The 136198-nt window shown below is 38.1% G+C and overlaps 1 protein-coding gene and 1 pseudogene across 1 annotated transcript; one reads left to right on the top strand and one right to left on the bottom strand.

The window, feature by feature from the left end:
* The first annotated feature begins 15002 nt into the window (after positions 1-15002).
* Positions 15003-135328, top strand: LOC139457377 (scavenger receptor cysteine-rich domain-containing protein DMBT1-like). The gene is made up of 7 exons (XM_071238783.1): positions 15003-15066; positions 30240-30572; positions 57539-57705; positions 58980-59127; positions 105342-105671; positions 134157-134323; positions 135179-135328. Exons 1-7 carry the CDS (start codon positions 15003-15005, stop codon positions 135326-135328), a joined length of 1359 nt encoding a protein of 452 aa, XP_071094884.1.
* Positions 70163-71149, bottom strand: LOC139457952 (uncharacterized; annotated as a pseudogene).
* Positions 135329-136198: the final 870 nt, after the last annotated feature.

The raw sequence follows: 136198 nt of genomic DNA, 5'->3' as shown, positions 1-136198 counted from the left end.
CGTTCGTCACTCGTGTGCACATTCGTGTCACACTCATTAGAGGGGGAACAAACTTCTGACCAAAGGAGGATCCATGTTTAGCTGAACCTGGAGGTTCTTACAAGGAGATAACCTTTTGATTTCCTGACGAAAAATGTTAATACACATTTGATTATATGTACTTGCTGATGTTTCATGTGATTTTGTTGGAAAATATGAGTACTGTTGTGGCTTCCACGTGATGTTTTGCGATGGTGTTAAGAGAATACATGATCCTGTTAAATGTTATTGCTGTTCAAATGCTTTTTTTTGTGATTTGACATTAAACGTCTGTAGTACGACTTTCAGTGATCATGTTTATGAGGTTTGGTGGAGCATTGTTTTTATTGGACTCTCATTACTCTATGATGATTGGGTGTCTTTGTGACGCTGGGAAAGGGCAGCATTTAATTAATAAGAGTAGGTTATATCATGGAGGATACACTTGAGGTGGGGGTTCTACTAATTACCGTACCACAGGAAGAGACCTGTAGATGTGAGCGCGGGGTTGTGTGTAAGATGACCGTTGCATAATGGCCGCCAGGAGAGGTAAACATTGAGCTAAAGCAGTGTTGTTGTTTATGGGCTTGTTGAATAAATTCCCATCGCTGCTGTCCATATATCTTCTACTTGATCCTTGATACATCATTCTAGCATTTACAATATATATTTATATATGTACATTCATGGTTTACTAGTCAGATCTTTTTGAGTATTTGTCAATTGTGTTGAGCTTACAAGCAATAACTGTAATTTGTGGTGACATATATATATAAAACGTCTCATTTAAAACATGAAGTAAGTACGATAGTAAATAATAATATTCAAATCGCATTAAAATACAATGATAACAAGATGCATATGTAACCCCTAAAAGCTGTGTTCCACATCCATAGCCAGGAGGAAAGCTGCTGACTAAACAAAAGGAAGAAGCTTGCCCTTACATATATGTAGAGACATCATCTGAATATGACTATATATGCAAATGTTACGATACTGTACCTATCTTCACGAATTATTAAAAAATGGGCATAAAGTTCACGGAGACGAAGGCTATAGATACAATACTATATTTCATTTTTTAGATGATAAAGTACATCATTTGATAATAAATTAAGTTATTGATATCTAAAAACCGATTTGCCATATTAATAAACATTTCATGATAAAACAGAATCAAATGTGTGTTATAAATTCATTCTCTAGTATCCATAAATGAATTATTAATATCATATAACGAATAAATAGTAAAAAAGCGCCCTATATATTGTTCTTTGTGGATTGTATTAAAGGGGCACTGATCTAACGCCATTCCCCGGACTGGTTGTTGCCTTTGTTATTGTTTTTTCCCCCGTGAGTACCCGAATGATACGCAACGCAACTGAGCGTGACCAGAGACTGGGCTACCGTCTGCAAGGACAGCTAAATAAACTTGGAGGCTGGAGGCAATATTTGTTTTACGCATTTTTGCATAAACACTGATTGGTTAACTGTGATCTATAAAGATTCGACAAAGGGCGCATGTTAAATAATTTCTTCAGCCTAAACAAACAGACAAAAAGAACGGCGGAGCTCATCGGAAGTCGTCATTTGGAAATACCCCAGATGGTTATAGTTTAATACTAAAAACAGTATCCATGCAGTGAAAGCATTTTCGGATTTCGGATTGTGTAATACGATTACTTCTCCCTTGTTGTCATACACGTTTTCTCGTATAACCCTACACTTGTGTATTTGTCGTCATTCACTTGATGCTCAGTTAATGAATTTATTACAGGTACAATTAGTAGTAGCACCACTTAGATTACCTGACAAAGGTTTTCATTTGGCATTTATTGTGTCTGGGGTAATTATTCATTCTAAATCCAGGTTTGAAGTGAGGTTATGTAATATGCACGTGGCAGCCCTGCAAGAGATGAATGATCAGTTGATTTACTTTTTTTTGTAAATCAACAGATCGTTCCTAGTCATCAAAGGATTAACAGAAAATACGTTGATTGATTAATCACTGTTATCTTGCACAGTGGATATGTCAAAAGTGAGTGTTTACATGTCTAGGTTTACTAAAACTAAGGGAATACACTCATATCATGGCGTGAAGTGCCGATGTAAAAACAACATACAATTTGTTCAAAGGGTTAACTGATAATACGTTGATTGGTTGCTCATTGTTATCAAACTCAATGGATTTTTTAGGAACCGTCGACGTAATAAAAATAGTTGTCACGTGGCCTTTCTCAGCCGACCCTTGAGACTTGACACCCGAAACGATATATATCTTTTAGAATATTTGATAGTTACAGAGACACGTGAGACAAGTAGACACATGTTAGTTACAGAGACAAGTTGTAATTATGGTATTTGCATTTTGTTTTCCTTCATTTGAACCGATTCGTCCTTGTTTTTCTACGTCTTGGTTGGGAAATTCTTCAATGCGCGATAGACGTTGTTTTCACAGGTCATTTCCTCTGTAAGCGTGTATAGATTACCGTAAATTTGTAAAATGTGATTCTCTGAGGCAATTTTTAAAATGTGTAAATATTTCAGTCATTTTGACTAAAAAATCTGTCTAGATTGATTAAGACGATCAAAAGGGCCTACAAACATCACAACAGATTATTATGTAGGATTAGAAGCCAAACAACATAGAAATGTACTTTTCAACGTAACATTTTCAGTCTCTTGGTGATTGGAATTCTTTATCATAATAATACAGATGGAAATGTTTTTCAGTCACTTTGTAAAATAACTGAATATTTAGACGTTTAATAAATATGTTACACATTTTGACAGTAAAAAAATATACACACTATAAAAAAAGCAATGCTCAGGTGAAATATTTACTTTGTGTTGCAAGTCAAAATAGTGTAAACGAAAATCGCAAAATTACCAAGCAAGTGACTTATCAAAACTTCGTCACCATTACCGATGCTACCCACAAAGATACCTACATTTCCTTATTATCTCGAAAACTGTATTTCATTTTGTTGATCAATGTGACCATACGCTCTTATTACTACCGGTATCCATAAAAGTGACTAATGCGCTTACGAATGGCGCAACAGAGGGCGCGAGCTAGTCTAGATTTCTGCTCTACATCCGGGTACTCACTGGGAAAAAACAATAACAAAGGCAACAACCAGTCCCGGGGAATTGCGTTAGATCAGTGCCCATTTAAGTAACGCGATTGCATTACAGGTATAGTGTTAATTGCTAATCTTGTTTCTGCACCATCATCTTATAAAAAACTGTTTAAAAAAAGGCAACTTATAATTACCCAGGTAATAATACTTACCCGACCTGCGTTTATTTATATCTCTGTCATTATTATCGTTAACATGTGTATACTTTTAATTGTATATACTTATGCCATACATCATACTGATTAAGGAATGACACATCATCGTGAGATATATGTACTCCATACACATGCAGCACAACGGTGGTTTGATTCAATAGCACAGAAAATCGTTACCCCGAAATGGAACCGACATTTAACAGATCACTGTACAGTCCTAAACCGGACTAAATCCAGAGATTCGCCGATATACCACAATGCATATTGACAAACTGACAATGGATAATATCACAATCATTTTATGACATTGAAAACTTCCTTATTGATTTTGTCTCTGTAAACAGGGTTTTAAAATGTACCTAATTTATATCATGCATGAACGCGAAAATGTCCTTCCCTTGCAATGTATTCCTTGTTTTTTACACATTTGTTTCCAGGTATCTACATACAACGATAACGTTCACAATATCTATACACATAACCATAGAATGAAAAACACTTACATGGTCCATATCGGATTCACACATAGACTGTGATGCAAATTAATGAAATTGATACATGACTAATAAAAACATGGTTTCCATCCTCTACTAAATGAAAGTCACATTCATTACATATAGTTGTGTTACATAGAAGTTGTGAAGAGATATGCGAAATTTACACATTGCTTTAACTAATCGTTTGTCTCTGAGTACTGTTATGTATAATTCGGGTTGCAGAAGAGATTTTATATCAGCATAATGCACTAAACTGTGGTACCATGATTGAAAATAAATATCTCTTAAGCGTCTTCTAAATTCAGATAAAATCATGTTCTTTTCATCAACATCTTGGAATAACCACAAATACGCAAAACCGCTACTAAATAACATTTGCCTCACATACGATGCCCAATTGACTTTTTCGTTCTCATCTAATACTGTAAGCATAACATAACTTCGGAAAGGTTATCGACTTGCATTCATTCGCAAAAGCTTAATCCAGTAAATAATTACCATTATTTGCGTATTTCTAAACATAAAATGACGTCAAGTTACAACCAGAATAGCTTTGTTTGATGCAAATTTACCCACATTAAGAACACGTTTAAAATAGCATGGTTGTATCTTTCTAATTGAATCATAATATTTAATACCCCACATTTCTGAACCATACATCAATATTGCAGATATTTTACTGTCAAATATTTTACAAGCAGTCGAGAAATCTATAAATCTGTTATTACTAAACAAATGAAAAACTGGCCCTATTGCCTTCCGTGCTTGCAAGGCAAGGGTTTCACATGCTTTAGACCATATTAACCATGAGGAGAAGATTATTCCAAGATATTTATAGTACGTTACCGTCTTTATCTTCACATTATCCAGTGTCCATGCTTCATACGTATACAATAACATTTAAGATTTACACACAATCCCCATTTCAAACAATATATATTCAGCTGTCTATGCTAGCCCCGAACAGTATACGAGAAAAGTACAATGTTATCGGCAAATAAGAGTAACATCAGATCTTGAATATTTTGGGTAACAAATATACCATGATAGCAATACATTTCCAAAACAAGCTCATTAATAAAGAATATAAATAAGACAGGGCTCAAAACGTAGCCTTGTCTTACCTCACTAGTGTGGTTAAAAAAAGAAGTTTTAAAGCAACCAATCTTTAGACCTGCTTTTACAGATGCATACATACTTTTTAACAAATTGTACATTTTACCATGGCATTCTTTTTGTAAGAGTAAATATACCATTTTCTTCCTGTCAACATAATCAAATGCCTTTCTAAAATCAATTAATGAACAATAAAATCAGCCTTTTGGCTTACAGGGATGTTTGGAATATAATGCATGCAGCATAAAGATATGAACAGTGGTAGAATATTGAGAACGAGAACCTGCTTGGGATTCTGAAATAAGCTCATTTACCGCTGTCCAAATTCTAAGGCGGTTTTCTAGAAAAGACGTAAAAACCTTCCCTAATATGTTCATAAGAGAAATGCCCCGTTGGTATTTAGGATCCATTTTAACTCCACTTTTGTATAATGGTATTATCATCCCTAGATTCCACACCTCAGGAAACACCCCGCTATCAAGAACTTTGTTAAATAACTAGACTAGAAGTTGTAGAAAATAATTATTAGAAAGTTTTAAAAATTCAGGCAGTATACTGTCCTCTCCTGGTGCTTTCCCCAACTTTAAGTCTGCAATAGTGTCCTGGATTTCTTCCTTAGTAATACGACTATATAACAATTCGTCAGTAAATTGCAATTCGTTACAATCGTGACATGAATGGCTTTCAATAAAACGTGAAACGGATTGATCAAACAGCAAATGATCAGTTGATTGATCCAGGTTTAACACATTCTCAAAATAGGAATACCACACTTCTGGGGCTAATAGATGATTTCAGGCGGTATACCGTCCTCTCCTGGTTTTTTCCCTAACTTTAAGTCCACAATAGTGTCCTGGATTTCTTTCTCAGTAATACGACTAGAAACAAATGCTTAAAATATGAATACCACACTTCTGGAGAAATAGATGATTTGCCTTTATCACTATAGAGAAGGTGTTTTAATGATTTCCAAAACTGTTTACAGTTACTCTGGGAGGCGGCATCTTTTATATCATCAGCTGTTTTACTGTCATAGAAACTCTTATTTTGCTTACAGCAATGTTTAAAGGTGGATTTGGCCGATATACAATCATTGATGTTCTTTTCGCACTTAAATTTCCTTAACTTATATAGACATTTGTACTTTTCGGCCTTGCAATTTATACATTCTTCATCAAACCATGGTGGTTTATTATCTGTGCTCTGTGCAAAATTGTAGCTGTCATAACCAACTTGTGAGCAACAATGTCTAAATAATTCAGTTAATTTAACTACTGCAGCATTGACATCCTCAGTTAATAACATTACATATTCTTCCGTCATCAAACTCAAAGAGTTGATTGAAATTAAGATAACAAACTTCAAGTGGGAATCAACTCGCAGTCTAAATCTTGAGATTCTCTCAACAGGAATATTCACTAAATTACAATCCAAACTTTGAAAAGCAAAAATGTTTTCCAACTTACATTCCAGTGGCAAATGATCAGACTCAGTTCGCAACAATGCAGTCATATCATGGTGATTAGTAAATAAGGCAGTACTAATGATAACATAGTCAACAACACTAGTTCCTATATTTAAAATAAAAGTAAGGTTACTTGGAGTGTTGCCGTTTGTATGACCATTAAAACTATGCATATTCATGGCTTTGCACAAAGCAAGAAGTTGTTTTCCAAAATTGTTTACTACATTATCACAAGATAATCTTGGTTTAACAAACGAATCTTCATGATATAATTCTTCATCAACATAGGTACATATTTGGGGTCATCGTCCGGAATACAATCTGGTTCAGAGGCTGTTCTAGCATTAAAATCTCCATATATGATAAACGAAGAATCAACTACATATTCATGTTTTAACTCTTCAATCCTCCGAATTGTCATACTCTGTCTACCCTGCCAGGTGTATATAGAGGAATGCAAGAAACATTGGATAAGACAAATTAACATTAAGTAATTGAAAAATGACACAATTTCCCCAGTTACATTTAATCTGTTTGAAATATGATTTTAATGCTTTGCTTATACAAACATAAATTTCCCCAGATAATCGTCCACGGTTCTGCCGACGTTTTGCCTCTGATGTAAAACACTGATAATCATCAAAAGTTTTACATAACAGATTTTGTGCATCACAACACATTGTCTCTAAGAAACCCAATATATCAAAACTTGTAGAAAAAGATACAAAATCATTGCAGGAGAGAGTAGATCGCAGACCATTTACGTTCCAAGTGCAAATTGATAAAATGTTTTTGTGGACAGTAGCAAAGGTAGATGCTTTCACGCATGTCATTTAGGTATCTTGGTATAATGTTTACCCACACAATGAACTTCAAGAAAAGTGTCTCGGACTTAACATCACGTGCAAAGAGAGCCTTAATCAATGTAATGTAATGTCTGTCTCGCAGAAAGTAGGAGCTTTTACACTGAATATATTTTTTAAATTCTTTGATGCCCAAATCAAACCAATCCTGTTATATGGACCAGAAGTATGGGGATTTCGGCGATACGATAGATTCGAAAAGCTACTTCTTATTTGTTGGTCCATCAACACCCGATTCCATGGTCTATGGCGAGTGTTGCAGATACCAGTCATTCATCAACTCCCAAATTAGATGCTTGAAATACTGGTTTAATATTCTTGGAATGCATGAATGCTGAATCCCCAAACTTGCTTATAATATACTTGTACATTTAGACGACATGGTGATCACATAAAAGAATCCTTTTGTTTTCTCATGGCTACGGGTTTGTATGGTTAAACCAAACAGTTTGTGATGTTAAACTCTTTTTGAAACAATTTCGTGAACAATCTATATGTTTTACCAGGAATGGCATTCCACTTTAGAAAACACTTCAAGGTACAATGTATGCCTTTCATAGAACTTTTAAGAGTCCTATTCAACCAGGTAAATACTTATCTACATTAACATCAAGAGCCCTTTGACGTCCACTTATGAAGGAAGAAAAATGTCCACTGAAAAGTCGAAGAGGTTGTGCTCATTTTGTCAATCATGAAAATGAAATTCATTTTACTTTTGTATGTCCTTATTATTGTGATCTAAGAAACAAGTTCATAACAGAACGCCATCTGTCAAATTATCCTGTACCTGCTTTTATTTCTCTTCTTTTTTCAAATGATGCTGCTGTCATATTACAAACTGGCAATATATGTTAAAAATTTAATTTCCCTCAGAAACAAATTGTTAAACACGAGTACATAACCAAATATGTAAAAGTACCTATTTGTAACTCTTCTTATTATATAGGCCGAGGCTTTACATGCTATCTTTGACTTTGACACATGTCATAGTGTACTGAAGATTCACAACGCCCTAAAAATATACTTCATAACAAATAATCACATCCATAGATATGTAAGGATGAAATCATCTATGTATACATATTATATACATATTATATATACAGAGATATCCCACAGGACTTTGTGTGACGCCTGGTCCATTCCATGAGACAAAGATGTGTTGCTTGCATAGCAACCAGAGGTGGACATACACGCTATTGATTTGTAAATTGACATTTTGCTCTTTGATTCTGGGTTTGATGTTTGATGGGGCGGGATGTTTCACCTACGTAGGATTGTCCACAGTTCAATTTTATAAACTACTCCTTAAGGTTCTTAGCATTTGGTGTTTCTGTCGTTAGCTCCTGATAGTGTATTGAGGGAGGTGGAACTGGTGAATATACTAAAAATATACTTCATAACAAATAATCACATCCATAGATATGTAAGGATGAAATCATCTATGTATACAAGGTCACTCAGAAGATAGCAAAGCTATAAAGCATGACTCATATATTTACTTTTAAGAATGCAGTTTGTTAAAATATCTGTATGTCTGCATCAGTATACATGTATGATTGTATTATATACAAAATTACAATCCGACCCTGTGAGGAGCATGGTGGCTGCAGCAAATGCTGATTTTACGGTATGATGACTATGGTGACTTCATCCAAATACAAACTTTCCATCTCAAGGAAAATTGGGTGGGGTAGCAAACAGGCATACTCATGTAATACTCATACTATATAGCTATGAGAACTTCATATTACACATAAAGAACATAGATACCTGTAAACAAACATACACGTACATGTATACAAATATGCATTCACTCATTCTGAAATAAAGGGTATAGAGTGGGATAAGATATATAGTGCTTGAATTACTGGATGTCTTAACTATTTACAAACTCACTGACCTATGAATTATTTGATATTTACTACTTAGAAGTTGAAGGACGACAAAATAGAGACAATTTATGGATAACAACGTCTTTATTTACTGTAAAGGTGACGTTTCTGCATACATCCTTATATTTTTGTCAAACAAGGCTGAATAAAGAACGTGGTACAGAATATACTCAACAACAAAAGTTCCTTTGACACCACTATTTAGTGTATTTTTCAAACAAGTAAAGCTTGGTTTTCAATATCGTAGTACATGTATGGAATCGAGTCACAAAAACGCAACTGCAACAAACCGTACGTCGCCGCCTCAGATGTGCACGGATTGTCGTCAGAAGACCCGCCAGACGTCCCATTTTGATAGGAAACCACCGTCAAGCACGTCTACAGTGGTGCAGACAGCGTCTTCCTGGACGGCCATGCAGTGGGGACAAGTTCTATTCACTGACGAGTCTCGTTTTCACCTCAGCCACCCAATGGACGGATTCTAGTGTACCGACGTCGAGGTGAACGTTACGTCTATCATTGTTATTCTTCGACTTGTTCAGGAATCTCTTCAACAAAACAACGTGAATGTCATCCCCTTGCCGGCTCGCTCCCCAGATCTCTCACCAATCGAGCACATGTGGGATGAGACGGATCGGCGCCTTCGACGTCAACCACGTGTTCCACAGACACTCCTGGAACTTCGAAACATGCTCCAGCAGATATGTAGAGATATCCCACAGGACTTTGTGTGACGCCTGGTCCATTCCATGAGACAAAGATGTGTTGCTTGCATAGCAACCAGAGGTGGACATACACGCTATTGATTTGTAAATTGACATTTTGCTCTTTGATTCTGGGTTTGATGTTTGATGGGGCGGGATGTTTCACCTACGTAGGATTGTCCACAGTTCAATTTTATAAACTACTCCTTAAGGTTCTTAGCATTTGGTGTTTCTGTCGTTAGCTCCTGATAGTGTATTGAGGGAGGTGGAACTGGTGAAGTAGGTTTCAATATTATACACTGCCTTTACACTGATTTTACTGCTCATTAAGACTTAGAACCCATCAAGTGTGAGAAGCGACAGTAATTATTGCTTCATTAACTTTCTCTTCCGGAATGTCTCAGGCATCAAATACAAGTTAACAGATAATGAACTATGTGAACAAATTTGATATAATTGGAGTCACCAAAACTTGGTAAAGAAGCAACTACAGCAATATATTAAATGGTGTAGAAATTGTTTATATACTCTTCAAAAAAAGAAAATTGACACCGACTTTCAAAATGTAATATAATGTGATTGTTTCAAAATAGGACACAGAAACCATAATAGAAACACTGTTTGAAGATCAATGTACACAATGTTCAAAACATTAATCATGTCACCTAGACAGACACACATACACGATAAAGTTAATGTCACAGGGGTACAGAAAATGTCAGTATCGGTTGTGCCCACCACGTGCATCAATCGCAATATGCGGTCGAGCGTTGTCCTGCTGGTACTGTCCGCCATGAAGGTTGACGTGAGGAAGAACGTAAGGCTGTAGGATCATGTCTCTGTAACACATACCTGTCAATGCATCTGTCACATGCACGAGAGGCGTCCTACCACCGTGATGAATTCCGGCCCATACCATGACACTCCCGCCGCCAAATAGGACAACCTGCTGCACACATTTTGGGGCGTAACGTTCACCCCGACGTCTGTAGACACGTGCGCGCCCATTAGCACGTTTGAGTAGGAAACAGGACTCGTCAGTAAACAGTACATTTCTCCACCTTGCACATGCCCATCTAACCCTCTGTTGGCACCAAAGCAGACGGTCCGCCAGATGACGTGGGGTCAATACATGACGTCGAACAGGCCTTCGTGCAAAAAGTCCGGCCTCCCTCAGTCTTTTGCGTACCGTTTGATCTGATATGCTGCATACCCAGGGATCTGTGTGGTTGTAGACGTTGCTGTGGTAGTGCCGTCTCGGAGGTGTCGCATCCGGATGTATCGATCTTGTGCTTGGGTTGTCATCCTTGGTCTTCCTGATCTTGGTCTGTCGTCAACTCTGTTGGTGTTGTTGTATCGTGTCCACAGTGCGGAGATTGTCCGTCTGGATACGCCAAAGTGCCTGGCCACTTCTTGTTGAGTTGCTCCAGCTTGTAATCTTCCAATTTCGTTGTTCCGTTGAGCTGCATTCAGTCTTGGCATTCTGTCACCGCCTCTACTGCCGTTATAAGGACTGTAAGAACTGCCGTTGATGTGGATTTTTATACCCATTCAACAGGGGGGCCTGCATGCCTAAATGCAGTATCCTGTGCTGCCCGTTTATTACAGGCGGTTGCGTTTGGATGAAGCTGTAAAATTGATCCCCAAACGCTACGTTTATGTGCTTTTCATGTGTTTTCTGTTTGACTTATTTGGTTCTCATTTAATGTACTTATTTAAGATATTTGGCAAAAGTGGTTTTACATCTATATCAAGTTTCTTTTCTTGAGGAGTATATATATATTTTGATAATTCCTTGCTCGGCCGTCAATCTGGCATATTATATTCACGTGTATATATCCATCCTGAGCGATCTAGCTGGTATAACATTTTATCTGTTGATTGTGAAAAAGGCATCACTATATTTTATTTCAAAACAGATTATTGGACATTTTATCAGAATAAAGAGATGCTATATTGTAATTTGTGTTGGAGACTGTAACGCCAGAACAGGAACGAAGCCTGATTTTGTAGAAGATGACATTAAGCTGGGATTTTATGTGCGATTACTTTAGTTTAAATCCTTTCTCAAGTGAAAACAATGTAAACAACTTTGGTAAAGGTTTGTTAGAGTTGAGCTCGTCATGCAACATTCATGTCATGAACGGAAGATCAGGAACTGACCGTGAAATTGGGGATGATACATTAATGGGCAAAATGGGGCAAGCGTAATTGATTATATAATTACGTTTGCGGCAGTGTTTGAGCTTGCCTAATGACTTTTCTATTCAATCACGTACAGAGTCACCTCATCTTCCGCTCACCCTGAAGCTAAAAGCTTGGGAAGCCTGCGAAAATGTAAATAACACTGGTATCAATCAAAATTCATTTAGATATAAATTGGACTATAAAAAGTTAGAATTATTTAGGGGAAAAATGCTGTCCCATCATATACAAGAATTACTTGATGATTCTGTTGATATGATTTTTAATGACATTGATAGAAGTATAGATTGTATTAGAGATGCATCATGTGTCGCGGCAAATGTTTTGAAGAAACCAGCTTGAACAAGTAAATGCAATAATGAATGGTTTGATACTGAATGTGAACTGTTGCAACGTAAAAGATGTAGAGCATCGAATAGGTTTGGAAAATATAAGGATATTCACACGTTGAAGGATTATAACTACATAAGAAACAAATATAGTGCTGCAGGCCAAAAAAAAGGATATTTTGAACACACCAAAAAATGTATTGAGAATAACATTAGAAACTCAAAGTTTAAATGTAAGAATTATGGAAATTTTATTGATTATTTGTTGACTTCTCTGCAGCATTTGATTCTATACACCGGATAATTATACTGCACGTTGACTTAGAGCCAAAATGTTGAAGTTATTATGTAGTATGTATGAAAATGATAGAACGTGTGTACGAGACAAGGGTTTATTGTCTGAAATGTTTGAATGCAAATTTGACGTCCCAAAGGATGTATATTGAGTCCGTTTTTATTTTCCTTTTTCATAAATGAATTAGTTTCGGAAATCCATAACAATTGTACAAACGCCGTTCAATCACATCCGGATGTCATTCATCTCTTTCTTCTATTATTTGCAGATGACATTATCATGTTATCAAGCACAGCTGGTGACTTGCAAAAGAAAATTGATGACTTACAAAATAACTGTGCTGTGATGAATGGAAATTAATTGTTAATAGAGTCAAAACTAAAAGTATTGTATTAAAAAATGGTTGCAAAATTGCCAACAAATGAAAAATGGTCCTTCAAAGTTGTAAGTTTGAATGTGACTACACACTATAAATATTTGGGTGTGTATTTCAGTAACTAAATTGGACTATTCATGTAAGAGAAGCACCAGTTCAGGCCAAAAAGGTTTTATTTGGTATATTTAAGAATATACATATCCTTGATGATATCAGTTTGTTTTAAACATATTTTATTGACATATATGGTCAACGGGATTCGGCAAAAGTTATCCAACTTAGTTGGCCCTTTCACTACTCTATATGTACAGACATTGATTATATATATATATATATATATATATATATATATATAAACGTATACAAACACACATACATATACATACATATTCAGAAATACATACATATACACATACTCATATATACACATAATCATACATACTCATACTCATATACATATGCACATATTACATTTATAGTAACAAAGAGAAATATATTTACACAAAAACATAAACATAATGTTTGCAACAATAACATAGACATACATACGAATTGTCTATATAAACACAATTTACTTGTATATACACATTAATCCAAAATACATGCAAGACTACATATATAATTACACAATCATACATACACTTATATACATGTACATATATGCACACATACACACACTACATACATACACATATACCCTTGTATACGCATGCATACATGTATATACATACACATATACATACACATATTTACACACATACACCAGGATATACATACCCGTAAACATTTTGCTTACAGAAGGAGGCAGAGATACCCATGTATTCATATACATGCATGCAGTTTATACACTAATGGCGTAATTAATAATAAGTGGTCCCAAAGCGATATTATATATTTATGATAAAGGGTTACTCGAATCTATCAGTCGACAGTACAGAGTATATATTTTTCACGCTGTTGAACATGAAGTTAAAATATTGTGACTTTCTTCTAGGAACACATCATCGAGAATATTTTGTATTGTACATGTAGTTCCAGCTTTTATAATGTTAGCGAATTCTAACAGTTACAAGTCATTCTTTGAGATCTTTGATGTTAAAATTAACCCCATTTTACTTTACGGTGCTGAAATATGGTGATTAAACCAATTTTATTATATCAAAAAGGTCCACTTATTTGCATGTAAAAAAATTCTTGGTGTAAAACCCAACACATCTAGCGCAATGGTTTATGGAGACAGTGGTAGATTTCCTCTATCTATTTTTCACAGCTGAAAGTCATAAAGTACTGGCTGAAACTCCTTGAAATGACTTCATCGAGATACCCTAAGAAATGATGATAATACGACACGAATGGAAAGACTAAAGGTCGGGGGTACATAGTTATACCAAGGTTTCGTCCGTCTGTCCGTCCGTCCGAAAACTTTGTCCGCGCGATTTCTCTTAAACTACTCAGTGGATTCCTCTCAAACTTAGTACATATAATCTGTGTCATATGGATAGGTGCAGTCAAAAGAAAAAAAAAGTTTTTTTTAATTTTCCATTTTTTTAATGAATTTCGTCCGCGTGATTTCTCTTAAACGACTCAGTGGATTCATCTCAAACTTAGTACATATAATCTGTGTCTCATTTGTTTATGATTTTTTCAAAGCCTAACCCTATCCAAGCTATTTAATTTGAAACAACTGACACACTAGGCGGGTGGGGGGTATCAGTGAGCCACGCACACATTTTTTTCTTGTTGGGTAACTGATTTGAATTTTTTATTAATTCAATAGTGGTTTTGGAAATGTTTGGTATGATCAATTTGTACAATCTGTCACAGGTACTATAGTATAGGGTATTGAGGGAGGTGGAACTGGTGAAGTAGGTGTAAATATTGGCTTGCAATTTGAGGAGGTGGCTGATAATGTGGGAAGATTTTCCTATGAATAGGCGGGCGATGCGGAAGGGCGCTGATTCAGGCTTAGAGGTCACAGATCTGGATGTGGGATGGAGTAGTATAGGTAATGATGGTTCTGGACCACTTCCACTGGAGCCGGATTCATATACCTATACCACCACTACAGGGGGAATTTTTTATGCCAAAATGATTATGCGATTCAACGATAGTCATGAGATTCAGCTAAATTGACCACCACCTGGAGCCAATGATATAAATTTTTATAGGTAATGATAGTTCTGGACCACTTCCACTGGAGCCGGATTTGTATTAAACGAAACATCAATATTAATTAATAATGAATAAAATTTACTATAGCCCACGAGGATATTGGAAAGGTATAGGAGCAATAAAAAAATTAGCCACCACGGCTAGGGTATCTAAAGATGTGGCCAAGGATTGGTTAAAGAAACAAGCGTTGTGGCAAATATATTTACCGGCACCGCGTTATATACCGAGGAAGAAGTTTGATATTTTTACAACGAATGAAGTTCATCAGGCTGACCTCTTGTTTCTTCCCCACGATAAGCTAAAACGCAAAACGTATAAATACGCTTTAACAGTAGTGGATGTGGCTAGTCGATACAAAGATTCAACAGAAGTTGCTAATGCACTGAGTCGCATATATAAACGCGGACCGCTAAAATGGCCTAAGCTATTTCAAGTAGATCCCGGTCGAGAGTTTATGGGATCGGTAACTAAACTGTTAACAAAGCACGACGTCGAAATCGTCCGTGGTGAAAGAGAGGCCCACCGCAGTCAAGCCATTGTCGAAAGATTTAACCGGACTCTAGCGGATCGTTTGTTTGGCTATCAGTATGGGATCGAAATGAAAACCGAGCGATTGAGATCAATTGAATGGGTGACACGATTATCAGCCGTTGTATCAGCGCTGAATAATGAAGTAACGAGATTAATAGGGAAGAAACCATCCGATGTGATTAAAATTAAATCCGTGACTTCCGAATCTTCAGCACCGAGGAGAGGCAAAGAACGAAAACTTCCAGATAGAGTAAGGGTAAGATATTTATACCAGCCCGGTGAACTCGAGGGAGGCCTACGTCGCGCAACCGATCCCATATGGTCCCTTAAGACGTATAACATTAGTCGATTGGTTACAAAAGAAGGAGAGCCTATTCTTTATTATCTTCAAGATGGACCGGGTAGGGCATTTGTACGAGAAGAGTTGTTCATAGTTCCCGACGGTACGGTATTACCACCATAACCATAAGCATAGGTAGTTACACCATCATTATCAATCCATCTCTTTGTATCTAAGGGGGATAATGATGTCTTGTTCATTCTTAATCCATATATCCTATGATCGTAACTTCTTAAAGAGTTCATCTCGTGTTTGAACGTTCTACCGTTGAATAATGATTCTTTATACTGTTCGTGTTTGATATGCTTTTTTACCACATACTTCTTAACACCCTTAGCTTTTCTTATCTCTCCATTATCGGGCTTCTTTCTAGAATACATCTTAGGTCTTAATCCAACAAACTCCGCTGTAGGGGTCCCAGCACATTCATCCTTCATCTTACCTAACACCTTTTTATTTACTACGCTGTACAGTGGATTATCTTTTGGGTAATCGCTCGTGTCGTACATATCTATTATTTCTGCCATATCTTTATACACATCCTCGGTTTGTATTTCCATCAACAAAGAATCTGTGTCGGTATATAACACCTCGCATCTATCGCCGTATTGTTTCTTAAGTTCGTTGTAATAAAAGTCATACATTAAGTGTTTTGACAAGTCGAGAATACTCATACCGACGTACACCGGTCTGTTGAATTTTATATTACTTTTCTGCATATGCAACGTGGCTAAGTCGTTATCGAATATCTTGCTTCTGTTAAAAGCCGGACTGGCTATAAGTTTCCTGAGTCTTTCTTCCTCATTAGATCTGACTAATTTAACATCAACACGCTTCCTTAGATTCTCCATAGTTTTACCGAATACCAAGTTATTCATGAGCTTATACAGATTCTTTTCGAAATCGCTGGTGGCTATCTTTCTTAAATCTGTGTTCAGCCTTATATAGGGCTCCATCCAAGGGCTTTGATCAAACTTTAGAACTCTGTGTATTTTCTTAAGTTTCATACCTAACGATAGATACAACTGGAGATTTCTGTAGTGAACTATATATTTTGTCTTATCCATCAAATTTGGTACGAGCTTTTCTACGTTAGTTAACCTACTATTACCCATCAAGGAGCGTTGATATTCCGACATCCAGTCTTTATTAACCATTAATCTTTCGGGAGCTAGCGGATAACTGTTATGGTCTTTATGTAACGAACTTGGAGATTCCAAGTCAACTTCTATTATGTACCCTTTATTCTCATCATTATTATGGATATCATTCACATTGACCCACTCAAAACCACCCGTGGGTAAAGGTTGACTCATAGCCCATCCGTACAAATTGTTAGCGTCGAGATATAATATGTGCGTGTCGGGTTTACTCGGATCGTATCCTTCCACTAATTTATTATTAGCCTTAGAATACCTTTTCGCTGCCATCGATATACCCCCTCTTAATCCTTTCTCAATAAACAAGTGCATATCGTAATCTGTGAGTAGTTTTAGTTCTACGCCGGTCTTCTTCAACAATGCATCCCACGATAGTCCGGGACTGGAATAGTACCATGCCGGGTGCAAGCCGTATTGTTTTAAACACGTCTTTCTAAATATCTCGAATATATCGGCGAGTAACAGTACATCGGTTTTTAAGTACAGATCGTGATAATCGCCTAAATTCTTACAACCTAATTTATCCCAGACCGTCAGAGCGTGTTCATAATCGGCATCTGTTATTCTAGATTCCGTTAAGTTACTATAGAATGATTCGAGGGGTGGTAATTCAGTTTCTTCGAATCTAGACCAATCATCCATATACTCGTAAGGATATACACCTTTTCTCAGCAGCAAATGACGAGTTATCTTATCTGTATATTGATTTGTTATCGCAAAGTCATCGGGATTGTTCGCATTAGCTTAATTGTCCAGGGAAGATAACAGAAACTGTACGGAGTCTATAAATCTAAGCCCATTACTTTGCTTTATTCTAGATTTCCCATCCTTGTCCCTATAATGTATAGGTTTAGTCAACGAGAACGATATGTATTTTTCCATATTGTTAGGAATGCACGTTAAACCGCCGTCGGTCTTTGAGATAGCTTGCATAATGAGATGTGAATCGTATCCTCTAAGGTTATGAAACACAACGGGGATGGGTATTGTTTGAGCATTCATTTTTAGTTTCAAGTTACACTCGTTATGAGCGGCTCCCCGATAATTACCCGTGACATGACAATGATCTCTTACGGAATCCCCATCCAGGGCTTTATTACAAACGTGACAACTCGTTGACTTCTTGTGGGCCCTCCAATCATCTATCGTCATACGCATGGGTTTCTTACACGATAATTTTTCCCTGATTATTCTCTCTTCATTTTGTAGTTATTCTAGGAACTTTCCCGCTGCATCGGGACCTCTGTAAATCACGGGAGTGTTTGTTTTCCCATCATACCTTACAACTATATATCCAAACCCACAAGGAATATGTTCTTGAGTTTTGTACGTAAAACTACTATAATTATTGCGTTCGGTATTTTCTATGGGTTTGATAAGCGCTTCGAAGTCGGCGTAAATTACGTACGGTACTGGCATTTGATTACAATAGTGTTCAAATTTTAATATATTTTTTCCCTCTTTAGGCATATCGATCCTGATAGCGGTCTGTCCAACACCTCTACAGTCTTCTTTATGCGCTTCTAATAGATCTTGTCTGCTGTACCCATGCAGGCATCTTTCGCAGAAATATTTCTCTCTAGCATGTTTTGTTTGATCGTATAATAGTCTGTTTAAACTCTTTATCCACGTATAATGATATTTACCATCTTTTTCGATCAGAAATGAATTGATTCTGGGAATATGTTCCAGAGCGGAGCTTATCCTGTGTACAACAATTCCTTTAGAATGTCCCAAAACATTTATAGCTAAATTATTTTGCTTTTCCACCTTATCAATTTGTGATATTGGTGTAGGTTCGTCTATACCACCGAAGTTGAGTCCATCGTTTGGGGGATAGCTAGAAGGTCTATCCGGATGCTTGTCTACGGGGAACAATGCAGATCTTATCATCATTCTTAAACAGTCATCGGATTTATTTTTTACGTTAATTATGGCTTTTTTCTTCTTATAATACGGGGGTAAATCTATATAAGATCCACCTTTGAAGGGCATGTAATTTGCTATATCTAAATATAAACTATCGATTCTATCCACACCCCAACCCGAACCTCTATTAGTCCAGCGTTTTAATGTTTCCGGTATCCTCTGAATTGATGTATCTATTGATGCGTTTATAGTATCGGATTCGGTTATAACTTCTTGATTGCTTCGGAAATATGGTTCGGTATATTCGACGCTATCGTCTGCGTTACTTTTACTCAATGACATTTTAATCGTCAGCTGGTATTTTATACTATGTAAATCATCTAACTCCTCATTAATTTTACTCGATATGATGGGCTTAATATCATTAACATCCATGTTGGAATTAATATCCATCTTCCAACCTCTTAGATATTTACCAACGCCGGCGGATATGGGTACAAATATTAATTCTTGTTGTTGTTGATTATTATCAATATCATTAGGTTGAACATCATCATTATTATTATCTAGTAAAGTGATCAATTCAGCTCTTCTCATTCGAGAATAACCTCTCAGCCCACTGTTTCTCGCTCGAGCTTTGAGTTCTCTAACAGTCTGGGGTGGTCTGTTGTATTCCAAACCGAGTAAGGTAATCAATTCAGCTTTTCTCATACGAGAATATCCACGTAGGCCACTTTGCTTTGCCATAGCCTTCAACTCTCTGACAAAAACCATTGTGGTTGAATGGTATATGCAAAATGAGACTAATGTCTGATTGGTTGTTTTTCATATATCTAAATATGTATTCTCCCCAACCTATTCCTCTCATTGATGTAATCTCTCTTCCTAGCATAAATAATCTGATTCCTGACCCTATCAGCACCGTGTTTCTTACATAAACAATAACGACCTTTGACCCCTATCCCGCATTCAGAACACTTATAGTTTATGTGTCCGCGCCTGATGTAATAATTGTGTATACCGCAGTATATATCATCAACACAGCGTCTATTACATAGAGTCGTCTTCCCCATGAGTGTAAACATGCAGTTATTCATGGTATATACATCTATCATATCATTTGTCTAAATGCAAATCACATCTACACAAGGCGAGATATTGATTATGCTATTTATAGATCGCTATAACTAGGTCATGCATAGCCACAGCTGTGGTTATTTATGAGTAGCTATTGTATAGCTGAAAATCAATAGAGCAGATATCCCATAACACAAATGTGACCTCTCGGTCTTTCTGAGCCTCTGACGGTGTATAAAACTGACTCATTGTTGGTCTAGGTATTGGGTCGAGTTTTTTCCCATAAACGAGGTAGTATTCGTGCATGGCAGATTCGACATCCTTAAACGTTTGAATTGAATGTCCTTCCTTAATCAGTTTTCATGAATAAAGTCTAATCTCTTCATTCTCTGCTGCGTATATTGTAACTGGGCTGCTTGGTATTGTTCTAAAGCTTCGTTATGTCGTTTACGCTCCTCTTCAACTTTTTTAGCGTTTGATTCCTTCATACTAGAAAATAAATAATTACTCCCCGATAAAGCTAGAGCATTAACAACAGCTCCACCGACCATCATCGCAATAGATGCCATATTTATATGAATATAATATATTCAAATCTTTATATGAACATAAAATATTCAAATGTTTAATTACTTCATTATGTCTTCCGGGATAAGTCCTTGTTTGATGAGCATATCCTTCGTTGCCATTGCTAATCCAATATCCAGAACCATCATACCTATATCAATTCCATTAAAATCTAGCTTGGGAGGTGTGGCTTTAGTAATCATTTTAGCCATACGGGCATAGGCAATGGCCAAGCCGGTGACCACCGCTGAATGATACGTCGCGTTTACCAACATTTTACCGTCTGTAACTGGAGTAGTCATGCTTCTTATAGCATTATATGAGGACTAACCTCTAATTGAACTTGTTGTTGCGGCGGGGGTGACGTTTTCTCTTCTTCGGTCTTATAAAAGAACCATACAGCTGCTACACCAGCAACTCCTACTAGTGCCCATGTTTTAATTGGATTTGAATTATTTATTAATTTTGCTTTGCGCGCAAGCCCTCCCTTTCTTCCTGCTGCTATTTTTTTGGGGTTCTTAGTAACTCTGGGTTGTTTTTGTGGTTCCTCATTCACTTGTTGTTCCGTTTCCGCAATCTGTTGTTGCGTTTCCGCAATCTGTTGTGGTTGCGTGTTCACAATCTGTTGTGGTGTCACCTGTTTAGTCTCCATTATTATTAAGTGGGCACGTATGTTTAAATTGACAATACCTAGCCGTTATTAAAGCTGTGGTGAGTGGAGCTAAAAACATTCCGAATCTATGATAAAACTCACAGCTCACTGAGCTTATAGCGTGTTCGATGAATGGGTCTTTCTCTAGAGATTCGCATAAATACATGCGATGTTCTGATGGGATGGGGAGAAACGTACTAGCTACGACTGTGTATAGTTGTAATATAGACGACCCTATCGTTTTAGTCATTGTAGCTCCCAGTCTAGACTCGTAACGCGCGTACAGTTTTTTAATCTCTTCGTCGGTCATGTTATCAATTTTTTCGATGGTATAATTTTCTCCCAAATATTGGGAACATTTTCCACCGGCTACCAAAGCCGCGAGTCTTTCTCTATGTTTATCTGTAACTACTTCAGCATGTTGATGTGTTTTTTTATCTACATCAGATTCTTTGAGCATTTGTTCGATGAGTTCGTCGCATTCCATAATGTAATACCTAAGGAGATATCTAAGTCTAACATAATATAATATGACGTATCCAATACATCCCATAATAATGAACTGTTGCGAAAGAATGATGATTTCGAACCACATTTTATGTCATATTAACCGCTAATGTTCAATTTGCTACATTTTGCTATAATTTTGCTATAATTTTGCTATAATTTTGCTACATTTTGCTAAGCAATTGCATAAGCAGCTGGTTGATCGGTTTTTAATACGAGTTTACAGTGCTTCGTTGCTGATAACAATTTTCTGACTTTATCTCGTTCACCCTTGGTATAAATGACGTCATTTTCGCGTAAACATTCCTCGAATGAATCTCGATCTTTGCAATGAAACAGCGCTACCCATTTGGTCTGCTCTCTGAGATCTTTCAGGACAGAGTTGTATTTTTGAGTAAGTACCCAAACGCTATGTTGAGTATGCCTTCCGGAGAATGCTAAATACGAAAGCATATCCTTCTTTTTTGTTAATTCTTTACTCGCGCTGCAGTCGTCTATTACGAAAATGGTTGATTCTCCTTTGTATTTTTCGTGACATACTCGGAGACAGTCTTGTAAACGATCGCCCGTATCGACTCTGTGTACCCCGTCGTCATTCATTACCCAATCTCTCGATAAGTATGTTTTATTAACGCTTATAGTCGGGCACAGAATAATAATATGATCGAAAACGTCCCGATAATGACTTTGTAAAATATCTAGAATAAAAGCTGTTTTTCCACAGCCCGTTTGCCCGCATATGATAGCGCAGTGCGGATCTTTAGGTAAAAGATTATCAATAGATTGCTTGCACGAATCTCCCATTTTGTATATTAAGTTGCGCATCCATAATAACTTACAAATATATGTTTAATTTACCAGCCGATTCCTGGAGCTTCGTTATCTGTATGGTGACACCCTCGCTAGCATTTTCTATTCTCCTCCCACTGCCGTGTAGTTGGTCATCGTCCGTTGTTCGCATGTCTAGCCATAGCGCGTACTTCGAGGTGAGGTATTCACCCATCGATACACTCCCGAGAGACAGAACTTTCACGACCGCGTTAGCCTCCTGAGAACGTTTTATAGAAGGAAGTTTTTTAATCTCATCCCACTGGTGATACGCTAGCATTCCTTGGCTATATAGTTGATAAGGAACGCCCTCGATAGTCAATTCTACTTTCGTAATCTTGGGATTGTAGAACTTCTCGGTATTTCTTTTAAACGCATCGTAGGGGTCCTCGAACAACATTAAAATACCCTTCAACAACCTCGTGGGGACGTTAAGATTGATATTCCACATCATATCTTTTTTGTCCCTCGTGATCTTTCGGTGTCGCAGCACGCGATCGTACAAAATGGCTAAACTTCCTGAATAATGGTTACGAATTTGTCTGGCTAATTCGGGATCCGTTATCATATCGTACTCGAGCGAGATATTGTCAATGGAATAGCTAGCATCTTCATCAGCTCTGATTACTCTACTGTAGTCGTTAAAAGTGAGTTCGTATTCTAACCTATCACCTAAGGATGCTTGATAAAAAGGCATGTGGGAATCTAGTAATTCAAAGTCTAGGGGAACATAGAATCGGTTACCTAATGCGTCGGCAACGGCCTTATCTTTTTCGTTGGTAGCGTTACCATTTTCAGCACCATTTTCATGTAGCAATAGTATACATCGCTATCGTCGATACTCAAAACCTCATTACCGCTAATTTTAATAGCGATTTTCTTAACGATAGCACGACCTATGTTCTGAACGGGCTCCCTGTTAACGTCGTCAGAAGTCAAACTAATCGTAAATACTAGTCGGACAGTTCCCGGAACTAACACATCGTGTGCGCCGAGATTAGGAAAGCGAACCAGAAGCGTTTGATTCTGATCGATGGTACTAGGGTTATTAGTGTACCCTATGTTTAATATAAAAATGACTGATTTTGATATTAATGACTTTGATCTAAGTACCTTTGATGACTTTGATAACCAGAATCCAATCGAAGATACTGATGAAACCAACTTTGGTGGCACGAATCTTAACGATGAAATTTTACAATCAACCGTCAATGATTATTACGATTCCTTTAAAGACGATAGTCCTATTGTTCGTGACTATTCAAAGTTTACGATAGATAGTAAAGGAATATTGCGACTGCGTGGCACTCCGGATATTGATCTTATGCATTCTCGTACTCGTAAGCCCCTAGCCTTGTCTACGATAGCTGCTAAACACGGCATCTGCACTGTTTGTGATGAATTAGGTTTTGTGGACTACTACCGATGACCAAAACTTTCCGCAAAGACTACTAAGCCTCTTCAGACTATGAGGAAAGAACTCGTTAATACAGATGATTTGGAAGCTTCCTCGATGGTGGCCTCGAACGGACTCGGAGAAATCTTAGATACCTATTACGATAATTCCACTTTACAGGTACCACATTCAGAGTTCAGTATTAGGGAATTACAGGGTCTTGACAAGGCAATGCGAACAATGCGGGGAGAACTCATCAATAATACAGCCAAGATATCCGAAATCGACAAGCATATAGCTTACGAGAAAACAAAACTCGAACAGGCGGGCGATGAGTTCAGTAGACGCTGCGTAGCGGAAAGATTGCGTAACTTAGAAGACGAAAGATCGGCCCGCCTCGAAGCAGCTTCCAGTAATAGAAAGGCACTTCGTTCGCAAATCAGTCGTATTCGAGAAACTATCGATCAAGTCCTCAACGATGATACTACACTGGCGGATAAAATTAAAACATTGTTCAGAGAACAGGGACTAACAATTGCCAGTACTTTTAACCGCGTTGGGATTTATTATATCAACTTTGACTCTCGCGTTAACAGGTGGCACAGGTGGTAGCGGCGGATCACCGCCTAACGATAAAAACGGTATAAAAGAGTGGATAAAAAAGCATTTAAAAGCATTAGGTTCAGCACTGGGAAAGCTAGCTGAGAAAGCCGCGGCCGCACTTCCCGGTATAATAGGGAGTATAGTTTCCTGGCTATTGAATTTATTAGCTAAGACCACCACTTGGCTTAGTCAAAACTTGTGGGGGTTGATCGTAGCAATTGCAGGGCTGTTGTACGTATTCGCTAAAGACTATTTAACCAAATCAGTTCGCTAACCAAATCATTAGTAAACCAACCGAGACTCCACCCACTACAAGCGCTGTTTTTTCATCGATATGTTGTTGATTTTTAGCCGCAATATGCGGTGACACTTGTGCATCAGTAGATGGTTGTGAAACATGTGGTGTTTGTGGCTTGACTATTCCCTTTTCACCCGTGATGGTTTGCGTTATTAATTCGACGTTCATATCTGAATTTATACCTGGTTTTTGTTGATCGGTAGCGATAACAATTTTATTATTATAACCGATCACTTGACCGATCTTAAGTTCCACATTACTCGGAGACATGTATAGTCCCGGTGCATAAACAAAGTCCACTTTGGATTGAGCGTACTGTAATGCATCTTGAAAACGCTTTATAGACGATGGTATGTCAACTGGTGAATTAATGGCGTCCTCCACGTTTGAGACAAACCGTTTTTGCGCATCGAGCGCCGTCCCAGAACCGATAATGGACGTTCGTGTTTGCGATTGCGCTCCGAGAATTGCCCATACATAAGTTCTTATCGATTCATTAACTCTTACAAATCCTGGGTTAGTAAAATTATTTTCCGTTTTATTATTAAGAAATTCATTCCAAGCGTCTGCGGTATCGTTCATTTGTACAATTTTTTTAACAATATAAATTAAACCACTCTTAAAACTCATAATATCCCCTCTCCAATCGTTAATATAAAGTTCCCAGCCTTTATACCAATCACTGGTTTTATGCCAATGATCATATATTCTTGTGTAAAGTTTGCTGGTACTATACAATTTACCAAAATTAACCGGAAGTTTATTAAGTACTTTATATACATTATCGCTTTCTTCTTTGACGGATATTTTTTCCTCTGTGTAAGGAACACCTAGACCATGGTTTGCTCCTTTAATACGCCAATCTTTACTCGTAGAAACATTAAATTCCTGACAAATACGCTCATACGCGGACCTATCATAATTATTATTTGTGGAATTCCACGCTCGATCCTGCGGTAATGGAGCACTAATTTCTTTAAGTATACGTCTAATCTGATAGTACACGTGAAATGTTATAACAGACTTATTCAGTTCAAATCCTGGAGCGTAAAGAGATACGCCACATCCCGTTGTGGCACACCATATGGCAAAGTTTAACTGATTCTGCCCAAATTGCATCGGATTGTGAAACCAATCGTGCACCATTTTATCGCTAGTTGCCGTGACCCTGTAATTTTCAAAGATATCAGGGAATTTAACGAAAAATTCAGCACCAGAGGCAGTTACTATAATCGATTGATTAGTAATGTATCTCGATTTCATATTTAAGTTATGATATAGTATCATTGTATATTTAATATGTATGTTACACTCCCGGGAATTACAAATGGTCAGTCTATTGAACTGCTTCATACTATCGATAACTCGGATGGGCAACTCGAAGTAGCTATCTGTGATGTAACATATTACCCACGGTGGACCAATATAAGTGCTGCGAGAGGTAATAATGAGATGTATTTATCAATTGAACAAAATATTATTGAAAACTTCATTATTATACCTGATGGGTATTACAGCGTATGCTCACTCAATGATAAAATTTTTAAGCCTATGGGAGCTAGTCTCACACAAAATGAGGCGAATGGGATGCTGAAATTAGTCGCTGGAGAAAAGTTATTAGCTATTCCTGACAACTTAGCATCTAAATTTGGATTTGCACTCGACTCTAAATCTATGAACATAATAAAACCCAATGAAACAAAACATGGAGATACATTACCCGATTTAGTTCCCAATAAAGAGTTGTTCATCCATCTTGATCAAATAAGCACGACGGATAATATTCAACTAGAAAGTCCTTCAACTCTACTCAGATCTATTCCAGTGAAAAATGAAAAATATAATAGCGGTAGAACGGAATCTTTCTCGTCATTACAATATAAAAAATTAAAGCGTGGTATTATTTCAGACCTCAAAATTTCTGTATTAGATGTAAAACATCAACCTGTACATATAGGATACTTAAGTGTAACACTCCATATTATAAATAATGGTTGATGCATCAGGCCCTGGAATGATAAGACAATGTAATACAATTGCGCTTTCCGATCTCGGAGACACGGAAGGATTCGGTAAACCCGGTAACAATGGTAAGTTATACGCTTTACACTTACACGATAATGTATACAAGCAGAAAGAAGTTATATTCCCGGAAAATCTAGAAGATTTAAGCGATGTCGACGTTAGTAGACTCCTTAAAACCACTCCGTACAATATTATTTACAACAGTGAGAATAAATGCACTATGGTCGAAGCAAACATCAAGTGGCTACTGAATATCGTCATTACCCCACCTTATGCGATGATGGGTAAGGGACAAAATTTAACTAAGATAATAAATAGTGGCATCGTACTCGCGGCCTATATCCCATCAAAACGAAAAAGTGTGTTAGTCACTCCCCTGCCAGAAAAAACAGGTCATATGTTATATAGTCGTCCGGCAATCCAAAATGTTAGTTTAAATTTGGTTACAGAATTCGATGATATTAAAGTTAACTTGAGTGCAATACCTAATATTTCTACGCTTATTATTGAAGTCTTGTTCGGAGATGCACCGGTAGATGCCTTCGAAATACTACCAGGTCTATCGATTAAATGGCTCAAGAAACACGAGCGTCAACGTTGTAGTATAATTCATGTCGGTGCATCACCCGTTGCAACCCTCGAGGGGATTCAAATTATTAAAAGTGACAGAATTTCTCTTTCTAAGATATTCTTGCCGTATAATATACATTTGATAAGTTTGATGTATACTCTCAAAACATTTAAGCAAAACCAATTAAAGACTATTATATATTCGTAATATACACTATGAGTTTATATCCAGCGCTCGATGAAGCAATTGAAAAGATGGAAACTGATTTCGATTACATCAAATAAGCGACATAAAACATCGAGTAGAAAAGGATAGGGAGTTGAGACTTGGATTGTATAAAAAGTATCGCAGAGCCGTGAATGCTCTGGACGGAGTTGACACCGCTCTTGTAGTAGCTGGCATGGGACTCGGTGTAGCCGGTGTCGGTTTACTATCAACTATAATCGCCGCGCCTATCGTGCTCGGCATGGAAATAACCGCCGGAGTCTCGGGACTGGCAGGAATAGCGATAAAATACATTTCTCGTAGGTTGCAAAAGAAAGCATTAAAACACGATAGTATTCGCCGAAGCAAAGTTGAACAGCATTGAGGATCATATTTCGACAGCAATGGCCGATTGTAAGATATCCAAGGATGAGTTTCGTTTAGTGTTGTCAGAACTCACCAAATACAATGAAATGAAGCAAGAGATTCGATCAAAATCTCGTAAGACCAATGGTATTAGCGAAGACGAGAAAAAAAGTTCATAGACCACGGGAGGCAACAAGCGCGTCAATTATTCCGTGCCAAAACCAAAGAACTGGTTGGAGATTAAAAATAGATTGCTTACTATCGTTTGATCACATTTAGACAAATGCTTACATAAATATATATAATAATGGAAAAAAACTATTAAATGGAGAGAATTACCACAAGGTTTTTATTATATCAGTGATGTCAAACCAACCAAATACGGTTATCAATTGTTTCTTATCAATTTACAAAAAGAGTGTAGTTATATAGTCTGGTCTCCTAGTAAAATGAACGAAGAACTTAATAAAAATGTTGAATATCGCTTTATCGATAAAAATAATGAAGAATATGTTTATTACCATTTAGACTCATCTAAAGCAATGATTGGCCCCAGGTATTGGTGAGCCAGAGCCATGACTATCGTTGAATCGCATCATCATTTTGGCATAAAAAATTCCATCTCTAGTGGAAGTGGTCCAGAACCATCATTACCTATAAAAATTTATATCATAGACTCCAGGTGGTGGTCAATTTAGCTGAATCTTATGACCATCATTGAATGGCATAATCATTTTGGCATAAAAAATTCCATCTGTAGTAGCAGTATAGGTATATGAATCTGGTTCCAGTGGAAGTGGTCCAGAACCATCATTACCTATACTACTGATGGAGTGCAGAGGATTTGGTGGATTTTGTAATACATTTGTTGATTGTACTCCATTTGTTGGTTGCTTGTTGGTTTCACACTAAGTTCTTGGACGTACAGATTTCTGTGTTAACATATTGTTTCAATTTGGGAATCGATACGTAACAACTGACAATTTAGATACATATTAAAACAGTGTCATAAGGTAACTGAATACATAAATTCAAATACATAATAAGACGTATTTAATATATCACTAACTTGTAAGGAGGATCTCAGTGATCAACTTAAAATCCACGCAAAGCACGGTTGTGGTCACTCAATACAGTTGGTGTGCATGTGAAATGCTGAGTGCTAGGATGTCTAGACTGGAACAATCAGGTGTAAGCTGACTTAAACAAAGAAACAACAGAAAACAGCCTACCTGTCATACACCACAACTAATTATTGTTGATGCTCAGGTTTAAATATACAATTGATTAAAAAAAGCACATAGGTTAAGTTCATATTCTGCCGAAATAAGCATTGTAGAGTGCAACAGCTACATTAAAAGGCCAATACATCATTTCAATACACTATGTAAAAATATGCAAAATACAGAAAGTGCCTGTATATACAACACTGCCACATATTTAGTCTTATTCACGTGTTTGTGACTATGTCTTTTATGGAAGCTCTGACATTTTTGTTAGTTCATATGATGTTTTACGGTAATATGTTGGATGTTACATGTATACAAGATACACTGCTGGAGCATTGACCTTACTTAATGTGATATTTTGCGTTTACTGTTGCAAACAAACTTTCATAAATTGTGAGTGAGTGAGTTGATATTGAACGTCACATCGGCAAATTTTCAGCCATATCGTGACGAGAAGTAGTACATTAATAACACATATATGTAGACTTTATAAAAAAAAAAAACTGTCATCAAAGGACAGTACAATAACTAGAATATCACAGAGTCTATCTAAAACTAGTTGAGGAACATTTAAAAGCAGAAAGAATTAACAACACAATATAAAAATGGGCTAGAGATCGTCAGTAACTAAAGGAAGTTCACCATACCAGGGATCATGGGGACTTACAGTGCCCTTGCTTCCTACATGGACCTTTCATAAAGAAGTCACACTCTTCGTTTCATAAGTGATACATATTTGTAAGTCTACCTCTGTCAATCTTTCATAAATCTTCTCTTTTCCAGTGCCCACAACTGAGCATGTCAGGGTCGGCAGCTATGCCACGTTGTCATGGACTCTCCCGGAGCCTGGGACCAGGGAGTTCAGTGTTTGTAACAGTGAGACAAAGACATGCCTTCTTCACGTCACAAGCCACAATCATGTCAGAGCTGCCAGTGACAAGTTCACATCTAGACTGAGATTCATTGGAAAAGTGTCATCATCGGGAACTGGTTTGTTTAGATTCGTGCTTTCTGATGTAAGTTGGGAAGACGAAGGTCATTACAAGTGTTACAGAGGCTCACCAGGATCATGGGGACCAATCATCCCTGACTGTGGACAGAAGCTTGTAGTGCAGGGTCAGTAATATTCAGACAGTTCCGTCTACTATCTGATACGTATCTGTTGCCTACCAAATGCCTGAAATATCCTTTTGATATTCATACTGTTTGATAATCTTGACATCTTGATTGGCTTTCTCACAATGCATTTGTCGGTTTACATTTTAGAAACTGTTGAATACCACGACTAACACATATATGGATATATTTTTGATTTATTGGAAATGTATTTCTGGACAATGTATATGGTGTGTTGTTCAATTAGAGACAACCATCTGCATAGCTCTGACACTGTTATTGCATGTGTTTACTTTTCGTTGGCCAAGCAACTATCGTTGCCAATATAATTGCTACACCTTGAATGTTTGTGCTTGTAAATGACAAAATGCATATGACTGCTCTACAACAATGAAATATGTCATGATGAGGATTAAGAAAGGTATATTGTTCTACAATCATGACCTTTCTTGATTTTGCTTGAAATACTGACATACCAGTTAAACTTGGTGCTTTGATATTTCTGTTTCATTCAAAAATTCCTGAAATGAGATCAATGAAATCATTTATACACATTCACACCGACTGCAGTCATTAGGGAAAACAAACAATAAGAGGACAATCAATCTCTTTAATGCTAAACATCATTCTCAACAACGAGATAGTCATGGTTTAATGTAAAAAACATCCCAAGAAATTTTTCTTATTCCTGCCAGCATAAACACCAGAAATGTATCAATAAAACAAGAAAATACTTCTGTGCATTATTTAATTATTGAATACGGGACAGTGACAGGGCAACTGCTACTCTTGTCAGATCCTTCCATGGCAGCAAGTCGCAAGCCATGGAAGTAGGCTTGCCTCTCCCTGTCAGTTTTCGACTTCAAGCGACTTTGACATGTTTATTCTCGTATGTAAACAACATAACTGAAGCACGTAAAACACAACCTCTTGTGATGCTTTTAATCAACCGGGCCCACTGCACAGAGCATCCTTAGTTACCATCGACCATAGGTGCTTACAATCCACTTTACAAAATACATGCCTGAGTCATATTCCACTTGCACAAACTGATCTTTGCGGTGTTGTAAGACAGTTTGGATTTTAAATCGCGATCGTGCCTCAGATTGAAACCTTCAACAGTGGACATATGATTACCTTTAATTTGATTTCTGTCTTAAAGTGGCTGCAAAAGCGCATAGCTTGCTGCATATATCTACAGTGGAACCGGTTAGGTGCCTTCCATCATACCTTGCACCTTCTTTTAACAAAGCTTTAAAAAAAATCAAAGGAAAAGATAACGAGGATGATTGACTATACTTTCTTCTTCCTTTCCTCCTGGATGGACACTTTCAAGATTTAAGTATTATGATTTTGTAACAGTAGCAAGATATATACCCCAACCATGTTTTATGAAACTGTTGAAATTCGAAAGAACACCTCCATAAAGTTGGCTCTAGAATTAGTAACTGTTCGGCATTTTAGAAGTTACGGAGTACATAAGGAGTACATATTTTTAAAAAAAATCATAATACTTATGTCACTAAGCTAAGTTAAGTAATGAAATAATGCTGTATGTGTTCCTTATCGTAATGTAATATCATAAATGTTATGGAAATTAACATAAACAATAAAAAATAACAGCAATATTTTCTCGTGACCTAACATGAAAATGTATAACCAACCGGTGGTTTTTATTAGAATTACCTGTCCCTGCCAGAGCCAGCTGCACATCGACTGGGAGATCCCAAGTCAAACTAGGGTTCATAATCAAGCTACCCAAAGCCAACATTATCACAAGTTGTTCAAAAAGGTACTAGGGGGGTCCTGATAAAGGGGCGATATTAGACATGATTAGGCATCTTTCTACAACCATGAGGACTCAATCAAGTCGGCCATATCAGGTGACATATCCTGCTTTTAGGTGGCCATCCAGTATATGGGGGTAGACTAAGAACTTCTGGAGATGTGCTCGTGTTTTATACTATAACGACGATGCCAACGACTGTACAATATTTTAATGATCTTATTTTTGGAGACGTAGAACTAAATCATGGGGAACTGACTCGACAAATTGGCAGTACCGGACGAAGAAGGAGATTTTCTAAGGCACTAAAATAACAACTGGTGTTTACCAGGGAGTGTTTTATGATAAAAAACATTGACTATTCATTTCTTCTCTCATTTTCCAATGTAGTTCACTTCAAATTTCTTCTCTTTTTCTTGATCACAAGGTAATGAGCCTGCTGGATGTTACCCTGTGACATCTGTCTCATCTACCACGGATTTGATGCTATCTACAAATTGAGCCATTTCCAATTTCCTCCACTAGTTACTGGATACTTTTAGAAAAATATTCCCCTTCTCGCTTAATCCCCCCTTTCATGCACTCAAAAATATAAAACATATACTGATTGAGATCTTTATATAATTCATACAATAAACTAATGTTCATTCAGTAAGATATTGATGGGTGTAAGGAACAGTCCCTTTGAATATTGATCATTTAACACACAAATTTATGTATAGTTTGACAGATTATAATAAAACGAATATCAAAATTCATCAACACTTGCCAAGTACACCAATATGTCACCAATTGGAAGTTGTCACAGATTATTATCATCAGTTATAGCTATAGGTTTTACGTTGACTTCATAGTCAGTATATATAAACAATATTCTATTCTATTCCATTCCATTCTATTATAGAGTATTATTATTTAATAGAGTATTATATTATATTATATTATATTATAGAGTATTATATTGTATTATATTATAGAGTATTATAGAGTATAGTAGATTTATATATAAATTTTGACTATAAATTATAAATGATTTATGTATATATGTAAATACGGATATATACAGAGGGAGAAATATTAAGGCCTAATATAATAGTAATGTATAGCTTTGTTAGAGTTAAACCATAGCAGGATATAGTTATATAAACAGTTAGGCTATTTGTTAGCATAAGGGGCCTGGTAAATATAGGAAAACAGAAGTAAAGTCTAGCCTTAACAGGGACAGGACGTCGACCTATCTGAAGCATTGTTTTCACACAACAGCCGATAATCCCCCAGCTTACTCTGCTATACTCGCGAGAGAAGTTTCTGCTCTTGTGAGCTACTGCGAGAGTAGGCTTCCTTCCCGGTGTAGTAGGCTGAAATCACTCCACAGGCTCAGACAACTCTAGAGTTATTTGAGCCTAGGCTCATATGACTCCCCTTAGGCTTAAACGACTCACCCGTCGTAGGCTCAGATAACTCCCTAGGCTCAAATGACTCACCCATTTGTTTTCAACAGTCTTTCAACGATGATACAGTACAGTATTTTCGATGGTTGCAGCCCATATATTTTACAGCTTGTAAAATTTCCAATTTTTTTGCATAATAAGATTTTATGTGATAAATTTGAAGGACATTATCAAGTCATTTCGTATAAACTTTTTACATACAGTTACACATCAACTTTATTTTCTGACATAATAGCTGGATATGATGTGATATTGACGCTTTACTGTGATATTTGTTTAACTTATGAAAGATTTGTATTCATTATTCTGTTTGATTTACTCAAATATTTCAAATAATACTGCACCTGATGTTTGATTGTTATGTCTGTTATATTTTTAAGAAAGATAATTATATTGACACCTTGACAATCTTCTTTTCTGCATGTAAAATGTTGATATGCATGCACGATCATTATGTAACAAAATCAATGGAAACCTATATATTTAAAACATATGAAAATAATTACTTTACCTAATGTGATATGATAATAAGTTTCCTTTTTAAGGTTATTTATATCGTCAAGTTACCTTATTGTGAAGTTTAAATGTGCTTTGTGTTCAGAAATTAGTTCTTTGAGTACGAAGTCGGCGCGATCATGGTTTTATTAGGTAATAGCTGGTTCATACACTTATGTCTCTTTATACACGAAAACTAATCGTCTTGTTAATGATAATTATAGGAACGGGCTCCGTCCGTCCGTACGTCCGTCCGTCTGTCACATTTCGTTTCCGGAGCATAACTCATAAACCGTTCAATATTTTTTTCATCAAACTTTGCAGGTCTGCCAGGTACATGCTGAACTGGTGCCTTTTGCTATTGAGAAATTTTAGAAATATTTATTTTTTACGTTTCCATGGCAACAAGATGGACTTAGGTTCCAAACTCATTTTTTTTTACAATTTCCATGACAAGTTCCACCTCGGCTAAAAAAGGTTAGGGTTTGTTTAGATTTGATTATATCATAAATTCTGCAACAGGGGCGGGGGATATAGCCACGTTAGTGGCAAACTTTTGTATATTATTACAATTACTGGCTTCAAACGACAGAGGGATATATTTCTTAATTTAGGCTTATATACATTTACATACATTTACATACGCACGCACGCATACATACATAAATACACACCCATAATTTACATACATCCATGAACTCTTGAAGATACGAGTAATAATAGGCCTTCAGCAACCCATGCTTGCCGTAAAAGGCGACTATGCTTGTCGTAAGAGGCGACTAACGGGATCGGGTGGTCAGGCTCGCTGACTTGGTTGATACATGTCATCAATCCCAATTGCGTGGATCGATGCTTATGATATCAGTCAGTGGATTGTCTGACTCGATTATTTACAGACCGCCGCCATGTGGCTGGAATATTGCTGAGTGCGGCGTTAAACAACAAACCAACCAACCAACCAACATGCATCCATGTAATGGTACACACAGCCAAACGTACCATGCACACATACAACCATGTAATCACACGTACGTACTGAATAGGTAGGAAGCGTGTGTATTGATCTGTTGTCTTAATTACTGACCCGTCAGTCAGCATGTATCAAATCTTTATAACCAGTGAGATTGTGATAACTGTCTGAATGGCACGTCTGAAAACAAGAGTGAGTGAGTGAGTGAGTATGGTTTTACGCCGCTTTTAGCAATATTCCAGCAATATCAAGTTGGGGAACACCAAAATAGGTTTCACACATTGTACCCATGTCGGAAATCGAACCCGGGTTTTCGGCGTGACGAGCGAACGCTTTAACCACTAGGCTACCCGACCGCCCCTCTCTGATGAAGAGGTGAACCGTTACACAGTAATTCGGGGTAACGGGTGCTACAGAATCAAAATACCGACGAGCTACATGTTTTAACAGTATATATATGTTACGAATGTGTGTCATTCCTTAATCAGTACGATGTATATTATAAGTATATACACTTAAAAGTAGACACATGTTAACGATAATAATGACAGAGAGTTAAATAAATGAAGGTCGTGTTATATTTAGTATTCTTTCCTAAGTTATTTATAAGATGCATTTTAAACACACTTTTTCATGAGGAAAGAAATGATGGTGCAGAAAAAAGACTAGCAATTAACAGTATAGCCACGATGCAATCGCGTTACTCAATACAATGAATAAAGAACAATATATAGGGCGCCTTTTCACAACGTGAGATTCAGTTCTTGTGATTGGCTGAAAGCCTTTCCGCCCATAAGAAACCAAGTTTATATAATCGATCAGGCATATTTCTAAAACGACACCATTGTCTAGCTATACATATTCACTGTCTGACAATCGGAGGTATCCACCCTCTATTCCCATTCAGAGCAAAATTAGTTGCATATCTACCCTCCCCTAGACAGAAAACCTGATGGCACCACGGTGGTGTTCTGCATTAACATCAGACAGTCACGGTTACCCCATACAGATGCGCCGTAGCTAAGACAGACCACACCATAGTGTCATATAACTTAGAAAAAGTGCTAATATGCATAACGTGGAAATAAGTAGGCCTAATGCTCTGTTAGCTGATTTGGCCGCAGTCTTTGCCATTGTGTTATAATCAAGATGCTCAGTCAACAATAAACCCAGGTAGCTGTAACAGTTAACACTACTTAAAGCCGAACTACCAATAAAAATTGGTAGACAGTAAACACCATTGTTTCAAGCCACGATTAACATGACACATCACACATCACACATGTCAACATACCATTTACTCTCACACTTCATTTAACATTGCGATAAAGTGATTGAAGCGCTACTAGCATGTTTCCATTTACACCAATATTATGAAGTTTATGCCATAGCAGATTTCTGTTAACAGCAATCATATTTTTTTTAAATCTATAAGAGCTGTAAACCAAGATTTTTTCATGCTTTTTCTAGTTTCTATAATTGAACATTCTGTGTGAATATGGTCCATAGTGGACCTCTTTTTTCTAAAACGATTTTGGGCACCATTCAAAACACCGGTAGAATCTGTCCAAGATTGTAATCTTTGATTAAGGACAGTACATTACATCTTATAAATTGTATTTGTGATAAGGGATCTGTAGGGTTCAATGTACAGCTCTTTTGTATAGGGTTAATTATTCCCATCTACCACTTTGTGGGAATATTACCAGTGGTAAAATAAAAATTAAATATTTTATGCATTGCTGATATATCATTTTGAGACTTCAAACATACAGTGGGAATACCATCTGTGCCAGGCGCCTTCCAACGGTGATTTCCGTCTATTGCTCTAGCTACTTCAAACATTGTAATATTGGCATTAAAAAGGACATGAACATCTTCATCCTTTTGTCTGTCGTTATCTGCAATTTCGCTGTGGGAACCAGCATCCCCATTCAGCAACCGACAGTAATCTCACTTCCATATATCTAGCACTATATTCCATTCCTCACTCACTGTTCCATCCTCTAGCACAACTTTCATTGGAATCTGCTTCTGTCTCTCTCCAACTATACCGATTTTATCTTCTTGCAAAACTCCCGGTCATGGCTTTCACAGCTTTTCCAGCCGTTTGCTAGTCTTACTCATATATGCGTGACCCGTGAAGATTCCGGGGTAGAATAGGTCTTCAGCAACCCATGCTTAGCGACTAACGGGATCGGGTGGTCAAGTCAGGCTCGCTGACTTGGTTGATGCATGTCATCGATCCCAATTGCGTGGATAGAAACTCATGATATCAATCACTGGATTTTCTGGTCTAGACTCGATTATTACAGACTGCCGTCATGTACCTGAAATATTGCTGATTGCGGCGTTAAACAAAAAAACAACCAACCAACAATAATGAGTGCTAAGCTGTTTCAACAGGCTCATCAAACTCCTTTCTCCTCATAACAAAACTATGCTTAAGATTCACTCTGCCGGGTCCATGCTTATATTTACACTACTTTCTTTCCGCCTCACACATTGCATTCCAAAACAAACATAGGCCATCATTCCACAATGGCTTTCCACCTCGCCTCTTTTTATTACTCCTCTTCCCCAAAACAATGAGCGAGAACTTAACTTCTCGTGCATTTTATTCTTAACTAACCCAGTTAACCTATCAGATCAGGTATCGAGATCAATCTGGGAGTGAGTAGGAGCCTCAAGTTGTAAATTGATATCATTAGATGTAAGAAAATCACCTGGTACATCCGAAGTAAAGTACTTAGTTGCATAAACAACATCCTTCTCCCTAACAGCAACATTTTGGTGCTAACAAACATGACAGTCCACTCAAATAACGAGTCCCTTGGGCACGCCTGAAACCTATGATTGTTACTTTGGTCTGAGAGCCCTATCCAAACTATACCTTCATCAGATTTATTTTCAATATCGACACTCTTAAAACTATCAAGAAAAGTGTCTCTAATGAGAAATCTGGTATAGATCCATGTTTAGCACGGTTATGTAATGGAGGTCTGTTATATCCGAACCATGTATATCAGTTTATTGTCAATTCGTCGTCTTTACGTAGGTGAGTTTCGGCTACAACAATTATATCCAAGTCACGGAATTCTAACAGTTCGCGGCGTAACATGTGACTATTGTTCAGAATGTCAGGTGTCCAGCCAGCAACATTCGTGAACCCGCAGACTGACTATCTTCTACCATCCTGGCTCCATGGATTAGAGCCCCTGGTCTGTGTTGCAGGTGATCTCCTGTCCCCTCCATTCGTGGTGGATTCTCTTGGTCTCCTGTCTCCATCAAGCCAGTTTCGTCTGTCCCTGTTGTGTCGTCTGCACTCTGTCTCCCGACGTTGTCTCTATCGTGGTTGTCAATATCACCTGTCACCTCGATCCGTTCTGTCCGTGTGGTTGTTATCATCATGTGATCGTGTTAGCTGCAACCGCGAGCCTATCAACCCCACCACCACAGTAGCTATTATTCTCAGACTTGATTTGTACTGGCGTTGTTGTCGGGTTTTATCAGCCATAACATAGACGTTTCTATAGTTCCTCGTATCTCCCAGCTTTCAAGATTTAATTTTATCCTCACTTGACTTGCAACTATCACCCCTGGATGGCGAATATCTGCCAATTGTTTTCACAAAGCTTTGTCTGTCACTTTACCTCTCAGTTTCAAACTGTCCTTGATCATGGCATTGACTTTATGTCTAACATTCTCACCCTCTATTCCTGCAACATTTCTGAGCACAATGATTAGTTTTTTGACGTCCTCCTCTCTCCCAACAGCTCTGTTTCTCAGCTCATTGATTTCTCTATTGAGCACGTCTCTCTCTTTGCTTTGTTTGTTTGTTGTTTAATGCCGCACTCAGCAATATTCCAGCTATATGACGGCGGTCTGTAAATAATCGAGTCTGGACCAGACAATCCAGTGATTGACTTCATGAGCATCGATCCGCGCAATTGGGATCGATGACTTGCATCAACCAAGTCAGCGAGCCTGACCACCCGACCCCGTTAGTCGCCTTTTACGACAAGCATAGTTGCCTTTAACGGCAAGCATGGGTTGCTGAAGACCTATTCTAACCCGGAATCTTCACGGGTCCTCTCTCTTTGCACTGTGTATGCACAATACTGTCTTCTGTCGTGCACCTCCTTCACTTTCCTCGTCACATCTTCCCGAATCTCTATCAGTTTGGCATTAAACGTCTGTTATAGCTTTTTTAAAACATTGTCTTCAAATCTGCCCATACTCTCCTCGAATCTATCCATGCGTGAAGTGAGAGCGTGCAATAAAACAATACTCCCCCAAACCTCATAAACATGATTACTGAAAGACGTTAAATGTCAAAATTTAAAAAAAAGCACTTGAATAGCAATATTATTTACCAAGATCATGTATTCTCACCATCGCAAAACATCATGTAGAAGCCACAACAGTAGTCATATTTTCCATCACTATCACATCTAAAAATGAGACATCAGCAAGTACATATGATACAATGTGTTTTGACATTTTTCGTCAGGATATAAAAAAAATTCTCTTCTTGTTGCCACCTCCAAGTTCAGCTGAACATTGGTCCACCTTTGGTCAAAAGTTTGTTTCCCCTGTAATGAGTATGTCACGCGTTGAACTCGAGTGACGAACGGGGTGCACACCCATGTTCAATGCGTTGCGCACGGATGTCACACGCGTGGCGGACGGGTTCCACACAAGTAGTCAACGGGGTGCACATGGGTTGCGTAACGCGTGGCGTAAGGGGAATGGACTTCTAGGCAGTAGTGTAGTTATAAATGTATGAGAAGAGGGTAGTGTAGAATACCAGTTTTTTCTAAAATTATCAAGAAGTCTTATCTTAAATAATCTGATAAAAATGTCAATATTCCCAACATCCTGGCTAATACATACAAAATAAAACCCAAATTGAAATAGAATATGTTTGAAATGTGTAGCCCATGTGACTCTGTCAGAATCATCAAGAGACTTCAACTTGATGAGGTAGCCTATATCTATCTGGAGTGATTAATCTACACCAGTACTTAACTGCCCTTGACAACGTCGAGAAAGCACTTGAAAAAAAATCAAAATTGACCGTAGCAATACCGATGTAGTACCGGCGTTCCCGTTGTGATACCGTTGTGATACCGTTGTGATACCGTTGTCCTACCAGTGTAAGAGCTGATGTGCTACCAAATACCACTTTTCTGTCACCTTGGTGTTACCGATCCGCCGCCGATATTATACCGATGTACCACTGTTGTCCGGAGCTATAGCAGAGTGATACCGTTGCGCTGCCGATGCACTACCGATGAAACGGTGGAGCTCCGGTATCACGTAGTCGGCGCATTCGGCCGTACTACGGTATCACAGTGATACCAGCACGGTACACATTGAAGCCACCGGAGAGCTGCTGACCCATTACGGGGCGCTACCGGTGCTCTACCGACATTATCGAAGCCATACAGGAGCACTGCCATTGCTCTCTCCGGCAGCGCAACGGTGGAAATTTGTAAGCATGTTAAAAAATTTACCGTTTCTAAATTTGAATCTGATGAATATCCAAGAGATGGGAGCGATTATTTCACCTAGGAGATTCAAACAAGTAAATGCATGTTTCGAAGACAAAAAAGCTTGAATTTTCCAAAAATGATTTCCTTTAAAAAATCTGATAGTCCATTTACACACTAGGGGGCGCTGAAGTCATGACTTAGCACTTTTTTAAATCATACTACTCCCAAGTAAATGGATGTTTTCATCAAAACTAAAAAAGACAATTTTAGTATTTGGTGTCCAAATAAAAAGGAATTCAACAACATGCACAAAACTTAAGCATTCTAATATATTCCTTGAGCAATAATACTTGAGTTGGCACATCAAATTTCAAACATAATCAATGTTGACACTTTTCGATCTTTTCTCTTCCTTCACATTAAAAAAAATGTGCATGGATTCTATTTTCTGTAACAAAAATGTGTTAGAAATTAAGATAAGTTTTAACCATGCCATTTAAAGTAATTAAAAGGTTATTGCTAAATGAGTGACCATGGTCATATTAAAAATGCTGACACAAGGGAGATAACTCTTTGATTTGCTATTCATAAAAGTTGGCATTTGGATACATTTTAAGAAAAATGAAAGCATCTAAGATAAGAATCTTTAGTTAATGAATTATCAGTTAAAACAAGCTCTGTTAGAAAATATACTGAACCAAATTAAAAACTTCACAATCCTAAAGTTTTAACAAAAAAAGAAAAACACAAGAAAACAAAAGTCTTTACTGACATTTGTCATGCCACGCCTTTAAAACGTGCAACGTGAACGTACCATCGGCATGTTGCAGACGGGAACGCCCGTAGCTGAAGTCGCAAGGACGATGGGTTGTTGTCGATGGACTGTTTATGATTTACAGACGCGTCTACAGCAAACGGATACCACAGCTGATCGCCCTCGGCCAGGTCGACCAATAGTGACGTCACATGCAGAAGGGCGTCAGTTGTCTTACGTCACCACCGTCAGCGATTTGTGATTGCTACATCAACCAGAAATGAACTGTTTAGGGGTAGACTGAGTGCGCAAACTGTTCGAAACTATCTGAGAACTGCTCACCTTCAAGCACGACGGCCATACTGCGGGCCGATTCTGATTCAATTACACAGACATCAACGTCAATTGTGGGCACAGCGACACTTACGATGGACTCAGAGGAATTGGAATCAAGTCGTCTTCAGTGTTGAATCCTTATTTAATCTTCGATTTGCTGATGGTAGGGCGAGGGTGTGAGAGCGCCGTCATGAACGTTACGCCCAGTGTTGTGTACAGGAAGTTGACAGATTTTGAGGCGGAAGTGTCATAGTGTGGGGTGCTTTCTGTGGCAATGCACGTTCCAGGCTTCTTGTCATCAGTGGCAACCTCAATGCTGCTGCTTACAGCGACCAGGTACCTGCACCAGAACTTCTGCCAATTATGGCAGCACATGGAACCGGTTTGATCTTCCAACACGACAATGCCAGACCCCACACAGCAATTTTGACAAGGAATTTCCTTCAGAATGCGGGAGTCAATGTCATGAACTGGCCGTAAAGGTCTCCCGACCTCAATCCTATCGAACACGTCTGTTCGCAAGATCTTGGCACCATTTTGCAGCAACAATGGCGTCGTCTTCCCAATCATGTGTTCACAAGCATCACGAGGTCCATACGGAGGCGTTGTGTGGCAGTTGTCAACGCTCATTGTGGCCATACACGCTACTGAACTTGTGTGCCGTCAGATTATCGTGCTTGGGACTGCGTGATTTAAACTGTTGATGTTATTAACGAATACCGTGGGTGCTTGGAACAAATTATGGCTCACCGTTAATTAAAATCCTTCTTTGGACATTAATGATTAAAAATTACCTTCCCTGATACATTTGTCCGTTGTATATCATATATGGGATTACTTTTAAAAATGTTTTTAATTTGACTCAGTATATAAAGAAGAGCACAAACACATCTCTCAATAAATTTCAATCCAAAGAGGTATTTTACAGAAGCTTCAATTTACAATAATTATTCTTTAGCCTCCCTTATAGCACTTGCAATGAGAATGTCTGCATAAGAAGTTTCATGTATTATTTAGTGTACATGACACTATGATAATAAATTTCAAATTCATAATATCTTGACATTCTTCTTGAGAATCGAAATGACCACATGTTTGTATTTCAGATGTATTTCAACAGAAAACATAAATCAAACAGTTACTGACCCATTTGTTTGTCGCCTGCTCTAAGAGTCATGTTAGTATGACACAAATAGTTATTTAAGCTATTTACTTTAGTTCTCTGGATGCTAAGTGACATGAATACCCATCTCACATCTTCAAGACGTGATAAACATTAATCTTCTTCATCTGTGCCTGTGTCACTTTCACTGTCTGAACTGTGACTCATGCTTGCATCAGCATGGTCTTCATCTAAATCATCAGGTATGGTCGTCAGTTCCTTAGTGATGCAGCTTGGCATTTGGTCACCATCAAACCAAACAATTTAGTAGGTTCCATCTTCTACCTTCCAGCCATGTCCTTCTGGTGCATATTCAACATGAGTTGGTGTGTGAGCATTTCTCCAAACACTTGATACAAAGTTTGTTCGTTTGATATTCTCAACTAATGTTCTCTTGGATGGCGGAAACACACATTTTTTTAAGGAACATAATTCTGTTTAAAAATACTAATCTAATGTCATTTATGTCTGACATCTCCGGTCTGGAATATTAGGTGCACACAAGATGTTTTCTTGTCGTTTCTGTGACAAGCCAAAACTTTTAAATGTTGACTTGAAGGCATCTGATGACTGGACCATTTACAAGGATCGACACTTTCCCTTTCTAATGAATCTAGCTGTGCAGTCACACCATGTGAAAGCATGTACGGATAAAAGTATTTGAAATATGTCCTTGCCAATTACAGAAGCAAATGCATTGATGTCGAAATAGCGTCTTGTGTTGTTACTGCTGTTCCCATGATCAATCCAGACAGGTCCCCATTCCAGGCGTTGTAAGTGATGAACTACACCTGTATCTGATGCCCTAAAAGATATGTTTGGAGAATCAAGATTTTCACAAACATTACACAGATTGTATATACTGTAATATCATGAATATGAAATTATTTATCATAGTTACACATACACTAAATACGTTTTGTGTAGGCCCAATAAGACACGAAAATTCATTTGCAGACATTCTCATTGCAACTGCTATAAGGTACGCTAAAGGATAAGTATTGTAAATTGAAGTTGCTGTAAAATACCTCATTGGAGAAAAATATTTTTGTGCTTTTCTTTATAGCTTCAAACGAAACTTGTTTTAACTGATAATCCATTAACTGAAGATTCTTACCCGATGTGCTTTCATATTTCTTAAAATGTATTCAAATGACAACTTTTATGAATACCATTAGGAAAGAGTTATCATCTCCCATGTGTCAACATTTATAATATGACCATCGCCACTTTCGCAAAAACATTTTAATAGACTGGTTAAAAATTATTATGTTACTTTCTGACTCATTTCTGTGTTAGAAATGAGAATTTATGCAATGTTTCTTTTCAATGTGAAGGAAGGGAAATGAACGAAAAGTGTCAACATTGATTATTTTTGCAATTTGTTGTGCCGACACAAGTATTATTGTACCAGAAATATATCAGAACGCTCAAGTTTTGTGTATGACTGTGTATGTTGTTGAATTCTATCTATTTTGAAAACAAATATTAAAAGAAAACATATTACTTTTGATGAAAACATCCATTTACTTGGAAGTAGTTTTATGCCCCTAAAAAAAGCTGTGTCATGACTTCAGCGCCCCCTCGTGTGAAAAAAGACCATCAGATTTTTGTAAGACAAACATTTTTGGAAAATTCAGCCTTTTTTTGTCTTCAAACTTGCATTACCTTTTATGGACCTCTTGGATGAAATAAATCGCTCCCATCTACCACTCTTTTAATCGTAGCATATGTGTTGTTTTAATGTTTGCTAAATTTGTCAATAATCGCCAACAGCTGAAGGGATGATGTTAATCCGGCTGGGGTCCATGTAGGTAGCAAAAGTCCCATTGGACCCTAGCATGGTGATCTCTCTTCAGTGGCTGGCGATGAATAGCTCATTCTTTTCTTGTATTGTTACATATGATGTTCTATTTTTATGGCTATCTACTAGTTTTCAATATAATCTGTGATAAATGTAGTTATTGTACTGTCCATTGTTGACAGGTTTTTATTCATTCTTAATATAAGTATTATTAATGTACTTCTCGTCATGATATTGCTGAAATACTGCCGATGTGACGTTAAATTTGAACTCACTCACTCAAACACTTATCCACCAAGTCAAACAATGCATGACAAGCTAAACCATAATGGCTACAAAAAGTGACCAAATACTGTGTTGACATATCACCTAACGAATGCCTGAAGCCATTCGACCCCACTGATATAAGCATTGTCAAGTTAATCCTAATGAGGAAGAGACAGATGTTTTTTTAGAGGAAGTGAGTCAAAGTAAAGAAACAAACTGTCTGAGACCCAAGAAAGTCTGCATTATGATCAAGAACAAGCAGATCAAATTGTAACCACGGCTGGAGAACTGAGATAAATCCTGAACAAGTCAACCGGGAGATCGGAAGACCAGTCATTGTTGTAAAGCAGATAGTTAAACCACCAGGACCGGAGAAACTGGCTGTATCAGTAATCTGGGTGGCGTGAACAGAAATGTCCCTGTATACATGATTACCCATACCGTTACAGTGGCTGTCATGGATGCCACATTTCCAAGACAGTAAGGCATGTCTCCCAATATTTACTTGCCATATGTATCCTTTCCTATTGGACACCCCCCACGACGTAATGCTCCTTATGTGCTCTATTTTTCAAATTCTACTGAAAACCATTATTTTGCTTGAATGCAATGACACTTCACAAGTTGGTCTGTTTAAAACTGTTCCTGCCACCCTGAAACAAGAATTGTCATGAAAAGTAATCTGAAGAAATCTAGCCCTAGGGCACATTTCCCCCTTTTGTCTACTTCAAACGGACCCACCTGGTCGGACAAAATATGAACCTTATACATATGAAATTATACAAGTATTTGTCACAAAGTGACAAAATGTCCCCCGCCTGTATATACACCATAGAACCAAATATGAAGACAATCCAGCGATTTGCCTGCTGTGACCTTGGAAATAGGGTCAAGGTCACCAAAACCGACTGGTGTCTGCGGAGTCTGTATATACACCACAGTACCAAATATGAAGACAATCCTGCCATTAGTTCTTGAGATATCGCGGCAACACCGTTTTCCAACTCCAAAAGCAGATTTGCCTGCTGTGACCTTCAAAATGGTGTCAAGGTCACCAAAACCGACTGGTGTCTGCGGAGTCTCTATATACACCATAGTTCCAAATATGAAGACAATCCAGTGTTCAGTTCTTGAGATATCGCGGCAACACCGTTTTCCAACTCCAAAAGCAGATTTGCCTGCAGTGACCTTCAAAATAAGGTCAAGGTCACCAAAACCGACTGGTGTCTGCGGAGTCTCTATATACACCATAGTTCCAAATATGAAGACAATCCAGTGTTCAGTTCTTGAGATATCGTGGCAACACCGTTTTCCAACTCCAAAAGCAGATTTGCCTGCAGTGACCTTCAAAATGGGGTCAAGGTCACCAAAACCGACTGGTGTCTTCGGTGTCTGTATATACACCATAGTTCCAAACATGAAGACAATCCAGCCATTAGTTCTTGAGATATCGCGGCAACACCGTTTTCCAACTCCAAAAGCAGATTTGCCTGCTGTGACCTTGAAAAAGGGGTCAAGGTCACCAAAACCGACTGGTGTCTGCGGAGTCTCTATATACACCATAGTTCCAAATATGAAGACAATCCAGAGATTAGTTCTTGAGATATTGCGGCAACACCGTTTTCCAACTCCAAAAGCAGATATGCCTGCTGTGACCTTGAAAATTGCGTCAAGGTCACCAAAACCGACTGGTGTCTGCGATGTCTGTATATACACCATAGTTCCAAATATGAAGACAATCCAGTGTTTAGTTCTTGAGATATCGCGGCAACAAACAGGTGGGACGTACGTACGGACGGTCGTGAATACTATATCCCCCGCTTCGCGCTTTCGCGCGGCGGGGGACAATAATACAATGCATGCGCATAATGAGGAATTCTCAGAAAAGAGTTTTCATTGACATCTTCAACATTCAGAATCATCCTTCTTGCAATGAAGAACTGTATTATGTTATTATCCTATCCTATTTGTCTTACTTTTCCCTACTGTCATCGTGTCATAAAAAAATAATTTGAAGATCATTGACCATGGAATCCATTACAATTTCGGATTTAGACTTTAAGATTTGGTGTTACGCAAAAATACAAACAACAAATAAATGAAGACAACTGTGAGTGCTACCCAGGTCAACAAACAGTTATCAAGTGAAGAATATAAATTAGTTAATTATGTCATTTATAAGCTCACTGGATCCAAAGGACCAAGGTGAGCGTATGCCATACCGTGGCGTCCGTCCGTTGTCCGTCCTCCGTGTGTCGTTCCTCCTCTGTCAGTCGTCCCTCGTCCGTACGTCAAAATTTTATTTAAACGACTTCTTCTTCAGAACCACTAATTGGACTGGAAGCATGCCTAGGTGGTGGGGACTCAAAATTGTTCAAATATCGGGGCGGGGCCAAATAGTGACAATTTGGCTATATTGCTTTAAGCGACTTCTACTCTGGAACTAAGAGATGGATATCAATCAACCATATTTCGTCAGAAGCATTCTCAGGTGGTGAGGATTCAAGATTGTACAAATGGTGGGGCTGACCCACCATGGGGCTGAGGGGCTGATCCAAATAGGTGTAATTTTGCAATATTGCTTTAAACGACTACTTCTCTGGAACTAAGAGCTAGATATCAACCATATTTGGTTGGAAGCCTTCTCCGATGGTGAGGATTAAAAATTGTAAAAATGGTGGGGCTGAAACAACCAAGGGGCTGAGGGGCGGGGCGAAATAGTGGTAATTTGGCACTATTGCTGTAAACGACTTGTTTGCCTGGATCACGACATGAAAACGGTTAAGATCTTTATGGTACTTTTGTATCAAGAGATGTACATGTTCATGCTGTCAGATTTGCCATCCACCCCTTTTATATGCTGACAGAGTCACAATTACGAAATCTGTGCAGCATTATATACATGTACAATGCAAATGTATATTTTGTCATCATTGTGTAAAGATCCAGGTGAGCGATACATGCCATATATGCCCCTTGTTTTGAATTTGGCAAGGGAAAGATACACTACTGCCTAGAAGTTCATTCCCCTTACACGCATGGGCAACGCGTTACGCAACCAGTGTGCATCGGGTTGGTCACGCGTGTGATACCCGTGTGCAACGCGTTGCACACGGGTGTGCACCCCGTCCGCCACTCGTGTGCAACGCGTGACACACTCATTAGAGGGGGAACAAACTTTTGACCAAAGGAGGACCCGTCTTAGCTGAACCTGGAGGTGGTAACAAGGAGAGAAAGTTTTGTTATCCTGACGAAAAATGATAATACACATGTATTTGCTAATGTCTCCTTTCTTTATGTGATTTTGTGGGAATAACATGAATACTGTTGTATTTAAATAGATCGGTCTTGTTTTATACGACCATTGCTTCTAAATCCGATGGTGTTAAGAGAATACATGGTCCTTGAACATGTTATTGCAATTGAAATGCTTTTATTGTGATTTGACATTAACCGTCTGTAGTACGACTTTCAGTGATAATATGTATGAGGTTTGGCGGCGCATTGTTTTTATTGGACCCTAATTACTTTATGATGACTTGGACTCTTTATCTCAGCTCCATAGCCGTGAGGCTTGAAAAGAGCAGCATGTAATTAATGAGGGTGGGTTATATAATTGAGGATACACTTGAGGGAGAGAATACTAATTACCGTACTACAGGAAGAAACCTGTAGACGTAAGCGCAGGGTTGTGTTTTAGCTGGCCGTTCGATAATGGCCGCCAGAAGAAGTGAGCTTTGACTGCGTCATCTAAAATAAATAATAAGATACAGCAGTGTTATTTTCACGGGTCTGTTGAATAAACTCCCAGCTCTGCGGTCAATGTATCTTCTACTTGATCCTTGATACATCATTTTGGCATTCACAATATATAGTATTTCAACGTACAAAAGAGCACTGTTCTAAAGCAATTCCGCGGGAGTAGTTGTTACCTGTGCATTACTGTATTTTCCCAGTGAGTACCCGGATGATATAGCAGAAATCTAGACTTGTTCGCGACCTGTGCTCGCCATTCGTAAGCGCATTTTTATTGAAAGTAGAAGGACGTATGGTCACATTGATCAACAAAAATGAAATACAGTTTTGGAAATGTAGGTATATTTGTGGGGAGCATCGGTAATGGTGATGCAGTTTTGGTAAGTCACTTGCATGGTAATTGTACGATCTTTGTGTACACTATTTTGACTTGCAACACAAAGTAAATATTTCATCTGAACATTGCTTATTTTACCGTGTGTATATGTTTACATTCAAAATGTAAACAGATTTCACTAAGGAAATTTATTAAACGCCTAAATATTCAGTTTATTTTACAAATTACCTGAAAAATATATCCATCTTTATTAATATGATAACGAATTCCAAATATTTGTTTATGTTGAATATCATCACCAAGTACAGTTCTGAATTGTTTGGCTTCTTTTCTTAGCATAATTAATATATTGTGATATGTATAAGCTCTTTTTGCTCGTGTTTATCATTTTTAGTCAGTCGGTTAAATAAATGAATGGACTATTCAGTCAATTTGTAAAATGACTGAAATATTTAGATATTTTATAAATTGCCTGAGTGAATCATATTTTACACATTGACTGTAACATATACACGCTTACAAAAGAAAATACTTGTGAAAACAACGTCTATCGCGCATCGAAAAACTTCCCAACCAAACGGAAAGGAATAAAAATGATTCTGTTCAAAGCTGCAGCGAATGAATGAAAACAAAATGCAAATATCATTATTACAACCTACCAAAGTTATAATGTATCCGGGAATATCAACATAAAGGAACAATATCCATTGCGTCTGCAGCTGTACAAAAATACTTATTCGATGTCAAATGTCTATGTGAGAATCAAATACTTTAATAATAATTATTTGGAAACAATATTTGGAATATATATGAAATATATTAAAATATTTAAATATTTTTTAAACGTTATTTAAATGTATCGAATATTATAACCCGTGTTTGTTTCTTAACTGATCACTTAGTTTGTTTCAATTGTTTCACATAGGTGCCAAGTTAGCTGAGAAAGCCCACGTGACAACTATTTTTATAATGTCCACGGTTCTTTAAAACATACATTGAGTTAGATAACAATGAACAACCAGTCAGTGTATTATCGGTTACCCTTTGAACAAAGTATGTTGTTTTTACATCTGTACTTCACGCCATGATATGAGTGTATTGCCTAGGTTACGTAAACCTACCTTCACATGTAAACACTTACTTTTGACAAATCCACTCTGCAAGATAACAGTAATTAATCAATCAACGTATTTCCTGTTGATCCTTTGATGTCTGGGAATGATCAGTTGATTTACAAAAAAAGTAAAGCAACTGACCATACATCTCTTGCTGGGCTGCCGCGTGCATATCACATAACTCACATTCCACCTCACTTCAAACCTGGATTTAGATTGAATAATTACCCCAGGTACAAGAAAGACCAAATTTGAACCTTTATAATCTGAGTGGTGCTACAACTAAGTATACATGTTATAAATTCATTTACTGAGCAGCAAGTGAATTACGACAAATACACAAGTGTAGGGTTATACCAGAAAATGTGGATGACAACAAGGGAGTAGTAATTGTATCATCCACGCAATCCGAAATCCGCAAATGCTTTCACTCAGGGATACTTTTTTATTATTAAAATTAAAACCATCGGGGGTATTTCAAAATAACGACATCCGATGAGCTTTCGCCGTTATTTGTCTGTTTGTTTAGGCTGAAGAAATTAATTACCATGCGCCCTTTGTTGAAATCTTCATAGATCACGGGTAACCAATCAGTTTTCAAAAATGCGTAAGCTTATTTAGCTGTCCTTGCAGACTGGTAGCCCAGTCTCTTGTCATGCTTGGTTGCGTTAACGAGCAAATTGACTCACGGCAGCTAGAAAGCCCAAGCGGAAATCCAAAGGTCGTATTACCTGAAGAATCAACCTTCATTTGCGAAATATCTACTGCTCTCAAAATTAAAGTCATAACTTTCTAACCAAGGATTACCAGTTGAAACAGGTCGATGGCTGAACATTCCCAGGGAAGACAGCCAGTGTCCACTCTGTGAATCTATCACTGTGGGAGATGAATTGCATTATTTATTTCAATGTGAAGCTTTTCACCAATGGCGATATGAACTCTTAAATAAGCAATATCTTAAGTTTCCAAACATTTAAGAAAATTATGACCACTAACAGTGTAAGAAATCTAAAAGGCCTATCTAAATTCCTTAACAATGTGTACAATTGGTAAATTGTATTAGTATCCACGTATCCTATTTTTATTATTTTTTATTAAATTGTACATAATAAAAATTGTAGATAATTGTATGTCATGTTATTCTAAGAATAAATGAGTTTGAGTTGAGTCCGACACCCGAGAAGAAGCCAGAGATTAGTGCCCCTTTTTGAATAGATTACAATCATGTGTTTTAGGGTTAGCTGTGTTGCCTTAAACGTATTTTTATTTCAAAAGAAATCTGGATCGGTAAACAAGCAAAACTTGCTTATGTAATACCTCTACAGGTAACAACTTAAAAACAGCTGGATATATATAAGAGAGTGATGAACATAAACATACAAAATACACAAATGAAATACACGAAGCACTGAAGCAAGTGGTTGCTGTGAAATAAGGTAATGCAGTTTTCCTTTACTACATGCATAAAATTAAGCTACTCAAACCTTTTGCTTTTTACAATGATGTCGTGAACTGATTTAAGAAGAGTCATGTTTGTAGAACTGATTAACTACTGCCACGTAATATCATTTTTAGACCATACCCATGTGTGTAGAAATACACAGTGTTTCTGATATTATCGTATTTTTTGACAGTTATAGAAAAAGTGAATTGCATCTTCAAGGTGATATCCACGAGTGCAGTCTGTTATGTCTGATACATGTCGTCTAAACTTATCAGCGTTTAAGTCACTGCATCCGAGCCTAAGGCGACAGTGGACAATTTGGCATGATCTATGAAAATATTTGAATTCAAATTTTTTATTAGTAATTGCATCAGAACGATTAATTAATGATTTGATTTCTTTTAATGAGCGAGCATTAGTTACTTCATCGGATAGAGGGTTCCGCAGGTTGATCATATCCAGAAGAAATTATTATTAAGCATAGGTCTGTGTTCTACATTTGATTGTTTTTATGTTGAATCTATTTCTAAGGTTATATTTGCTGTTATCAGAGAATTGAATATGCACTTTTCAAATATTTTGGCTGAGCAACTTGTGAGTGCTACAGGTCTATAATTTTTTAGCATTCATGTTCATCGCTGACACTGACACCGCATCAGCCCGGCAGTGGACTTGACACAGTTATTTGCGCACCGATTATATAACTCCTACAGACAGGGTGGGGTGGTTGTTTAAAGCGAAACGGACGACCCCGTCTGTTATCTAACATATGCTGTGCGGCGCCTTTGATCTTGCCTCAAAACATACACCTTATAGTAGTAAACGACGATCAGGATGGCCTGGAAATAAACACAATTCTGTCTGCCCAGTGTATCCACAATTAACTAGAATGCTTCATATCCACAAATATATATATAGAAAATAGATATTTGCCCACAGCAAATATTCATTCGCTTAATTGCATCAGTGTGGTTTATCAGAACATGTACAATGCTTTCTTACGCTTGGTGAGGCAGACTGAAATTGAACATTAGGATAACGTCAGCAGGGATAAAAGAGGTCATACCAAAGAACTTTAATTACTAGTGGAAAAGTCAGACATTCCGATCAACCACTACAAGGCCTGGCCGGATCTCAAGGTTGACCAGATCAACACCCCAAAGGAACATCTCTACGTCAAACAAGGAGTCCCTTTCGTCATGGTGCACAAGAAGGGGGGACAGGACATCGAGTAGGACATCACAAACTACACAGACTTGTACCACTTCTTCCAGAGTAGTGGCGTACCGACCTCAAACCACTTCGTCGCCAATACCGCCGCCCTCCTTGCCAAGAGTCTCTACCAGAATCCCAACCCCCAGGATGAGAAGCTGACCAAGAGACTACTAGAAGGATACCGCCGCTAGACTTCTAGCCACACATGCTCGCCAGCCGACGCCGTGCCTTCCCACGCTCATTGTAATAACATCTAGCTAACAAATCATGTCTATCTCTGAAATCCACAAGCATAGTTGCTGTCAAACCTATAAAAACATATTCAGGGAGGTCAGTTTTGACTTGCCAAGCACCTTAATGTGAGTTTATTTTTAAACTGTCAAAAGCGATTGTCCCTTCAATACTAGTATATGGCTGGAAGCTGTTTCTCGGACTGTTATGAGTTATGATGTATTTTATGATATTACTGGGGAATGTTCAAATTAGTTACTGTCATTTAATCCAACGTTCTAACTGTCAACTGTCTCAACAGGACCATAGGTTTGGTTATATATCTGTTAATCGGTAACTGCGGTCCAAATGTATCAACTTATTTATCTATTGTTGCATACTTGACTGATTTAAACATATCTAATTGATCATGAACTACTCAGTCAGTCAAGCACCTGTATCAGAAATGTAAAATTAGCCATGTTTCATGTAGTCCCAATATCACTGAAAAATGCCGATGAAACGTGACATATAAATTTACTCACAGACAATATATTTTTCGTGAGAGTGAAGCACAATTTTATTAAAGTTTTATTAACAATTTCATAAACTATAATAATATTAATATTAAAATTCATCATCACTTGCCAAGTTTATGAACATGTCCCCATTTGGGAGATGTCACATATAAACAAGGATTCGAACTAAGTTTGATCGTCTTTGACACTGAGGTTTATCCCCACTTTGCCAGCAAACTGCAGAAGATTAACGGTGAGTGAGTGAGCATCGTTTCTATGTTTATACAAGAAAAGATGTTATGCCAAAAACGCTCACAGTAGTTAGTGAGTAAACCCACGACCTATCATGACCTGGTTGAGTGACTTCCTCCAATCAACGTGAAACGATTACCCACAGAGAAAGAAAGGATTAAAGTCACCCATAAATCTTATCCTAACGTAGTACTCCAACTTCTAAATGCCTCTCAAAGAAGGATTAAAATCCTAAATATGTCCTATCTACGTGGTATAGGTACTCACTCACAACCTCTAATAATAAACAGTTACGTTTGGTATCCCCAGCAATATTCACTATGGTCATTGGGCAAATGTAAAAATCACAAACCCTAACGAGATTCTGTCTGCATGGTCACACCCGGTGATTGTGAAGATCTCAAATTCTATCAACAGTCAGACAGCATGGCTGTTCATATTCATTTACAACATCCTCTTATGATTAGTATAAAAGTGTCCCACACAAAACCTTCTTTTATTTATTCTTTCAAAATACAAAACAGAAAGTGGGGTGTGGGGAAATGGGACATATTCCTACGTGAAATAATGAGACATTAGTAGTGGTGACGGCTATATCATAATTGTACAGTCTAAAGCATAAATTTGGCGAACGAAAAACGTTATATTTGCAATCAAATGGAATGACTCGTGTGGGCAAATGAATATGTTCGCAATCCACAAACAATCATTTTATTAATGGCGAACATTTACCAACCCGCGACAATCGTGTCAACACGGGGGTTCCCCTAGCATTAAACTCGCATCTAAATTCACTACTGTTCTACTGTCGGCTAGCCACAATGGCTAGACGGGACCCTGGTGGAATGGTTCATGCCATAAAAGTCTAACAACCGAACACTAATTAAGACGGGCCGACCTTGTATTTACGGTCTGGTGAACACAGCTCAATGGCCGCTCATTAACTCAAATTTCACATCTCACTGTTTTGTTTTATCTCACTATTCATTTGATAATTTTGTCAACTTCAACTGGAACCCGGTCCCGTGTTACACGCGTGGCACACGCGTGTGCAACGGGTTGCACACGCGCTGCACACCCGTTGCACACCCGTGGCCAACGGGTGCTCACCCCGTGTGCAACCCGTTGAGCACCCGTGTCACATGCGTGTTACACGCGTTCTCAACGCGTGTTAGGGGAATGAACTTTTAGGCAGTAGTGTATGTGTGCTTTTGGTTTCAGCAATGATGGATCAACTAGCAATATTGTAATTCTCTTTGATGATCTGTGTTTCATTTCGGATGTAAAAAAGTTCCATGTAACTGGCTGAAATTTATCCAAGGAATTAACATGAGATGAATTAAACATGATATTTTGGAAAACTAAGTTAGATCTTACAAAAGGATTGTAAGAGTATTAGAGAATCATGACGCGTATTTCCGTTCCATCCTATCAATAATGTAACAATCCAGAATTGTGTACCCCCTGATCTGAAAGGGCGATAATATATAGCGATATCAAGGAATTCCGTCCGTCCGTCCATATTTGTACGACCTATAACTTGAAAACTACTGCATTCTACTTAGTGAACACGTTCAGTGAACAGTAGAGGTGTAGTGTGAAGTTTGATTTAAAAAAAACTATTTAATTTGTTACACTGAAAGTTGCTAATTTACAGAAATTGGTTTGGTTTGAATTGTTTAAACGCCACACTCAGAAATATCACAGGTATATGATGACTGTCTATAAATAATAGAGTCTGGACCAGACAATCCAATGATTAATATCATGGGCATCGGTCCACGCAATCTAGATCGATGACATGCATCAACCAAGTCAGCGAGCCTGATTACCCGATCCCGTTAGTCGCCTCTTACGACAAGCATAATCGCCTTCTACGGTAAGCACGGGTTGCTGAAGACCTATTCTACCCCGGATCTTCACGAGCCTACAGAAATCCCGTTAGTCGCCTCTTACGACAAGCATAATCGCCTTTTACGGCAAGCATGGGTTGCTGAAGACTTATTCTACCCCGGATCTTCACGAGCCTACAGAAATTGAGGAACTTGAGTGTTCTCATTGTTATCAACAAATCAAAACTGTTTGATCAAATGTAAAATAAACACGATAACATTAAAAAGAAATATCGGACTACATGCTCAACGGGTGGCCGTTACGGGTGCTAAAATATTTGGCTGACGCTTGTTTAACTTGTGGTATTTCCTTTTTGAGGTACAAAAACTTCTGAAAGCTGAACATTTATGCAAATCATACGTAATTCAAACAATAAGCAAAGAGTTATTGTGAGTTATATTTGGGTGTGTTGAATGGTTATTTTGGAAGTCCACAGACACTGAATGAATGAGGCGACCTGACCTTATTTCGTAGTGAAATATTTCAAGACGTGTGTTTAGAGATCACATCTATATTAGGTGGGAAGGTAAGTTTGAAGTTTGCCGAGTTGGTGCCAAGGTGTCTTGCAGACCCCTTGGATAATGATGATCTTGATGGAAGTGAATGGAATGCATTCATTTTGTCAAATTTCCTATTTGTCGGTGGGATATATCCAGAATCAAGGCACAGGCACGGCCAGTACAACATTAGTCCGAGGCTGTTGAAAATCTTCAGGGACTAGTTGATTTCTCCTAAAATCCATTTAACACTAACTACTAGTCCGAAAGGAGCTGTGGACTTTTTGGATTTGAGCAATGGGGCCGACCCCTACAGGACATCTGAATTCATTTGTTTCACACTTGGTGGCAGTGTGTCTTGACCAAAATTGATGATTTTGACCTTGACATGATTTACAGGGAAGTGGAAAGCAATTGACCAATTTGTTGTTTTTGAGCAGACATTTTCCAGAACGTCAACATGGAAGTGTGATGGTGGGCTATCCTAATGGTTATTGCGTTCGCCCGTCACGCCGAAGTTCAGGGTTCGGTTCCGAACATACGTCCAGTGTATCAAGCCCTTGTCTGGTGTCTGCCAGATATTTCCAGAAGATTGGCATTGACTTTGTTTAAAATATCGTGCCACAGGACATCACATGATAGGTCCCCAGTTAAAAGTAGCAATCTTTACCTCATTACTGTTACTGATATCTCTGTAAACACTGCAATGATTCCGGGGTAACAGATCATTCCGGGGTTCATTTTGTAGAACACTGACTGATTGCCTTCCAAAATGGCCCATAGAATACTAATAGTTCAATTAAAGCATCTCACAGATATGTGTAGAAGATGAAATTTCTGAAAGCAGTTTATCTGTCAAACATATGTAGGACATATAATTCATCCTAAGTAAAGTCATTTCTTTGGTGAGATAATGACAAAATCTTTCTGCATGGGGATATGTTTTATATCTCTCAACATCAACATTTAGCCTAAACTCTAAATTTACTGCTTCTACACTTTGAATAACTTATTCTTAATAATGCTACAATTGGCAGTGAAAAATATATCTTTCTACATCTAAAGAGATTTTGTTACATTTTGGGCGACCGTTTTCACCTTTTACCTATTCAACAGTTTTGGATTTCTTTGATTTTTTAACCTTCTTGATAAGAAGAAACTTTAGGAACAACCACATACACACAAGTCTTATTGTGTCTACTTCAGGATGCGGTGAGCGCTACACAGGCTCCTCTGGTTCTTTCACCTCACTTAACTACCCTGGCAATTACGGGAGCAATCTGTACTGTACCTACATCATTGATGCAGGAGAGACACTGGTCACTCTCGTGTTTGAAGATTTCATTACGAAGGATGGGTTTGATGTTGTCAAGGTATGTAAACATGTATGTTATTTGAAAAACAATAACCAATATTGAACGAAGCGTGCAATTAAGATATCAGATCAATGATTCTTTCAGAAAATACTTTTACAGACAGAAAACACGAAGAAATTTCAAGGGCTTATGATTACACATTAGAAATACGTGTAGCATTATGACAACAAACAGACACAGATCATCCGGACAATATTCAACCATGTATATTACAAATAGAAACATGATTTCAGTTATTTCCATCTCTGTTATTTTGGATAATTGTTTATGACATAATTTATCAGTACCTGTTAATGCACTACTTCCTGAACATTATTTTCTCAATTCGTCAGTTACATTCCTACTAAAGACTTGTGTTGCTGTCACAATTCACAATTATCTGACCGACTAAAATGTCATAACATAAATGTAAGAACTTCAAAGTTTGTGTACCACCGCATGTAACCACTGCACTGGATGCCTGCATGTATCCTCATCAGCGATAATACGACGTACCCATGGACACATACTAAACTATGTATCATGTTTAAAAGCGTGAAATTTAAGCACAAAACGACTTAGAATGAACGATCAGCTGATCAAACCGCTCACATTTTACATTAACATGGTTTACTGTTCTATGTAAGCAAACATGGTTATCATTGATGTATCACCGGAGCACAGAACAAATTACAGGACATGACAATAGATTAGCATTGTTTAGAGGCGAAAAGATATACTGCTCGTACACCAGCCAAATGGACGTAACCAATAAAGGTGAAGGCTGCACCGGTTAGCCATCTATAAGTGGTACAGAGAAACATATCGCTTGCAAGTATGCTACATGCGATTTGTGCTGTCAGCTTAAGGTTGGACGGCCGGGTCAACGCACTGTCGGGTTTAGAGAAGGGAACATAAATTGGAAAAGATCGCCCATTGCTTGTGTAAACATATTTCTAGATGTGTTTCCTGGAATTTTGTGGATTGTTAAACTATGTATTTGTCCTGTAATCATTATGAGTGTGTTTAATGTTTGGTTTATTAAACAATAACTGTTACTTGAAACAAGAGTAATTGACATGTTCCCAATAATTTAGGTTTAAGTATGTATTGCGAAAATCATAATAAGGTAATATTTTATTCATATATTATATTTTCATTTTGATCATTATAGAATCTACACATGCAAGAATCTGTAGGAGTGTTTTTAATCCGAATTTGCCTACAGTTAGTTTTCAGGAAAATTGGAATGTAGTCAAAATGGGACTCAATCCTCCTTTTGTAAACTGCAGGTTTATGACGCCTCCAACAACCTCCTTGTCCTTCTTAGTGGAGACAGACGGGGCTACATTGTCCAGTCAGCTGTCTACTACCGGGTTGTGTTTACTACAAGTTATTCGAATTGGTCTGTCAGGAAGGGATTTAAGGCTGTGTGGACAGGTATGTAGATGTGTACTTCTCTGATATTTGGTTTAATTTGTTCTTCCTTTTATTCCTTTCCATGATACCGTAATTTGATATTTGCTTGTCGCTGCCATGGTTGCTTGTGTATACTTTGTGAAAACATTGCGTTCTTTCAAAACGTCTGCAGCTCATGCAACCTGACATTGGTAACCTGGCGTTGCATCTTCAGCATGCTCTTTTTTGTCTATGACAAAGAGATGAGCTGAAACAAGTTTATGGAATCAAGCTAGAGAAAAAAGTACTTATCTGGTGCCTCTTTTTGGTACATTTGGTTCTCATTTCAAACCGGACTGCTGAAGTGTGAGGACATATGTGACCCTGCTTTCTCAAGTCTATTTAATTTGTTTAACAAATGAATGCCCTTTCTTAGTAAGTAACAAATGTCAGTACGTTTTGTGTTGAGTCTCATTCAGGATTTGAACCCACGCACTCAGAGTGAGGCACCTAATCGCCAGCACATACAGTCAGCAATCTAACCAACTCAACCACTGAGGCTTCCACTCAAAATGTCCACTCCGGCAGCTGGTAGTCTAGATGACGTACTTTTATACCTCTCAGACAAATGTGGATTTGGCATTGCTCCCTTTGACGAAAGCTACGAAAACACAGTGCTTTGTAGAAAGTGGTGAAATGTAACAAATTTATGATAAGCACTGTCTTAGTGTGTTCCTGTGGCCATTGTGATTTATTCTTGAAAAAAACCCATTACTACAACCATTGAGGAGAACACTTTGTATCGACAGGGCACTAAGTAGCCCCATCAAAATGCTTTTGGGAAGTTCATAATTGATTTACATAAATGGTTAACTAGGTATTTCCCGAGTTGCTTGGATTACTGGAAGCTTCATTCTCTCATTATGTTGTGTTCAGAGAGAATTTATGAATGTCACATTTGTAAACTTATCCTATCTCTCACTATGCATTCATCAATCTTGGTGTGGAAACGTCCTAGAACAAAGTTTCCAGCTTCAAAAACACAACTCACACAAACACATCCCACTCATCACCAAAAGTACGAGCATGTACTTTACTGAGAAGATGTTATCCCAGATATGACTTTTGTTATATAAAACAGACGAACGACGGATCGTCCTCAGTCAAAAGATCGTCATTCTTCCACGGAATCAATAGACTCTCTCTCTCATTGTGCATCAGACTTCTATACGCTAACTTGGACAAGCCCTTCGCTGCATTCTGTTGTCTAGATCAGACAATCCAGTGATTGTCATCACGAGCGTCCGTCTACGTCTTTGGATACGATGACCTGCACCAACCATATCAGCAAACTTGACCAATTGGTCTCGGTGCTCTTTTACAGGCATAGTCACCTCGTATGGCGAGCTTGAGATACTGGGATCTTCATGGATACAATCCACGTGCGTGCCAGCCATGAATCGTTTTACAAATCAAAATTACAACGTTATGAAGCTCGAGACAACTCGTCCCCCCCATTCAAATTTGAATTGTCAGAAAGACATCATCCTGAGGCTCGATATAATCGCAGCCGACCTTTACCCTCGATGCCAACGATTTCAACCTGATATTCCATAACAGGTTATGACGCTTGAGACAAACACGCTCCCCCATACAGATTTGAATCATCAGACAGACATCATCCTGAGGCTCGATATCAGCTGAATTTTACCCTTCTTGTCACTGGCGGAAACTACCCTTTAGAATTGCTTCAACCCATGGCTATGTACATGAGTGACTAAACCAATTGCTGTTCGTCACACAGGAATCCGTCATACATTTCACCTGGATGAAGGGATTCAAGCCTGGATATAATTTTTTTCTCAGACTACAATATTTACCCGGAAATTATTAACACAACTACGTTGGTTAATAAATTATCAGAAGTCCGACTGACAACCATTCCAGGATCTCCATTCCTTAGGATCAAGCCTAATGAGCCAGACTAACATCATAGTATAAGAACACATTGAGGAAACACATCTTGTGGTGGACAGTGGAATCGATTGTTGGCGCAGGAACTTGTTTGCACAAGCTGTAATACAACAACGACCTGTAACAGTGTTCATGGATACCTCACTTCAAGGTCGGGGAGCTCACTTCAACTTGGAAGTAACATCAGACCTATGGTCAGAATCAGACAGCTCTACCACATCAATTATCTGGAATACAAAGCTGTAATTCGGGTAATATTTTATTGGACCCCACAGTCAAGAAACCAACGTCTGATGATCGGGACACTCAACTTCAACTTCAATTTCACCTGTGGCATACACTAGACAGTTTCAAGACACGATGTAATCAGAGACCCTCCTACAGTTGACATTTCACCTTTGGTGGGCAAGCTCAACTTGGCGATAAAGGCAAGACATAAACCGGGAGCGGGATATGGATAGCAGACGCCTTATCCAGACCAGCCAGACTACCATCAACAGAATGGAAGCTACGGCCGAAGCATTCCAAGAGGCAATAAAAGAAAAGGTTGTCTACTATTAACCCTATTTGCATCAGATATCTTTGTGGCACCAGCGCTGGACCCACTAGCCTGGTAAGTCGATGCTCTGACAATATCATGGGAGGACCTAAACGCGTATGCGTTTCCCCCACTAGCATTTATATAACGGATACTTCAAAGATCCTACACACGAGCTACCAACAACTGCTGTTGGTAGCGCTTTCTTATCGACAAGAATTTGCGTTCCAGAGCTCTCGAACTGGCAGAGATTCCACTACTAAGATTTCCAAACTGGTCACATTTACTGCTACATCCTCCCTCCAATCTGTTCCATCCAAGACCAGAATTATATGAACTTCACGAATGGAGTATATCTAGAGCAGTTTCACTGAGATTTTTCCATTAGAGCAGCTAAGGCAGCCTCCTCAGCACTTCGTCAATCAACGAGAATCTCTGTGACGATAAATGGAAAAGTTTTCACCAGTTTGCAGGATCCAGGGGTTTCCGCAACCAAGCTTCTATACCACAAGTAGCAGATTACCTATGTCACCTATGAAGTACAAGGTTCGACACTGGGCAGTTACTGGGCAGCAATCAGTTCTGTACCAACTACTCACTAATGGGATAAAACTTACTATAGTTCCCGAACCGTTAGATCTACACAGATCTTTCAGACTGCGAGTAATTCAGGCCTTACAATGACTTCAGGCTCCAGGGTTTCCGCTGTTGCTGACTTTCGGACATTGATTTGATCATACCACCTTACGGACCAATCTTCCAGACTTCGCCCTCCAGCATGGGATCTCCCTGTATTCCTCCGTCACTTCTCCTGGCTGACTCTGAACCACTTGTGGATAAAACCCCAAACGTTTACGTTCATGACGATCTTCCTGCTTGGGCTGGCTCCTGCACCTCGTGTTAGAGGGACTCGTGCTTAGACGTCGGTTCAGTCCGATAAGTATTCAAGGACAACCGGATCGTATTTTCAGCCTCCACCACTCTCATTAATTGAGAGCTGATGTCGTTGAAGACGTCTCACTTTGCCCAGCCTGAGCCTACCAGATCTACTTGAAGGCATCTCAGACCATCCGTCTCTGTTGCATCCACTTGTCGACGGCTGCAACTTCTGATGTATCTTGAACCACCATCTCCACTGGCTGCGTTCTATCATCACCAGGGTCTACGTCTTTGAGGGACTACCGCCCAGCTGCTTCCAATCCTCATGAGACGAGGGCAGTGACTCCCACTTTGGCGTTGCATAGTATTTCACACTCTCAGCCATCATGGAGGGATGTTATGGTCTTTGCCTCGTACTCATTTCAGAATCTCGGTCGCAGACGTCCAAGGTCACAGCAGCCACACAGCGCATATGTGGAAGCCCAGCGGACTACAAGTCCCAAGTCTGGTTTCCTGTATATACTGCAATATTTTCATTTATTGCTTATGTTAATTGGGTTTCCCAGACAAGCTCCCATTGGGAGGGTATATATGCTCGTCTGTTTGGACTTTGGTCTATGTCAATTGAAGCCACTATCCGGTGCGGCCATTTGTTTAAATTGTGTCCCGATCTTCTACCTGCTCTCCTCTGTCTTTGCACATGTGATGTCTCGGTAGTCGATTGACGACCTGTGTGAAAAATGGGTCTACATCATCAGAAGTCACCATTCGGTGCGGCCATTTGTTTAAATGGTGTCCCGATCTTCTACCTTCTCACCTCTGTCTTTGCGCATGTGATGTCTCAGTAGTTGATTGAAGACCTGTGTGATAAACTGGTATCGTCAATCGTTCCTCTTCTCGTGATTACCTTATTCAATCACTACATAATAGGTTGATAGGTTGATAGGTTGACGAAGCGAAAAAAAGAGATGCCAAGCTGGTCCGCCTTACGTCCTTGGGAGTGTATGTGTGAGGTCTGTCTTGTAGAACCTACGCTGAGGACGCAGTGTTTGAAACAAAACACCTCCTCCTATCCAGGGTGAGGTTTAAGTCGTGACCGAGTAGGTGTCTCCTGGCTCATGGTTATGTGGTCGTTCTTGGAACGGCGTCCTATGTGAAACCATGGAACACATGATTCCCACATGTCATGATGTATATCTCTTGGTAGCACAATGAGGTTTTTTTGAAGCAACCCTTACACAAGTTTATCACTAATCCTTGTAAAATCCTTTGAATTTTCCTGATTAGTTCCAGCTTCCTCGTGTACGTCTCACGATTGAAGTCCTTACAGCCTCACCATCCAACCGTGGGCTAAATACATACTGTGATATAGGATAAGTTTAAAAAATTGTAAATTTTCTAATAAATTGTATATTTATATACTTATCCTCACACGCTAAATGCCCACCCAATCATCCCTGCATCACAGTTACACCATCCTGTACGCTCTAGATTGAAAATGAGGGTGCTGGATATGTCAGGTGATCAGGTAGCTGGGGTCGTGTCGCACGAGCCTTTAGAGGTGCGTGAACCATGATCACAGTGGTGATTTGGCGATGAGTGGGATGTGTTTGGGTGATTAGTGTTTTTGAAGCTGGAAACTTTGCTCTATGACGTTTCCACACCAAGATCGAAGAATTAGAGGAAATGCATAGTGTGAGATAGGATAAGTATATGAAAATACGATTTATTAGAAAATTTACAACTTCTGTAATATGAGGATCTCAACTTTATGGAGTATATGCTTACTTATTTATCATGTGAATGAATGATAGGATGCAGAGAGCATATATTTGTCAATGTAGTGTTGATATGATGAACCCTTTTGTGTTGATATATAGAGTAGTGGCCAGACCCTCAAACTGCCGACATACCCCTCCCCATAGTAGAACAAAGCAAACTTAGGTTTTCCTTATGTGTTTGTATCCAACAGACTAGAAAAAGCTTTTTAAGATAGTGTATGCATTGAATCTTTATTTTCATCATTTATGTGATAGTTTACACTTGACTTAGACTTGAATTATTATTAATTTTGTACTTATAGTCAAAAACAAATTGAGTTATTAGTAAAAATAAACCAAAATATGGTGAATTTTGCTCTATTTTCATTTTCCAATTCTCAAAAAGGAACTGTAATGAATTATTAGTATCATCTACCAAGCCATTTGATATCTCACAATGAGCCGATACGTCTAACTGCTTGCCCTCAAAATAGACAAGCAGATGATAATTTGGAATCCAAAAACACATAAAGGTATAAGGAATTAAGGTCAACCTCTTTGTTATGAGGAACACAACGTTTAAAAAGCATAAACTTACTCCTTCAATGGGTGAGTTGCTATGAAGCAGAGAACATATACATTTTCCTGTAAGAACAATAAAGTAATAAGATAACAAAGGTGGAAACTTCACAAGGGAAGCCAACAGTTAATTGGCTCTCATAGGTGATTATCAATGGATAAATGGAACATTTTACAGTCTCCGAGCCAAGGGCAGATACACCAGCAGCGCAAGTCCCAACCCCAGAGGATGTATATATCAGATCCCATGCAACTGTGGCCACCAATACATTGGAGAAACCCTCTGATCCCTCAACACCCGACTCAACGAATTTAAAACCTCTGTCAACAGACTAGACCTGAAATCCGCTATTTCAGAACACATCACCAAGAAGCAAGACCATAACATCATGTTGGAAGCAACCAAAGTCCTGTCTACCAACAACTGGCGACAAAGAAAACTACAAGAAGAAACTAAATCAGGAGACACAGCCAGCCATGGACCGTAACGAGGGAACCTATCTGCTCAGTGTTTGCTTTGTCCATTGCCATTTCTATTGCTATTACCTATCAGTGCTAATTACACCTTGCCTCCCGTTTGCCCATTGTCCATTGCTTATTTCCAATCAGTGATAAAATCCCACTGTCACCTATCAGCGCTTATTAACTGCTAAGTTTTGGCTTCCATTTGTCCATTGCTCATCACCTATCAGCGCCAATTAAGTGTTGGCTTCCCATGTTTAGATTCCACCTTTGTCATCTCATTTCTTTTGTTGTTCTTACAGGTACTTATATATGTTCTCTGCTTAATAGCATTAATTCACCTAATGAAGGAGTAAGTATATGCTCCGAAATGATCCTCATTATAAAGACGTTACCATCCATAAATTATCTTCTTTATGTGTACTACTTCTAAATGCCATTCAAAGACTACATAAAGGTATTTAAACCTCATAAAGACATATAAATCAGAATATTAAGGAATACACTATATCTAAACCTCATAAAGACATATAAATCAGAATATTAAGGAATACACTATTTCTCTCAATACCCAAGGAGTGCACTATTATGATTATAATTGTAATTACATACATGAGTGAGTGAGTGAGTGAGTTTGATTTTACGCTGCTTTTAGCAATATTCCAGCAATATCCCAGTGGGGGACACCAGAAATGGGCTTCACACATTGTGACGAGCGAACGCTTTAACCACCAGACTACCCGACCGCCCCTATTACATACATGATTCTTCATAATAGAAAGTCATTTATACCACAAAACGCGTACAGTTCGGTGAAAATTTAGTCAAAAGTAACAAAAAATGAATTTGATTGAGATGTAACTGAGATATATCTTTACTCTTGGCATAAAGAACAATATTGTGGCTATGTAGCCATGCTGCGGCCCAAACACACTTCTAAACTTGTACACGGCAGACGTAATTAAAAAAAAAAAGAAAAAAAAAAAGTAGACCTGTGAAGATACCGGGGTAGAATACGTCTTCAGCAACCAATGCTTGTCATAAAAGGCGACTAACAGGATCGGGTGGTCAGGCTCGCTGACTTGGTCGATGCATGTCATCGATCCCAACTGCGTCGATCGAGGCTCATGTTATCACTGGATTGTCTGGTCCAGACTCGATTATTTACAGACCGCCGTCATATAGCTGTAATATTGCTGAGTGCGGCGTTTAACAACAAACGAACGAACCAACCAACCAACGTAATTTATAAATTAACATATCGCTTTTTAGTTTCCACAAAAAGCAGTAAATGCACCATGGTGTCACTGGACTTTCTGCCTGATCCATGACTTGATTCTCTGGTTTATAGACAACCGTCGCATGAAAGGCAACAACGCGTACTGTTCATGCAAATTGTGTGAGTGGCATGTGTTACCGGTAGGGCAAGACATGTTTACCTTTTCCACTGATTTTCAGTGATCTATTGTAACCTTAGGTGTCGGGTACTGTACCCTTCTACTTTTGGTCACTTTCTCTTGTTGACCACTCTGTGGTACTGGGGATGATGTAGCTCTCAAATCACAACTAAACGTGGATGCTCCAGTCCATTTATTGAAGATAGAAGTTGTAGCAAATATACACAAGGTCCTCAGTTATCTTCTTGTTGCCTGTCTTACTTAAATACAACACATACATAGGTGATGTGTTGAAGAGCCTGATAGATTTTCTGATCATCCTCTGATCAGAGAACCTCTCTGTTCAGCCGTGATCTCCCGAATCCAGATGGAAGTTTGGATATATATCCTCAATGCTCTCCTTATGTTTGATAGAGCACGCCTTAAATGTTGGAAAGGTATCATCTCGGGTGATAGTACATTTTCTAACAACTTATATAATCCTGTGCTCAACCGATTAATCTTCCTTTCAACCATAGTAGCAAAATGTGACTCCTTTGCAACAAGTTGTATCCAATGTGCATACATGGCCTGAAACCATCATGTCTTACCATCCTCTACCTTTATCAGTTGAGTCAATTCATTATGATTTGCAATAATACCTTGCTTCAAACCATCCATTCTGTCATTGGCCTTAGACATGTACGAACCCATATTATCCTGTGAAACATTAAAAGCTGCTTCTTCAGCTCTTATTTTATTTGATAAAATATTTATATGTTGTCGTATTATGTTTACGTCATGTCACGGGCGGTAGCAAATAAATTGTGTGAGAATTAATCAATAAAAGGTAGTAAAGCTCTCATAGAGCGCGCCTGAGAACCAACAATTAGAGCTTGAAGAATAATATTTCTGATCAAAGTAACCCCTTCTAACATGTCTTTGAAAGTGTCGTCATGTATGCGATAAGTAAAATTCAATATAACCTTCATATTCTCATCGCAGGACGTATGATTCGCTCGAAGACTAATATTCCCTCACATATCTCTAAGCAGAATCGGATAGTTAGAGATCTTGGGCAATTCAGTAGTGAATGGATGATACCATGTATGTTCGAACGTTAAGTCATCCCATATATCTGAAGGTATTACCCCAGAGATAGATATCCGGAATGCATGTCGTCAATGGTACTGAGTTCCACACCATGAGTAGTGTCATCATCACCTTAAGTATGAAACCTAAGGGTCCTTTAGAACGCAAATATCGAAGTTGTCTCTCAGATTTTAAATCTGATCTCAGTTCCTACTCTGTTATCCCTTTGAAGCCATATCTTCCCTAAGTGAAAAACAATAAACAACAATCCCAATTGATCGTCACCAATGTACCATACAACATATTACTCTCTCATAAATAATGTCTACCAACATTAAGTTAACCACAGAACACAGCGCTTATGTTCATACAGTTCCAGTTCATGTGTCAATAATTTGCTGTACTTGTGGGTCAGTTGAATATTTTTTAAGTTAAGAGGCCTTGTTTTTAAACAACTTCTGATTTCTTACACCTTCAATCCAAGTAATATATAACCGTATGTTCCTTTTCACTCCTATCGTTGTGTCTGTGTCAGCATCATAACTCATGAAAACACACACTAAAAACCTCTTTACTATTCCGTCTGTACTCTCTTGAAACATTCCCTCTCCTCAACAGGAGGTATACAACATCCTTCTGACCAGGCAAACCTCTCCTGTTCAAATATGATTGGCCAATCATCTACATCCCATGACGGCTTTATAGGTCTTCACCCAGGCTACGAGGCAAATCGACCCTTTGTCATTCGTCCTGAGTGAAGTCATCGTTAGTTTTGTAACTGTCCTCAATATACTCAGCAACCTGAGGTAGAGACATATCTACTTCACAACTAGAGACTGTCAGGCATCTCTAGACTTGATCTCTCAAGCTTTTCAAACAACATAGGCATCCGGTCTTCTATGTGTTTTATCACGCTCAAATACATGTAGGCATGTTCCCTCTACGTTCTTGTTGACATCATTACGGCGTGGGCATGTTACCTCCACGGCTTACCATCATTTCATATCTGCGTAGGCATGTTACCTCTACGACTTTTATTATCATTCTCAATTTCCTATCTGGGTACCCATTTGCTTTGACACATGACACTATAACTTGGGACTAAAACCAACTCATTATTATAATCTTGGATCTACATATCCTCCGTATATCATATCCCTATATGATTGTCACACTTCCTTACTTGCAGTTCTATTGTTTTCTTGTTTTCTTTCTTCACTTTCCCTGTCATTGTTCTTCTGACATGGAAATCCTCCACAATTTCTGAATTGAAAAACTCACTTAGGAACCCTTCTCTTTTGGAAACACCTGCTAATCGGACTTGGTATCACATTCCTCTACGACTTATCAACTTTCATTTCATATTTGGATATCCATATTCCTGTCACCTAATGATTGAGTCCCGTCAAATCAACCTGGTTGAATGCTTTGTCACCTGTGGTGATAGGCGTGGTATGTGTCGTGTCACTGTCTCCTAACTCTCCATACACATTGGCAATATCGACTTCTTCAATGACACCTATCGCTGCCTTAATCTCTGAACTAGCAGAGTTCATCAACCTAAACAATGCTATTTGATTGACAGATGAAGTGAAACATCTAGCACCTAACATGTGTAACGATTCTACAATCGACTCAAATGGATCAACGACGCCTAACTTTATATCTGGGTCATTGACGTACACCGGCAACAAAGTTTTGGTGTGTGGTGGTGGTACCACATCACATATACATGTAAGTTGGAATAATCCGGCAATGAACTTTGTCTCTGTAAGTCCATCCCTACAAAGTCAACCTATTATGGCTAATGTCAATGTTAGCCTTCTGGCTCCACAAGAAATCTAAGCCTAACAACACATCAATTGATAAGGCTAAAAGACCTGAAAGTCCTGTACAACACATAGCTGACCAACTGTAAGAGGAATATGCCTAACAAATCTAACAGTTTCCTATCTGTACCAACCAATGTGCTTGCACCTCATTTTATTATAGGAAATCTACTCTCACCTCCAATAGATGAGAATACATTTGAATTCATAAAGCTCAAAGTGTCACCTGAGTCACATAGGGCACTGTAAGTCTTTCAAGATATCTTAACCCTAATACAGCTGTGAGATAAGCCCACACTACATGTCAAAACAACAACCTCACTCAAACCACTTATCCTGTCTGTTATCTGGTTCTGTATTATTTCTCATTGTAAACGTGAGGCCTATGATGTTATCAACATTATAAAAATCAATATTTGCTATATTGGCAGCAGGCTCAAATCCTCATGTAGCACAGCCCCTGTTAACCCTTTCACACGTTTGGCTGAATTAGAACAGCAGAATCTGCTAAGGTGGCCTATCCTACAGCATTGAAAACATTGCATAGATCCACCAAAACGCTCAGACTTACTAAAATGTGTCCCTACCTCATTGTCCACAAATGTTCCATAATTGTGGTTGTGACACCCTATGCTCCTCCATGTTTATATTCCTTGGAGCAGGGCTCCAGTTTTGTCCATAGGGCACATCATTGTCACTTATGTCCCTGATATCAACATGTGTTGACGCACAACCACTTCTGTGATGTTGATGGAATGTGTGTGTCCCGTTCTTCACTGGGTGTTGGTCATCAGTACACTCAGTAGCAGTTTTAATGTACTGCTTTCTGTACATGGAGTCATCCTGATGCTCACATGAAACGTTTCCTCTTGCTCGAGTATTTTCTGCACTGGTTTATAAGGATACTTATCCACCGAGCTCCTCTATAACAGACACAAGTCTGTCATTCTCTGATGTGGCCAATCCAAATGCAGCATCTGCTATTCTTGCACTTTCCAGGACTTGATCCTTGGTCTCATGCAATCTTGTCAAAATGAACTGTTTAATGTGAGGTTGAGAAATCCTAATGACGGCATCCATGATAAAGTTGTCGTCCAGTCTTTCCAGACGTTTTGCCTCATATTGCAATTCTGGAAGAAAGTCCTCAAAATCCTCAGACTGTTTCTGTTTCCTATTAAAAAGCTTGTCTAGTCTTTCATATCTTTTTGCTGAATTTAGTTTGTACCTTGCAAGGAAAGCTGTCTTCACCTCATTCCAGGAATTGTCACTAAAGTCTTGAGCTTCATGCCACCTTAAAGCATTTTTGTCTAACCATAAACTAACTGCTGTCTTTGTCCACTCTTATGAGTAATTATGTAAAGACGTAAATTTCTCATATCTGCTTAACCATGAACTTGCAATTTCTGGATCACTTCCATTGAATTTCTCAAGAGAAAACTGACTTAGGGAAAAATCCCTTGCTGAAGCGTCAAAACTCTTGTCTAATTTGTCCTTATTTCCAAGTCCTCTTGCCAATAAACTGCCATTTGTCTCTGTCATATCAGAGGCAGAACAATTTTCATTGTCATGAAACATTTTGAGTCACTTTGGTTCTTCTCTGACCTGATGTGAATGTCCAACTTCAACATCAGACTTTCAAGACTCCTCATACTCATTGTTGGTGATGAGAGATAATAACAGTCTTATAATACTGCAGAATGTCCCTATGCACACAAGCGTGCAGCAAGGGTCCTCCCTCAGTGTAACTGTCACACACTAGAAAATCAATATCACTGTTGTGGTAGTAGCCACACTACCAAAGAAATCAATAACAAAGTCTCTCCACGGGAACTGACCACCCCACCCCAGTCAACCATAGTCCTGCTGGTGAATGTAGTCACAAATACAAGGGCAAAACACATCCCTCACAATCAATTCACGCTTCACAGAACATCACCTACCATGAATGGCAAACAGCATCGGCTCGTGTCAGGCTAACAACTATCAAGTGTCCATCAACTCAGCTGCAGATGCAACTAAAACTCCCCGTTCAAACTTGCGATGAGCATGGTACGGTGATCTTAGAGCATCTCCGCCATATGTAACCTTAGGTGTCGGGTACTGTACCCTTCTACCTTTGGTCACTTTCTCTAGTTAACCACTCTTTGGTCCTGGGAATGATGCAGCTCTCAAATCACAAGTGAATTTGGATTCTCCAGTCCATTTTTTGAAGACAGATACAACACATACCTAGGTAATGTGTTGAAGATCCTGATAGATTGTCTGATCAGAGAACCTCTCTGTTCAGCCGTGAGCTCCCGAATCCGCGCACCACTCCCGGACAGCTCACTAAATACTATTGATCATAATTTTTGCTCCTCCCACCGAAATAATATTTGATGTCATGTGAAATGACTCCTAACGCTCACCTCAATATGAACCACAATTTCCGTTCCAATCAGTTTTTCTATCAATCCCTTCTTAACCAAACCTTCAGCTAATTGCCTAACTCATTGGTCAACCGATATACTCATAATAACATACTCATAATTCAACCTCTTTATGACAAAAATCCAACACTCTGTCAAACTGGAAGGCGCCTAAAAGATACTGAATCATGTTTATCAGACATTCCAATCAAGCAGTAGTACTCTCATCTCAAGACTGACAACTTGCTCCATCCATTCATTTCCCCTCCGATACTTAAATTGCAAGACTAGATTCTACTAATTTCATTTTACTAATGAAAAAGTTATCTCTATCACTAAGAGAAGCAAAATCAGTAATCATTTACCCTGTGGGTGATGCCCTCACCCTGTACAGTACCTTCTCTCTTATCCATCTATATTTTAAGTAAATATTAAAGAAGAACCAATATACCCTGGTTATACTATACCTATAATTTTGCTGTTTCGCTCAATGGAATCTGTATTGGCGGACAGTCGAGACTGGTTGTTCTCTGATGTTGACGTTTTATAACGTTTTCAAAATATTTTCTTCTGTTATCTGCTGCAATACTGAATTTAAAGGATCGTGTCTGTAAGATGTTACCACATTTATAGACTTTTATAATGTGTTATGGTATAGAATAGAGTCTAGAAGAGTCAGAAGAGAAATGTCAACTGCTGTGTGATGTCCAATCGAAACCCATTTAGACATTAAATACTTGATTATCTGAACATTTCATCATAGGGGCGGTCGGGTTGCCTAGTGGTTAAAGCGTTTGCTCGTCACGCCAATGAACCGGGTTCGATTCCCGACATGGGTACAATGTGTGAAGCCCATTTCTGGTTTCCCCCGCCGTGATATTGCTGGAATGTTCCTAAAAGCGGGGTAAAACCATACTCACTCACTCACTGAATATTTCATCACTTTGCTTTGATAAATAGAGCAGTAAGCAAGAGTCGAGCAAGGATTATGGAAATGTACATATTTGAACGGACATGTTTAAGCTCTTGCTTGGTCTTGATGTTGTCGTATTCTAAGCACCTCAGAGCAAGACACACGAAGTACCAAAACTGTTTAAATGGTTTAGAGGGTTAGAGAGAGGGTCAGTGGAGTGTGCCCACCTCTAATATCAAGACAGAGATGATATTAGATGAGTAAAGATTAGCTGAGATAATGATAAGGATAGATCTTATGAAAATTATTTGAACTCACATTCTTGTGTAACTTAACAATATAGCGTAATTGTACTCAGCTGAGTTAATCTGGACTGGGTATTATTTATTTGCAAGTGAATCATGAAAGGCAGTTGCACGCTTGTAATTGTGATGTTACAATAGGCTCTTACTGATTGATTGATATAAGAATTGAGCCTTTCTACACAGCAAGTCTAAATCCTGCTCAGAAATAGTGGGAGAAGGGTCCTGGGGGAGAAAGGGATGGCTGGAGTGGCTGGAACGGCGTTTGAGTGGTCAATCTGTGTGAATTGGTGAAAATCGTACCTGAGAGGACACAAGGTGGGACAGGACCGTCAACGGACTTGGGTGTATCAGAATTACCTGTAAGAGGACCCGTGAAGATTCCTGGGTAGAATAGGTCTTCAGCAACCCATGCTTGCTGTAAATGGCGACAAACAGGATCAGGGGGTCAGGCTCGCTGACTTGGTTGATGCACGTCATCAATCCCAATTGTGTGGATTGATGCTCATGATATTAGTAACTGGCTTGTCTTGTCCAGACTCGATTATTTACAGACCGCCGTCATAAAGCTGGAATATTGCTGAGTGAGGCGTTAAACAACAAACAAACCAACCAACCAAACTGTAAGATACAGTACAAGTTGAACTACTCCTTCTGAAACAAGACTGGAAATAACGTACTCATAAACCTGATAAGGGAATTGTACTGTCCAACATAGTTCTGGGTGGGGGGATGGAAATGAAGGGTCGGAACGACAGTAGGAAGAACTATGAACAGGATCGTCTTAAACATTTTGTTCAAGAAAAAAGACTCCAACATGTCGTACTGCCGTTACCTACTACAGTTACCTAAAGCATTTTCCGTACGCACCTCATGGTCAGTGGGAGACATTCCTCCCTAACTCGCCTGGTCAGCCCAGGGTCATTTAAGTCACTGACTGCTTGGTCTATCGGCCCTTACTCACATTTACCAATACAACACATGAGTTATATTCACATATGTTTACAGTGGTAAAACAGACTGACTCTTAAATATCGATTCCCTTCTATGCCCAAAGTTTCTGTCATGACCTTTTTGTACAGTGCAACCACATCATTGAAACTATCAAAGGTTTAATGCCTTACAATTTTCTAATGTTTTTGAGATGCATTTAAACCCTAAAGCAGTATTGCATTTGTTTTGCTGTAGTATCGTAGGCTTCATTTCTTATAATCATTCACTTGAAATGCATCCGACAATTAACAGATCACAGTTCAGTCCTGAACTGGACTAAATCCAGAGATAAGCTGATATACCACAATGCATATTGACAAACTGACGATGGATTATATCACAATCATTTTATGACATTGAAAACTTCCTTATTGATTTTGTCCCTGTACACAGGTTTTTTAAAATGTGCCTAATTCATATCATGCATGAACGCGAAAATGTCCCTTGCTGTGTATTCGTTGTTTTTCACTCATTTGTTTCCAGGCATCTACATACAACGATAACGTTCACAATATCTATACACTTGAACGTAGAATGAAAAACACTTACATAGTCTATATCGGATTTATGCATAGGATTGGCCCGACAAAACGGATTGTGACTAAATGTTCTAGGAGATGCTACATGTAGGCATTGACGATTTGAGAGAAGCAAAATAATCAAATTGATACATGACTAAACATATAAAACCCTAGGTTATCTGGTGGAGTTTTGCATTATTTTAATTGTGATATTACGGTGTGAGTTAACAAGAAAAAAGTCTTAATTATTTTTAATACATTTATCATTATTGCTCATAATTAATGATAAAACTATATGTACAACAATCATGTAGACCACGTTCACTCGGCTATGACACATTCGTTAACTCCTGTTGGGGAACAAAAAGGCATTTTGTTTAGTTGTTTAGAACTCCCAGCATGCGTGCAGTGATGATTGTGAATGTGATTAATATAGAGTCTAAACATTCTTGAAATTTGAAAAATCTAGTAGTATCTCTCCTCAAGATCAACGATCTCAACCCTTTCTGCAGCCCCCTGACCACCATCCGCCCTCCCTGTCACTCGTAGTTTTCGTCAATTGTTACAGACCTTTGGGTGTGTGATTAAAATAGACCAAATCTTCCTTCTGTGGACAATGGAACCATAAAAAGCACTATGGCCAAGGCAGAATACATGGACCTTATAATGGTTCTTATAAATAAATTGCAAATATGATTGAAAGTATAAACCAAATTAATGTTCGAAACAAGAAAGATAAATGTTAAACTGCAATAAAATTTCTGAAAAATTAATTAATGTTGATGCAGTTTGTAAACTTGATGCTAGTTACATGCATCAAACTATTAAATATGAGTAGGTCTGCTGAAGTCATCTGTTGGTCAATAATCTCCACATGTCATCATGTGCCTGTGAATGGAATGTATAACCCAATCTCTCCTAAGATCCGAGAAAATTCCGACCTCTGAAGGATGTGGTAGTTAGTATAAGGTAATGTGCGTGTATATTTTAATGTAAAGTCATTTAATAATAGTCCATCCTAATCACTATAATTGCTGGGTTATGGGAAGCAACATCTCGAACTTCTTAAGATTTACTTTCATTTACTCTTGTAACCAAATTAAACACAACCGATTGCCCGATATAGGTAACTGTGCACAATGGTATGTGATCTCAATAAACTTGGTAACATGGTTTATTTTGACTTGTTGGCGCGTGTCTGAATTCCACTGACAGATTATGTATCCTAAAACCGACTTAAAACCGCACTATGTGCGACAGATCCCAGAGCAAGGTCTGCCAACACAGGATGAAATACGAAACCCACTGCTGGCCGTTTACATTTGTGCAGGCTCGATTATTTACAGACTGTAGTTATATAGCTGGAATTTGTCTGAGTGCGGTGTTAAACAACAAACAAACACGTTTGATTGTAACTATAACATTTAATACCATCATGATGGTACAGAATACATATATAATGTAAATAAGACATCAGGTATACTGACATTGGTGATGTTACTGATAATATTGAAATGTCGTAGAACGTCTAGCTAAGTTTGATGATGATATGGACAACTAAAAGCATTTAGCAGACGTGACAATGTCATTCTCCATGGTATACCCGAAGCAGAAGGTGAGAAATCGATGGCTTGCAAGGAAACGGTGATGTCACTTTTTAATGAACACGTAACGTTTAAAACGTGGCAATCATCTGACATTACCCTCGCCCATCGCCTTGGAAATGCGGAGAAACCACGACCTATAATTGCCAAGCTTCTGATATCAGACGACAAGGTTCGAGCTCTGAAAGCTAGACCCATGCTTAAGGAAAACGGGCTTGGAATTTCAAGCGACTTGACCACACGCCAACGTCAACAACTGAATGCTCTTAAAGACACCGGCCATTTTGGTAACTTTAAGAACGGTAAGCTTGTGACAAAACCTCTTGAAAGTTCGGATAGTACCTCCTGTACTCAACAGGAAACACCCCAACGTAGGCGAGGTCGTATAGAGTCTGATTATTTACCATTAGAATTGACATGTAAATTTCTAAACATGAACAACCAAAATGACAATCCAACATCTGGTTTTGGAATGAATCTCTTTGTGAAACATTTTTGAACAGCCTGTACAGGAAAGGATGGTGTCTTGTAATCAACTACTTTTGAGTAAACTGGATTTTAACACAGATGGGGCTGTAGATGATTTCGTCCATGTCATCTTTGATTCTGCCGATTGTACGAGGAAAAGAACTAGAATTTTGCACTATCAACGTACCAAGGCACCAATAAGAGACGAATATAAGATTGCTAGACGGTATGCTCGAAAAGCATTCAGAACATTTAGACGTAGAAGTACTGACTCTAATAGAAACATCTACTGCAAAAAGAAAAATCACGTCAAATCCTGCTGTAGGACAAATAAAACTGACTTGTGTAAATTTAGGCTAAAAACTGAGTGATACTATCCATTCTCCCTTTAAGTTTCGGAAACAAATACGTTCATTAAAAATGCATACAAATAGAAAAGATAGTATTTCAAAGGGTGAGTGGCTTATACATTTTATGATAGTATCTCAAAGGGTGAGTGGCTTATACATTTTATGAAAGTCTTTTCAAATAACACTGTATTCAACACTGACAGTGATGTGTTTGACGATATTATGGATGTTTCCTCTTCATGTTACAATGATGTTGACAAACGTATTTTAGAATCACCCATATCACAGGATACAATTCTAGACGCTATATTACATCTAAAAAGTGGAAAAGTTGCTGATCCTGACCAAATGGTGGTTGAAATGATAACATGTTCCAAATTTCAGATGATGCCTTTTCTTCAAAAATGTTTCAATAAGATGTTTGACAGTGGTATATTCCTCAGAAGCTGGTCTTGTTAGGTAATTATTCCAATACACAAGAAAGGAATTTTTAACAACCCAGACAATTATAGGGTAATATCCTTAATGAGTACACTTCGAGAGATTATTACATCAGTACCTTATTCCAGGATAACGAATTGGGCAAACATGCGAAATAAGATTCCAGAAACTCCAGCTGGTTTTAGTAAAAAGTACTAAACGTCAGATCATATATTCTCATTATATGAATTAATCCAAAAATGTCTATCACGTCCTAAATACAAAGTGTATGTAGCCTTTGCCGATTTAAAAAAAACACTTTTGACTCTGTTGATCGTTATAAACTACACTACATTTCATAAGCAACTTCCCCTATTTTCTCGAAATTTTCTCGCCACTATTGCGGCACTAACGCGGATTTATCGCGCCACCTTTGAGCCATTAACGCGAAACTTTTGCGCCACTTTCGAGACACTTTCGCGCCATTTTCGCGATAACATTTTACAAGATCGCGGCACTTTCGCGACACTTTCACGGCACTATCGCGCCACTTTCACGCCACTATCACGCCACTTTCACGCCACTATCGCGCCACTTTCACGCCACTTTCACGCCACTATCGCGACACTTTCGAGACAGAATAGTCACGCTATCTTGTGACAGTTGTGCTAAATGTACGGTACAATATATTGTATTACTTTTTTTCCTTGACTGATTTTGAGTTACGTTTTCCATGGCATGCTACTCTGCATTATGTAAGATCATAGTGTAAAGCTTCTTTTCCTTTCACCAATACCGATATCTATACTTTATTTAGACTGCAAATATAAGGTGATCTTGTGGTCATGACTCCAATCACAAATACTCGTACACACATTAGCTGAGGTGATTTTCACGGCAACAAATAAGATAGAACAGAATCAAACACTATCATGTGTCGGCCAAAATGACCGTCAGGAAACCTCAAAACCAACTAATGTTTTGTGCATGTCTAGTATCCCATAATGTTTCGTGATAAGTTTCATTCTGAATATAATGTGAAATAGTCTGGACAAAATCGTTTGGTTATTAAAGATTTCCTATGGTAAACGAAGTCCTTCACAAATATTACGTCGTTAGGTATTTGTATTACACAGTGACTTGTTCTTGATGTGTGGACGACTATTAAGAATACGCTTTTTATTGGAAACAAAATAAACAAAACCATTTCCATAATTTACTTCTTTTCCATTCCATTCCGACTATATCATAAGCATGTGTTAATGAATCATACTCATGAATCAGGTTAGAGCGTATCCACCACAAACACATGCAAATGCAAGTCAGGTATTTGCAAGTCAAAGACATACATGTACAGTTACCACATTGAAATAACACAACTTTATACGAAGCTTCTGAAATAAACTTAGGGAAAGCTGGTTTCGTGTTTTAGAGGAAGACACTAGAATATACATGTATGTATTTACATAGACTTATCAGGCTGATTATAACTAGATTTGATTGGGAAATTTTAATCAATTTTTTTTTCAAGTACATTTCTTAGAATTGATGAGAGAATGTAAATCTTCCATGAACTGCTATTTGAGCGTCTTCAGGATTTATAACATGGTGCCCCGATTTTGATTTCAGTGGGTGGCACGGGTGGCCCAGTCGTCTTAGACGTTGCGATTCGCTGTGCATAGTTGCGTCCCTAGGGCACGCCAGAAACCTATGATTGTGGGTTCGAAACCCGGTTCGCCCCAATTAAGTTTCTAGGTTTCTCAGCACCATACCCGTGCTCGTGGGGTTCACCGAAATGGTAAACGTCTGAGACCTGCATCACTTTGGGCTTTCCTCCCACATTAAGCTGACACGCCGTGATATAACTTGAATACTGTTAAATGGGCAATTACCTAAAGCAATTCCCCGAGAGTTGTTGCCTTTGTTATTGTTTTTCCCCGTGAGTACCCGGATGATATAGCAGAGATCTAGACTAGTTCGCGGCCTGTGCTGCGCCATTCTGCTGTCTCCCGTCCGCCTGTCACTACTGCCTCTATCGACTGCCAGAATGATCTCACATGGGTCAAGTCTGTTCAGCCACTTCCTACTGCTTCACTCCATAACCCAGCTGTGACACCCTCGACTGTGACTCCTCCGAAACACAAAACTGTTACAAATGTTGAGTCTCAGACTCCTAAACCAACACATGAACCCGAAACAGAACCAGAACCAGAAATTACCAAACTTACAGGGAAAAGAAATTATTGAAAAAAGAAGCAGCAAAAACAGCTGAAAAACACCAAAGGCCATCTCTCCTTTAGAGGTCCCAGTAGAGGTCCATAACTCCTTTGGTCCTCTGGACATGGAGGTAACTCCATCTCCACATGATACTGATAGGAGTACTACAAAGTCTTCCTCACGTTCGCGTGACATTTCTCCTGTGGAAGCCCCACCATGAATCAACAAAACATTGTACAATGGAATTGCAGAGGTCTTAGGAAGAATTTTAATGAAATACAACTTTTGATCCAAGATTTTAAACCGTCAACTTTTTGTCTCCAAGAAACATATCTGAAACACACAGATGTATTTGATATCCGTCAGTACAGTTCTTACCACTCGTTTTCCCCTCCTGGTGATAAAGCTACAGGAGGTTCTTCTATCCTGGTGAAGCAGGGCATAATCCATAGCCCTGTTCCACTCAACACTACTCTTCAAGCTGTTGCTGTCCGTGTTACTTTGAACATAGTGTTTACACTGTGTTCACTGTATCTTCCACCTTCCTCAACTATCCGTCAATCAAATCTTCAGACTTTGTACGATCAGCTCCCGAAGCCCTGTATCATCATGGGCGATTTATACCGTCATAATCCCCTATGGGGGAGTACTGACATAAATAATAAGGGAAAAGTCCTTGAAGATTTTATCTAAAACAATGATTTATGTATCTTCAATGATGATAATACTACATATCTTCATCCCGCCACTGGGACATACTCTGCCCTTGACCTTTCACTGACAGATTCAAATGTTTTAAATGAATTCGAATGGTCGGTCCATGATGACCTTTGTGGAAGTGACCATTTTCCAACAATCCTTACAACTATAAATCCGTCTGACGAACCACCTTCATCAAGGTGGAACTTTACAAAGGCTGATTGGTCTTTATTCCAAACACTATGTTCTGAAAAACTAAAACCCGAAAGTTTCAGGAATGGTCCTAATCCAATACAACTTTTTTTCAGATATATTGAATGCTATTGGAGACGAAAGCATTCCTAAGTCCTCTGCAAACCCTAATATACGTAAACCATGGTTCGATAATAATTGTAAACAAGCTAGAAAAAATAGGAAGAAAGCTGAAAAATATTTCCGACGACATCCAACTGTCCACAATCTGAATAATGTTAAAATCACGGGCGCTAAAGCGAGACGTACCTTTAAACAGAATAAACGTGAATCCTGGAGGAACTATGTTTCAAACATTAATTCCCGCACATCTCTGTCAAAGGTGTGGAACATGATTCAAAAGATTAAGGGCAAAGGATCTAAATCTGGAATTCACCATTTTAAAGATGGTAATACACTTTTAACTACTAATCCGAAATTGCTAACAAACTTGGTGACACTTTGGCAAATCATTCCTCATCATCAAACTATAATCCTCAATTTCAGAGGTTTCAAAAACAGCAAGAAACGAAAAAAGTAAATTTTAACTCTGATAATGGTGAGGACTATAATGAAACATTTTCACTCCATGAATTATATACTGCCCTAGGGCAATCTCATGACACTGAAGCAGGAGCCGACAACATTCACTATCAGCTCCTGAAACACTTGTCTGATTCATGTTTGGAAACGTTACTTAGTATATTTGATGAAATATGGACAACCGGAAGTTTCCCTTCTTCGTGGCACAATGCTATTATTATTCCTATTCCAAAGCCAGGACGGGATCATACAGATCCATCCAACTACCGTCCAATATCATTAACTAGCTGTGTTTGTAAAACCATGGACCGCATGGTCAACAATCGATTAGTCTGGTACCTGGAGACAAAAAACCTCCTGAGTGACATCCAGTGTGGTTTCCGAAGAAACAGAAGTACCATTGACCATTTGGTGCATTTAGAATCGTTTATTAATAATTCCATTGTCAACAAACAACTTACTGTATCAATCTTTTTCGATCTAGAGAAAGCATTTGATACAACGTGGAAACATGGTATTTTAAAAGATTTGCATGAATTAGGATTGAGGGTCAGATTACCTCAGTTAATATCTCAATTTTTAAACAACAGACAATTTCAAGTACGAGTGGGCTCTACCCTGTCTGATCATTTTGATCAAGATCAGGGCGTCCCTCAAGGCAGAATACTATCAGTCACCTTTTTCAGCATCAAAATTGATAGTCTCACTAAAATATGAAACAATAGCATTGATGGTTCACTTTTTGTGGACGATTTCAACATTTCTTGTCGTGGTAAGAATATGAATACAATAGAAAGACAGTTACAGCTCTGTCTTAACAAAATTAAAAAAATGGGAAACGAAAACAGCTTCAAATTTTCTAAATCCAAAACAAACTGTATTCACTTTTGTTGTAAATACAAACATCACAAGGATCCAGATTTATTTTTAGATGGTACTCCTATCAAGGTAGTAGAGGAGGCCAAATTCCTGGGCCTCATATTTGATTGTCATCTCACATTCTTACCACACATTAAATATCTTAAGGCAAAGTGCCTGAAGGCTCTCAACTTGTTAAAAGTCATTTCAAATTCCTAGTGGGGTGGGGATCAGACCACCCTCCTTCACTTGTACAGATCGTTAATACGCTCCAAACTGGACTATGGTTCCATTGTCTATGGTGGAGCCTGCAAAAGCAATTTAGAAAAATTGGACACTATACAGCATCAAGGCCTAAGACTCTGTCTTGGAGCTTTTAGGACCTCTCCCATGGACAGTTTGTATGTGGAGGCAGATGAACCTTCACTCGATATGCGCCGCATTAAACTTTCACTGCAATATATCACTAAATTGCACTCATATAAATCTAATCCAGCATACAATTGTGTTTTCCACCCTCAATATGAAAACCTGTTTCAAAATCTATCAAAACTGGTTCCACCACTTGGAATCAGAATTCAACCACACATCACTGCAGCTAAAATAGATTTAAATAGTATATCACCTCACCGTCTTCTGTCTTCTCCTCTCTGGCAGATGGTGAAGCCAGAAGTAGACCTCACTCTAACAAATCTAAAAAAGTCGGAAACCAATCCTTTGGTATATCAACAATTGTATAACCAATTACGCTCCAAATATGATTCTCACAGGTCCTTTTTTACAGACGGGTCCAAGGATGGTGGCAACAGCTTTGACCTATATTAAACAACAAAACCAATTAAAAATTTCATCATCTTCTCTGATTCGTTATCTTGCCTTCAGGCACTTAAAAAGTGTCTCACCATATCACCCTTGACAATTTTAGAACTCTATAATGATCTTTCCACTGGCCAATGTGACATCGTCTTTTGCTGGTTACCAGGTCATGTTGGCATAACAGGCAACTCAAAAGCCGATGCGGCAGCTAAAGCAGCTCTTGACAAACCGTTATCTCCACTTCGTATCCCGTACAGTGATTTCAAACCTACCATCAAATCTTATACTCGAGATCTCATGCAAAAGAGGTGGGACACCCAAGTAGGAAGCAATAAACTACACGAACTGAAACCAACAATCGGTCATACCTACTTGGGTTGTCAGTCAAGACATGACGAGGTTGTATTACGACGATGTCGTATTGGCCACAGTCGGTTTACACATGAATATCTGCCTAAAACAGATGAGGACGAACCTCCTAAGTGTATCCCTTGTGATGAAAGGTTCACCGTCAAGCATACATTGCTTGACTGTGTGGACTTTGCAATCGCAAGGGATTCACATTATCAAAGCATAAATCTGAAAGATCTCTTTTCCCGTGTCAGCGGGCATCTCATCATAAAATTACTTAAAGAAATTGGTCTGTATAATAAATTTTAAATATGTATGTGAGTAATTAAATGCTTGTTTTTAAATTTGGTGTGATGCTATTGGCAACTGACATTATTAAAGGCTCTGTCCAGGAGGTTAACGTAGCGTAAAAATATTGTCCCCCTGTGTGACACGTAATCCTATAGTAATTGATGTAACTATCATCAACCAGTGTTTTATGCCAACTCATTGATGGATGAGTATTTTTTAATATTGGCTAGTACTGTGCACAACCACCAGTGGCTAGTACTGTGCACAACCACCAGTTGCTAGAGTGATGACGTAAATCCTGCTGGGGTATCATGCAGGAAGCAGAAGCACTGTAAGTCCCCATAATCCCCTGCGAGGTGGCCTAGCTTTGGTTACTCGTTGCCTATAGCCCGTGTTTTAAACTGTCTTAATGATATTGTTATGCTCAAATATGTTTCATCAATTGTTTTTAAATATAGTATGCTCGAATATGTTTCATAAATTGTTTTTAAATATGATATTGCATAAATAACCAAATTGTATATATATTAACTTGGTCTCGTCGCTATATGGCTGAAATAAGGCCGATGCGACGTTAAAGTTTAACTCACTCACTCACTCACTCCAAACACACTCGCGGGATAACCCCTTTAACTGAACTGTTTGATAGACTTGGATAATAGCTACCTGCAACCCTTTTGCACCAGCATATATCGCATTCTTTAATCTTTCATTCAACCATTTTCATAATACTTATGCTTAACATCGAGTATAATACAAATGTCATCCTGGATGGATGAGCTGATATAACATACACTTACGAAATGAACAGATTAAATATAAACGAATCTATTTTGTATGTGGCTGCCATCACATTCCACCTACTCTGTTGTGCATAAGTGGTTTGTGGCAGAACGTTCTGAATGCTTTTTGAAGGTTGTACCTGTTTAGTGGCTTTTTCTGAAGAACAAACACAGGTTTGAAAGAACACAATCTCATTAAAATCAGATTTAAGTCAGAATTACATTTCGTGAAATTTGACCAATAAATGAAATGATTTACAGGAAGTCAGCATGAACAAATGAGAAAGTAGATTTCTCGAGCTTTACCATTCCAGTTTCAAACTGGCGACTTTTATTCCAGACTACGTTTTTAAAAATATACTGAAAAAAATTCAAATCGATATTTAAAAACTGATCAATAGAAAATGGCCAAATTTGTATGACATTACTTCCCATCGGCTGTGGAAAGCAATAGATAAGCACTGAAGCAAGAGATCAATGATGTCTCGCATTCGGAATCAGTCGTCCAGTCCATAACTGACGTTTGAAATACCTGTGGTTTACCTTTTTAGGTTGCATAATTAGAAAACACATTCCGACTGTCTGTGTCCCAATCTGGTAAGCAACACTCTGATTGATCGGATGAAAGGTCCTTTTGACGTGTCATCTTATGGGATGTCCTCACAACTGTGTTGAACGGTAGCGAGAGCGAAGATCTGATTTTGATGAGATTGATTTTCCACCTCGTCGATATTTGAAAATGCCCATTTTAAAACCAACTTAAGCCTGTGTGCTTAACAGTTAGGCCAAACAGAGTTGTGTGGGGACCTTTTTAAGATATTCCCTTCAAAACTGACCAGCTTAGTTGACAAGTCACCTGAAAGATGTTTGGTCAGGATTGTTGCTGTTGTATGACGCTGTCAGTTGCGCCACATCACTGATCAGTGAAAAGATTCTATGCTGCACTAGTTTCTGTTTCAAACCAGTCTGTTTGTGTAGCAGCAATATGAGACAAACATTCACACCATTCACATCTTGCATGGTCCATGGAAAATCATTAATACAAACAGCAACTATAAATCTGGTGAAATTTCCAAAATACGTTCATTGTTGGTTATCACCTTATCGTCTGTGTTCATTAACGAATTTATGTTTGCATAACTGGTAATAGTATCATGTCCAATATAGTAATACACCGTTATCAGAGAAGCATTTAGCGCTAAGGCTTCCGTCTGGAATATCACCATATCAATGAATATAAGCCATTTTTACCAAATTTTGTTTTTGTCAAATGAGAAATAGATGTATCGATTAAAAGGACACTGGTGATCATGTTGCTTGAATTGACTTTCAATCATAAGTCCCACTTCCCGTATGTGACAAAAGTCACAAGGTGTTTGTTAAAAGGAGAAATTAACAGTTATATTGATTTGGAGATACATTGATAATGAACTAAAATTAACTGATAATTGACTGGTGAGTGAGTGAGAAAGTAAGTTGGGTTTAAGCCACTTTGAACAGTGTATCAGTTATATCATGACATGTCAACTTAGGTGGGAGAAGGCCCGAAGTGATGCATATTTAAGATGTTTACCACTTTGGTGAAACCCATGAACAAAGGTGTGGTGCATCTTCCGATGCAAGGTAGTTAATTGACTATGAAAGTCCAGTTTTCACACTTGAAGGACTAGGCTTGAATTATGGAGTTATATTTTGTCTGGACTAACGAGTTCATGCATCGTCCAACGAAAATCGCGTCACGAAATTGACACCCGGTTCGTAAAACCCTGTGCAGATTTCGGTCGATTGCAGGATTTGCAAAGCATGTGTACTGCCAACTCCCCAACAATAGATATAGTCCAAAGTTGTCATGTTTTTAATCAAGATGCTCACGTGAATTTGATGCACTTCGTGAAGTAGGACCCGTTATGCAAAATAGGTTTTGATTATCGACCAGATTGTCTTGACTGGGCGCCGCCATATTGTTTGAAGCAAATGCAAGTGATAGGGAGTTGTGGATTCTGATTGGTAAATAGGAGGGTCATAGAAGGGACATGACTCGTAATCGCCACTGGTGGTACCCCTGAGCCCAGAAATTCCAGTCTATTTCGGCAAGGGTGGAAACTGGAATTTTAAAGTCAGTTGATTACCATGCCTCGGGAAAATGAGGAATGGTGTTGAAAAACTTAGAAACTTAATTGGAACGAACTGTGATTCGTGCCTGAGGGACGCAACTCGACCGTCCTCAACCTGCTGGATGACGAATTATTTTTCTGACCCAAATTTTAATAAGATCTGAAAAGTGAAAGTTGTGCGACAATTGCGCTAGTGTGACACTCGATCTACCTGACTCCGACTATAAAATTATTCAGAGATGTAGAATATTAAATTTCCTATTTGATGGTGTAAATTTAACAGCAAATATTAAACTGGTTCGAAAATTAAGACTATGCTAAGTGTTGTCCGAGATATTGTTCTGTGTTGAAAAACAACACGTTTCTCAGCTGATAAAAGTACTGTGCGACGATTGGTTCTATTTAGCAGCTTAATGGAAACTGTGAGTGAACAAAATACTGCCTTATATCTGATCGACATAACTATATATATATCAAATGGATTTGTATGCTTAAGTGTAGCATTATACATTGAATAAAAACAATAGCTTGCCGTTGATGATGAAAACTGATTTTCCTCCATGACGTCAAAAGGCGACAGAGAGGTTACACCAGTAACTATGTTATGCTATATGGTATGCGCAGCAGTTATTCATTGTAACTTATGTCACTTAGTAAGAATATGATGTGGATGAGGGTAATATATTTTCGTGATGTTTTGTTTACAAGGAATGAAACTCAAATATCGATATTGAAACTTTTCATACGTTAGGTATAAAACATAATGTAAGAAATGAAGAAATTGTACTTCATAAAAAAGTCTCGCACTCCGACTCATACACCCCTAATTTGCAACGAATTTCCGAAATGACTCATTAATCCGACAGAAATCCATTTTGTTAAATCAATATATTCAGTTTTAGTTTTAAAATCAAATCAAACGACTGTTCACTAACTTGTTTATATGAAGTTACAATATTGACTTTCACACACCAAATAAATATGAATATGTTGCAGTTACATTTACATTTCATCTTCAAAAACACTTGTCGAAAGGAAAGAAATGTCATATACGACACATTTAACTTGTCAATTTCTTACGTAATGAGTATTCTAACTTTACTGGCAACTAACCATAATGAAATTAATTGTGTGAAAATATATGTAAAAGATACGCAAAATCTACATGATAATTGAACACTCATTGTGTGTACTTTCATTCTGCGGCCTTCACCTCAAAGAAAATACCAAATATTTATAAAAATGTTGACGTATGACATCAATACCATTGACCGAATTTTACAACCTGGCCTGTTCACGGACATCAGTATGCAGGATTTTACGAGGTTAGTTCGTTAATTCAGGGATCGTAAATACATACATGTGACATGTAAGTAATCAAAAACATTCTGACAATCTGTGTACTGTTATTTGTTTTTTAATTTCTCATTGTAAGCAAGAGAAATAGTCAGAAATTCCGAAAAATCCCGTTGTTGTTGTGCGTGGTTTGACGTCAGGCATGGCGTCACACACGACAGAAACTTTGAGAATTCCTGTTGAATTTACCAAATCTTTGCAATGTATCAAATCTTTAATTCTCCAATTACAGCAACGATTCTCTTCCCATGCATATTCTGAACATGTTGATCCAAAGTACTAAATTCCGTAGTATATCTGTGCTAAAAATAGCTATAGCTATACCTTCTACTGTCATGCTTGATGTCCTCTCACTCTGCCGTATATCATACCTTTGTGGTTTAACACCGCACTCAATATTCCAGCTATATGAAGATGTCTAGCGATTAACCCTGATCACTATTGCTATCACTATTTGTAAAGACAATACCATACTTCAAGTAAATGGCACATGTAAGACTTCTACTTATATTAATTAACGACATTTTTATTTGTACATTTATATAATATACTGCTTTAAATCATTAACTTTATAATTATATTTTTGTGTAAATACAAATTGAGAAATAAATATAAGATCAATTACTACATGGCATTGTCCCAGCTGAAATGGAACTGATCTCTCTACCTAATAATTGCATCGAAAATGTCAAAATGTCAGCGTGTGATGCATCAGTATGTGAAGGGTCGTCCAGAATTGGCCAATGCATGGACAATTCTGAAAAGCTTTGCAAGGCGTTCAAATGAGAACTTTGATTTCTCTTCCATTCACAGTTTTGGTTTAAGTGAGTTACCTTACAGCGGTAGCTTTAATATGGCCATTGGAGGTTTCATCAAAAACAAAGGAAATAGGTCTTTTATGGATTTGTACACAAGTAACAATAAAAAACATGATCTCATTTTTTTCTGACACGTATGGCAAAACACACCGCCAATCACAACTTATTCCAGTTTTGTAGTGTTGAAGGTTTGTAGTATTGTATTGACTTCGGGTATTAAGGGGACGGGGATCCAACCACCAACTTTTCGGTTTTGGGCAGAGGCTCTATTCAGTGGTCCACAGAGGAGGTGGACACGCTTGAAGAAAAAATATTTTAAAACATCCATTGACAATATGAAGCTGTAATGAAAACTGGGTTGCTCCAGTCATCATCCCAGGAACCTTTGATCATACACAAATGGAATGCCAGGTACGATGACATTGCCGTTCCTACATGATGTTATTTTGGTACCTTCACTCTGACGCATGTTTTTGGGGTGATTGCCTTCTCTTGCTGTGTGATGTAAATCACATGTTTCTGGTGTCCGGTAGATCAAATTAAAGTTTACAATTTTGGTTGACTAGTTGCATACATTATGGTAGAGAAATTGGCCTGGTATGTCACTGAAGAAGAAAACTATGATAGGTTTTCAAAAATAGAACAATAGTTAGTATTGTTAATAATTCAATCCACAATCCACTACCTCTATTACATAATAGCCATACATAATGCATTTTGGTTGTCGTCATACTACAAAATCTACAGATTTGCAACAGAAGTCATCTTAACTGCCAAGTATCCACAACCCATACCTTACGGGACAAGCGTTCCTATAACAACCCAATTTCCGTTGTTTGGACCAATATATAAGTAAACAATAAAGTGAACTACCTCAAAAGATCTGATTTCGGAATAAGATCAAGGAGTTCACCAAATATGTAGTAATCTACCTTGGAACTACCAATACATTTTCATCCCTATCCCTGTTTTTGTGGTCCCTTCAAATCAGATTGAACCTTTCTGACTAAGACGTATGTGACGTAACTTCCAGGACTGATTACAACACTTCACATTCTGATGTCACCTGCGGTGGCTTTGACACCATTCCCCTGACTTATGAGCTTTATACCAGCCGTTAACCTATGGCTTTAGTATTGTCTTTAGCTCAGGCTGTCTTGCACGGGATGGAGAATATTTTTCTGCATGGTAAAATCGAATTGCACAAACAGGATAGAGATTGTTATGGAACTATGGTCTTCCACATGAGTGAGGATTGTGAAGTCAAGATCATCGAGTCCAGAGACTGGGTACTGTAGTTATGGCGTGTAGAAAAGTATTTTTGGTCTTTTGCACGTGTCATGGGTTCGACTGACAGCTTTCATCTTGGCAATGCCCATCACCAAACATAAGGATACCTTTCCCTTTTGTCTCTTCGTCATTGACAGGGCTTCTCCTATCTGTTGAATTGAAGGGTTGATGAAGATGGTTTCCAAGAGTCGAGTAACTGATGATGAAGATGAAGGCTATGTGGACTGTCTTACACCACTGCTGATATTGTTTGATGGAGAAGGTCTCAGCATTCCAGTAATGTGAGTAGTTTGTCCTGGGGTAGCAAAAACCCTTTGGGAAACCAAGACTGAACTGGCCATATCGGAGAATGCAAATAAGAATGATAGTGCAGACCATAGTGGAAGGCTTTCACAACTATCCCCGTCCATTTAATCGATAATGCGTCTACTTTGGCCTTGGGATCCGTTACTGGACTGATGTACCCTGGGAGTGTGTCGTTCCAAAATGCAGTGAACAAGTCCGGGTGAGGAGTGTTCAGCATCTATATTATACACTGGAATACTCTCGGGTGAAGACACCATTCCTTGGCAACTTCCCTCTCCCATTTGATAAACTGTCTGCCAAGATGCTAAACTTTCTCTATATATGACAAGCATCCAACCTGCATCTGATCGACTTCGCCAACGCAAACAAACGAGTGGTATCACTTATAATTCCAATTGAGCTGGTTCTTCCTTGTTTCTGGAAAAAAAGCCATGACTGTGATGTCTGTGGTCACCAAGATAAAATATAAGTCCAATAAGACCAAGTCCAAGCATCGAGCGCTGAACACTTACAGATCAATGTTCATCCTCATGGAGGACAGGTACTGTGTTGCGCCCCTCTCGAGCATGTATTTGCAAGTCCATGATGGGTACAAGGTCTCAGACCGGACTACCCATGCCTACCATTTCCACTACACAGAACCCTAGCTTGACCCCAGTGACCTTGCCTACCGCTCTGCAAGGGGATACTTCTGGGTCTGCAGGGATGAATCATGATTCTTTATAATATCAGCCATATTCAACATGTATTCATGTCTCTGGCGAAGGCGGGTGATAGCCGAGGACAATGCACCGACAGAATTGTATTATTTTAAGAATTATACATCAGTAGAGTAAAGTAAAAGTGGATGTCACATTATGAAACCACCCTGTCGAATTACGTGGAGGCCATCTGGTCCAGTGATCATATATTAGATCATTACATTATTCTGGGTTTAATTGAATTAAGGGATGTGGGTATACTACCACCAAGGTTATACCTAATGCACTTGATAAAAAAATTAAATTTCTGTCACTCACAATAAGGCCTCTGCTTTGAATGACCTTGACTGCTGCGTCTATGCTGCTGCTCAAACACTAGAGGAACTCTAACATCAAAAGAAAAAAACGGTTCCAAATATAATTAACTGGAAGCAAGGAAAAATTTATCCTGGATAGAACTTGAAATTATGTTCCTCATGGAAATCAATGTCAAATGTCAAAAGAAATATAAACCAAATAATAGGCAACAGAAGAGAAAATGCTAAATCAAAGTCTTCATTCCTTGAAGGCAGAAAGGAATTAAAGGTGGGACAAGAAACATAATTTGATAAAAAGAATATAAACTGTTCATAACTGATGAAAAACAATTTATCAGGCAATAAGATTCAACCAATAGCATTGATGAGAAAAGACCATCATGGATTCCAGTGAAAGGCTTAGGAAAGAGGTGGTTTCTATATCCAGCAACTGCAACCTCGAAGAACCAACGATAAAACATTGATAGTACATGACAAGGTCACGACTGTTGAGTTCCATTACACCTGATATCCTTGAACATGTAATCAAAAAGTCCAAATACAATACCGCGCCAGGGACTGATGATATTTGACACCTGTATTGGAAACTGTTCTCTTGTGTTAAAACGCCATTACTTAACTGTTTAAATTCCCATTTGGATACAGCGGATGTTCTTCCTTGGTTGTCCAAATTCGAACAATACTTATCCCAAAGAAATATGATTTGGCTGATACTGAAAATTCCAATGTATCACATGCCTCTATATACAGTAAAAATATTACAGGGTGTCTTGCAGATTCCTTGTCATCATACTGTGGTTCCAAAGAAAATTATGTATATGGAGCAGAAAGAAGCTAGAAAGGGATGCTGGGGTTGCAAGGATAAAAAATATCCTTGAAGAGGCAAACACGTATCACTGTAACCCTTTCAATATGATGGATAGACAACAGAAAAGTTCATGATTCTCTACCTCACGAATAGATTGAGGTGACTGGAGGGTATTGACCTCAATGAGCAACGACTTGTTTCATTCAAGTATTTCATATTTTACTGGTCAAGTGAACCTGAGATGTACTTGGGGGGAAAGTCGGTGACTTCGGAGCCCATTTCAATGAGAAGAGGAATATGTCAGGGCGATTCTTTTAGTCCTTTGCTTTTCTGTTTGTCCCTAAATCCTCACAGGTGTTTGCTTAAGAAAGAGGAAGGTTTTAATCCTGAACCTGCTCAGTACAGACCACTAATATCTCTGACTCACTCCTTCATATTGATGAACTTCATGCCAAAGGAGAATCCACACTCAAAAACATATCTTTCTGATGATAATGGCATGTCTCTTGGGCTCAAGACGCGCCACATTCTTCATCTGGAAGGTAGGACAGTAGTAAAGGGATTAGTCAATTTACTTGGTGGAGAAGTTATTAGTTTTGGTGTTGTTGATTTGAAGAAACAATACGACCCACCACCCTCCCTCATCTCAAACATATATATTTACAATTGCAATTGGGGAAGGGGGGGGGGGGGGGGGGTTGATTGATGGTAAGAATTTTATTGTGCACTTTTGCAGACATTTATTTATCTGATAATCCTCTTCTGAACCATGTCTAGACTCATGATGAAAAAAATGATTTTCCAAGTTTTTCGTAAAGTATCTATGGATGCAGAACATTATCTCAGTGCCAGTGTTGATTCTGTTCAGTTGTTCTTTTCTTTTGAACAGTATAGAAATGTGTGTCAACCTAGCGAAGTGCCATATCAAATCAGTTTTACAAGGGAAGGCTTTCTGAACGACCACCGCATTGAGTTTAAGTGCTGTTTGCTGAAATGATCAGCAACCCTGCAGATTCCTTCCACTGGTCAGCTGGTATGAACAGTGAAACAGAATGCTGTCTGATTGACAAGATTCAGGAAACAATCGCAAATATGCGGACGTCACTTACGAAATGTCACACTTGCATCCCAAGTACCAAGTTGTCCTACTACGCATTGTTCTCGGTACCACAGGTTTGGAACCAACCAATCTGTTGACTGACATTGGTAAAGTACCTGGGTTTGCTGCCAGGAACACTCTCCTTCTCAAATCCTGGATAATTCAGAAGGCTACAGTGTTAGGGAGTCATATTTTCTAAAAAAAATTTATGGAGTTTCGTGTGAATAGGTATATGAATAAAATGTATTGATGCATTCATGATTAAGTGAGTGAATGAGTGAGTTAAAATTTAACGTCGCATCGGCATTATTCCAGCCATATAGTGACGAGACCAAGCTAATTTATACACAATTTAGTTATTTTTGCAATGTCATATTCAAAAACAATTAATGAAACATATTGAAGCATACTATACTAGCCACATAAAGAAACTGTGCACGCAGAAAATATAGATATAAGGGCACATCGTCCATATATGACATAGAGGTTTGAACACAGCAATTATTGGAGACATTCAAACGCTCATGCACGTGCCATGCGATATGACGTCATTGATGGGGGCCTATGAACGTGCAATGTGTTACTGCACGTGCATCCTGTGCAGCTGTACACAGCATGTGCATCTCAAAATTCGCTGTCACTTTGGAAAGCATGATCTGTGGTCATTCAAAAATTCAAAACTTCTCAGGCGCAGACACAAGCATATCACAAGCAAATCATGCCAAGATTGACAGCTGCACAGCGTCATGAAGCCATTGGAACGATCCGAGCGGGAATGAGGCAACAACAGGTGGCAACACATTTCCAATGCCATCGTAACACGATATCGGCATTGGTGAGGCGTTATCAGAACACAAATGACGTTGCCGACCACCCACGTTCCGGGCGTCCCCGAGTAACGACGCCAAGACAGGACATATTCGAGTTACACATCTCCGACACAGGTTCCAAAACGGCCTAGACAATTCCTGGACTGCGCCGTATCCATCCCAACACTGTCAGGAATCGTTTACGTCAGTACGGGATTCGACCACGACGCCCTGCCACACGTCCCATCCTGACACACCGTCATCGAGTCAACCGTCTAAGATGGTGTTGAAATCATGTTCGCCAACCTCGAATATGGTGGAGAAATGTTGTCTTTACAGATGAATCGAGGTTCAACATTCCCCACAGTGACGGGCGCCAACGTGTCTACCGGCGTTTGGGAGAACGTTATGCACGCAACTGCATTGTGGAGAGGAATCGTTTTGGAGGTGGCTCTGTGATGATTTGGGGTGGGATAACAGCACGGCACCGAACCCCTTTGGTAGTTGTTCAGGGCTATCTCACCGGTGTTGGCTACAGAGATCAGATTCTGAGGCCTGTGGTCATTCCTTTCCTGCAACGTCATGGCCCGGGATTGACATTTCAACAGGACAACGCTCGTCCTCACACGGCTAGGGTCGCAATGGATTTCCTTCACCATAACAATGTCATGTTACTGCCATGGCCTGCAAATGCTCCAGATCTCTCCTCAATAGAGCATGTGTGGGATGAAATGGAGCGCCGTCTGCGTCGTCTTCCACATCCTCCAGATAACGTCCGTTACTTGGCACAGGATTTGAGGAGGATATGGCAGGCCATTCCCCAGGCCTTCCATGCCCATTTGGTGGACTCCATGCGTCGCCGATGCACTGCTGTGATTCACGCACAGGGTGGCCATACCCGTTATTGACTTTGTGACTTTGTCGTTTGACCCCCTACTCCATTTTGATCTTCTGACGTCGTCGTAACAGATGTTGTTCAGGTCCCGTTGACATTTTCTTGTGGTCCAATCATTCAGCTGCTACAGCGTCTGCATCATTTTGTTCTTGCTGTGTTGTATTTCAATCCAGAATATATTTTCTCCGTGCACAGTTTCTTTATGTGGCTTGTATATATTTAAAAACAATAGATGAAACATATTTTAACAATATCATTAATACAATTTAAAACACGGGCTATAGGCCACCAGTAACCAAAGCTAGGCCTTCTTGCTGGGGTCATGATTAAGACTGGTCCAAATACAGGAAATATTAACTAGAGTATTCCACCTGTATCATGATTGAGGACATCTTTGACAGCCCATTTCACACAGGCCCGAGGACAACTGATTGTGTTCCTGGAACACTACTTAGGGATGTGTGTTTGAATAAAGGTGTTTTGAAGCCTGTCTCACAATTGATTTGTCACGGCTAGCTAGGTAGGTCGTTCCACAGTTTTGTTGGTGCAGCTGCAAATACCTTGTCTCCCTTGTCTTGCTGTTTGTTGTTTGTGGAAAGGAGAGACGGAACTGGCCTCAGGAATGGAACATTGAGTGATACAAGATCTTTGAGATATAGGCATGGCTGTTTTCCTGAAGACAGCCCTGTGTGTCATAAGCATGCTTGCTTGGGTATATATTTGTTTTGATGACTTGGTGCCAGGGGAGTGACTGTGGGCCTGGGGTGACATTAATATCAATATAACTCACCTGATGGAAAACAGCGTTGGTGGCGGAATTAATGATTGACGCAGATCTTGGATCCATGTTGTTGTACTTTATCCTGTAATCATTACATGTACAAACATAACCACTTACTCCTTGGGCTGTAGGGTTGAATCTTATATATTTATCTCACGCCTTTGGGGGTGCACAAAACACCCTATTCTCGCCCTCCAAACTTCAGTTGATACCCCCGTCTGACCTTTCTTGCACCTCGAGTTACTTCGATATGTAAATATTTGTTATAATTAATGACGATCGTGATGATAAACAAAAACACTTTTGAGATATGGTGAATGCCAATCATATCACCTGTTACCCAGGAAACGAATTTGGAGGCTTGCACATGGGATTTCTGTTTTATGGCCGATTCTGTGAATGTGTCAAACTAAGTGAGGTAAAATAAAGGTAAGACTTTCAGCAGCACCGGACAATGTTAAAGATTAGTTACTAGTTACTATAGTTTCCCCGTTTATAACGGTATGACATGTCGAGACATGGTCTTGCTTAAAAAAAATTACAAAACAAAGAATATGTGATGCATAATGTATTTACACACCTCTGATTGATTAAAAAAGGCAGAATACACATGAGGTCATGAATCAAGTGATTAGATGAAATCTAATGATGAGTAGTTTTCAGCCCTATTTGAACTGATGTTACTTAAACCTTATCTTTCTATTCTATCCTTCTTACAGAAGGTAAGCGGGATAGGTAAGGATACCAGTCTCTTTGGGGACAAGTTATTTTTATAATCTAGAAATTATGATAAATACTAATAATTATTGCCTTGGAGACTTGTGCAAGTTTAACTGCCAGACACCAAACGCCAGGTTTTCCACTTTACTGCTCAACCCGTGAAGATCCGGGTTAGAATAGGTCTTCAGCAACCCATGCTTGCCGTAAAAGGCGACTATGATTGTCGTAAGAGGCGACTAACGAGATCCGGTGGTCAGGCTCACCGACTCATGTCATCGATCCACATTGCGTGGTTCAATGCTCATGTTGTCATTCACTGGATCATCTCGTCCGACTCGATTACTTACAGACCGCTGTCATATAGCTGGAATATTGCTGAGTGCGGCGTTAAACAACAAACCAACCAACCAACCTAAACTCGTATCCCCAAGTTTTACGTAGATGATTTCAATGAGAAAGTCCAGCATCTCACATGTTGTTTTCTCAGTTAACGTCAGATAGCAACTGCTTTCATTTTTCAGGAATTGTCCTGAACCTCTGAATACATATATACTCTTCAAAAAGGAAACGCAAAACTGAAATGTTTGGCCAGAAAAGCAAAATAAGTGGACCAAGAGGTGCAAAATGAAGACGTTTAATGTGTTATTGTGTCAGTCACAAATTTCCCGGATCTTAATTATCATAAAGTCGTGAAACACGTCGATTCGGAAAAACGCACACGGTGTATTAACTAAAGGCCAATGGAACTGCACGCACTTCACGTGCAGCAGTACTATGAGCATTTTTAAAGTGCAGGGTTTTCGATTGCCTTGCAACTGCGTCAATCGAATAGTAACAATTCAACAACATGTCAAGGTTAATAGAAGTGCAAAGAAATAACGTCATAGGCCGCTTGCAGGCAGGGGAATCCCGATTAGCTGCTGTAGCCAGGGTTTTTAATGTAGCGCCGAGCACCATCACAAGGCTATTAGGATCGGTGTCCACAGCACGGGTCAACATGTGATCGGCCAAGGTCAGGACGACCAGGAGTAACCACCCCTGCCCAAGATTGTTACATCCGACTGCGCCATCTTATGTATTATCTCATCTTAATATTGCAGAGTGCGGCGTTAAACAACAAACAAACAAAACTTTACCACTCTTAGCTTGCCCTTGCGCTGTACCATGCCACGTGATGACAGCTGATGATAAATGATCTTTTTGTGCAGTTTCTCGATAGCTCTGGTTTTCGCTCTAGAAATACGCCGATCATGTCCAGAATCATCAGAAAGATCATGACAATCATATTGGCGGACCGTCTTCCAACCTCCATCTGATGAGTTGCCTAGCTTAGTCAGCTTATCCTTGGATCTTGCAAATAGTCCACTTTTGAGTAAGAGACAGCAAATTTCATTTGCTTCAAAATTTCAAGTGTCTCAGGTTTGAAATGTTACTGAAGCTAGTGCCCTACGAAATGTTTCATACGAAATCTTTTTCAGTTTTGAGTTTCTGAATTTCTTGCGCTGTTCGAGCCACGCTATCTTGTAAATAAACAAGTCTTACATATACCCTCTTCGGTACCGCCTTGTACCTTGAATAACCTCCCTTTACATCTGGCTTTACCTCGAAGAGAAATCAGTTTCATTTTAATTCACTCTGTTCAAACGCTTGTGCATTGAGACAGCAACGTTGATATTGACAAAATCTTTAAATTTAAGCAGATTGACAGATTGCGGTCTCCATGCACATTCTACAAGGAGAGAATCAGATCGAAGCTTTGTGACATGTGTAACCTGTCCTCAGATACCAATGATACCTTTTGAGATTGCAAACGGATTCAATTTGCTTGTTTTTTTGCCTATAGCTTCAATAACCAAGACATGTGGTCGACAGTCGGATCGAATTTGTGTAGAAGTGTGTGAGTGAGTGAGTTGGGTTTAACACCGCTTTTAACAGTATTCCAGTTATATCACGACGTGTCAGATTTATTTTGGAGGAAAGCCTGGAGTGATGCAGGTCTCAGACGTTTACCACTTCGGGGAAATCAACCACCACGTGTATGGTGCTGACAAAGCTAGAAACATAATCGGGGTGAACGGGGATTCGAACCCACAACCATAGGTTTCTGGCATGCCCAAGGGACGCAACTATGCACATGGAATCACGGCGCCATAGACGACTGGGACACCCGTGCCCACAACTGGCGTAGTAGTTTCGTCAGACTCAATGTGTCTATTCATGAGCAAACAAATCTTCTCGAGGTGTGCTTTTCAAACCTGAAGAGACTTGGACATAGCCATCCAAATCGCCTACAGTTAAACAAACACAGTGGGTATTATTCCTTAGCCAGCCAGTAGGAAGTCACCGTTTATATGGTACCCGAACAGATTGTTACTAAAAAAAAAAAACTTATTACAGACAATGCCAAGAAGAAATGTCGTTTCACACTATCAATAATGTATGCAATGTTGTTTTTTGTGTGTTTAGGATAAACAAAAATAGTAACACTTTTAGATTGACCGCTTGCTGACTTAACCAAAAAGCTGCTGAGCATTACAGGATAATAAAGTGTACAATTAAGTCTTCTTTTCAGCCAATGAAAATATGTGTCATGCACCGCTGCACCGTCAGATTCCATTGAATTCCACCCCTGTGTGTGTGTGTGTGTGTGTGTGTGTGTGTGTGTGTGTGTGTGTGTGTGTGTGTGTGTGTGTGACTTTCATACAGTGGGCGCCGGGAATTCCAATAGGGCCGTAAGGTGTATTATTGATTTAAAACATGTAGAATTCTAAACTCTTTTAAAAAAACATAAAGGGGCGGAGGCCTGGAACTTCGTTAGTGAGATGGATACCTTATGTAATAGTCAGGAGTGACAGTTTAAAATAAGACGACTGTGGTCTGTATCAAATACTAAAATACAGTAGTGTAGCCAAATTCAGTGATAATAGTATATTCACCCAGTTGAGACAGTGGTCGAGGTTCCTGGATGTGTTTTGGCAGGAGAAATGAGCGATCCTCACATGAAAGCTGGTTCCAAAGCAATGACAAGTGTGACAGACCTTATATATGAGAGAACCCTAAAAATGCTCTTGTCCCACTATATATACAGCCTAACAAGCTGCTGGAAACTGCTACTTGTTTCATAACACACTATCACCGTCCGTGGGAACCAGAAGTTAACTGACATGTAAGTGGAAGGAAATTCAAACTGAAACTGTTATGTTTCTGTGTGAACTGCCAAAAGAGAAGAGGAACCTATCGACTGTCTTTCAGAGTGGGTTAAGTCAGTGCGGGATGTTGTCATTTGCAGAATGCACAAACTTAAAAAGAGGAAACGGAATTGGAATCAGCCCTTTCGGTCCCTCCAAGCTGTCATCCAAAGTCAGGCCACAGATAACATAACCATTGTATGTAAGCATCACCACATTTATTGTTTGATCAAAGGTACAAATAACATATCAAATAATACCACGTGTTAGGTCAGTAAGTCAACTGAGGAAATCTGCCCAAAAAACCATAAATCAGTACTATCAACTTTTGACTTGACGCTAAAATCCGAAGACATGTCCATCCCTCTTTTGTACTTGATTCCAAAGCTCCATAAAAATTCGTACAAAGAGAGATATATTGCTTGGTCGAGCAAATGTACCACAAAATCCCAGTTTTAAAGATTAACAATAATCCTTAATATAATCAAGGAAGGACTATCTTTATATTCACAGAAAGTATTTGAGACAAGTGGAATTAATACCATTCTCCAAAAACTCATCGGATTTGCTTGACCTTTGCAATCTAAGAACAACACATACAGTGACAAAACATAAAGTGACATATATACTCTTCCCAAACAAAATTGTGTTAGGTAGGAAAATACATTTATACGAGGAACCATACAAAGAATTGAGCCAAAATGTTGTGGAGAGAACACTTGGTAATTGTAGTCATCTCAGTTACCGGTACATAGGAAAACTCAAAGGTGAAGGTCAGCTACCATAAAAAACGCGTATGTCCCCATTCGAATCGATAGTGGCCCGTCATCCTGCCCATGGAAGAGACGAGTATGCGAATCACATCCTTGGAAATGGGAACCCACGCATCGGGTCTGGTCGCAGATTCTGCGCAGTCCAGGTATTTGGGATACTGTTGAGGTCGCTGTGGTCATCCTTTCACGAAAGATGGCGCAGTCGGATGTAGCAATCTCGGGCGGGGGTGGTTACTCCTGGTCGTTCTGACCTTGGCCGAGCACATGTTGATCCGTGCTGTAGAAACCGATCCCATAGCCTTGTGATGGTGCTCGGCGCTACATTAAAAACCCTGGCTACAGCAGCTAATCGGGATGCCCCTGCCTGCAAGCGGCCTATGACGTTATTTCTTTGCACTTCTATTAATCTTGACATGTTGTTGAATTGTTACTGTTCGATTGACGCAGATGCAAGGCAATCAAAAACCCTGCACTTTAATAATGTTCATAGTACTGCTGCACGTGAAGTGCGTGCAGTTCCATTGGCCTTTAGTTAATGCACTCTGTGCGTTTTTCCGAATTGACGTGTTTCACGACTTTAAGATCATTAAGATCTGGGGTAGAATAGGTCTTCAACAACCCATGCTTGCCCTAAAAGGCAACTAAGCTTGTCGTAAGAGGCGACTAACGGGATCGGGTGGTCAGGCTCGCTGCCTTGGTTAATGCATGTCATTGATCCCAATTGCGTGTATTGGTCATGATGTCAATCACTGGATTGTCTGGTCCAGACACGATTATTTACAGACCGCCGTCATATAGATTGAATATTGCTGAGTGCGGCGTTAAACAACAAAAACATCAACACGAGGCGTGAAACTTGTGGGTGAGACTGTTACCTTATATAGTACCAAGAAGGGCTGGGATAGGTAACTCAGTTGGTTAAAAGTGGGTCCTAATTGGTCCCAGAAGTCATTTCTTTCTGACTAAGCACACATTCATTTTGACTGTATATGTTTGAATAAAGATAAGGGTTCATTCAATTTCAGTGTAGGCTTTAAAAAGGGCCCATTTATCTTGGTAGCTAAATAATATTTGTCAGGACATCCGGTAATATAATCCCGAGACAAGTTGTAGGTCAACCCATCTTTCCATGACTAACATATAGCATCCTCATATAAAACATTGAAAACATGTAATTTATTCTTGAGCATTTATTGATTGTAGCACAGTTGTAGTCTCCAAGTATTCTCACTCCCTGTGGGAAAAAAGTCGATAGCTACTATTCTCCAGCCGCTTCAACTTTAGAAGGATCAGATCCTTATTGTCTTCCGAAAGTAGGGCAGATCATCCGTTGACAAATAGAATCATGCTGTATAATGAAAACAGTTTCGCGATAAGTTCGCAAAGGTGCTGCGAATGTATCTCGACACTAGCTAGAAAGTGGCGGGATGATACCGCGTAGGTTTACAGAAAATGCTGCGAAAGTGGCACGTAAATGGCGCGAAGTATCGCGTTACTGGCGACGATAGTGATATAGTGATACAAAACTTCAGATATACTATCGTGTGATGCTTCCACCCATATCAGATACAAAGTTAAAGATTTATATGCAGTCTAACATGGAGATTTATTAAGCATGTTGAAAATCTTTTTATGTGTGTTTCTCATGTTTAGGAAGGTGTAACTGGTTATGTCATTAAACAGTATGAAAGTGCTGGTATCGTGAAAAATCGTCATAGACTTAGCGCTTTTGCGCTTGATTAAAAGTACGTATTCTGATGTATGTATTTGTAACAACCAAAATTAATTTAAGAGCGCTAACGAGGAGGCATGGCTTAATTAGCACAGCTGGCTAGGCCTGTAAGCTGGTTCGGCATAGGTACATAATGTATCTGGATAATTTTATTTGTTGTGCGGAGACCTGTGTTGTATATATAGTGTACCGGTATGGATTCCATATGGGCCAAGAGTGTTGCTATTGGGGGCGTGACGAGTTACCTTGATTTAAAGTCAGTTACATAATTTGAACTTTGTAAGATTTGTTTTTCAATTTTAGGGCCTTGGGGTATGTCTAAATGTTCTTAATGTGTTGCAATTTACTGACCTGTGATAATCCCATCAATAATTTATTCCAGTTATCAACACCGTGAAAGCGTTGTTTAACAATAATCTTTTTAGCAAAAGTTGTAATGTAAAATATTGTTTTAAATTGCGGGTGATTGCTTTTTGTCTACTCTACTGGCCAAATATGTACAGTTATTTTAGACCAATTAAAAACCTTAGAGCAAATTCTGTCACATTACTGTTGTTAAACATAAAAAAAATGTCTAAAAACTTTAGTTTGTACTGTATGAATAGGTGAGGCAAGCCCTATATCACAATTAATATCAAGATTGAAAGTTGTTTTACGTACACCCGGACACAAATACGACATGCTCTGTTTTCTCTGATAATAACTTGCATTCATCTGTTTATACCCCATATTGCTGATCAATAAAACATTACTGGTTCAACCAGAGATTCATAGAACGTAACACATACATTATTAGATATACTTTCTGCCACATCAATTTTCTCAAATAGCAATGATAAGACGCGACTGGCAGATTTATAGTCTTTCCTAACAGTTCTTCCTATATCTAAGAAGTAATTGAACCATTAGCCAAGATGTCTATAACATTCAACATTCTGTAATGTGACATCACCACAATTGAATTGAATTCTGGTCATGTTACAGAAGGACATCTTAAGTGTATAATTAATTGCCAACGTTTGCACCAACCATTCAAGACATTAAGAATAAATTGTAGAGACGCTTCATCTGGAGCAATGAGCGCGACATCAACATCACACAGCAACAAAGATAATATTACATCGTTTATTTGAATACCACAATTGCGATTATTAATACATTCAACCAAATCATGAATGTACACTGAAAATAAAGTAGGGGAGAATTGACAGCCATGTTTTACTCCTCGATAAGCAGGAAAACGTTCAGTGAAATATCCATTACACCAGCTCTTCGCAGCTTGAACTGCAAATTATCTCTTGTAGCAGTATCAAACGCCTTTTTTAAATCATCAAAACTGACAAAAGTTGATTGCTTTCAGGTTATTCTATTTTGAATTAAAGTAGTTAAAGCATATCGATTATCCGTTCAATCTCTTTTGGGAAACCATCTTGTTCATCAGCTTAGTTAGTATTGCTCTCCAACCACCCAGACAGTCGAGTATTTAATATATCTGCATGTAATGAAGGGATTGAATTAAGTGAAATGCCTCTATATTCAAGCAGGTAACATGAACCTTTAATACCAGCTTTTGGTATCAGGTTAAATACATTCTCATCCCATGAACAAGGCACAACGCTGTTATTGAAACAATATCTTATAATACTGAACAGTAAGGCAAGACAACTTGCGTTCCTTAATACGGCTGCCAATATCAAGTAAAACCGGTCGATTTAGATGGTCCCCCATACGACTAAAGAGGTGCTTCGATGCTTCTGCTTGTCTCTAAAGATGTAACCATTTTGTCGTTTATATTTGAACAGAATCACTAAAGCAGTACTGCTACATCATGACTAGAAGAGACCCCTTGGTACCTGATAATAGAAGTTTAATTACCTTAATTATTTGTTTCTTCTTAGACATGTATGATGTGCTTACTTCTTTACGTATTGATAGAAAACAATGCATGTTTACAAGCACAAATAAGTTTTTTGAACATGGCGGTTGCTCTGATTTCAGTAGAAGTATTACTATTCTCTAACGCCGTTCGTACGTCAACATTTGTTAGAATTGTTTATGCTTTGAATATCCTTTGATGTCCTACGTCAGTCTGTTTTTAGTCTAGTTTCTCTATTCAGCTTTGTTTTCATTTGTTTTGTAAGTTTCTAAGATCTCATATGTGAATCCTGTTGAAAGTGGTTTGATTCCGAATGGGCTCATGTTGGAGTCCTTGGTATGAGAAGTAAATAAGACCAAAACACCTGAATAGTTTGGTAGATATTCCTTGTGAAAAAAACCTAATTCTAATCTCAACGAAAAAAACCAGTGTATTTAGCCAACCAACATTATAACATTAGCTTTCTTCTATGCCATTGTGTACTGAATAGTGAGCACATTTTGAACATTTATCACTCTCCTCTTTCATATGAAACCCGTGAAGATCCGTCGCAGAATAGGTGTTCAGCAACCCATGCTTGCCGTTAAAGGTTACTATGCTTGTCGTAAGAGGGATCGGGTGGTCAGACTCGCTGACTTGGTTGATGCATGTCCTCGTATCCCATTTGCGTGGATCGATGCTCATGGTATCCATCACTGGATTGTCTGGTTCAGACTCGATTATTTACAGACCGCCGTCATATAGCTGGAATATTGCTGAGTGCAGCGTTAAACAACAAACAAACAAAACAAACGTTCATATGATCATATGAAATATAATCCTAGATATATTAAATAAAATATCAATAGATATTGACCGTCCTGCTGTTCAACTCTAATAGGGAATGGAAATTGATTAAGCCTCAATGGCCCGATAATAATCCTTATTTAACACCAGTACGCTTTAGGATTTCTAAGAAAAGAGAGGAATTAAGAGTTGTGTGTCATTCTAAATATTTAAGGCGGGATAGATATGGTCATAGAAACAAACAAGAAACTGAACAGAATATTCTGTGTTTAGAATATAAGGTGAATGTATGCAAATAAGCATGAACATATTCTCTAGTCCTTACATAATAAAATAAGTATTAGTTTTACCTATTTGAGAACATTTGCTGTCAGGAAATCGAATGTAATGTGCAGTCATCAAACCTAACAAGTTCCCATCTCTCGCAACAACTTGACAAAAATTTCGAGAAAGTGTCTATGTTGAAAAATGTGCTGAAGTAAGTACTTGTGTTTGTTGTTTGGATATTTGTGATCTAGTATCACTAAAAGTTACATTGCAGAACAGCAAAATGAGACAAACCAATTAATTTTGATGTTCAGTTGGTTGATTAACCACTTCCCAACAGTTCAGATGGTGTGTTGTGTTTCAGCTGGTGCAGTGGTATATGCTCGTCAAGGAAGTAATGCAACCTTGTCCTGGCGACTACCCCAGCCTGCTGTCAGGGAGTTTACAGTGAGACGTTATTCATCAGATATTCTGTTCCATGTGACCAACTACAACAAGGTGGACATCACTAGCACGTACAGGACAAGAGCAGAGTTTACTGGGAACATTGACTCGTCAGGATCTGGTGTGTTCAGTTTCCTGCTTTATGATGTTGTGTGGAATTCTGACCGTGGTGTCTACAGTTGTTACAGGGGTTTACAAGGCTCTAGAGGGGATCAGATGTCTGACTGTGGACAGGTGCTTGATGTCATACGTAAGTATATGACTCAACTGATTGTACAATGCTATTTGTTATAATGTGATAATATTTATTTGGAATCCATAAACTGATGATAAACTTTCAATCACATTCCCTCAAACAGTTTTCATTTCACAAACAAAACCAGGGTTTACTCTGTGCTTATAATTGTCTAACAGAATTTGGAAATATTGATGAAGCACAAGTATTTTTAACAGTTAACACAGGCCGCACTGCAAAAAAAATCCATATTTACAAGCTTGTATATCCTTTGGAAAGATGATATTTCCAAAGGATATACAAGATTGGAATGATGATATATACAAAAATATACAAGTTTGTATATACGACATATACAAAAATATACAAATTTGTATATATGGTATATCCAAATTTGTTTTCTTTGTAAATATTGGTAAAGGGAGATAATTGTTAAGTATTTGTGTATAATTATTATATATATATGCAAATGGAAGTGTTTAAAGTTGAGCACTGTGTTTCTTTGTATATGTTTGTAAAGGAGGATAATTGTTTTGTATGTGCAAAATAGTATCAGCAAGTTACAAGAAACTGATATTGTGGCGTGTAACATTACTGGAATGTTTAATTAGTACTCCACACTGTTAGCGGGAGTACATACTCTCCTTGCAATGATATTGACGGGTAAGCGATTGAGGCGTCTAGTACTTGTCCTGGAGCGGTGCTTGGTATGTGAGTAGACTTTATGGTCAAATGCACAGAGAGGATAAGCTGTCGGGGGTGATTGGCGGTGACTTCTGTTTTGAGAGTGTTGAAATCAATTTGTGCTGAGCTTGGATTCGTTTGTACGGAGAGGCTGCGATGTGATTTGTAACATTCTCTCGTGCACATGGCAGATTAGCTAGCAGTGTGGATTGCACAGAGGATGAAAACTATTTTATTATTAAATTAAAGTGACACAGAAATTCTTAATAATCCAATAATGACTTTTTTATGATAAAGTTGTCTTTTATAAGTGAATGTTTTACAGTTGTTCATGTGAAAAAACTATGAATGTTTATTCAGCGTCCGAAAATAACACTCTCTCAGTAAAGTACAGATTCTCGTACTTTTTAGGGTTGAAATAATAGACGTTGATGGTTTATTATCAATGGACAAATTAAAGCCAAAACCTTACTTATCAATGATTGGTAATGGGCAATGGACAATGGGCAAACGGGAGGTAGGGGTAATCAGCGCCAATTATCTGTTGGCTTCCCTTGTTACGTTTCCTTCTTTGCTATCCTTTTTCTTGTGTTGTTCTTACAGGTACATATATATGTTTTCTGCCTCATAGTATTTGATATTCACCAGGTGAAGGATTAATTATATACTCCGAAACGTTGTGTTCCTCATAATGAGACGTTGACATCCATAATGTTTTCCCTGAAGTGCATTGCTAAATCTGCAGGAATGAGGTGAGGTGAGGTGCAATTTGGTTTAACATCGCGTCCAAGATTATTGCACTTATATAGCGACGTGCATGCACGTGTGTGTGTGTGTGTGTGTGTGTGTGTGCGTGTGTGTGTGTGTCTGCTTGTACTAGTCCGGACTGATGCCGATTTATAGTGCTGAGATACCATGACGCAGTTTAACATAAATACCCAACTCAGACACACAATACTGACTCCGAGCCAACCAGTCCTTGTTTTAGCCCCTTAATGCCGAGCGTCAGACAGGGTAACAACAAGTACCATCTTTTAACGTCTTTTGGTATGACGCGGCCGGGGACCGAACCCCGAACCTTCCGTTTTTCGGGCGGATGCTCTACCACTAGAGGATCGATTATGTATGTAAGTATGCGTATAGATCAATGATGGCTGACGTAGACATAATAAGATGACCGAAGGGATATGGTGGGGAAAGATGAATGCGATGTGTGTTTGCGTGCGTGCCTGCGTGCGTGCGTGCATGCGTGCGTGCGTGCGTGCGTACATGTACAGGGTTAGCGAACATGTAGTGAGATGAGTGGTTGAGGATGTGGCAGGTTTGAGTATTGATACATGCAGACTTTGGGTTGGGGGACTTTGTGTGCCGGTACTGATGTCTTTTGTTTCACTCACTTAATGTGTTTTTTTACTCAATAAATGGTTTATCGCATTTTGATGACTGGACATGTAGTATCTCAAAGGTCATACTGGCCAGGCATTCTACATATCTACCTGAACTTCGTAGTCATTTTTATGCTGTATAATTCTTCTTTATCTTCACCCGCACTCTCACACACACACATTTATTGTTTTCTTAAATGTATCCTCGAGAGTCATGAGAAACTAGAAATAACTGCCTTTGTCCTGTAAATCTCACCAAGTTTCAGCTTTTGCCTGTTCCTTTGTGGAATGAGAATTCGCATTTGTAAAATGATCCTCTCTTATCTGTCTGTACCATCAACTTAACTCCCCTCACCCCCTACAGTTTTCCCGTCCCATATTGCCTAGCAGGTGACCCACACGGAGGAATACAGCCCTCCCTCAGTCAAGCACAACATAAATAATGATGATATCATTATGATATTATTGTCATTATTATTCCTTCAGATTATTAAAAATAGCTTTTATGTTTTCATATTACTCACAGAGAAAGAGGTATGGAGATTGTGGAGATTATGTTTTAGCATCGACATTGTTAACATAATTCTTTAAGATATTATGTTTTGTTTGTTTGTTGTTTCATGCCGCACTCAGCAACTAAAGGATCTTACAACATACATACACTTAGGTTCATTTGTATTATTAAACCTGATAAAGTGATATAAATATGTATAGTAGCTATTCTTAAAAGTAAGCACATGTTAGATTTATCAACCTAGAAATATTTCACACCAAAGGATAATCATATATCATGGCACTATTCTATGTCGAAGTCAATGATATTTGTGTATGCTATTGCTACATGTTTGGTTATGACACGGATACGTCATGATAAAGCAATGCAAAATTGACATTTAATGATATAAGACAGCTATGCGATAAATCGCAAAGAACAATTCATTGCCAATAAACAGAATATTCACACTTTCTGACAGTAATGGTTGATAAGTCACGCACCAAACATATACTCTCGATATACATGTTGCTCTTACTTAAAAAAACCTAATGGGCTAACAAGATACGTATATTAAAGTACCATGCTTTCCTGATGTGCTATCCTTCTAATTTGAAATAATGACATAAATAGTTACCACTCATCCTTTAATATTTTTCAAGGTCGGTTAATCACAAACATATTTGAATATATACAACAGCTATACTTACTTATCTTTATACTTAAAAGCATGAGGTTCGTCTCCCATACAGACCCCGAAACAAATATGTCCAATACAGCCAGACATTTGGCAAAATGAAGAAAGTCTTTTGGCTCCTTTTTATTATATTTTATACTGTAAAATATGTTCATTTCAGAAATTAGATGTTATTCTAGCATCAGGTGTGTGGTTCGTTCACTACATCAGCGTTGACATTAAAATAATATTTACATATATAAATACATACAGAGGAAATGCTTAGCATTTATCTTTTAAGGAAGATTGCAGGACGACTTGCTTTATACATATATATGTGGATCATATATGTATGGACATTTGGATGATATAGATATACTTCCTTAAAGATAGTGTTCGTAGATGACTGTAGAAATGGAATAATTATGTGAGGAATCGGGTTTATTCAGCCATATTGCAATATTGGTTTCCAACATACAAGACGGACCATGAAATTATGACTTAAATTTGGACCTGGCTTTCTGGTGTGATGTAACACCCCAGAATCTCTGGTAGAAAAAGAGCTTAAAGCACGAATAAAGATCACGAGATGAAACTGATGTATACATCTGGACATATATTTGCGAAGTATTACTTCGTTAATTCATCAGTATATATGTGTTTTGCGCAAAAGGATATTGTAGGATCGACTCTGACATGCGCATATAACTTATTCACCAGTGCTGTAATATTTAATTAATTTGTCTTTTGATACATATCGATAGGAACATGGAGAGTCTGTCTGAAGAAATATAGATGCATGGGATCTTTTGGATAGTTGTACTTCACGGTAAGAGTTACGCTTAGTCTCAACTATATTTGAATTTAAATGGGGCCAAGTGAGATGGAAATTTCAGCCTGAACCTTTTGAAAATCTAGGCTTGTTTAATTTGGGGCTATAGCATTACAGTAAGGCCTGGGCGGAAGGGAAAATAACATGGATCAGGGACTGTGAGACAAACTACTTCACGCTCTGTATTGCCGTCGTGAGCTACGAAATTAGAGCCATCTGAGACAGCGACTCCACACCTGTTTGCACCCATCAGATACCAGTCACTACTGTCACTACTTCTCTCTCCAAACGAACAGAAATACGATAAATGTCGGAAGCGTATATATTTAATCCTTCTAAATTACTATTTAGATACATCATTTAACTTAAAAGTAATTTTATGTATCTCATGTTCAAAAATGTATTTTAGGTATCTGTGATGCTGGCACCGTTTTGTCGCCATTGTGTAACTTTTGTAGAGTTATTATGACTATCAAATATACATGTCTTGAAATATGGACTTGTAAAAGAGTTCATCATTGAACCATATGCAGTCTAACCCATTTAATTGGCGTGTATGGATATTTTATCCATTTACTTATACACACTTATTATGGACATATACAGAATTTTTTCATTGTTCCTTATTATTAAAAGAAATACCCGTGAAGATCTGGGCTAGAATAGGCCTTCAACAACCCATGCTTGTACGAAGGCGACTAACGTAATCAGATGCATGTCATCATATCCCAATTGCGTAGATCGGTGCTCTTGATGTCAATAACTGGATTGTCTGGCCCAGACTGGATTATTTACAAACCAGTGTCACAAAGCTGGTATATTGTTGAGTGCGGCGTTTAAAAACAAACGATCAAACAAAAACTACCTTCCAACAATGAGAAATTAAACTATTATTTTCTATATATTCAGTTTAATTTATAAAACAATTTGCTTCATAATTTAATCATTGCGTTTCTTTCTTGTCTGTTTATTCAATGCACATGTTCAAATCTCTAAACTTTTGAATATTTGTTTTTTCACAAATGGTTACAATACTGAGTTGCCTCGATCTTTAGTTATCTACTCACACAAAAAATTATTTGTACTATCATATTTCAATTTATTTAATTCATAATACGAAATTAATAATTCATTTATCACAGTATATATCATATTCGTTTATATCACTGTCAGATGTTAAGGTTTTATTGCAGAAATTATAATGAATTCAAAATGTAGAAAGATACACAATTTGAATTTTTTGGAAATGCAATATATCTCAACTTTTAAACTATACAAAGTATAATATAATGATTAGAATGCCTGTAATGGACAGTGTTTAAAAAAGAAATATTAGTCGATTATTCCCATTTTTCAGATATGCACTTAAGTAGTAGTATTGTTTATCTCCAGATAGATGTATACATTGTAGCTCTCATTATTTGTGGATAATTCAAAAAGCAACATAGAAAATATATATTCTACCATGACGAAAGAATACAGAGTATACTATAACTCGCATTTGTTCAAAAAGAGATTTCAAATCACAATAACACATCTGATATAAACAGAGGTGGTAATGCTTTAATCTCAACAAGGTGATCTTGTTCGTGAGCCCTTGTTCTATTCAGCAAACAGCAAAAACCCAAAACTCGACAATATATCCGATTACACTGACCCAGGCTAGCCCCAGCTGGATTCTCCTAAACGTCAGTTCTCCATGCGATACTGACACTCTTGTACGTCTCCCAGACCATAGAGAATAAATTTAAAAGGAATCCAGCTCAAGTCTAGAACGATTTGGCAAGCCTAGATTGGCTCAATTCTATCCATGGAAGTAAGCATTAATAAAACAATATTGTTCTTGACTCCTTCAGATTATATTTTGTAGATACATATTTTTTTAACTACGAATTTTTTACTGACACCGGTACTGTCCCTGTTGAAGCTATTTATAGCTGGGATAAGAATTTCGAATTATCGTCCATTGTGAGGATATCATATAGTAATCGTTGATGCCGCACTACACTATAAGAAACATTATAATCAAGTTGACTAGTTTACTGTATGTTATTGTGTGATGAATTTAACTGGATCATTGGTGACATGCGTTATTAATATTCCATCAGTTTCTTTCCTCGTTGGTCTATCCATGTCTACAAAATAAAAATAATAAAATTATAAAGGAGTACAGAACAATTCTTAATTTCAGGCTAGAGCTGTGGAAATCTAGACTTTCCCAATCATTGTAGCCCTGCGTTGGCCTCATGTTTTACTTTATTCTCTTGGGTCTACGTCACAGCTCATACCACACAATAACAACACCAGCTCCTGGATTTTAGTTTTATCATCTAACATGGCCAACTCTGCTCTTAAATAAACAAGAACCTAATCAGTGAGGGGTCCTTTGTCATCCCTATTTGACTGCTTATTAAAATCTTATATCTCTCCTCACAGCTGGTTGATATATATTTTTGCTGCTGAATATTCGAAACCGAGTGATTGAGTTGGTAGTACACATGTATACGGTTCTATTTCAAATGACAGCAGCGCTCCATTATGAAAACAAATTGTTTTAACGCCGCTCTCAGCAGTAATCCAGTGATATATTACGACGGTCTGTTGTATATGAAATAAATGCAAATTGAATCTTGAATCTTGAAAGTTGTAACTTTTCCACAAATCAGTATCACGTGCAGTATACTGTATATGAACTGCAATTTACTGTGTTGCGAGCTCCACACAGGGCTGGAGCACACATTTCCTACCCCTCTCCTTTCTAGTCCAAGAGATAGGGTATGTTTATTTACCCCGAAAGGTCCATATGGTTTGAATACTTGTAACATTTGCATTATGTCTGGGCTATTCAAAAACATATTTCTTACAAAATACATCTTGACCATTTTGCCAGTAGGAGGCGTTAAAGGCATGACTCAGCACTTTTTCCTGAAGGTGACAGTATGTTTTCAGAGATGATCAGGATATGTATGTGTTACCTATAGTTGTCAAGTTCTATGTTAAATCAAATCTTGAAAGATGATATTTTATTATGAAAACAAAAAACTGACAAATTGTATTTAATTTATATATATTTTTTACAGTCAAAATGGCAATTTGAGTTTATTTTTTGTAAACTTCAACCTTTGATTGGATTCATAACGAAACTATTCCCCAAATTCATGAAACTTATGTCAATTTGTTAGAATGGGGCATAGCCAGTATAAAACACTGCAAAGGTTATTCATTTTCTGGCAAAAACGTAAACTAGTGCTACTTTTATAATACTCTATAATATTTTGAATACACCAAAGGGAGATAACTCCTCCTTTAAAATTTTCTATTGTAGCTATCATTCGTGAGTAGAATGTAAAATTTGATTCAAGTTCTTAAAACGTCTTTCAAATTTCACCAGTTAGTGGTATATCTCACAAATTTCTTGAATGATATCACTGTTTATCACAGCCTTTAACGTTATCAAGTGGTCCTGATTTAGAACGAGGTGCATATTTGTCCTTGAAGATACAATAACGGGCCTCGTTGACATCTGAAATGTCACCTTTATTGTACATTATGCAAACAAAGTGCTCGATAATGTTGACAACTTCCTCTGTGATTTCGTCTTGGCTTCCCAAATTAGAAAAAGCTTGTTGAAATGCATCTGATGTCTCGAACATATGTAATGGACGACATTTTCCTTTTCTGGCAAATCCTGCAGTGTAGTCACAACCTGTGAATGCATGGAAAGAAGGAAGAGCCTCACAGATATCCTCCCCAATAGCTGAAGCTACTGCATTGACATCAGTGTAGCGTCTGGTGTTGTTACTACTATTTCCTATGTCCATCCATACCTGAGAACCATTCATTCGTTTCAGATGGTGCAGTAGAAGGACCAGGACGTCTGTATCAGATGCTCTGACTGAAATCCTTGGCGATTCTAAGTCACTGCTGGTACTGCATGCATGAAATATCAATCTTGTATCTGCTTCTTCGTGGCCAGACTGTAGATGGGAAACAAGTGATCTGACAACTTGCCCACTGTAGGCTGTGAAAACATAGCACACACTGTCGATGGCAACATACAGTTCATGTCCTGACAATATTGAATTATATTCATCTTTTGCCCATTCTTCTACAAGAAACCTCAGGTGCGATGATTTGAACGTTGGAGACCTCAATGCTTGATGGAATTCTTTTGGTCTAATCTGGAGAGGACCTGTCACTAAGGCTTCAAATTCAGTCGGACCACGCATCTGCCGTTCAGTATCCTTAATGGATGGACTCTTGTATGTATCACACACAACTCAACACGTTTGGCCATTCGACAGAGCGCAATAAGCATTGTTTGGGCAATAACCTTGTACCTTAGAGGCACATTCGTGAGAGACTGTACAAAGAACATCCCGTCAACAATGCATACATCAAGAGTGACAGCTTGTGAGTGATCATCGACCTTCTTTTCAAGACAGTACAGAAGCCTTGATTTGTCAGTCTTGTTGAGAGAGCCGTCTATGTGGGCAAAGCAAAGAGGTACTGGAGTCAAGGGATATTGAAAGACTTCTTGCAGGTTGATGTTTGAGGTTGTAGCCAGGTACAGTAGTCTTCCAAACAGATCACTTGTGCATTTCAGCTCATTTACCTTCTTATCTTTGGCTGTGCATGAAAGTTTCACAGCTTCAGCAGCAAAATGTTTTACTTTACGTCTGGGAATAGGTTTTTCAAACCGACGAGCATCACTGAAACAGCCATCTTGAAATTGCTTGTACCACTCTTCTCCTTTCTGTAGCACAGAAACAAGATCATTGGCTATTTCATCTCGTACAGCCTTTCCGGAACTGATACAATAGAGGTTGGAGTTGGGACATGCTTCACTGAATGGATTCAAACTATTTTCTATTGCATTGAGAAGTTTCTCAACATCCTGGTGATCTCTCACAACCCGACATAGCCTTTGCTCACGAGAAGTTTCATCTTTTCTGTCAAGGCCAGCCATCTCAAGAAGACCTGACACAACTGCGCTTCTTAAAGAGCGAGTTATCATCCATCTTGTGCGAGCAGACTCTGATTGTATGAACGAAGAAATTCCTGTCATCCTTGAAGCCGCATCAGCATTGACAGTTTGCTCAAGTGCCATATCAACTGGTACTCTGGAGAATGAATTTGTGCTTCTCTTTATTGAAAGTCCTCCATTTTCTAGCATCTCTTTTGCTCCCGGGTGTGTGATATCTATGTTCAGTAGATTCAAGTGATACAAGGTCATCCATCTTGAATAATTTGGACGATTAATAGCAAAGAAACAATTCCAGGGTGCTTGTCAAGGAAGGACTGAAAATGTAGTTTCCAGAACGTGAGGGCTAGTATTGGATGAAGGCGTTTGCATCTATTGTAATGTCTACCACTGATAAATCCCTTGAGGGATCCACCAACAAGAACACCAGTCTCTGTCAAGAGGTATGGTCCCCCAGATTCATCCAGGAGGTATCCCAAACAAGCCAAAAAAGTCATAGATATATGGAAAGCTCCAAAGCAAACGAACCCGTTGTCATAGGTGGGTTTTTCTTATGCCTGTATCTGCAATGCAAGTTTGGCTACAGCCAAATCATAAGTGGCAAGTGCCATGTTTTCCCCACAGGCTTTTGCAACTTCTTGAGATATCCTCAGTGTTTTAGCAACCACATTCAGTTGTGTTGGTGGCTCAGTTATGTTTTTCAAATACCCAATTTTTTGTTGGGGTAGATGGTCCTCAGACCATCGTGCATTCCATCCGATCCACATCGGGGTTTGCTGATTCCACGAATAACCCATCATCCAGAGCATGTCCATGTGTTTGAAGTGTACATACTTTGCAGGCTTCTCATCTTCGGATAATGGATACTCAAACCTTCGAATCCTAGGCTTCTTCATGTATGGCTGGATGTAAGATTGTTCTCCTTGGAATGATCTCTTTCTTTCTTCTTCCTGCTTTAAAAGATGTACCTGTATGTGTTGGAACATCTTCAGGTGTAACTGGGGCTGTTGGAATATCCTGGTAACATATACCGACTGTGTCATGAAGTGTCCCAGCACCTGATAGAGTTTCTGTGTTCTCATCATAATTGTCCCATGCTGTGCCAGTGTGAAGTCCAGGTGAGTGAAGGAGACCATCTGGAAGTGGTGATTCAGTTTGTGATACGGATGTTGCCATCTCCGTTTCCCACATTTCAGCCGTGTGAAACCCTACACAGTGTCAAAATGATTCAAAATCTCAATTACCTTTCTGCTGCCAGTGATACTTTTTAAGCCCAAGTGCAAGATTTAGATGTTTACCTGGTTTGATAGTTCCATTTGAAGTATTGTAGAGAATGTCATCTACTGATGACCTGATGCATCTCTCAGCCTTGACCCTAGGTGGATCTTTGGGCCTTGGAGAGCATGTATACAATGTTCTAAAGAATCGCATTAAATCACTGGAGGGTTGGCCATTACCCTTTCCTATAACTTGTGCTGACAAGGGCAATGGTAGATCCTTTGACTCATCTCTCATCCTGATTATTTCCTTCCTCAGAATAAAAGCTGCGTCCACTACACTTGCAGAATTGGAATTTGCTTGTGCCTCAGCGTACAGGACCGCATCTTCATTTGATAGACTTGAAGAAAAAATTACTTTTCCTTTTCTGTGGGAGGATTTGGTACTCTTTATTTCATTCTTGTACTTGTTCAGCAAATTAGCTTCCACCTTCTGTGCACTGTATTTAGATTCACTCCCATGGAATGTCACATATTGTTTATGCAGAGATGTGAGGTATTCAGCGCCATTTTTAACAATAATTTCTTGTTCAACATAGAGTGACAAGGCTGTCTCATGTGCATTGCTCAGGTTTTCTTTGCTGTTGTCACAGTGCTCCATAGATGCTCCATGATTGATGGATATATTTTCTGCTCTTTTGACAAGAATGGTGATATTTTACTTCCTTCGATATGAAATCTACGTCACAAATCTGAGCAAGTAGCGCTTGGTCAGACAGGGTTTCAGCAGAAGATTTTATTTTTTCTTCAGCATCAAAACTCTCACATCTTCCAAGTGTTTCTCTATGATTCCCAACACGCTTTGAAACAGCTTTGCAGAAAATGCACACATTTTCAAATACCCCAGAGGAAGTACAAGCAATACCAGGCAATTTTGAACATAGTAAAACAGATGCATTTCTTTGGTGCTCAGTTTTCTCTTTTGGAATAGCTGTGAAATTTTTGTAGCAGTTGATATGATATCCATAGGACAGTTCAATGGCATCTAGAGTTCTCACATATTCACATGCTTTATGGTATTTTGATGAAGAATACTTGTTCAGACGAAGTTTGGCATCATTTTGTATTTGTTGTCATGACTCACTGTCAAACCTTTTGACTGGTTCTTTTGAATGTTGACCCAGATGCAGAATACATTTGAGATTTTGATCATCCATTCTTCATATTTAAGTGCCTCTGCAGTCAATGAATGGTGTTGCTACTACACAGCATCTAAAAAACAAACAAATTGCTTTATAAATGATTAATCAAACTTGAATAGCCCCAAACTAATACAACAACTGCTCCCTGGAAATACTTGAAATTAAGAGTAGTCTCCCTTGATAGCCTGAACTTTTTGCAGGAGCTTTATAACAAATCACAAGACTTTAAACTGATGAACTGGTGATGATATATTCTGTGGATCATTACACAACTTATGACAAACAGTGTAAAAGATACTGATAAGGGTATTTACAACAACTCACTTTTTCCATCCTGCTGTCTACATTGCGGCCATCTTGGCATCAGGGACCAGTCATTGCACTTGATTGAAATTATATACTAAAACTTCATTAGAAAGGTTAATTGATAAACTCTATTCAAATCTGGTCCTTTTTATTACATTAATTGTACTTGAACTGTCTGAATTGTCACAGTTTATGATTTTAGGATGGAGTTATCTCCCTTTACCAAAAATAAATCATCCTGACTTCTTTGAATAAAACTCTGAATCTTCATGAATAATCATTTGAAAGTATTGAAAATGAATAATATTGTTTCTATAATGTTGGGCTTGTAAAGCAAAATTACTTAGATAATTAGAACCTCATATTACAGGAGTAAGAAGAAACAAAAGATGGTACTTTGCAAACAAAATCATAAATATTATGATATTTCCTATCACATCAAAGACATTTTGATATAGTGGGTGCAATATTGTGTTCTTTTATAAAGTATATGCTCATACCTTCACTTCAATACCCAAATAACTTTAGTCATTTTCAATTTTTATTAAACTTTTCGCATTTTCCTTAATTACATGTGCGCTAAAAAAATTTGCTGAGTCATGCCTTTAATGGCATACTGTGAGGAAATGGTCAAGATACAATTTGTAAGAAATTGATTTCTCGAAAATATACTTAATCTTCTTCATGATCTACATTTCAAACCAATTGGACCTCTGAGGTAAATAAATTTCATGCGGGACTTCCGGTATGGCGCGCGAGCAGATGTGACGTGAAAGATAGGCCTCTGCTACCAATCCCATCCATCTCAATCAAAAAATGTCGTCAGCATCCCGTAAAAACCCTCCAAGGGGTGGTAGTTCAACCAAAGCATCAAACAACACCACGATGGATAGGTATATCGAAGATTCTTCGAGCGGAAATGTGAAGAAAACTTCCCCACCTACCAACACCAAGAATAGCAACATGGCGTCACACGAGGTCGAGCTTGAAAGTTCCACGGCGCGAGAATTTGCGCAAGATTCTGGGGCTGACGAGGACATGCGTGCCTTCATAACTGAGGTGATTGGTAGACAAACAGTGGAAATATGTGCTAAAATCGATGGAATAACTGCAAGGGTGGTTGACCTCGAGAAAAGTGTGGAATTCAATCGGAGCGAATCAACACGTGCGAGACGAAAACGGCACTGATAGACGACATGGCGAAAGAACTTGAAAACATGAAACGGAAAGTCCTGTTGTCAGAGATATACTCACGAAAAGCTAATATTCTCATATATGGAATGCCTGATTCCACAGAAGACCTTACAGATGCTGCGAAGGATATTTTTGTGCGGATACTACAAATAGATTCTGAAACTGTGAGGAATATGAAATTTGTGAATATTCATCGTTTGCCCGCTCGGCACAAAAAGATACAGAGCCCAGACCCGGTTATTATCAAATTCGTTTGTCAACAAGATAGAGACCTTGTTATGCAGACACGTTTCAAGTTCCTGAAAGATTTGACGAAGGAAAAATTAGTCTTCAGAACGGATTTACCTCCAGAATTAAAGCAGCGCAGGGCTAAACTTGAAGCTAAAGCTTACCCGCTTCGCAAGGAGCACCGATACCACACCCGAGTACTGGAGAGAGGGACAAGTGTGTCATTACAGTATCGAAAATCAACTCAGATGGCCTGGAAAACACTGGATTTGAATGAAACCCCCGTTTTCGACTGAATGTGCGAACGTGTAACAACGGTTATAGTGTGTAGTAGGCAGTGCAGCCTAAATTAAGGCGTGTGGGTGACCAGTTGTGGGGATGTGTCCCAAGTGTGTTATTCTAACAACACAAACCACCATCACAAACTTTGTTTTGAAAAGCAGGACATGCTAATTTTCTGTTTGTTTGGACTGCCTGACAACCCAGTTTGTGTTTTCTATATATTGAGCCTACAGGATCGAGTGATTCCCAGATGTGTTTATTAAAATATAAACGTTTAACATTCCAAGGATTATATCTATATATATCCTGAAAGCAGAAACGGAGCTGTCAACCTTGTCGTTCTGGAGCTCATTCTTGATTTTAGCTCAAAGTGCCTTTTGTTCGTGGTGTATATAATCGACATGGTGTGTTGTCGGCTGGATTTGATAAAGTATTCATTTGGACGGATTTGTAAGGTTTTTGGACCAAAGCTCGCTTCTGTACGCCCTTTGACAGGTCAGTCGTCATTATTTGGCAAAATGCATTTTTACTGTTTGTCATATATAATACTATAAGTCTAAGATCGTTGTGGTTTTAACCACGGTGCTGCACTACGTAACTGTTTGGTCATGTGACATCTACACAAAACACCAAGACCTACTAACATATCAGACATAAGATTTATATATTACTGATATTTTTAGAAAAAATATAATTTTCTATGCAAAATATATACTGTCTTGGATAAATATGTGTGTGTAGCATCGCCACCACGTGGGGAATGATGTTGAATGTCCACGTGACCTATCATGTGACATATCATGTTACCTCTAGCAGCTGTTTATCTGTATTTGTTTACGACACTTTTCGTGACTGTAAAGAAGACTGATGTGTTTATATTAGGGGCAGTAAATGTATGATGTTCTGTTTAATTGATTGCAACATGCTGACTTGCATAATAACAGCAGTCGTTTGAACTTAAATACCTTTCCACGAGCAATATATTGGAGGGTTCAGTTTAAATCACGTGACACAAACATGTGACACGTTAACTTTTCACTTTGTTTACTGTTTTAGGTTTGTTGTCATTTTCTTCCCAGTGAGTATTTGTGTCTCTTTATTCTCAATGAGAGGTCGTCTTCAGTTTATTAGGATGTGTTGAGTTTGCAACTGGTAGCGTGGCGGTCGTAGTGTCATGATCTTTGGAGGAGAGATACCATACCTGAAGTATTATTTCGTGTTCTTTGTTGTTTTATTTGTCTTGTCTGACGGATGTTGTGTGAATGTGTTTATGATGCAGAATTGTTGTGTATTAGATCTAAGGGTATTTGAAGGCATCCCAATGAAAACTGCCGTTCCAGTATTTGAAAACTTTTTGTGCAACATTGTATTTCCTTTTTGCATTGCTTTTATTCCATATGTATACATTCCATACAGGAATTATTTCATTACTGGATCAGAGTGCATTTTTAAGTCAGACCTTTTGTGTGTATTAGTATCATGATAATGTGTGGAAACTTCAGTATTGGTTCTATGAATTGTTGGGGCCTTAATGAATCTAAGAAAAGAAAAGATGTTTTTAATTTTCTCAAATCTAGACAACATGCTCTCTATATGCTACAAGACACTCATTTTGTGGAGAACTGTGAGAAATTTATTCGAGCAGAATGGGGATTTGACTGTATATTTAATTCCTTCAGCGGAAACTCTAGGGGAGAAGCTATTATGATCAACAATAATTTTGATTACAAGATACATAATGTGTTCAAGGACATGAAAGGGAATTTGTTGGTTCTAGATATGACAGTTGAAGGTGTAAGGATGACAATTGCTAACTTGTATGGACCCAATAGTGATGATCCAGAGTTTTATAAGCTACTTCTTAATAAAATAAAATCATTTAACAATAAATCGGTAGTGATAGTTGGGGATTGGAATTTAGTGCTAAATCCTTCAGACGATACTCATAGTTATGCACATGTAGATAACCCTCTAGCAAGACAGCAAGTATTAGAATTAAAGGGGGAGTTGGAGCTCATTGATGTGTGGCGTGAAGAAAACCCAGACGTTAAACAGTTCACATGGAGAAGGAAGAAACCTGTAAAACAAGCCAGATTAGACTTTTTTCTTATTTCTGAAAATTTGTACTTGTCAGTTTGTAGAGTTAAGATTAATGCTGGCTATAGGACAGACCATTCACTGATAGATTTATGCTTTCAGTTGGGTCAGCAAAAAGCTACCAACACTTATTGGAAATTTAATAATTCTCTGCTGAGTGATCCGGCATACATAAATGTAGTACACTCAGTAATATCAGATGTTAAAAAGCAGTATGCAGTTCCAGTTTATGACAAGCAAAATCTTGATAAGTTGCCAAACTCTGATATACAGTTACTCATTGATGATCAATTATTTTTAGAAGTATTACTGATGGAAATTAGAGGGAAAACAATATCTTATGCTACATTTAAAAAGAAAGAGAGACTTAAGAAGGAAAAGGAGTTGACAGAAACTATTGAAAACATAGAACATAACATTGACATTGACCACTGTCTTTTGGAGCAAAAAAGAAAAGAACTAGAAGAACTAAGAAGAATTAAAATGGAAGGTGTTTACATAAGATCCAGATCTAAATGGATAGAAGAGGGAGAGAAAATTTCGAAATATTTTTGTGGCCTTGAAAACAGGAATTTTGTCAGTAAGACAATGATCCAAATTGAGAGACCTAATGGTGAGATCTTGATAGATCATAAGGAAATTCTAAAAGAAACACAGATGTTTTATCAAAATTTATATAATTCAAAGGAAAATGATATTGTTAATTTTGACTTAGAAAGATTACTAAACGAAGGTGATATTGATATTCCTACTCTAGACAAGACTATGTCCGATACCTTGGAAAATCCTCTGACCTACGAAGAGCTACTGAAGTCTTTGAAATCCATGAAAAATAACAAAAGTCCAGGATCGGATGGTTTTTCTACAGAGTTTTTAAAATTTTTCTGGAAAGACATTGGGTATTTTTTGCTCAGATCCATCAATTTAGGCTTTAATAAGGGGGCGTTATCTGTAACTCAAAAACAAGGAATTATTATCTGCCTACCAAAAGAGAACAGACCGAAAAAAATCCTAAAAAATTGGAGACCAATCTCGTTTCTTAATGTTTCATATAAGTTGGTTTCTTCATGTATTGCAGAAAGAATAAAAACTGTTCTTCCAAATTTGATTCATTCTGAACAAACTGGTTTTATGGCTAATAGATACATTGGTGATAATACCAGGTTATTATATGACATTTTATTTTATACTGAAAAACATAAGATTCCAGGGATGCTTTTATTAGTTGATTTCGAAAAGGCTTTTGACTCTGTTGCATGGTCCTTTATACAAAATTGTCTTTCTTTTTTTGGGTTTGGAAGTAACATCAGAAAATGGATAAATGTCTTGTACACCAACATACAGTCATGTGTAACTGTGAATGGAAGAACATCCGCCTGGTTTGATATACAGAGGGGATGTCGTCAAGGGGACCCCCTCAGTCCCTATATTTTTCTTTTATGTGCCGAGATACTGGCAATATTAGTTAAGAAAAATAAAAATATCAAAGGATTATGTATTAATGGTAAAGAAAATATCATAGAACAGTATGCTGATGATACTGAATTCATTTTGGATGGAAGCAGAACCTCATTCGAAGAAACAATTCATACTTTAAAACAGTTTGCTAATATTTCAGGTTTAAAAATAAATTATGATAAGTCCGAAGTTATTTGGTTAGGGAGTAGAAAGAATAGTGATGTAAGGTATATACCTGAATTGAATATTAAATGGAATCCAGCAACTTTTACAGTTTTGGGAATTGTTTTCTCCACAGATCTTGATTTAATTGAAGATTTGAATTATAAAAGGAAACTTTATGAAATTGATTGAACAAATCATTAAAAAGTGGATGAAAAGAATTATTACTCCTCTAGGAAAGATAGCAGTTATTAAGGCATTATTAGTTTCTAAATTGAATTATTTTTTCTTATCGTTGCCCAATCCTTCAGAGCAGTTTATGAAGGAGTTGAACAAGTTACTGTTTTCATTTTTATGGAATAATAAACCAGATAGAATTAAACGTCAAGTGATATGCAAATCCTCTGCAGATGGAGGTGTAGGAATGGTTGATGTTTTTAAGTATGTCAAATCTCAGAAAATCTCTTGGATCAAGAAGGTGTTGTCTGAAGACTATCAGACCAACTGGAAGGTGTTGTTGATGTCTTGTCATCCAAAATTATCCACTATGCACAAATACGGGTCCTCTTTTATCCAGAAATTGAGTAATCAAACTCTCAATCTTTTTTGGAAAGACTGCTTGGAGGCTTTTTATGAACTCTCTAATAAGGCTACAATTGACACCTTTGATGCACTGGTAAGCGAACCTCTATTTTATAATCCAGATATCAAGATTGACAAACAAACTGTTTTTTGGAAACAGTGGGTTGATGCAAGAGTGTATAGAATTTGCGATTTATTAGATATAAATGGTTGTTTTTTGTCATACAATGACTTTTGTAGAAAACATGAGTTCACACTGCCAATCATGCAGTTTAATAGTATAGTTTCTGCAGTTTCAAACTATATTAAGAAGGCAAACATAAAAATGGAGAACACCATTAATCCTTTAGATTACAGTTTATTATTGACTAAACTTTTCTCATTAAAGAAAGTTTCCAAACATGCCTACTATACACTTTTGGGACCTTTGGTTAGTTGGAAAGCCAGACAGAAATGGGAATTTAATTTTGGTGAATTAAACTGGAAATCCATTTTTATAAAACCTTTCAAAATAACCAAAGATACAAAGCTTCGGTGGTTTCAGTTCAGGATAACTCATAGGATACTTACAACCAACTCTTTTCTATTTTATATCAAGAATGTTGACAGTGATCGATGTACTTTTTGCAGTGATGAAAGAGAGACGATCGTCCATCTCTTGTGGGAGTGTGATATTGTACAGAATTTTTTGAAACAGTTTATGAGCTGGATAAATGACAAATGTGGACACATTCATAATCTAAATCTTTCATCAGAATTTATTATTTTTGGCTTTAAAAAAAATCTTATTACTGATAAAGTGTTTGATTTTATCATCTTGTTCACAAAACACTTTATCTACAGATGTAGAGTTCAAAATATACTACCAAATATACAGTTTTTAAAGAATGAATTCAAACTTCGCTATAAGATAGAGAAAAGACGTTTTTTGTCCACAAACAGAGGTTTGGAATTTAACAAAGACTGGATGATGTACCATAATCTTTTTGAATTTTAGGATATGTATATGTATGTGTTCATGCCTATATTATGGTATGCCCATGTGTTAGTGTCTACATTTTCGTATCATTCAATTGGAACCACTGACTTGAGATTTGAGATCTCTCTTTGAGAATATAATGCATGTGTGTGTGTGTATGAGAGTGCTTGTGGCGTCCTTGTGTGAAAGCGTGTAAATGGTGTTTGTATGAGAAGTGTGAATGGCTGTTGTTTTTATGATTAAAAAAAGGGGACTCCATCATGTGATACATATATATCATGTATTAAATCATTTATTATCGCTAGTAATATCAATCTCACATTACAAATGATGTGCAAACAGTCAATGTATCAATATGCACTATATCATGTACAATGTATCCTGAACCCTGAATAAAAAAAGTATTACAAAAAAAATAAATAAATAAATTTCATGCTATCTCTTGGACTATTCGGCAAACACCTCATGGGGGTGTAGCGAGGTCAGGCGTGCACTCGTCAGTCTTAAGCGGTCAAGAGTAAGATCTTCCGGACGATCACTGCACTGGAGTTATGGAGATTGTTGATGAGGTACAACGTGTTTGGAACTGGGAGTTGAACACCAAGCACTTAAAGAGAAGAGCTCACAATAAAACGTTATGGACTCGCGGACGGACTTGTGTTTTCAATTCAAGACTTACATGTATCAGACTGAACTTTTAAGACAGATATAACTTGGTTACCGCTCCCTAACTGTAACCTTAACTGAACTTTACGGCTTTTATACACCTTTGTGATGGGGTGACAATGTGACAAAGAGACATATTTTGACATTGAAAATGTCGCGTCACGCCCTTTTGTAAAATATAGAAAAAGATTATTCAAAGAGCGACAATGCGACAACGCGGGAATGCGACAAATGGCGACAATCAGTTACTGAGAAATAAGTGTGTGGCCATTCCCAACATTTCAACCAACCGTATGACTTATATTTGACCTTGTTGTTTTATCCCCCCGGCATATAATGCGGGGGAATATAGCGATCAGCCAGTCTATCTGTCCGTCCGTCTGTCTGTCTGTCTGTCCGTCCGTAATAATTTCCTTTTCCGGGGCAAAATGCGAAAACCATTCAGTATATCTGATTGAAACTTGGCAAATCTATCAGGCACATACTGAAGTGGTACCTTTTGATATTTGGGCATTTTTCTAATTTTTATTTTTTAATTTTTTTATGGAATGAAGTTGGACATAGACTCAATTGGGGATGGGGTTCGTTTCCGGGGCAGAATTCGAAAACCGTTCAGTTTATTTGATCGAAACTTGGCAAATCTATCAGGCACATACGGAAGTTGTGGCTTTTCATATTTTTTGGATTTTTCTAATATTTATTTTTTAAAGTTTTTTTCATAGAAAGAAGTTAGACATAGACTCAATTCGGGATGGGGTTCGTTTCCGGGGCAGAATTCGAAAACCATTCAGTGTATTTGATCGAAACTTGGCAAATCTATCAGGCACATACTGAAGTGGTGCCTTTTGATATTTTTTTACGAATTTTTATTTTTTTACAATTTTTATTGAAAGAAGTTGGACCTAGACTCTTATGGGGAACGGGTTCATTTCCGGGCCAGAATTCGAAAACCATTCAGTGGGTAAACGATGTATGCTTCTTAAAGAACATTCAACTGTTGACTCATTACATACAGAATTGCATATTTACTAGTTGATACTTTTCAGACAGCTGCCGGGGGATATGTCATCTTTGTGATGACTCTTGTTTAACCTCTGAGGAATCAGAAAAAAGTCTGATGATCAGAATGTTATCTCATTTATTGCAAGGTATAACGTCATCAGTTTAATAAAAATTTTGATTGATGATTTTGACCATTTACTTTATGTTTTTGGATATTCAATTTACACCTGGTTCTAGGATATCAACAAATAGAGGGCTTTATGGTGGTGTAACGGTGTGTATAAATCATTATTTAAATAAACCTTAATGAAGTTAAGTGAGTGAGTGAGTGAGTTAAAGCTTTACGTCACATCGACAATATTTCAGCCATATCGTGACGAGAAATTTCATTTATCAATACATATGTTTTAACCAAATTAAAACCTGTCATGGATGGACAGTAAAATTACTAGAATATCACAGATTAATATTTAAAACTAGCATACAACCGTAAAAGATATCACTATATATAAAGGTACAATAGAAAAAGGGCTATGGATCGCTAGCAGCTGAAGGTAGATCACCATGCTAGGGTCCATGGGGACTTACAGTACTTTTGCTACCTGAATGGACCCCAGCCGGATAATGTAGTTAAGAAAAATATGAGATAATTAAATACTACTACTAGGATATTATTGATAAATTAGTAGGATGATAAGGATGTCTTTGTAGCATTTATTTACGTTAATCCTATAGGATCTACATGGTATCATACCAAATCTTGCAAACATGGAATCACATTTTTGTTGCCAGTTCGGATAAATATTGGTGATGTTTATATCATGATGAGTGGTGTCATGAACGCCAGAACAAGTGCAAAGGATGATAACATTGAATATAGTGCATGAAAAGTTTGTTCGGCTTTATTAACCAGAAGCATCCCTCGTATGATAAAATCATCAACAAATATGTCATATCTTACTTGAGTAAGATGCAACACTAAGCTGGTTTATTGTGAACGGTCGCAGTGTTTCAGATATTTCCTTTGGTGACTTTACTGTTATCAGGCAAAAGCGTGATTGACTGTATAATTTGTTCCTCTGTATTTTTCCCAGTATGTCTAGTTTTGACATTCTTTCGAGGTCGTACTCAGAGCATTGTCCATTATCTTGAACATTCATTTCATTCAGGTCGCTTCCCAATCCAACATGTGCAACCACGCACACCACATGTCAAAAACGATTATTTCCGTTATGTGTTGAATGTAAGCCATGAAGACAATTTACTTTAGGTAGTGTCATAAGAATGGTTGTTTGACCATAGTTGATGGTGCTATACAAGCATTTATTGGTGTTTTGTGTGAAGCCACTGATGGTATGACAAAAGAAAGTAAAGTTAATAAAGCATGATGTCAACCATGGTTTGATAGTGAGTGTAATATCTTTCGTTTTTTGTGAAATATACTTCTTTCAGTTCTAAGAACAACTGGATCTGATTTAAGCCTCGAAGATTACCTAGTTACCTTGAGAGAAAAATAATATATAAGGACAGGGTGATTAACAAGTTAATTAATCATGTACACGGCAGTGACGATTTTTTGTTTACATTTGATAGAGAATGATGTTAATTTCTCAACACATCATCAGATATATAAATCCAACAGTCGTGTTGTTATTTTTGTACTATGTGTAAAGGAGTAAGTAGTATTGATTGAAATAACTTGAAGGACAGAATGATAATGACCATAGTTGTGATACTGATGGTCTTACTGAAGCTATTCTAGATTCTCCTATTTCACTTGATTTAAAAGTGAGTAAGGCTTTAGATAAGTTGAAATGTTCAAAGTTTGCAGACACTGATAAAGTTGTTAGTTGATTATTTTTTAAACAATCAAAGGATCGTCTATTAGCTTATAGTACCATTTGTGTTAAGGGCACTTTTATTCAAGGTATTATTTTCTAGTTTTTCTAAAGGTGATGTTTCCGAATATACGTTGAATATATTTGCAATGTTATTGCAATGTGTACACAAGTTCTGTAAAGTTGAAAGTGAATCATATGATCAATAGAAGTTGAAAGTCACTTTTGGATTATATTACCCATATTATGCAGTAGACTATACAGCTAATTTTAATTCCATAGTGGCTGCAGCAAACTTCAAATACACAACAACTTTCTAAAGTTATCAAAATGTTTGTAAAACGTTCTTTGTATCAAAGGGGATATTAAACTGCACCTGTAAATGTTAGATATGTTTAATATACTATGGGTCAGATGGCCTTGATATCTGAATAAACTGAATCTAAACCTGAATCTGAAAAATGGTGATTTCATGGTCTTACATGAAATGTTTAGGTCATTCCCAGCAAACAATTCTACGTTGTGACAACGTTGTGGCAACGTTGTGACAACGTTGACTTTTCGTTGCTACAACGTTGTGATGTAACGTTGTCACAACGTAAATCTGTAGACTCCCAGATTGGTTGCTACAACGTTGTGCGTATACCAAAATACAACCAAATCAAGACGTTGTCACAACATCCATTTTTTACGTTGCTACAACGTTTATCCCAAACGTCGCGACAACGTAGGTATCGCATACATATGGCGACACTACAGACATTGCAGCAGGTCTTATTCCTCAATACCTCCCAGGCAGCCTGAAAAGTTTGTACTAATCTAGTTAAGACATCAGGTACCAATCTAGTTAAGACATCAGGTACCAAGCAATACATTCTGCAAACTGAATTCACTTCAACCCTATCCGTGAAACAGCAAGTCAATGAAATGCACTCTCTTTTGGCAGAGTTTGAAATACGGCCAAGATAAAAATCTAAATGTTTTAGATTACATGATTGTACAATTTGGTTATATAATATTTATTTTCCCAAACAGTTTTCAAGGCTATGTGCAAATTGTTCACAAATGTTTCAACACTATTAAAAGATATTTGATTTTCCCACGAATTTGCAAATTAAAAAACCATCAAACAATAAGCCCTGCACAAATTGAAACATTTAAATTTTCTTGGCCTTACCCCATACATTCAGCATTTAGAGCAACACTGTGACAACAGAATAGTCTATGCATCTGATGTCCTAAGATCCATTTCCCAGCAATGAAATGACAATATAATTCTGGTTGAGGTGACCTTTATTTATTCATTAAATGACAAGTCAGAACTTGGGCTGAGTGGCTGAGGAGCCTTTTCAGTCCTCAAATGAAAAGTCACAGGGATGATCTTCAACTGTATCCATAGTCTCTCCTTATGCCTTGGTAACTGAATAAAAAATGACACAAATGTTATAAAATGGCAAGGCAAGGGACATATTTCTGACATAACAAAATAATGGTTGCATTCCCTAAATAATATTTTGATGTCTGATGTCAGTCTTTAAACAGTTAAAAACTGCTGAAAGTGCGAAGGCGCTGACAGTAATACCATGATGCTCTTGGATCATACATAGGCAGAAAAGTTTTTAGCACTGAATCATTGGTGTAACTTTATACCCCCGCCATTTTAGATTGTTGGTATAATTAAATATGAATCATCTAAATTTTAATTCTCGAAGATGTTTGTATATATTATTGCATCATACACACCTTTCTGTCAGTGATGTACTTTAAACAAATATGCTCCCACAATACTGCTTTCTCCACCTGAAAGAAAAACAGAAACCACAAAGTATCACATTTTTAAATAACCCAGTACTGTATAGATAAATCACATTTACTTAGAGTATGATGTAACTAGTGGTAGTATTGGCAAATAGTTTTATCAGTCAATAGATCAACTGTAGTTATTCAAAAGCAGTAACTTTACCATTCTGCTGTACATCACAAACTAGTGATTCAAGTGAATATGTTGGCCAAGTTTCTTAAACCTTATTTGAAAAATATATACATAAATGAAAAATATATATTGCCAAATAAAATAAATAGTTCCCATATTTGAAGCATGAATGTTGAATATGAATTATGGATAGAAGTGTTAACACTTTGGGGTATTTATCCTAATTAAAATTGTGATTATTTTTTTAATACTAACCTTAATTTTTTCCATATTAATATGCCAGGATATTTATATAGAATCTATGTTGTAATATTTACAAAGATAGATCTAGAAAACATGGGAAAATTAACAAAATGCAATAGCTTATACAATACCAGACGAAGTTGAAACAGCTCAGTAAATATTTATTGAAATTTATTTGTTACTACGTTTATTAACATAATACAGTTTAATATCGTTAAATATAATTCTGTAGACCTAGTATGGTAGCCTACATGGCAAAATATGGAGATCAAAAACCGAACGAATATGGTTGCTATCAATTCCATTGTATTTTTCATTGGTGCACATTTGCTACACCTATCTCACCTTAATAATCAACAAACGATGACCAACTCACTGACAATATATGGTGATATTTAACTTTTGACTATCGACTAGCTTATCATCACCAATATGACAATACCGCAAACACCCCGTTATAGCGCGCGACGAGAGACTCGTTTCACTTTTGCTCGTTTTCATTAGAAGGGAGTCGGACATAGATCTTGTTATCGGAAAATGATGAACTGATTCTTTTTTTGCAAATAATAAAAATACACCATGATAAGAGCCTTGCTAAAATAAAATGTATAGACAGCACTAACAACCTGATGGTCCACATTTAAGCTACTTCAGTCTGTGCTTATTAGGCCTTTTCGGAAACAATAAGTATGTTTCTATCTCCTCCCGGAAATACAACTTTTCATAACATCATTGAGCGAATTAAGACTAAGGCTATAACTAGTAGCCTACAGAGAGTCGATCTGAAAATACTTCCATTGTTTTGATTCCCTCTCTTCGCTGTATAAGAGAATTCTACTAAACCTTTCCCATGGCCTGAATGAGCCACATTGTTTCACAAAAATCAAAGTCCGAGGGATTAGTACAAGTAAACTTTGAATAGTAATGATTTCCGAAATAACACGGAAGAAATGGCGATAACTGTCAGTGGTCAGTAGGCGATGCATAAGTTAGGCCTATTTACAGACCTACACGTTTACGATCGAACCCCGAACATAATATGACGGCCACAAAACGCCGCCAGACTGAGTTCTGGTCAAACATATCTACTGCTTGCCCTTGGTAATTACCCTTGGTATCCATAAAATAATAATATGGAAAAAAGTCTTGGGCCTCCTTCACATCTATATACATTATGTTCTGTGTATCAAATATTAATATCAACACTGACGCAAAATGAAAGTGACCGGCAAACTGCATTCTAAACCCTGCCACCGCTGAATAATACGATACATTTAATCATTTGACGATCTGCATGTACAGAAACATATCAACAAGCGGAGGCTGCTTCTCAAAAATTAACTTACCTCATCCGAATTCACAGATCATCTGTCCAGTTCCAGTTGCTGCACAATCTCTTGGTTGTATACTTCTTAGTGAGCTTGAACTAAGATGGCTGGTGACAACAAATCTTCCGCGACAATGTGACGTCATTCTGACGTCACTTCACGAGGCAACAGGCTGAACTTTTCAGCAGTCGCTCTCACGCCGCAAAAAATGGGCGCAATTGTTTTTAACTGTAATATTGCTTGTGACAACATTTAGTAGACAGATAACTTCGTTATAGACATATATGTTTAAAAAAAATAAAACTAAGAGATGGTAGGTCTATAAGTGGTTTCCTAAACATCATTTACAAAAAGTGTTGTAATGTCCAAAGCACAACGTTATCACAACGTTAATTTGCAACGATGTTGCTACGTTGTGGAATAACGTTGTCATAGAGATACGCAATTACGTTCTGGAAATTTTATTATTAACAGATGAAAATTTAAATGCCGAATATATAGAAAGGTAATGCATTACTGCCTTGGTATTCTGACAAATTCATGTTGATTTTGATAAAGCAGTTCTACTCCTTTATGACTATCGAGAAGCAAACTCTATAACGTTTCACCGACGTTTCAGAAACGTAGCTACAAAACGTTGTGTGATGTCCAATGCACAACGTTTTCTCAACGTGAATGTGCAACGTTGTTATAACGTTGTGAAATAACGTTGCACGTTGACGTTATAACAACGTTGTGACAACGTAATATCACGACGTTACCAATCCACAAACTTTCCACAACGTTGTGACAACGTCGTGTGTTAGCTGGGTTTAGACTGATAAAAAAATAAGGGTGTTGAATTGTTTAACCCAGTAACTGGGAATTATGCCTAACTACCTCTGATGTTCTTTGGAAGTATACAACAAACAATAAACAAGAATAAGAAACTAATGGAACACATTGAATGGTTATGATCGGCTTGGCTGCTCTCTGGGTTGCCGCACTCATTGAATGGCCTAACAGGGAGTCAACTGTACTCAAAAAGCAAAATAGTGGGTGGGCTACTGCTCGAAATCTGTTCAGTATCCGTAACAATGGATCTATTAATGTTGTTAATTTTGGTGGACTACCTAAACCTCACCAGGACTACCGCATGTGGTATGCCTTTTAGTCCGACAGACTACTGTTGTTTTATTCTGGTACCCTTAACTGTTGTTCACACTTTTAAGCATTGACTATTCATATTTGTACATTTTGAAAACTGTCCCAACGCTCACCTCAAATTCATTAAAGGCTAGGTATGTTTATGTCCCAAACTTCCCATAGAAATAGATGCACTGTATGGATTTTCTTTGGAAAGTCCAACATTGAAATGACCTTTACATTATTTTTGAGAGTCTGCTGACCGTTCATTGTTATTGTGATATCGACCTAATTTGCTCAGTCCTTTTTTGGATTTTGTACATATCGTGTAGTTAATATAATAAGGACACCTACAGATCCTATCTGATTATTATGATGACTATTTAATGTTAAAGAAACCTGAATTTTATTTAGGAAAGAGACAGTAAATGTTCCAGTACAGAAAAAAAAGTAGTAATTAATATGTAGTAGTTTAATAGTACACATGAAATGTAATCCAACGTTACAAGTTATTCTTCCCTGTTTTCATCATGTGACTTGAAACTAAACTGTACTGCTAATATAACATTATCAGGTTGGTATATCTCGATGTGCTTTTGTGTAGCGGGAAACAATTGAGAATGTGTCGGAAAAGCGTCTAATGTTTAAATAGTTAAATTTGGCACAATCATATTAACATGGTGAGTGTGTGAGTGGGTACCTACGCTGGTTAGAACAGTATTTATTTACATCACTTTGTGTCAAAAGTGAACCTGGTAATAAAGGTCATATAACATTTTTCAAACTAGAGTTGATCGATCATGGGTTATATTGAGTTCAAATCTTGGATTCAAATTCATGATCAGCAGATCCTAGGACAACGTAGAAATCCAGCTCTGAACAACGACTACAGGTGTCACTGCTACCTACATAGAGTTGTTCATTTGGGCCAGTAACTGATAAATTGTTATCATTTACTGTTTATCCGTCAGGTACTTTGACAGATTTTGAATTTTTGACAGACATACATTTTCTTCATATCAGAGGTCATAGTCCCATAATACATCAACCGTGCAGGTACTACATCTGTATATGTTTATGGTCACAGATGGACAGACAGGCAGACAGACAGAAATTGTTGTTACTCAGTGTTACTCAAATATAGGCAATTATGATATAGCAATGTCATCACATGTGATGGTATAAGTAACGCATTTCACAGAATTTGCTTTGAGATGTGTGCAAGTTGGAATTTCCAAAAGCAGTTTATCTGTCACACATAAGTATGATGTATAATTCATCCTCAATAAAGTTATTCTTTTGGTGAGATAAGGACAAAACCTTTCTGCATGGGGATATATGTTTTATACCTTTCAACATCAACAGTTAGCCTAAATTTTGCTACACTACACTTTGAGTAACATATTCTTAATTATCTTAATTATGCTGAATTTGGCAGAGGAAAATATCTTTCCACATAAAAAAAGTGATTTTGTTACGTTTTGGACCAAAGTTTTCACCTTTTACCCATTCGCACACGACAGTTCTTGATTTAACTGATTTCTTGATCAGAAGATGCATGATAAACAAGCACATGTACACACGCCTTATTGTATCTACTTCAGGATGCGGTGAGCGCTACACAGGTTCGTCTGGGTTATTTTCCTCACCAAACTACCCTGGCAATTACAACAACGGCCTGTACTGTACCTACATCATTGATGCAGGAGAGACATTGATCACTCTCGTGTTTGAAGATTTCAATACGGAAGAAGGGTTTGATTTTGTCAAGGTATGTAAACATTGTGTTTTTTGTATAACAATTAGAACCAATATGGAATGAAGCATGCAAGTAAATGTACCAGAATAAAGAATCATTTAGGAAATATGTATACAAGCAGAAAATAGGAAGAATTTTGAAGGGCTCACAATTACACAATCACTTTAACATTATGGCAACAAACAGCCACTGAACATCCATACACATTTTTCAAACTCAACCATCTACATCACAAATACCATGATTTTAGTTATTTCCATATATACTGATATGTCGCTGATGACATAATTTGTCAGTACATGTTCCTTCACAATAACCTGAATATTGTTGTCTTTCAGTATTATTCCTACTAAATAGTTGTGTTGCTGTCCAAAGTCACTATTGTCCGACAAACCTTTACATGCAGCATAATTATATGCAGCGATAATACGACGTACCATGGGTACGTAGACAACTAAACTACAAATTTTGTCTTAACTCGTGAAATGTGAAAATCAGGAATAACACTAATAATCCCGACTGCAAAACCGGAAATGAACTGGACATGAATGATCACCTGAAAACATCGTTCACTTTGAAGGCATCCACACTTGGTCAGCGCACTTAAAGGGGAGATAAATTGGAAAAGAAATCGTCCATTGCATGAGTAAACATATTTGTTCAAATGTTGTGATTGTAGATGTGTTTACTGGTATTTGATTCAAACATTCCATTTTGATTTTTGATCATTATAGTATTCACACATGTAAGAGTCATGCTCATTATCTCTGTAGGAGTGTTTGTCAATCTGAATTTGCCTCCACTTACTTTTTAGGCAAATTGGGATTTCGTCAAAATTGGACTCAACCATTCATTTATAAATTGCAGGTTTATGATGCGTCCAACAACCTCCTTGTCCAGCTAAGTGGAAACAGACGGGGCTACATTGTCCAGTCAGCTGTCTACTACCGGGTTGTCTTTACTACGGATGGTGGGACTGTCAAGGAAGGATTTAAGGCCGTATGGACAGGTATGTAGAAATGTACTTCTTTGTTATTTTGTTTACTTTGTACTTGTCTCCTTTCACTTCTTTTCACTACTACCTAATATTTGACATTTGGTTGTCGTTGTCACAGTTGCTTATGTACACGTTGTTTGTAAAAACATGTTGTGCATTGTGCTCTTCCAAAACGACTGCGGCTCATGCAAATTGACATGGGTAATCTTACGCTGCAAGGGATCTTCAGCATACTCGCTTTATTGTCTATGGACAAGAGATGATCAGAACATAAGTTTTGGAAATCAAGCCAGGGAAAAAGTGGAATCCTTTCAGTGTTTGCATGCAAATGCGTTCTGTCTAGTGTATCTTTTTGACTTATATAAGAGCGGACTGCTGAAGTGTGAAGACATGTGTAACCCGACTTTCTAAAAACTATTTACTTCTACAACAAATGCTATTTTGGGTTGCGTGTTCTCAGTAAAGTACACCTTTTAGTACTTTTTGGGTTGAGCCCCATCCAGGTAATGAACCCACACTCTCAGAGTGAGGCACCTAATTGCTAGCGCATAAAAGTCAGCAATCTAGCCCACTCAACCACCGAGACTTCCACTTGAAATGGAAGTCCGACACCGGGTAGTCTAGATCACATACTTTGTGTACCCCTCAGACAAATATGAATTGGCATGACTCCCACTGCTGAAAGCTATGAAAACTCAGTGACTTTTAGAAAGTGATAAAATGTTACAAATGTTGTATTTGGGATTACGTTTTGCCAGTAAAGTACAAATTCTAGTACTGAATTGAACCAACACTCTCAGAAAAAGCACCTTATCTCCAACACACATCCTCAGCGATCTAACTCAACCAGCCACCGAGGCATTGTGTATTTACTTCTAATAGCATAGTGT

This window comes from Haliotis cracherodii, unplaced genomic scaffold (assembly GCF_022045235.1).
Source record: "Haliotis cracherodii isolate W230 unplaced genomic scaffold, xgHalCrac1.p SCAF_12, whole genome shotgun sequence".
NCBI lineage: Eukaryota > Metazoa > Mollusca > Gastropoda > Lepetellida > Haliotidae > Haliotis > Haliotis cracherodii.
This window is presented reverse-complemented; position numbering and strand designations above follow the sequence as displayed.

Bases quoted from the DNA above. Each gene is read 5' to 3' on its own strand.
- LOC139457377 (XM_071238783.1), top strand. From the start codon at position 15,003: ATGCGGAAGGGCGCTGATTCAGGCTTAGAGGTCACAGATCTGGATGTG. The intron at 30,573-57,538 runs GTCAGTAATATT...TGTCTACTTCAG, and splicing joins ACAGAAGCTTGTAGTGCAGG to GATGCGGTGAGCGCTACACA. The intron at 59,128-105,341 runs GTATGTAGATGT...GTTGTGTTTCAG, and splicing joins ATTTAAGGCTGTGTGGACAG to CTGGTGCAGTGGTATATGCT.